Source organism: Phalacrocorax carbo, chromosome 5 (assembly GCF_963921805.1).
Source record: "Phalacrocorax carbo chromosome 5, bPhaCar2.1, whole genome shotgun sequence".
NCBI classification, from domain to species: Eukaryota; Metazoa; Chordata; class Aves; order Suliformes; family Phalacrocoracidae; genus Phalacrocorax; species Phalacrocorax carbo.
Window position 1 is genome coordinate 27,898,092 of NC_087517.1, and position 129,046 is coordinate 28,027,137.

General features: G+C 43.1%; 2 protein-coding genes and 1 long non-coding RNA gene across 9 annotated transcripts in view; 2 read left to right on the forward strand and 1 right to left on the reverse strand.

The window, feature by feature from the left end:
* NEUROD1 (neuronal differentiation 1) overlaps positions 1–3,759 on the reverse strand; it is a 4,081-nt gene extending 322 nt beyond the window's left edge. The window contains exons 1-2 of the mRNA XM_064451747.1: positions 3,443–3,759; positions 1–2,274 (exon numbers count right to left, since the gene is read on the reverse strand). The exon at positions 1–2,274 is cut by the window's left edge and continues 322 nt beyond it. Coding sequence (XP_064307817.1) covers positions 1,176–2,261 — 1,086 coding nt within the window. The 5' untranslated portion in view covers positions 2,262–2,274; positions 3,443–3,759 and the 3' untranslated portion in view covers positions 1–1,175. The remainder of the gene's footprint in view (positions 2,275–3,442) is intronic.
* Positions 3,760–36,699: 32,940 nt separating this feature from the next.
* On the forward strand, positions 36,700–67,053 carry LOC135313684 (uncharacterized). Its single transcript, XR_010373223.1, has 3 exons — positions 36,700–36,779; positions 62,500–62,567; positions 62,902–67,053. It is a non-coding gene; the product is annotated as an uncharacterized LOC135313684 (long non-coding RNA).
* A 12,677-nt stretch (positions 67,054–79,730) lies between these two features.
* On the forward strand, positions 79,731–121,508 carry ITPRID2 (ITPR interacting domain containing 2). Of its 7 annotated transcripts, none has more exons than XM_064451749.1 (19): positions 79,731–80,116; positions 80,466–80,741; positions 80,906–80,954; positions 86,560–86,609; positions 87,456–87,512; positions 90,229–90,265; positions 91,532–91,630; positions 92,132–92,340; positions 93,235–93,929; positions 97,383–97,455; positions 104,039–104,130; positions 106,243–107,448; positions 109,763–109,843; positions 110,236–110,363; positions 111,407–111,557; positions 112,694–112,759; positions 113,444–113,857; positions 119,726–119,841; positions 120,251–121,508. In XM_064451749.1, exons 2-18 carry the CDS (start codon positions 80,525–80,527, stop codon positions 119,834–119,836), a joined length of 3,735 nt encoding a protein of 1,244 aa, XP_064307819.1. In that variant the 5' UTR covers positions 79,731–80,116; positions 80,466–80,524; the 3' UTR covers positions 119,837–119,841; positions 120,251–121,508. The 7 variants fall into 7 exon arrangements, 5 of the variants coding, with proteins under 5 accessions (XP_064307819.1, XP_064307821.1, XP_064307820.1 ...); XM_064451751.1 differs by having other exon boundaries at positions 79,731–80,100; XM_064451750.1 differs by lacking the exon at positions 79,731–80,116 and adding an exon at positions 80,139–80,301.
* The last annotated feature ends 7,538 nt before the right edge of the window (positions 121,509–129,046 follow it).

A 129,046-nucleotide genomic window follows, 5' to 3' on the forward strand; every position in this document is an offset into this window, starting at 1 on the left:
CTAATTACGGATTAAATGGTTTGAATTTGTTTCAAGCTACCGTACTAATCGACTACAATAGGTATATAGCCCGACTTTAACAACCTGATTAGTTTTAGGTTCCGATTTATAAGACGAGCGTATGACAACCACGGATTAGTGTGAACATGTATAAAATCATGCATTTATATCGCCTGGAAACATTAACATCTTTAAGTTCTCTTCAAAAAAAAAAAAAAACAAACCAAAAAAACCCAAAAAACCAAACCCAAAACCACGGAATGCCAAGGGGTTCAAAGACTAAAAAGAAACAGTGCAAATTGTATGTGATAGTCAAGCAGCTTTCGATTTAAAAAGGGTGTTGGCATTTGCTTATAATCTTTATATACAAGTTTGTGCAAGTAATGTGTTGAATTGATATGTTTTAATAGAAAATAAGTCTCTCGTTCTTATATCTTCTCAAGACCTAGGGGATCTGGTTCTTTTTGAAGGGGGGGAAAGGAAAAAGAAAAAACAAAAGGGGGGGGGAAGAAAAAAAAAAGAAAAAAAAAAGAAGAGACTTTCATGGGAAAGAAATTGCCCGGATTGTGCATTTTTTTTTTCTTCAACTATTTGAAAGGAAAGAAGTGCTAAGGCAACATAACTTCTCTAAGCACTTTTCTGCTGGTTTAAATTAGTTAAATTATTTTGTATAAATTAGATATAATTCTACCTTTCCAATATGTATAAAAATTGATGAAGCTGCATGGTTTAAAATAGGAAATTCACGTTATAAAAAGTCATTAAAAATTCTGTACAAAATCACAACAAAATAATTCAGCATGGGAAAGGTAACAAGTAGTAAAACGTTGGTTGAAAAATAGAGATTTCATATATATTTTGTAATTGGCCCATTGCTAGTTTAAAAATTGCATAGATCCTAATTATTGCTTGTGATTTTGTTATCCCGATCAGGTAAATTGACGCGATCCCAGAGCCCCTACCCCAAATTTTACAGCGTCGCTCCGAGGAGCGGAAGCAAGACGGCGGGTGAGCGGGGGGCCGGCGGCGGGGGGGCCCCGGGGCGGCGGCGGCGGCACCCGCCGGGCTGCCCCCTGTAAACAAGGCGGTGGCCGCCGGCGGGCGGCTGGGCTCGGCTCGGCTGGGCTCGGCTCGGCTCTCCCCCGGGCCGGGGCGGGGCGGGGCGGGGCGGAGGCTCAGTCGTGGAAGATGGCGTTGAGCTGGGCGCTGAGCACCCGCTCGTGGTGGGGGTGGCCCTCGTAGGGCGCCAGGCCGTCGACCGGGATGTCGCAGCGGGAGGCGGCGGCCGGGAAGATGGCGGCGTGGGCGGGCGCGGCGGCCAGCGCGGCGGCGGCGGCGGCCGGGTAGTGCATGGTGAAGGCGTAGCTCTTGTCGAAGTCGGCGGCCGGCTCGTGCTTGAAGGAGAAGTTGCCGTTGACGCTGAGGGGCGGGCTGAGCGGGCCGTCGAAGGCGGGGCTGGCGCCCTCCGCCAGGCCGCTGTCGAAGAAGGGCTCCAGCGCGGCGCCGTACGCGTGCGGCGGCTTGAGGTGGAAGAGGTGGGAGCTGTCCATGGTGCCGTAGGGCGGGCTGGGGAGGCCGGGCGACTGGTAGGGGTACGGGTGGGGCGGGAACGCGGCGCCCGCCGCCGCCGCCACGTGGGGCGGCACCTCCTGGCTCTGCTCCGGGAGGAAAGTCCGCGGGTTGAGCTGCAGGCAGCCGGCCACCAGGTTGGTGGTGGGCTGCGACAGGCCCTTGCAGAGGGTCTGCACGAAGGAGACCAGGTCGGGGCTCTTGCCCGAGCGCAGGATCTCGGAGAGCGCCCAGATGTAGTTCTTGGCCAGGCGCAGGGTCTCGATCTTGGAGAGCTTCTGCGTCTTGGAGTAGCAGGGCACCACCTTCCGCAGGTTGTCCAGGGCCGCGTTCAGGCCGTGCATGCGGTTGCGCTCCCGGGCGTTGGCCTTCATGCGCCGCAGCTTGAACCGCTCCATGCGCGCCTTGGTCATCTTCTTCTTCTTGGGGCCCCGCCTCTTGGGCTTCTGGTCGTCGTCCTCCTCCTCCTCCTCTTCTTCCTCCTCCTCGTCCAAGTCGTCCTCCTCGTCCTCCTCCTCGCCGTTCCGCAGCGACTCCTCCTCGGCCTCGGCGTGCAGACCCTCCAGGTCCTCCTCCTTCTTGTCCACCTCGTGTTCCTCGTCCTGGGAGCTGAGGCACTCGTCCGTCCAGCTGGGGGGGCCCTGGGGCTGGGGCTCGCCCATCAGCCCGCTCTCGCTGTACGACTTGGTCATGATGAGCCTCTGCCTGGCGGAGGAGACGGAAGAGAGCCCCGTCAGCACCCGCACCGGCCCCGCGCGCAGAAGCCGCCCGCAACCCGTCCCCACGGTGCCCCCGTCCCCTCCCCCGGGAAGCTCCGGCTTCCCCACGGCGCCAGCGCAAACTTTTAACGGCCTCCGCGGTCCTGCCTTATAATTAAGTTGACATATGTTCAAATGCCATTATGCAACTCGCTGATATTAGCGGGGAATATAAGCAGATTATGTGTGCGGGAGGCGGCCGGGGCGGCACGACGCGGGCAGACCAAGCGGTTTTAAGAAAAAAAATAAAATTAAAAAAAAAAAAAACCACGCAAAAAAAAAGCCCCAAACCCACCACATTTGCCGAATCGGGGAGGGGGAAAGGCGGGACACACACACAGAGGACACCCACAGGGGCGGTTGGCCGCCCATGACGCCTGTCCCCGCCGCTCTCCGCGGCTCCCCCTCGCCGACGCCTTGCGCGGGGCTCCCGCACCGTCCCGACGGGCGCCGGGCACCTGCTCCCCCGGGCCGGCGCCGCTCAGCCTCTCCCGGCGAGGCTCCCCCGGTCCCGCCTCCGCCCCCCGGCACGGCCGCTGGGTGCCCGCGGCGGGGAGGCGAGCGGCGGGGCTGCGCGGCCCCGGTCCGCGGTAACAGGTGCGGGACCGGCCCCAGCTTTCCGTCTGCTTCATCCCCTCCGGCGCAGACGGGCATCGTCTCCCCGCTCCCCGCGGGGGCTACGACCGTCCGCCGGTCGCACCGGGCACACCGGGGAGGAACAAAGCCGCCCCCCCCGCAGGAGCGCAGCGGGCAGCCTGCGGTGCAGCCGCGGAGCCGGTTGTTCGGAGGTGCGTGGGTGGAAGCACATATGGATATGTAATATGTGTGCGTGTATAGGTGGACGCACATACACATTTACACATACATGTGTGCACACATGGATGCGCGTGTGTGTATGGATGGATGGATACAGGTGGGCGCGCGCACACAGCTGCCTGCACGCACCAGCAGGAGCGACCGCCGGTTCCCGCGACGGCAACCGACAGCACGAACCGAAGCTGCTCCGGCGGAGGCAGGTCCCTCCCGCCCCGACCCCGCAGGCTCCTCTCCCACGCCGGTACCCGCCGCCAGCAGCCCCCTTCCCGCGGGGTTGGGGGGCCCGGGGTTCCCGTTACCTCCGTTGCTCAGCCTCTCCTGCGCGGTGACGGTCTCATAACCCCGCCGCAGCTCTCCGCGCGAGGGCACCGCGTGGGGTGGGTTGGGGCGGGTTTTTTGGCTTTTTTTTTTTTTTTTTTTTCTTCCCGAGGTTGCGCAGCGCCGGGCTCCCCCGTTATATAGCGGGACCGAGGATGCGCGGCGGGGGGCCGGCACCGGGACCTGGGTACCGCGACGATCGCCACCGCCCCAACGCGCCTGCGCCCCGCCCCGCGCCCCGCCCCCGACCGGCGGCACGCGCCATATGGCCGCCCACGTCCTGCGCGGCGGCGGCGATGCCGCCTCCTTCCCCCTCACCCCCCCCCCCCCTTACCCTCACACGTCACGCGCCTTATTTGTATGCGGCCGCGCGCCCGCCCGTTGAGCCGCCACGCCCTTTGGTGGCGCCGCCATCTGTCACCGCGCGGCCCCCCCCTCCCCGGGCGGCGGCGGGGCGGGCGCGGTGCGGTGCGGAGCGGCACCGCTCTGCACCGCGCCCGCCCCGCCGCCGCCGCCGCCGCCGCCGCCGGGGGGGGGGGGGGGCGCCTGCCCCGACCCGCATTGTTCCCATTGTTCCGGTGCGCGGCCTCCGCCGGTCCTAACGGGCGCTGAGCGGCGGCTTTAAAGTCTTTACACGCCTCGGCGGAGTTTGCAAACACCGCCGAATTTTAGCGGTGCGCTTTAACGAGTGAGCTGCCCCCCCTCGCGCCGTTGCACGGGGGGCTTTGCTACCGGCAGGTGCTGTCCGGAGGTTTAATCAATAAAAAAAGGGGAAAAATAATTTATTTTCGCCTCACGCGGCTTTAAACGCGAAATGCGGATTCGAAAGATATTTTTCCAGGTCGGGTTATTTTAAAAACGTGTTTCTCTCCCGTTCGTGACCTACATAGCCCCGGGGGCGGCGGGAGGAGAAGCCGTGGGGAGGCCCGTTCGCCTTCTCGGTAATCAAATACGAAGGACAACCGGCTGCGTTTTGTTATTTCCAAGCTGGCCGGTTCCGCGCGTGAAGCGAGGGGCGGCTGCGCGGCCCTTGTCCCCGGCGCCCCGGGCGCCGGAGCCTGCCCCTGCCTGCGGGTGGCCAGCCCCTCTCCGCCCGCAGGGGTGCCCCGAAGCGGGGGCCGGGGGGATGCCCGTGCCCCGGGGGACAGGGCCTTGCGGCCTCCCGCCGGGCCGGCCGCCCCCTCGGGAGGGGGACGCCGCTAACCCCGGGGCGTTTGGGAAGCGGCGGGGTTTGAGCAGGTTGTGAGGGCGCGGGAGAGGGCAGGTGCCGGACCGGCCCCGTCTGGGCTGCTGGAAAGGGTCATCCGCCCTTGGATGGGGCTGACTGGGAACAGAGCCGGCGGGGGCGGCGGGGGGCACCAGGCAAAACCACCGGGAGGAGGGCACCGGCAGGATCCCGGGGAGCCGTGACAGCTTTGGGATGCTCGGGTGCCCGAGTGGGTCCGTACGGTCAGCTTCCCCGGGAACAAAACAAAGTCAACACACTGTCGACAGAGGGTCAGGTAGACAAACAGAGAGGCAGGCGGCCGGACAGAGGGGCTTAAGGCCCGCCGAGCAGGGCGTGGGGGGCTGGTTCCGCCCGGCGGCGCTGGGCGAGGGGACACGCGTGGCCGTGGAGGAAGCGTGCCGGCAGGTAGGAGGCACCTCTTGGCTCGGCCCGTCGGGGCGGAGGACGGGCGCGGCGCTCCGGGGGCAGCGAGGCTCTGCCGCGCCGGCTTCATCCTTCCCGCTCCGCTCGCTGCTCCGGCACCCCTTCTCCTCCCGGAGCGCCCCGGCAGCCGGCCCTGCCTCCCCGCTTGGGCCGGGCCGGGCCGGGCCGTCCCCTCCCTCCACGGCTCCGGTTTCCCACCTTCCCTGCTCTCCTCTTCCCCAGCCCCGCGATTTGATCGCTCCAAGCGACTCTTTTTTTTTTTTTTTCTCCCTGACCTACAGACTCCTCCTTCTCCATCTGGCTTCTAATTCGGCTTCTGCTTATTTTTCCTCCCGAATCCTTTTATTTTTTTAATTTTTCTTTTCTTTTTTATTGTCTTTTTAATTTTTCTTTTCTTTTTTCTTTTTCTTTTCTCTTTTCTTTTTTCTCTTTCTATTCCTTTCTCTTTTTATTTTCCTTTCTCTTTTTATTTTCCTTTTGCTTTTTCGTTTTCTTTTCATTTTCCTTTCTCTTCTCCTTTTCCTTTCTCTTCTCCTTTTCCTTTCTCTTTTTCTTTCCCTTTCTCTTTTTCTTTCCCTTTCTCTTTTCTCTTTTTCGCCTCTCCCGCCCTGCCTCGCTCCCGTCTCCTCCCCTCCCCCCCCACCCGCGGCGCGGCACGCGAACCGCACGCGTCCCAACAAAGCTCCGGCCGGGCCCGGCCGCCCCCCGCCCCGCCGGTTCCCGCCTCATCTGCTGCCTCCCGGCCCTGGCGGGGGGGGGCCGCGATGGGGCCGGATGGGACCCGGTGCGGCGGGCGGGCGGCGGCGAGGAGCACATCCCCTCCGCGGGTCGCCGTTGGGGCTGAGCCCTGGGCGGCGCGGGGGGGGGGGGAAGTTTTGGCGCGGGGGGAGCAGCGCTGTGGAAACACCTTACAGTTGTCCGGAGCGCGAAATCCGCTCCGGAGGAAATCTCTTGGGTTTGCGGCATTATCTTAATTAAGATAATTGATTCATATTGCACCTGCGAGAGTGCGGGAGAAGGATGCTTCCCCAAATAGCTTAAAGCTATTGAAGAGAGGCAGCCGCGCTCATAATTTAGCGAGTGATTTACTGCCTGGGCACCCGGGCTCTCGCCTCTCGCTGCCGCGTTTCCCGCTCCTTCCCTCTCCAGCGAGGCACCCGCACAAAGCCCGAGGGTTAGTCGAAATTAAAAAAAAAGAGAGAAAGAAAAGTGTCCCTACCCGCTCCCCCTGTCCCCCCGGCCCCGCTCAGCACGACCCCTCCGTCCCACCGCACCGCACCACAGCGCGGGGCCGGGGCCGGACCCACCGGGGTTCGCCCCCCCGGCCCCATCGCGGGGCTCCCCCGGGGGCAGAGGGCAGCCGCACCGCACGCCGCTCGGCGCACGGCGGGCAGCGATCAGCCGCTCCGGCTGCCTTGGCTCGGAGATCGCCGCGGGAGAGCAACGCTTTGAAACACCGCTCCGGTTCCCGTTTGGTGCTGGGGTGCGCCTGTGCCGCGCAGGCTACTCCCTAGGATACATGTACAGCTGCGCTCGAAATTAGTACGAATGATTAAGGTGCCTTTTCTGCTCTTTTTTCCCTTAAGACTCAGTGTATTAATTTTATTGAGCCTCTCCCCGTTAGATAAATGCTGTTGTTGTTTTAATTCTATAAATGTAGACTTCTATTTAGTTAATGGAAAATACATCACCACCAAGGTTTAATTATCAGCCTTTTTAAATGACTCTTTTAGTCAAGTGCACGTAATTATGAAATCACAATAGATTTAAAATATAATTCAAGTGGATTAAAAAAACCCAAAACAAATCAGAGAAGTACGTACCGTTAGAGCAAATGTCTAAATTGTATTGGTGGGCCAGTTACCGCCGGAGCTGGAGTTTAAATAACATCAGCGGTCTTTGCTATCGGTGTCAAACAACCTCTGTTATTAGGAAAAAGGATTCTTATCAGACAGGATTTAGATGCTGTTATAACTGCAAAATCTAATTATTTTTGATCCAGGCATCTACCCCCAGAGTCCCACCTTGTTTAAATAAAGTGTTTTCTTTCCTCTTGAACAAATGCATTTCCATTTGAATTAAATATTGATAATTTGACCTTTCAGTTCCTTTAACTAACCAAAAGGAAAAAAAAAATCCAAATGTAGATCCTAGTGCCTTGCCCTAGTGGGTCTTTCCGCTTGAATAGACACCGAGATTAAATGAGTCAAACTTCCTCTTTCATTGCACTCTCTTTGCACTAATTGCTTATGCAAAAATGCAGATTTGTATTAATTAGTAACTCCACTGATTAGTTCGGTGGTATTTTCACGTAATAAATCATGCTGCAGACACGATTTTTGGCACGTCCCCAGTAGTGGCTCAGGATGCAATAAGTTTTCCATATTAAATAAAATCTTAGCCTAAATCTACCTTTTCGTTGCAGGTACACTGTGTACCACCTGCTGTACACACCTGCTACGGGAAATTACCTTCTGTCCCTGGCAAGCCTCTTTCCTTTCCTTGATAATGTGCTCCTCTTCACAGTGTGTAGACTTTAAAATGGGAAGCATGAATCACAGAATCAAAGGAGGAGAGAAATCTGATATTATTTTTAACCCCTTCAAATGAATAATGCTCATTTTTAAGGGGATGAAACCTATGTAAGATACATCAGATGTAGATTTTTTTTTTCCTTTTCTTTCCTATGCCCAGCCAGGTGATCCCCTTTTACAGAACCATTCACTGCATGCCCAAATTATCATGCATCAAACCATCTTTTTTTTTTTTTTATGTTTCTTTCTCCTTCTTTGAGCTGCAGAGACTGAACACTTAAAAGCATGACACTTGTTAACTGGAGTTCCTGTCTGTGCTGGTTTTGGCTGGGATAGAGTTAACTTCGTGCTAAAACAGTGCTGATAACACAGGGATGTTTTAGTCACTGCTGAGCAGCGCTTACACAGAGTCAAGGCCTTTTCTGCTTCTCACCCCACCCCACCAGTGAGTGGCTGGGGGTGCACAAGGAGTTGGGAGGGGGCACAACTGGGACAGCTGACCCCAAATGACCCAAGGGATATTCCACACCATATGATGTAATGCTCAGCAATAAAAAGCTGGGGGAACAAGAAGGAAGGAAGGGATGTTGGGAGTGATGTAATTTGTCTTCCCAAGTAACCGTTACATGTGATGGAGCCCTGCTTTCCTGGAGACGGCTGAACACCTGCCTGCTGATGGGAAGGAGTGAATGAATTCCTGGTTTTGCTTTGCTTATGGGTGCAGCTTTTGCTTTACCTATTAAACTGCCTTTTTCTCAACGCACAAGCTTTCTTACTTTTACCCTTCCGATTCTCTCCTCCATCCCACTGTGAGGGAGCGAGTGAGCGGCTGTGTGGTGCTTAGTTGCCGGCTGGGGTTAAACCATAACAATATCTTAGTCAGACACAGAGGCCTTAGCAGCAACAAGACTCCATGGTATCCATAATGGTATCTATATAGTGCTGAAAACATCCCTGCTTCCTTGTACCATGAAACCACTATAAAAATCTCTCCAGACCACACACAGGCTGATGTGTCCAGTAGCTTAGATCTACACCTGAAAAACCTTTCCCAATTCTTTCAAAATCATCCCAGATAATACCTACCTTTCTGTTTCCCTCAAAAAGTGTTTCTATACTTCACACCTTTTCTTGAACAACTCAGCATACTATATTGTTACAATATCTACCATAACAAATACTGTCTACTAGTGCAGTACTTGGAAAAAAGAATGAGAGGCTCCAAAGGAATATAAAAGACGATGGCACTGGTGTGAGTTCCTCATAGGTGACACTTTCAGGGAGAGATCCTGAAAAACATTTGTCTCACTCCTGCCAAGACTCTCACTCACGTCAGCAGGACCACTGCGGCAAACAAACTCGCAGGATCTGGCCTTTGGCCCTCAGTCTAAGCAGTGCAATGGGGTGGAAGAGCAGCAAATACAGGTGCCAGCAGATTATCCAAAGCTTTGCTGAGATTAAAATCTTGTCTCAATATGAGTTATTGCATATTCTCTAAATAGAAATCTCCTTAGTGGTGGCTTTAAAAGGTCTGCTTTTGTTTTCCTCTGAGAGAAAGTAGTAGTTGAACCCCAGGCTACGCACATAATAGCTTACACATTCTGTCCCTGTGGCCATCTGAGCTGAACATTTTGGAAACATTTTGCAGTTCTTAGCAAAGATATTGGTTCTGTTAGTGTTCCTTTCTTGAAGAGAGAAAACAAAAGTCAAAAGACTTTTACAGGCTTATACAAAAACCGATCCTGATTAATTTCAGAACATGGTTACTTGTTTTAGCAATATCCCAAGAACAAAACAAGGAAGGTTAAATCAATGATCCACAGGGATGGAAACAGAGATTCAAATAATCATTAAATCTTATTACATAATGGAGCTTTATTTTTGCCTCTCAGGGTGAGTTCACACCTGGGTCTGTGCTTTAAGTGCTCCACAGTGAGCTGAGCATGATGGAGAATCGTTTTCCCAGCACAGTACAGCGTAACCTCTACAGCTGTAGAACAAAACTAGTCAACTGAAACTCTTGCTAAGCATTTCAAGTGTATATGGAGACATTCTTCATTTTATACAGCACCACATTTCAAGTAGTTGCCTTCCTCTGCCATTCCTGTCATCATTCTCAGTTTACCCCCATGTTTGCCACTGGTATTTCACAACAGGGTAGGAAATGCCCAAGAGCGCGTGTCATCACATGTGACTGCTTTTCAGAGATGCTCCTGGGATGTTAACCATCCCAGCTGTGAGTGTGCTTTCCCAAACACTCCACTGACACATGATGTGCTCTTTCTCTGAGTCTCAAGGTGGGGTCTCAACCTATTATTCACAAAAGACAGGAAAAGCATAAGATAACGCACTTCGTTTGCCTTCTTTTACTCCAGAGATGCACTGAAGAGGTGCCATCTTACTATCCAAGAAGCATTTTTGCTCCACTCTCAGTTGCTGCAGGGAGCATGGTTCAGTTGCCCTCCATTCGCTGGGGGCAATCTTAACATTCACTTAAATGAGTTATGGACATATTAGGACTGAGACCAAGCACAACATAGAAATAAATAGCCTGTAATGACATTCCAAGGACTCTCAAAGGCAAGTGTTCATTAGGATAAAAATGATGACCAAAATACAAAATATTTCATTGTAAGTTCTTGTGCAAAATTAACTTTCTGTACTCTTTCAGTAGGGAAGATGCAAGGGTCCAAGTACCTGAGGCTTGCAAGCCCTGTTCAGGTGCTCAGTGTAGAAGAGCTGACAGCCACTGATTTTAAGTAACTGTGGGAGGAGGATGGACAAGTGGAAAAAAAAAACAGTAGAGGAGGAATGATCTACATGCTGTACCCTGTCAGGTACCCTCTGGAGGAAGGCTGGCCTTAGTGGAGTTATGGCACAAGCAGTGACACAATAGCTAAGGATGTTCTAAGTGGAGTCATCTTGCAGGGAGAGGTCCTGAACACAGACCTGTAGCCCAAGGCTCTAGAAGAGATAATTTCTGAGGTGCTGGGGCTGAAGCATATGTTCCATGATGCACATATACTTCTCTCATGTGCCCAGGTAGACCTTTCCTATTCATCTGTGGTGACTCTTCCCCAGGAAAGCATTGCTCTTTGCTAGTCATCTTCTGATCCCAGAGGAAAGCACATCCTGAAAATCTGTAGATCTCTTATCTGGCTTAGTCCTTCTGTTAGATTTTTTCCTCACTGCTGAACCTTTGCTTGGTTTATGTGGATTCCCAAGAGAGGGGGAACATGCTGGTAAATCGCTATTTCCTCCACAACTGAGCTCCAGTTACATGCCACTAGGATAATATAAATATTTACTAATTTTGTCCCTCTTCACCCTTGTAAGAGGATAAGAGCACCTGGCCCTTTGTTAGTATTCTATTGTCAGTTTGCTAGAGCATCCACTTGTTTATGTTCACTTGTACAAGAACACACAAATAACCCTCCTTTCCACTGTTTTGCAGAGCACAGACACTGTTGAAAGTAGGCATTAAACCTACCATCCTGGCGGGAGTGGAGAATCTGATCACTCTTCAGGTGGCTTGTGGAGCTGTGTTTGACAAGATGAAGTATAAAGCAGTGGAGAACCAATCTATGATTTTTGCATTTCTGTACATTTATTCTGGTGCTTCATGCCGTTGTATTCGGCAGAATATTTTTGGCAATACAGAAAACCTCAAAACCAACAGCAGGGCAATAGGGAATGTGACCCAGCATCTTTTAAGTTTGACTGGAAATGCTGGTGGAAGCAGAAATATAAACATAATACTAAGATGTACTTTTTAATTATCTATTTCAAACTATCATCTCTAGTTCTCCTGTATCCATGTCATCTCTAGATAGACTGGTGTTCTGCAAAGCTATGAGTAAAAAGGAGGACTACATATTCCTTCCAAAATGAATTTAAAGCTTAAAGTTGTCCACGTTGATTTTGATTTAGAGGGAGAAATCTCATTAACAACAACAACAAAAATCCCTCCAGAATTCAAAAGCAACTGTCAGCTCTTTTTTTTTTTCAACTATAGGTTCAAGGTTCACGATAGCAAGAATCTCTACCTCTGAGAAATCTGTATTTCTATACTAAATTATGCTTGAAAAGGATAAAATATAATAAGAGACCCTTGGCAGTTTCAGTTGGTGTCAGGCATATAATGAAGTTCATAGGTAATTTATAGTCCATTTCTTCTACTATATATCTACAAGTAGTTGTAAGTTTCTTGGATTGCCTTGATTTCAAATTATCCGTTGACATTTTGGGGCAGTTCATTCAATAGCTGATGTCAGCAAGTGCATGTCAGAGCTGTGGACTGGAAGAAGCTGCAGCTGCTGTCCGTCGGCAGCACTGTTGTATTCCCACCCTTTGATTAAAAGTGTTGTTCTGAGAAAATGAGCCCGAATGTGACAATGTAGGTGCATACTTAACTGAGCACACGAGGGATCTCAGTAGAACTAGTGTGATTACTTACACATCTTCTAGCTTACAAGTCTGCAGAGCTAGAAGCAGTACATTATCTCACGAAGCTTTTGAAAAAGATAAACACTTCATTTTTGCTGCGTTTTCATGTGCAGTCAGATAAATGTGACAGCTTGCTGCTGCTCGAGGCAGGAGGGCTCATTCCCTCTGCCTCCTTTTCTGTTTCTCTCTTCCCTTTGCTCTTGTTGGTGTAATCTGCTCCATCTCCTGAACCAGATCTGGTGCCTGTGAGACTCAGTTTAAAAAATTCCTCATCACTGAACAGGTTACATTGGCTCACGGAAGATCTGACAAACTCCTTCATAAGTGCATGGTAAGGGGCAGGAATGCACAGCCAGGAGCAGAATAAAGACAGGGGAAGGGGGGAAAAGGGAGTGGGAAGAGACCCTCCCTCTTTCTGCTGCAATGAGGTACTGCACTGAGCCATCATGTCTGGTGAAACTGCACCATTTTCTCCTCCTCGCTAAAGCATCCAGGATGGACCTGCTTAAAACATGATCAGTAGGCTAGATGAACCTTTGACCTGGTCCAGTATGGGAGCACTGTGTTGCTATGTTTACTTTATTCTATCCTTCTTGTTAGCGGCAGAAGGGAATTCCTGCCTATCCTAATTTGGATCTCTGAACAACTGATCTCTGAGATGTCTTCAGCCAGGCTGAAGTCTCCCTGGATGGCTTAAGCCCATGTCATCCTACGCACTGCTCTGTCCATCTGCAATGTGTTTCCTTCTTACTCCAAGTTCACCTTTATGTGTTACTTGTGCTAGTTCAGTCTGAAGAACAGACAGCACAAGGCTGCTTAGATCTACATTTTTAGTTTGAAGAGATGGTAGCTTTCATTCACCTGGGCAGCAGCGTTGTTTTAGTCAGAAACCAAACTAGCAAGTTCCGTGGTGAAGCAAATATCCAGCCAGATACTGATGGCTTTTCACACCAAGTTGGAGCAGGTTCTGTAAAAGGACTGACTAAGAGATATTTGGGGAGAAACATGCAAGAGTCAGTATCCGACTCAGAGAAGGTGGCATTCAGGATCCACACATACTTCTTGCATCTCTGCAGCTAACTCTCTCTTCCAAGGTGCAGTCAACAGGATCAATATACAATCACTTTCCACCATCAGAGGCTTGTTTCTGACAACCTTAATGCTAAAATTTATTTGATTACAAAATTCAGTATTTTCTGTGAATCCTTTCTATAAACAGAAGAAACCCTTTTTTCTTTACATGCCTGGAATTGTTTAGTATACCTTTTGTAAAACACAGTGAACTTAAGCAAGGCTTCTTTTGTTGTTTTGTTTCTTGATAACTGCAAGAGAACACATCTTCATTTCTTTGCATTAAAATGCAAATTGGAGATAATATTCTTGACCATGATGGGACTAAAAAGAATCCTTCAATGAAATATAGGTATTAGAAGATGAAATGGAGTAAAAAAATAGATTTGATCAAATATTTTGCTTCATACAGGCAATAGAAAAGAAATGAAGCACCTGTACAGGAGTTAATTTAGGCATATTACTGCCGCGGTGGAGAGATGAATGGCCATGAGGGCAGTGCTGTGCAGATGAGTGGGAGGAGTGCGGAAGGCAATGAAACAAGGTAACTTAAAGCCATTTCTGGGCTCATTTACCTACTGCATTCCCAATCGACTTCCCAAATAAATTAGAGAAGGTGAAGAATGTCCCCAGTTTACATCAGCTGCCAGTTGCTTTGCACAGTTAAAATGTGCAGGGAGGTACCACTGTGCTCTACAGTCTGCAGGGGCCATCGAAGCTCACAGCAGTAGTGTCGGCGTCTCCTGAATGGTCTCCTGTGTTTGTGATCCAGGACTGTGCTAGCCATACACAGGAGCAGGATTCTGTCTATGGATGCTCAGTTCTGCCCTGGAATTGCAGTAATATCTGAGCACAAGTTTCTCTTTCACTTCGCCTCTGCCCTCAGTTCATCTCAGAACATATATCCTTGAAGATGGCACAGAGAGGTTGCTGCAAAGTCAGCAAATAAAGCTGTGATAAAGGCCCTCTTCTTTGCAAAAACTGCCTGTTTTCTCTGGCAGAGAAGATGGGATGTCCTTTTATTGTGTACTATGTAGAGCAAATATTTACTAGATGGTGAAAACAAGCAAGCTAACTCCCCTTAAAAATTTATTTTCACATTTACATTTGTTTGAATGAAAATCTTTCTCACATATTCCAGATGTGAAATAGCAAATGTGCTCCATTTATTTGTTTATAAGTAAATTTGTATATGTGTATGTACTGAAGGATAAAAACATGTGGTACAAATCATACAAATCATACGCAGAAAAAAAAATCTGCAATTACCTTGTGTCATTCTGTTTTATAATTTGCCAGATATAAATTTCTATGTTGACATTTCATCTTCTCATCCCTACATTAGCTTCAGTGCTAGTCTTCCTGATGATCATGCCTACCAGAAGATGGCACTGAAACAACCTGTCCAATAGACAGGCCCTAGAAAGAGGAAAACTCAGTTTCACAAACAGGCTTGTTGTGAATATAAAAGAACTCAAAAGGTGCCTCGCTGGGATAACACTTGCTTTTAGGAAAGACTTTTGGTTTTGTTTTTTTTTATTTTATTCTCAAGCCTGATGATGAAGAGGCTAAAAGTCAACCAACCATTGTACCTAGTAAATGCCGTTTTAGTTTGCCTATTACCTACAAGTACGTTGCCATTTTCTCAAGTAAGTCCTCTTATCAAGCTACAACACTGGTGAGCTTTCAAATACAAGAATTTATGAGCAAAAAGGGTTTTGCTGGGAATTATTATTTATAAGTGCTGTTTTCTGACTGGACAATCAAGTTGCTTTGAATAGAGCTGTACTTCTGACAAAAAAAGGCAATTCTGCAACTCCACATGGAAACACATTTTTAAAATTTTAGTAGAAAACACAAAGGTTTTTCTGGTGACATGAACATTTTAACCCGTTAAAGTAATATCCGGTAAATAGTAAAGATTTCTTTGGCTCCATGCTGAATTTCAGTAAAAACAGATTCCTGTCTTTAAATGCAAAGCAGTGATTTCAGATAGGTTCCTACTGTTGAATGGCAGCTGAAGGGGTTTAAATCCTTCAGAGTCTGTAGCAGTTAGAGACAAGAAGAAATTAACCATATATAATATTTTGGTGGAAAAGGGTAATTATTACAACAAATGTAGAGATTACAAGCTGGAAACTTGTTCGTATCTCTTTCTCTCCAATAGCTGTAGCTTCTCATGAAGACTGATGAAAATGTCTTCAACATGATCCAAATGGCACTTAAGCCTCAGGGTTCACTTCCTGTCTTTTGATGCATCTCTGATCAGGCTTTGTTTTGGGATCTGTGATGGTACAGGACCATTAGCCGTTACCAGTAAGCACTAACGTTAATTACATTAAGCACAATTCTCCAGTTGGTCCATCTGTTATTAATTTCTTACACGTTTCCTATTATTGTTTGGGGTTTTCTCTCTGCACCAGCGCTCTTCTAGTTTTCTTCTGGCTTATTTAAATGATGTTAGTTCATGTACGTCTTAGTGAAATACTTTTACACTTTTTTAAATTTAGCTTTCATTTTCAAGTGATTTTTTTTAAAGATTATTTTTGCATGTGATCTGAATGTTTAGTTATAGTGCTGCACCTGAATGTTTGTCTTAGTAAATGATTTCAACATCTTGTATTTCATGTAGCACGCCTCTTGAAAAATCAGTCTCGATATATTTTTTTATTAATTTGGGCTGTTTTCCTCACATTTGAATATCACATTTCGTTTCTTTGCCATAATCACATGAGAAGTGTATGGGTTTCTGTTTCCCTTGCTAAATTTCCCTTTCCTTTTCAGATCATTATCAACTGAAAATGGTTTTTTCAGTATTATTCGTCCGCTGCTTTACTTCTGGTTGAAGCTCAGCTCTGCTCCTGGCTGAAAGGGTAGTGGCACGGACAGGTTGTAGATCTATAGCTATCAGCCCATAGCACTTCGTGCACCGCAACTAATTACTCTATAGTAATAAGCCGACATAAAGCGGTTAGATTAGGATTTAGCTAATTGCAGTATGTTTTAGTTCGGGCCCCTGGCTGTCGGTTACGGCGGCCGGGGGTGCGGGGCGCTGCGCCCATAGCCGGGCGCGCAGCTCCATCTCCCGGGCAGCGCGGAAACCCGCCCGGCAGCCGGGCTGCGCCCCCAAGCCCCCGGCCCCCGGCAGAGACCCCGGGGAGAGCCCTCCGTTCAGAAATGCCGCCTGGGCACTTCAAAGACTGTTCCACCCTGCTTGAGGAGTGTCTCAGCCTTTCCCTGCCAGTGCAGCACACCGTGTCGTGGCTGAAGAATGATACAGAAAATTCGAATAGCCGGGTTTGGGATGGTTTTAAACCTGGAAAGCCGAGTGCAAAGTAAGTTTGGAAAGTAAGGTTTGAGGGCAGGGGTATATTTTCCTCCTGTGTTTAACAACTTTTTCAGAGATAAGCAGTGAACTGGCCCTGAGAACCACGTTGATTGTAAGATTGGAGGTTTCATAAATCTAAAGGAGGGGTTGAGATGTTATGGTTTAACCCCAACCGACAACTAAGCACCACACAGCCGCTCACTCACTCCCTCACAGTGGGATGGAGGAGAGAATTGGAAGGGTAAATGTGAGAAAGCTCATGGGCTGAGAAAAAGACAGTTTAATAGGTAAAGTAAAAGCTGCACCCACAAGCAAAGCAAAACCAGGAATTCATTCACTCCTTCCCATCAGCAGGCAGGTGTTCAGCCGTCTCCAGGAAAGCAGGTCTCCATCAGGCATAACACTGACTTGGGAAGACAAATACCATCACTCTGTACATCCTCAACTTCTTCCTCCAGCTTTTTATTGCTGAGGATGATGTCATATGGTCTATATCCCTCATATGGAGTATCCCTTTGGTCAGTTGGGGTCAGCTGTCCCAGTTGTGCCCCCTCCCAGCTCCTTGTGCACCCCCAGCCACTCGCTGGTGGGGTGGCGTGAGAAGTAGAAAAGGCCTTGACTCTGTGTAAGCGCTGCTCAGCAGTGACTAAAACATCCCTGTGTTATCAACACTGTTTCCAGCACAAATCCAAAACATAGCCCCATACTAGCTACTGTGAAGAGAATTAACTCTGTCCCAGCCAAAACTTAAGGTTAAGTTTAGGATCTGGGAAGGTAAGTGTTGCAGAAGCAGGTTTTCTGCAGGATTTTGCAAAGCCATGACATTCATCTATGAATGCCTGGTTGTTAAACTTGGAGGAGCCATAGGTGTTTAAGCTTTTGTAGGCTGACAGTTACAACTCAGTTTAGGGTTTGGAAAAGATAGTTTGGAGGCATCTTTCCAGTTATATGTGGTAAGTCTCCCTGGGAAGGTAGGTCTGAAGACATTTAACGGTCTTTTATTCAAACTACCTGGGCAACAGGGCAGTTCAGGTCAAGTTCACGAAAATCAGATCCCAGCAGCAGTTTCCTGTGGTGACTTCAGAGACCCTCCAAGGCAGTCACATAGGAAGGGATTTGAATGCCTTAATTCTTAATTTCCAGGCAAGTCTTGTGTTCCCTCTTATGGGATTACAGTTACAGGTAGGATTAGGGGGGCATGAAATACCGACAAGCACATTTCCCTCTCTGGGCTGTAGAATACTCTGGCGCAAGTTCAAGGCTGAATTTGAATGTCTTGTTCTTACTTTGCAGGAATTGTAGGTGGTCTTGAGCTTTCTTGAAGACTAAGTATAACGCAAGGAGTTAAGAAAGCAAGGTTTACAGGGCTATCTTTCCTGCTGTGTTTGGCAAAGTCCTGTGAGATCATTTGAGGACTGGTCTTCTGAATCTGAATTTTGGGGTACAAGTATTGCTGCTGTGCTTTTGTGAAGTCTATAGGAGAGTATGAGAGAAAAAGGACTGAAGGACCAGGTTTACATTGTGTTCTTGCAAGGTCATCTCAGGTTATTTCAGACTTTCAGCAGGTTATTTGATGAAGCCTGATGCAGTTACCTTGGGGTTGGTAGTTATGGATTTTAAGAGCTTATTTTTTTTTTGGGCAGCAGGTGGTGCTTGGTCTACATGATCATTTTTGTAGCTGTTAGTCATTAAATGGCTTGCTATGACATAGCATTCGGTAGTGGGTGCTACATGCTGCCCATTTTTCACTGAGGGCTTTCAGCAGGATGAGCGATGTGATTATAGGTGTTTGCCATGGGACTGTTTGTGCAAATCACCAGGATTAATCAGAGGAGGGAGCATGTATGTGATTGCATTTTAAGCAAATTGTGATCAAGATGATTATGATCAGAAATATGAGAAATAGAGAAGAGAGCTTTTCCCCCTGCTTCATGCAGTCATGAAGCCAGCTGACACATCCATGCCTGAACCTGCTCTGAAAAATAGGAAGGGGAATCCACATCCAGAAAACACACACACAGGTCAGCAGGTGCTGATGATTTCCAGGCTCGCGTGGACATCCATCGGTTGGAGGCCCCAAGGAAACTGCCAAGTAGAGTGGTCTCCAGCTCATCTCTCCTGGCCACAGCACTCTGAAATGGGGCTTTGTCCTCAGCACTCTCCTTGCCACAGCTGTGAGCTCTGCTTTCGTACATGAGCTAATGGTAATGTTTTGAGACTTGCACAAGTGACTTGGGAGCCTACATCCCATTTCCAAACATGATATAATTAATTAGGTCAAGGATGTGCTCCTGTAGCAGCCTGCTGCAAGGGTGAGGCAGCTGGAGTAGCCCCAAGCTGAGTACAGGCCGGGAAGCCATGGTAGCACAATGCTCCCCTTCTCCCAGCCCCGCCAGAGAATTGATGCTCAGCAGGGGCGTGAACAGCTACTGGCACTAGCATGAACAACAGAGTGCGGCTGCAGCCAGACAAGGCAAATTAGGATGTGAAAATCACAAAAAAATAGCTAGCACTTTACTGTCAAAGTATACCACAGAAATACACAGGTTATGAGGGTTTCATTGTTTTACTTGGAAGTGCCATGTTTCTCCATTCCTGCTGAAGATTTTGATCTCAGATCAACCAGCACAGCCAGTTCTGAGGAGCAGAAAGACACTTCTTTGGCTTGTCTTGTGTAGCATGTAAAGACATCTCTAGATAAATGCTAGGAGTAAGGGACAGAGAATCTCACATTGCTTGGAAATCAAAAAAGCCATCAATCATTGTTTTTGCTTACTATTCCGTGAAAAAAAAAAAGGTGGTGGTATCATAGATATGTAGTCCCTGACAGTTGTGGACAAGGCAAAAACATGTACCTTGCTCTGCTGGAGCTGCTGGCAATGCCCCATCTCCTCTGATCCAGAGCCCTGAGGAGATGTCCAGACAAGTCAGCATGTGGCTAGAAGATGTGACTCTTGAGACCCAGGTGCAGTGGAGTCCTCCAATATAAGAAGGGAGTTATGTCTACAAGGCTCTGACACACCTACAATAATATAACACACAAAAGAGAAAGATCTTCTCTGAAATAACATCCCTCAGTGGCTGCTGTGTGCTGTGCCGATCCCTGTTAGGTGAAGCAAATCCCCACCCGTGCTGAAAGCTGTGACTCTTGCAAATATCACAGCATATGACAGCTGCTGAGTAGTTGTATGTGTGCTTGTGCATATGTAATTAACAAATACAAACCCATTCAAAATGTTGAGAAGTTTTAAATCTAAATTCTTACTTAAAGTGTTCCCTCATTAATTGGAAGTATATTTTTTTTCTGAAAGTCTTAATATTACCTTGACACAACAGAATGTATCTTGACGCTTGGAACAAAGCTTACAGGTTCCAGGCATTGACACAGCTTTAAAAAAACTTTTCAAATCAAACTGTTTCCATTTATATGCCAACAAGGTGGTTTGGTTTTCTTTTTTTTTAATGTCTCTCAGTTCCTGTAGAAATTTGGCATTTTCCCAATATGTGGTATTTCCAGTGCTGACACTTGGTGGTGCTGCAGTTAACAGGTTCATATTTTTCTGTAGCCGTTTCTATGCTGTGGCTGATTAATTCCTCTCCTTCACTTGCAGATGCTGCTTGGGCCATCGAAGTCCCTGAGGAAAACATTATTCACATTCCTGAGGAACCATGATCCATCTTTCAGCAGGTCTCAAGTTAATAATAATAACTGGGATGGTAATAATGATAACTGGGATAATAACACCACCACCACCACCACAACGGCCTTTATGATGTACATTTCCTTACAAAATGTATAAGCACCATTCCAGTGAAACAGTGCAAATACAGGCATGGTCCAGTAATTATAAGCATCAACACAGCGGGGGAGCTCTGAAAGGGCTATTGAGATGTCATGGAGTCCATTCTCTTCATGCAGGAGCAAGGATAGCTGGAGGGCTGCCCAGCCTCTTCTTGAATACCAGTGTAGGCTTTATGGGAATACCTGAAATGCTTTTATGTGTTTTTTCATACACATCTCCCACATGGGATCTTTGCCTATGTAAAGTCTCACAGGCAAGGAATGGTCATATCTGCCAGCGGGTAGTGGAACAGAGATCCTTGCTTGCCCCAGCATTTCTGTGGGGCTCATCTTTAAGCTCACAGGTGCCGGAGGAACCACAGGAGACAAGGGGAGCTGCACCAAAGTCCTGCTCTGCTGCTTTGCTCTAAGAGTCTCCAGGTTTTCTTCCTGACACCCCAGAAACTTGGCACGCCCACTGGCTTTCCCCAACAAGAGCCCTTACAGATCATTAAAGCAGGCATTGCAGGTGATCAGCAACAAGGTTTTGCTGTTTTGAAGGAGGTGCATTCCTGTGTGGGAGGTGGGCAATGCTGTGATGAGAAGCTGTCTCTCTGTTCCCACTTTCACTGGCTCAGCCCTCCACCTTCACACAGCAACAGCCTCTGTTTCAGGCAGGAAATAACCTGTAGGGACAAATGATTTTAATTATTAGGACAAAGATTACTTGTTTAAGTGCAGATTCTTAGTGTTAATACAAAAAATAATCAAGTTATGTCATTGTAATTAAATTGAATCTGCTCTTTCCTCACCAGAGATTTCCCTTTAAATCTAATTTATTAGTTGGTTGGTTGATTAGTATTAAAGACCCAAAGACGTCGGGGTTCACACATGATAAGCGCAAGCTAAAGCATGACTGCTATTACAGGCTTCCTGGGAAGTGGTCAGGTCACAGGCTCCGAAAAACAATGCTCTAGCTGACAAAATGCAGCGAACACACTCACATTGAAGAAATAAGGTGAAGAAGCACAATGAATGTGCCACTGCCAAAACAACAGAGGCACTAAGCTGATGTGGAAAAGCTGCCTTCCTCGGCAGGAAAATATGTTCTTACTTGGTGGTACTGAGTAGTGAAAGCCTCAAAACATATGGTAGGATCAGTTTTGGGTTTGGACACATGTTTTAATGCTTTTTAGCATGCAAGCTTCATATTTCATTGGTCTTGGTAGATGAAAGTGAGCTGCTTGTCACATCCTGCTGCTTTGCAGAGGCTGATTTCATATGTGTGGACTTTGGAGTTGGGACAGATGGAGGGAATTATGTGCCGGCAGGGAAAAAAAGGATGCCCATCATCAGACTGTGAATGGGAGAAATTAGAACATATACCACTTAAACTCTTTAAAACATTTAAAAAAAAAAAAAAGGCTGGAAGCTCCCTTCATTATTTGAACAGAATATTGCTTTTTTTTCCAGAAGAAAAACATGTTTGTTTGTTTCTTTTTTCTTGGTTTATTTTTATTGTGGCTGTAATTCCCTCTTTCTGTTAATATTTGAAGACTGGATATGTTTTCTAATAGAAGAATTTCTGTTTAACCTTTGCCTGTGGAATAAAGTTTGTTTTCCTTTGCACCCTGTGGTCTGTCCTTTTTACCAAAGGATTATATTACATGTGATTTTCCCCTGGAAATTAGAGAGCAACCATGCCTCCTCTGGGAAATGAGAGAGTAAAACCTCATCTGTCTGACATATTGAAAAGGTTTTGCTGAACTCTTCTTCAGAATTGAGCTCCGGTTTATTTTAAATCAGCTTTAAAGTCTATGTCAGACATTGCTTGAACTCTCTTATTTCAGTCTACATTATACCTAGGAACCTGTAAGTCATTAATTTACAGATGCATATATACAGATGCACTTGCATGTCCTGTTGCCCCTGCTGAAACTCCCTTACCATGGCATAGGAAAACTCCAGGAGGATTTTGCCACTGTCGTCTAAGAACCTGTTTCCAGAACTAATTCCAGTCCTGTTGTCAGGAAGAGGTGTTTTTTTTTAAATGTAGTTTCTACATTTATTCATAGAGAGATGTATACCTGTTAAGTACAGGTGCATAAGCATTTATTTCTTCTTTTCATGAGTGTCCCATTTTGTCTTGCCAGAAGATTTGGTTATGACACTCCCTGTTTTTGGGGTGGTTTTCTTCTCCCAGGGTTGAATGCAAGCTGGGCCTTGCAAAGGGAGATGAAGCCACCAAACGTGAAGAAAAATGAGCAATAGTTCCTTGTACACCACGTATCCCATGTATACCCATCTTATCTCAAAACAAGCAACTCAGCAGACAATAAAAGCGGATGTTGCCAGGATCTTGCTAAGCCAGAGCCCTGAGATGGCCACAGTGCTTCTGTATCTTCCTGGTGCTGGTACTGCCTGGCAGGGCCTATGTCTTGGGCGGGGAATGCTCTGGAGAGAGCTTGCAGCTCTGCCTGGGTTTGGGTGCAGGCAGATTGTGTGTTTGTCTTGTTTTGTATACATTACTTCCATATCACTGAATTCTTAATTAAAAATGTTTGGGAAAAAGTAAAACCTGCATGGTTTTAGATTTGAGAAGGTGAAAACCATATTAAAAATAGAATTTTATTAGAAAAAAAGATTTTAGATAGCAAAAGCAAAGTAATTCATTCCCTTTTGAATGAGACCTTCATGACAAAAGGTATGTTTCATCATGAATGAAGAAAAACTTGCCTTAAGCTGCCACTTAGTAAGAGTATAAAATGCGCGCTCAGGTTTAAATAAAGATGAACAAGAGAGAGTCTGAGATGGATTTTAAACCGAACCTCACTGTAAGATTATATACACAAACAACTTTAGTATTATTATGGTGCAAGTCTTTCTGCAGGATAACAACCAAACTGGTGTTAATACCCAGCTAATTCACAAAGCAGAAGTCGACAGTGAAGAACTAAAACTTCTTCCAGGACAGATGATCTAATTTATAGGCTATATATAGGAGACAGGGGGAAGTGGATAATCCCATTCAGAGCCAAAATGAACACTCCCTGAGGAAGCTTTGCTGGCTGGCAGACGATAGATACAGCGGCATGATCCTCTTGGGAAGAGTAGCTACATCAAAGCACTCCTTCCCAGACCTCCTGCGCAATGGGGCACTGTGGCCCAAACCCAGCACCTACGTCCCTCTAGTGTGTTCTTCCCCTGCCAGAGCACAACCTTAAGGATTCTGCTTCATTTGAAGCTTTTCATGAAAGATGTAAAAAAATGCCGTACGAGACACTGTGTCTAGGTGGATATGTAAGAAGTACCTTGTCTTGCTGGAGCAGCTCTGGCAACTGCTGGCTGCAGTGGGAGCAGCTGCCAGATGTTCCCACACTGACCCTAGTTGTGATAGCAGTTCTAGCCTCTTACTTCTGCAAAAAGAATAGCTATGAGGTGTAAGGTCTTTTTTCCTTGCTCCCATTGCTGTTGTTTTTGGTTTTGTTTTTTTTTTTTTTTTTTAAAGATGTAAGGTTTTTTTAATGTAATTTTTGGCCTAGCCCCACGATTCATACAAATGGTGCTCAACAACTTAGGTGCATACCAGTGGCAGAATTGGCTTTCATAAATTACTGCACATAAATACATATATATGCCTTTTTAAAATGTCCTCATCCTCAAGACTTCACTCTTATTGCTTCATACAGAATACAATGCTCCTAACGAGGGCTGGAAATAAAGTGACTGACTGTAGCATGCATGGCTCAGCTTACAATGTTTGCCTCCTCCAGGCTGTGGCAAGGTACAGCCAAGGCAGATAGGTAAATCTCCACAGTGGCTCAGCCTTTTAACCGCAGCACCATTATTTTTCACACTTAAACTTTTCTTTAAGACCTTCTGCTGTTGCCTTGTCTGTGTACCTGTAACTTAAGATCTGACTTCCCAAGGCAAGCAATTTTAGTGCTTCAGGAACTGGCAGCCTATGAGACACAGTTTCCATCAAATAGTGGAAAAGCCTCAACCACAGGTAGATTTCTGGAGGGCACAGGACCTTTCCCCCATGAATTCAAATGCAAAAAGCCTATATGATAATCTGCCAAGACCATGACAGAGGGACCTGTTTGTTTAACGTTCCCAGGACAAGCTTGGCTGCCATTACAGGCCGTGTCTGGCCAGGCGCAGGCGGGTGCAAGGAGGTCTGGGTGCCTGCGGACAGGCAGGTGCCCCTCGTGCTAAGAGCTCTCCAGCCTTTCAAAAAGGGTGATGATCATTAAAACAGTCTGGGTGCTGCTGATGAGCAGTCAGGAGGTTTCAACAGAAAATTTTCCTTCTGGAAGTTGTTTTGTTTGATTATTTTTGGTTTAGTTCTCATTTGCAGGCTGCTAAAATGCACAGAGATTGTGTCCAGATGCTTTCTCTGTGCTTTGTGCTCTGGTTGAACCTTGTAAACAAGCTATAACCCTCAAAGTAAATTTTGGTTTGCTTATCCTGGGCCTCCTTTTTTTTTTCTTTTTTTCCCTCCAGCTGCTCAGGACTCGAGGCTGTTGCTTGTTGAGACAAAAATTTATACTTTTCCCCTGTTCCCATATTTATTTCACTTTTTAGGAGAAAAAACATGCAATTACTTTCTAGTTTAAATTTTGTTTGGTTGTTTTTTAAACTGTAGATTGCAGAAACAATTCTGAAAATGCCCAAACCTTTTAGGGTGTGCATATTTTTCTACAGTAAAGCACCACGATGCTGGGGCTGGTTCAGAACCTGCTGCTCCAATGTAAGAGTAACAGATTCCTCATCTTGTACTGGCTGCCCACTGCTCACTGCGGTGTCTTTGTGCAAATTCACACTCCAGGGAGATGAGAGTCTGGGAACAGCTTCCTGACCTGCAGGAGATGTATGCTTCCTCTGTTTTAAAACCATACACTGTGAGAATAGATGCTACCTTGATGTTTTTTCTCTTCTAAAAATTTATTTTATTATAGCTTAAAAATAAAAGGTTCAGCCTTGTAACTGTCCTGTGCTTGAAATATATATAGTATTTCTCCCAGGTGAAGGGAAACAGCAGTAAGCCACGGCTGAGGGAGCATCATGTGAGAAGAAAATACATTTCGGTCAAAACGTCCTTACATACTTTTGGCAGTGAATGACAACTGCCAGTGGGACATGCTCAGCAACAGCTGAGGCTGTGTTATGTCCTGTGAATGGCCACATGGTGTAGGGGCACCCAGGCTGTTTTGTGTAGGTGAGAAGTTCTGTCTCCAGTTGTGCACCTGCCAGGTGACCTGTTCACCAGGCCAACATCTGGGCCACTGTGGGGGGTCCACTGCGGGTGCTGGCCCATGCACCTCTCCTCACCGCAGCTCCCCCATTCCCCTCCCGGGGAGCATGGCTGGGAGGCGGTTTAGCTTTTTCCTCCAAAAGAAGACTGTGACTGTGCTCGTTGCCCAGGAGCTGGCCTGGTGAAGCTGCCAGATCCCTTGCGACAGCGGCATGCTGCCAGGCACCAGTGCATGGCAATACCTTCCCTGTGCTGAATGGGAGGAAGAGGTGGCGTGCAGGGAACACCCTGTGTTGCCGGCACGGAGGGGCCAAGGCAGTGTACCACCCACAGTGCCTTTGCACGCCCTGTTTCACACAGCTCAGTGATCGGGAGGCTGCTCTCAGAAATGCTCACCCAAGTGAATCAGCAGCCCTTGCTTTTGCTGCTCCCCCTTGCGTGGCAAAATCTGTAGTGGTGGGTGTTGGATGAATCACAGGTCCGGGACTGCTTTGTGGCATATATGCTACATGTCTGCTCTCAGCTCCTCCGGCTATTAACCCGTGATCTTACAGCCTGCCCTTTCCACTGCCTCATGCAGCTGTGGAAAACAGAAGCCTTTCCTCTTGAGAACTGTGGTTTTCTGTCATCCAAAAAGAAAAATACACATCTCATCACACGTCACTTGTGCCACTATTGCTGCTGCCCATCGAGGCCCTTCTAGAGACGCTCCGCTTGCCTGGTCCCTGCTTGATATTCTTAGCTGGAGAGACTTGCTGGAAACAGGCAGTCCCGTGAGCAGTTTCCTATGAACTTGCTTGGATGCATTTGTGTCTGCTGAGCTGCAAGTTCCATTTAAAGCAAATTTCCATGAACAGGGCATTCAGAGCACCACTCCTCAGAGTGGCCTCCCCAGTGTTGATGCACTCTGGTGCATCTTTCATTGGGAGCATTAATAGGCCTCTCCCCTTTCCCAGCTGTGTTCATGTGAAATGTGTGTGAAACTGATTTTTCTGCCCCCTCTTCTGAAAGGGCAGAAACTGGCCAGTGGCTTAACAGGAGGGAAGGAGGGAAACAAGGTGATGGGGAGCACAGACCCTGGTTTCCTTAGGAAGCCAGTCCAGAAACAGGATAAATATATATTTAGAGTGAGGCTTACAGTTTTATCTCCTTTCTGATAAAGCAGTGCCATGGAAAGTAGCTGGGTACAAGGAAAGAGGCTTTTCAGGACATTAAGTTTCCAGCAGTGCTCAAGCAGGGACAATGCATTTCTTAGCCGGGTAAAAGGGCTATTTCAAAAGGCCTTTCCTCCCCCCGCAAAGCCCCACAGCCCCTCCTATGTTTCTGAGATTGCATCTGGAAGAAAACAAAAGATGCAAACACCAGACCCAGTGTGTTAACTGAAAAAGATATTTTTTCAGTCAAGCAGATGGCGAATAGAAACCTACCATAGAAACCAGCTTACGCAACTCTTTTCACAACCCGTGTGCCTGGTAAATACAAACTGCCAGATAGAACAGCAAGATAGAGCTAGGCAAATCAGCTTGCGCTATTAAAACAGTGAAGTAAGGAGCATACAGCAATTTATAATGAACTTGTGAAGGATATGTAAAAATAAAAAGGCAGTGATGTAATCCAAGTGTTGCTTCAAAACCCTACAGTTAGGGTTTCTGTTCATTTGTATGGCCCACCAAACGCTACAAATCAACAACAGCGATATGAACCCTCAGTGGAAGCACGAGTCAGCCTTGTGCTGGGGCTGCTGGAAGCTGTGCAGGCTGCGGCTCAGCTGGAGGCACAGGAGGTCAGAGCAAGCCAGCCCCAGCCTGGCTCTGCTCTGCTCCTGGGTGGAGGGAAAAAGCTGTAGGAGAGAAGAAGAGGAGGCAAAGCTGTAAGGGAAGAAAAAGAAATAGATGCTGCAGAGAGCACTAGGCAAATTCTCGCCGTGCAGGCGTGGCTGCTCTTGGCTGGGTGCTGCAGCGCAGTGTGGGGGTCAATCCACAGAGGGGATTCTGGAGCACAGTGTGACACAGTGTCCCAGGTGGACATTGAATGGCACCAAAACCCAGAGCCACGGCACAGCCACGGTGGCTTGTCCTGACTCCTTCTTGTGGAATGGTCAGGAGATAAGTGAGGATAAGGGTAGCTGAATGAGAAGAGGCAGCTGAGAGATTGTCCATATTGTATGTTATAACACCTTAGAAGTTAATTATGTGGATTAAATATTTACCATGAAGACCTGAGTTGTAAGACAGGATTTAATGTTTGATGGCTGACAAGTTCAGCCATGATATTCGATGCAGCATATTATCTACCTTCTGTCTATTCAGACTTCACCTAAAGATTGTGGGTATTTCAGAGGATAAATGCTGTTCAGAACAGCCCATTTTAGCTCATCTGGATCAGCATTCTCAGTTATCATGGGTAGGAAAATATATACAAAGTTTGAATTTTCCTTAAGTGTTTAGAGGGTGTTTTCTATTGCTACAACAACAGGATCCAGTCTGGCCAAGACTGGCGTCTGAGCTTTACATACTGTGAACAAACATGCTGATTTTACTGCTCGTTTCCTAACTCTCACTTTTTTCCTCTAGATTTAAAAATTTTTATTTAAAACAGTCACTTGAGTCTGTCATATGGGTTGCATATACTGACAGCAGCTCTCCCGTGTCCACATCTTTCCTTATAGAATCAAATTTTTGATTGACTTTCATACAGAAGAAGCTCCCAGAGGAACTCGTTGAGCCATATGGGTCCTATCTTTTGACATAACAATTATTGCCTGATAATAACACAATAGCAATAGCAGCATGTTTGGGAATCAACAGTGAAATACTAATGAATGTTAATGCATTGTTTTAATTTACTACATTTGTTTTGTTGATGTACTTATTAACCTTCTGGTCTGTGGTTAATAAGGCATTCTATTTTTAAGGTATTATTATCTGGGGGAAGAAGAGAAAAAGAACACTGATGAAGTTATACGATTTGATCTTCATTTCATTCACAATTTGCTTGGTAATTGACAGCAGATTTTAACCACTAACCCATAGACTGGAGGGACACTGATGTTATTTTAATAACTCAGTGACAGAGGGAACCTTTTAAAAAGAGAATGCACAGCTTATTTTAGCTGTACAAAAGGACATTATGGCCAGGAAATGCCATGCATTGCACAAGGCAGCCTGAAGGGCTATACTGGTCACACAAGCTCCACGCTGTGCTGAGCATGCACCCAACAAAGCCAGTGGCTACGATGGCCTGATTGCAGGACGAAAGCCAATGACTGGTGGAGCACAAGGCTGTTTTGTAGTGCACAATCACTGCCCATGGGGGAAGGTTTCTTCCCCCCTGCTTTAAGTTTCTACCTCCCTATTCTTCAGCCCTTTCATTGTCATGCTTTCTGGCTCCTACAGCCATACCGACTTGTGGCCCACTGATGTCCACTTGGCTTCGTTCAAGCCATTTAACTGTGGCTTGCCATTGGATTTGGGGGTGCTGGGGAGAGGGCAGAGGCATTTCATTTGCAATAGAAATATCCTTAAATGTCCCTCTTCTCATCTTCCTTTCTAGAAAGCTTTTCCACTCTGGATGAGATTTATGGATGTATCTAAGGTATATATAAAAGAGTACAACTTTCACAGACAAATAGTGAAATTCATGTTTCTAAAACCTTCTGGTCTATTTGAAAGTTTCCCGCTTCGTGATTTTTATTGCCATTGTACAGAAAGCAGCATCCCTCATCTACATTAACATTGAAAATACCCCTTAAAACTAGAAAGATGGAGCTTGCAAGTGTAAGTTTCCAAGCTCAGACAGCATGTATCTGCTAGAACCCCTACTCCACCTTAATATACTTGATCAGCCCCACCTGTGACCCCATACACCCCTGCCTGGGCCCCTATTTAAGTGCAGCCAGGGGCTGTTACTTTCTTTGCTAGTGATGCTGTGGGGTGCTACTCTCCAGCTGTCATGGTTTTCTGCTTTTGCAGTGGTTAGACTTTCTCTAGGAGAAAAGTTGTATCTCTCTAATGCTTTGGAAATAAAATGTAAGGTAGAGAACAGTTTTACAATTTGGTTTCCTAAATTAATCCACTTTCTTTATGGATATGAATCTTGCACTTTAAGCCTTGAATAGCATACTTTTGCTGGGGTTTTTTGGAAGATCTAAAACATGCTTGAATTGTATTATAATTTGGGTGTCTAAACCCCTTGAATTAATTTGAAGACCTCTTTTCTAAACCTTCAGTGTAATTCCATCAACAAGATGCTTAATAATAGCTTTTGGTGGTTGGCTCTCAGATGCAAGTAGTCTTTGTTGCTCCCAGAAGAATACTGTTTTTACTTCCCATTAAGATTTCTTTTAAAAGTTTTCATCTTAAAGAAAAGAAAAATTCCTTGCATGTAGTGTGAGGGGCCTGGATTTTATATCACTGTTTATAAAAGTGTGTATGTATACAAAGCAGAACCTGCCATTTCCAGCAACTTCCTCTTGTACTAGAACAGCTGAAGGAAGGGGAAGAAAATAAACACAGGTAGGAGGGCATTTCAGTTAACTTCATCTCTAGGCAGTTTTAGCCATATTTTCAGGTGCAAGGTATTTTCTTGTCTGAATTGGAAAAAATATATTCCTGCTAAATCAGGTCACTCAGAAAGGGGGTGTTTCCCTTTTCCTGGGTTCTGCAGTTGGCTGCTTATCCATAGTGACCGTGACTGCACACCCCTATTCAAGAAGCTTTCTGGACAGGATCTGTGTCTCTACCTTAGGCTTGGGAACTCCCCCAAAGAGTCTGTGTTTGAGTAATAGCCCCAGGTTTTACATTAGGACTGCCAAGTCTGGGGACAAGAACTTGCATTCAATATTCATACATGGGCTAAATGTGTGCCTTGGAAATACTAGAGCTCACCAGTCTTTTAGTGACTGGATGCATACTAAGGCTGTTATTTCTGTTACTTCCTTCTGTTCACAAATGCCAGCAAGAGAATGAACAGGCTAAAACAGAACCACTTTATTCATTACACTGGACTCATGTTATCCCTTCTCACTCCTCTTGCCTCTGAGGCAGCTGTTTATTATATACCCTGCTGGTGCAATTAATGAGAAAAACAAGGTCTGCTTGTGCTGACTAATGCAGAAACCCTACAACTTTCCAACAGCCGCAGCTGGAAGGAAATATATCTGTGTTCTTTGTCTCTTGGAACAGTGATAGCTGCAGCCTGAAAGTGTTGGCATTTAGTCTGTGCTCAGGAAGTCCATCTAATCTACATAGGTTGTCTACAAAAAGCAGTTGTACTGTCAAGTTACCAACCTTGTTACAAATGCAACCACGCTCCAAAAATCTTCAGACCTAGCATGTCATAGAATGGAACTATAAAATATTTAAGAACCTATTTTGCCCTACAAAGTAATTCTTCTAAAAGGAAACATACAAATATTTGTTTTGAAGTTTTTCCTTTAAGCCTTGTTGGTATGTGTATTATACAACTACCACCTGACTTTTTTTCAGAGGTATGCACACAGTATGTTGCTTTTTCTTCAAGGCCTTTGATTTCTTGGAAGCTGTATTGATCTGTGGTAGAAAAACATGTACAATTCACTATGGTTTTCTTGTAATTCCTTATTCAGTTCTATCCAGATTCCAGTGCCTGTCTCCTACAAAGCAAGCTTGGTGCAGCGTGTCAAGGACAGGCTGATACAGCATTCTTTTATCACTGTTCAAAGTATCATCCAGGTTTTTGAAGATCTGACCTGAATCAAACAATTGCAGTGTTGGTATTGATTTGCTCTATGATATGCCGGGTTCAGTAGGGAAACATTTTAAGGATCACTTCAAAGAAACCAAAATGTAATCTTTGGAAATTATACTCCATAGGAAGGATGCTGAAGACATGGCAATTCTGGCTACTGTGAGCCCGAAATTAAAAAGAAATCTAATAGGTCATGGAGTTTGTGAATAAGAACCAAAAGGAGTTTGTGCAAATGCCTGTGAATTGAAACGCTGAAGCTAACATGTTAGAAACATGACAAATGAGTGGATAGTGTCTGTTCCTTCCTTCCTTCCTGAAGTAGGAAGGAAGGAAAGAACTTACTTTGTCCTTAGTCCTTTGTCTTTCAGATAAGACTAGATTATATATTTCACATCAAATTATTTCCCTTAACAGTGCTCAGAAAGCAGACAACTGTATCAGCAGACTTTAGATAACACTAGAAAGGTAGCCTCATGTCTATTTTTTGAGCTCTCAATTTTTCTTGTCATCAGAACTGAACTGCACAGGTTCCTTAACTGTGCTCTTTTGTGCACAGTCTGATTTGTTTTCTGTTTAAATGTTTGATAAAGATATCTTAGTCCAAATTCATCTTGGATAACTTTGAATACAATGAGGTTGATGTGTGGACTTCAGGTTCATCCCACTGCAAGGGAAGCCTTTCCCTTTGATCTTTACTAAGATCAAAGCTTAATCTTTTTTTTACATTGTCTTTGAAGTCTGGAAGAAAGTGAGTGGTCCTGGAGATCAAGACAGAGGTCTGCTCTCTAGCAGCTCCTCTGCGTGTTCGTGTTGCTCGGTAGTCTGACTCCCCATGCTCTTTCTCCCTGTGAGAAAGTGCTGTAGAAAAGGACTGATAACTTGCTTGGTCCTGCTGTGTAATAGTGCATAAGCCACTCGACTTCTTACTTTTCTCACTTGGAGGAAAAAAGTTTCCCTGATCTGAGTGTAGGTCTAAGTACAAGGCAACTGATGTTTGTGAAATATCACAAAAGGGTTTATAGCTCCACTAACTGAAATGGAATTGTGCAGATTTAAACTTCAAATAATATTGGTCTTATGATCTTGGGAGGTAACAAAGTGTTATAAAATTCAAACCAGTATAACCAGCATGATGTATTGTAGGCTGGAGTCATTAGAAGGAAAAAAGTCTAGTCAAAACAACTTCAGGAGTATTATTACCAAACAGACTGATAAGGCTCTCTTCCATCAGAAAGGAATGTGACAGCATGCAGAAGTATTGTGTCATTCACATCTAGAAAAAGAAAAATGTTTCAGTCTTGTGACAACTATTCTTCATTGCTATATATTAATAACAAATGTCATCCTTTTCACAGCTCTCTCTGGAGCAGCCAAATAAACGGAGTGTATTTATAGTCTCTTGAAGAATACAGGCACTGGTATTTAAAGTGCGGTTGGTGATTCATGGAAAACTGATAAACATTAATTTCAAAAACAATGGTACTGATCACTTGCATTGTGTTCCCTATAGCTGCCATTTCTTGTATCTTACCACTTAGTCATACATCCTGAAACACCCAGAAATCTTCCCCATGGTACGGATCTATTTGTGTCATGAATATCACTAGTCTTTTTAGATAACTTGTTTTCTTAATGTTGTACTTAATAGGCCTGTGGAACAATACTTCTGTCTCTAAAAGATGAGTTAGTGATTGTCTCAGATGCTAGTAGACCAGCACCATCATAAAATTTGCTACTATCATAAGCAACAGCCACTTTGGCAGTTTTAGAGCTGTAGGAATTCTTTAGACATGACAATAATTTTTAACCATAAGCTGGTCCTTCAGTATTACAGCTCAATATTTTTGCTTTTTACTGCCTGTGCCATGTCTGTCCTGAGTAAACACAAGATGCCAGAACAGGCAAACCAGAATCTTCTCCTAGGCATTTAGTGCTGTGAAAAATAGTGGTTATTTTCACTTTAACTCATTTCCTGAAACATTATATAACTTTCTTTGTTGAGCAAAGATAAGAGGCTAAACAGTGTTGGTACTAATCTCTCCTCTAAATTAAAACAATGAGGAGTTAGGCTCTACTGTAGAAAAGGGGCAAGTTAGAAACTAATTCTTCAATCATAATTTCATCCTCTGAGTTTCCAAAGAGTTGTCACTAATGTACCCCTCTGAATAAGTGATTATAGGTGGGGAAACAGGGATTTAGAAAAGGGTCTGGGGGGGATTTTGTTGCTGTTTCAAAAAAAATGAAAAGAATTGACAAGGCTTTGATCTGATTCATGTGGGGCTAGAACCCACCTTTGTGCGCACCCTGCCCAGGAACCTGGGACCCCGGCCAATGGATGAAAGTGTCCACATGCAGACTGAGGGAACGGGCTTTTGGGTTCCCTTTTGTAGAGTGTTCTCCTCATGGTACAAGGTCTTATTTCTGAATCTGGAAGAAGAGGTTTTGGACTCTGGATTTCCCCATCTGGTGAGTGCTTTCGCTGCTGAGTGAGGAGCTGCAATGGTCCTTCCCTGTCCCTTCTTCTGTGGTTAATGTATGAAGTCTGTTTTGTGCCTAACCCATTGGTTCCCAGTGCTCTTGGCCTCCAGACAAAATCCCTGTAAACAAAAGGTATACTATGGCCTAGGATGATTTTTTTTTACTGAACATTGTTAATGTTTTTCATGGGTCAGGCCCAATAAATTATTTTCCCAGAAAAATTTTAACCTCTTTCCTGTTCAAAATAGATTATATGTAGCTAGTATAATCATATCTAGACTAGATACACTGATACGTCATTGATCATGGAATATGGTTGTACCAACTAAGGATGTGGTTTCTCCCCACCAGATATACCAAACCAGAGTAGCTTTCATTAGCTAGGGATGGTTCCCTGAGAACCACACTCAGAGAAGGTGCTGGTGAAATTGTTAATAGGAAAGCATAGCAGTATTTATTGGCCTTGGAACTGAATTGGCCTCCACAATGCCAGTTGTTGGAGATAGTTGTGCATAAGTCCTATGTTGTGCTGTATTTGCATGAGAGGAGACTGGATGGTGGCTCTTTCTACAGTGCAAAGTTGGAGTGGGGAAGGAGCTTCTTTTTGTCTATAAAACTGGTAGCTTGCTTTCAGCGTGGTGTTATGATCCCTGTAAACAGGAGGTGAGGGATCATCTGTCTGCTGAGGCATGAGATGTTCACACCACTGGACTCAGTCAGGATTTAATGAGTAACTTTGCAAATGTTAATGAATGTAGAAATGTAGTCTTCCTCTGGGTACTGCTGTGGTCTGCATTTGACTGCTTGCTGTATCCAAAACCATACCTATAGAGGGTTAATGCAGTTCTAGCAGTGAGCTGTGCCTGTTAATTGCAACCCTTTGCCCTCCGGAGTCTGTGCTGCTTCCTGAACTTGGATCGGAAATGACAAGGAGGTAATTGTTTAAGTGAAAGCTAATTACATCATTATTGTATGTTCATTTGTCAATAATAGGTACTTGTCATAAATAGCATTGGAAAGGAATGCCTGGATCAATTCAATTCACCCTCAACATCTAACAACCTACTTTTCGTTTTTGCTGTGTGTGCATACAAAGCAGTAAGCTTATTCCTTCAGCTCCATCATCTCCCTGTATCAGTGATTAGAGGGAGAAAAACATAGAGGGGCAGCAAGACCTGCTCAAATATATGCAAGCTGGTTTGGAAGGAGGAGCAAGAATCTTGCTGCACTTCAATGTGAATTGTGAGCTATTTTTATCACAAAGGGCTTGCATAAAAATATATTTGTAAACATCTCTATTGTTTGTGAACAATAGAATGCAGCAAATAATGGAGGGGAAAATTATGAACGAATGGGTGTAGGTCTTATTTCTGCTCAAATTTTGTTTTCGCTTAACATTTGAAACTTGCATATCACAGCAGATGATTTTTTTTTGTTAGGACTTACCTTCCCACAGCAACTTAAGAATGTGTCAGATCCTTTTGCTGATAATTACTGTAGCTTTAATGACACCCATAGTTATGGGCTTTGGCCACAAAAGAGGATTTCTTATGTCTTGGTACAAAAGATACGAGAACTTTAAAGGTACCAGTTACACATCCGTAGTATGCAATGATTAAGTGCTGCTTATTGGCACTGGCAAAGCCTCCTGACACAGATGCTTTGGATCCTAGTTAGCATAGCAGTCCTGTGAAATTTCTGAAGCATATGAGGTAAACATCATCTTCAGACAATGATAGCCACAGTCTGAAAAATGACTTTGGGTATGTAAAAGTATAAACTAAGGTATGTTCTATACCACTTGTATATTTTCCTGTTGGGAAAAATATATATCTGACTCTTCTAATGTATCTCCTTTACCTGTCTATGGATCGCCTTCCCCCTGTGCTGAAGGGATTCCAGGGGCCAGGCTGAGAGGGCATAGATGTTCTGGGATAAGGTAACCTCCTTCTCCTACAACAGCAAGTTGGTTCTCTGCCTGTGGTGTAGGGAACCCTCCTCATCTTTTTCAAGTGCTATTTAAGCACTTCACAGTAGATATAAGCTGGGTAAAATGTACAGTACTCTGAGGGGTAGGTGTGAGGTAGGTTTCCCAAGGGGTAACTCTGAAAAACTGTCAGTTTTGGGGTATGCTCAGTAGTTGAGTGCAAGTACTCAGTAAAAGGTTTGGTCTCAAAAGCGTACAGCCACTGAGGTGGCCCTGGGACTCTGAGGACCAAAATCTTTTCTTAGGCAGAAGTGTAAGGACCTCAAATCCACATGAGGAGTCACCTTGATTTTTGTTGGTGGTGTTACTAGCTCATCTTTACATTCATTGTCATTATGGAAATTCACTTCTGGGACAGCCCCCAGTTTTGGCATTTTTCCCTTCCAATGTAAATTTTTCTTCTCTATTTCTGGTTCTTTTCCCTATTCTTGAATAACCTTTCATTTTTTCCCCCATCATCTTCCCCACTCCCTGCATCAAAAACTAATGTTAGAATCATCATTGTTAGGCTTTAACAGCCCAATTAGATTAACAGCATATCATTGTTTTCAGATTAAATCTGGATTTACATGATGATAATGTGTTGGACCATATACTAGTGACTGGTGGGTTATTTTCATAAATAGAAAAGCTAGTATCCTGCTGCATTTCTGTTTTTATCCTGTTTGTATAATGAAAGGTTAGGTTCCAAATAAGCCTTTGGAATTAGGTGAAAATACTGAAGAAGGACAGATACCTGATATCACTGCCCTACATTTACAGGTGCCTGTGTGAAATCAGATATGCTGTGTCTCAAGCAGACTTTTGCAACTTGCATAGAGCATTAGGAAAGCAGGATGTAGCAGGCCAAACTGGAAAGAGCTTGTTAGTTGTAGGAAGTAATGTTATTTCTTCTGGTCACTCTTTTGCTTTTTCACATCCTATTTCAGCCTATGAATAGCCTCCAGATGAATCTGAAAGTTGTTTGTACACAGAGCCCACACAGTTCCCATACTCTGTCTTCCTCAAACTGTAAAGGTCATACCTCCTGCTGGTGGACATTGCTGGTTCCAGCAAAGGTAGGCTATTGCTTTCCTTCACTCATGCCCTTGAATCTCTTCTGTTTCCAGTGGGAGTATTTCCCAGGAACATATAAAGTAGAGAAATTATTACTAGGAAGTGGCAGAATTGTGGTATTATTTGCCTGAAAAAAAAGCCCTAGTTGATGGCGCTCTAGTAGGAAAACCACTTTTGATTTTTGTCTTCAGATATGTTATACTGAAAACATTAATCAAGTCACATGCATAAATTTCAGAGAATTCACTGTAGTGAGTCTAATATACGCCTCCTGGCAAGGTGTTTAACACTTAAGTATTCCTTTAAATTCCAATTCACTGTAAGCTGGTGAAAGAAAATAATATTTTCACTGTAACCTGGCTATGGGCTTAGATTTGGAAATGTCCATTTCCAAATTGATGCCATAACCAAGTGGCTATGAGGACCTCAAGGGATTGTCTTATGTGCAGTTTGCTGCCCTGCAGCAGTTTCCTATGGGGAATTACTTGAAGTATTTTAGGCAAATAAATTGGAAAGGGACTGCAGAAGAACAGGATTTCTTCTTGCAATCATTTTTGGGAGTGATTGCAGCCCCAGACCTGTAATGGCAGATCCTGCTCTGTTTGTTTATCCTTGAGGAGTTCAGCTAGACCAGCCTGAGATACCTGCTAATGTTATGAGATTATACAAAGGTGGTGCAATGTTAATATTTCTCTCTCAGTACTGGCAGAAAGGAAAGCAGGTGCATTTTGAATGCACGTGGGAGATGTTCAGGCTAGGAAAATTGTCCTCCTGGGTAAGAAACAACTTAGCAAGCTAAAAGCTTGTCTGCCTGGGAAAAACAGTTGTACAGTGCATGTGTTTTAATGTTGCTTAAATAATTCCCATCAGAAGTTAATTTTAATTAATCCAAATATAAGTGGCCTGTCTTTGGTTTGGAAGTGAATTCAGGTAAAAAAGCAACCTACATCCTAAGTGAATTTGTCTGCAAAGGCAGCAAAGTGGTTTAGTGGAGCCATTTCTAATGACCTAACGGTGTGAACTGCAGTTGCTTCTATCCTCCATGAGAGGAATTTTGCATATAGGCTTTCTCTATTAAATCCAAAGAGAAGTAAAAGCATTGGAAGCTTTTAGTGTGCCATTAGTAGGTCTTGCCCTTATCCCTCCTATAGGCTTGATCTCACCTGATGTGAAAACCAGGGACTTTGTCTCCACTCTTTTGTAGAAGAGCTAGAGGTTTAAGACCCACTTTTTGTCCCCATGGTGAAACACGTCCTATTGTCAATTGAAAATAAAGACTAAAAGTATTTCAAATGTACTTTTTGTCTGATGTCCTCACATACACTTTGCCTGGAATAAGGAATGAGTGCTACCTTATTGAAAGACTATGCTAAGGATGCTTGTGACTTTTTTAATGGGATCAACATTAGTGCTAGTGGTTTTATTTTCTGAAGTACAGTTTAGTAATGGTGCCACGTATGTAGTGATATAAGGAAGGGATCAGACAAATAAATCACTTGATAATGACCCATGTAGCTGATTAGATGCATGTTCTTACCACATCAGTCACAAATCAGTGAGCTCTAAACATGAATAAAACAAGGAAGCTACATTTTTCTTGCTTTGTGATTCAAGTGGACTAAAATGTGTACCTGAATTTTTAGCATCTGATGCGTGGCAAATTGTTGGATTTGTTTGTGCAGAGCTTGAGCAAATGTTTTGTTTCTTGGTTTGGTTGGCCAGGCTTGGGAGAGGGGAAAGGACATCTCTGGTTAGCTGAAGTATTTCACTCTGTTTTTTGAAGTTCGTAACAATTTCTTTTAAAATTTGTCTACTTTTAAAAAAAACATTTAGAATTGAAAAAGTGCTCTGTAGTGCTATGTTCTTTGGTAATTTATTTTTAAAGAAACTATTTGAAAGATATGTAGGGAGAGAAGTACTGAAGCTTTTTTCCACTCAGTCAAGTAAAAAAATTATTGTTACTCTTCGCTAAGTCTCGATAGATCAGTTTTTCCCCTTCTCAACACTCATTCAAACTTAAAAATAATACTGTAACAACTGATATTTTAATTGCTCATGTGCTTTGGCATGTTTCAAGTTTCTGTGCTTTATCATACAAAATCCCTGTTAAAGAATATTAAAACCAATTTCCTTGAAATAATTTCTTTAACAATAGTTACACTCTGAAAGGAAGTGTAGCAACTAATTGTACTTTTTGCAGATAACTTTTTCTGTTTTCTTTATTCTGTCATACATATGCTTTAAGATGTTTTAGTGAATGTAGGGCTTAATCTAGAAATGGCCTAGTTTGCCATACTGCAGGAGGAAGAGATAGCAGAGAAGTCCTGGAGTGAGAAAATAATTAAAATGCTAATGAATCTGGACCAAGCAAAGGTGTTTACCAAACAGACATGAAGGGAAGGAGTATAGTTTGGAATTGCAATAGGAGATCAAAAGATGTCTGAAATATGATTGCAAAAGGAAATTAAAAAATATATATCAAAGCATAATTGATTTAATTAAAGCTTTTGTAAAACAGAAGTAGGCACAGAAGTGGATGATGCAGATGAATGTTTGAGATGAGCAGCTGATGTAATGTTCAAATATGTTAAAAATACGGGGGCTTTTCTTTGCCAAGAATGAGGGGATTTTTTTCTATATAAATACCAAGTGCTGATCTGTGGATACAGAGAAAGACTAGGCAAAGACACACAGGGATTCTTGAGAGGTGGATTTGCCAGAGTTTCCCTCATTACTGGCATGTCTCAACTGAGACAGGACAAACTCCTGTTTACCGAAAGACACCTCCGCCTGGATCTCCTGGTGCGAAGCTCCTTAATATCTGAGCACCTAAAGAAAGTGGCCTGGCTTTGCTAGAAAGGGTACCGGGGTAAACAGAGGAGGGGGAGGGTGGCTTGCTGATGTCAGGACTGGAGTTGATACTGTTTAATTTCAGTTGTCACCTGGCTATGGGAAGCAGACTGTGACCCAACAAATAACACCTTTCTTGGTCATCACTGAAACGGTGACAAATTGCTCTAGAGGTGGTTGTATCCAAAGTCATAAATAGTGGTACCTTCTGTGCATAAAATAGGGGCTGTGAATACATCTTGCTTGAATGTTCAGTGCTTAAGCAGGTATCATGTGTGGTTCATTCACTTCAGTGCAACTGTGCCCCAGCATGGGGAGGTTCTGCTTCTGCTGTGCAGACTCCAGTACAAGAAAATCTTTGGTCATTCTCTCACTGTTTTTGTCTTGGTGGCTATTTTCCGACCAAAAATTGTGTGTGTAAATTGTTTTACCCTCAAAGTAAGAAGAGGTGGTTCTGCCAAAATCAACAGTGGGTTTCAAGGCCTTCCAGGTTCTCTAGAACACAAAGGCTGACTCGGAGCTGTGACTCACCATCAGGAAGCAGCAAGCCAGGGACTTCCTTATCTGCTTTCATATCTGGGGTGTGGGAACCAAACGGCGGGGTGGGGCAGGGTGCATGTCGGTGGAAGAGTAGAGGAAAGGTTAAATATTATGGCAGCTTCCACTTTGGAAAAGGATTGGAAAACAGTCATCCTTTCTTATGTCCTTCCTTACTGGCAACTAAAATTGTTTTAATAGGGGAAGCATGTGAGCAATGTAGACCCATTGACAGTTGTACAGTAAATCAGTCCCTGTGTGAATTATTATTTATGTGCAAAGCAGTAGCTTAATTTTTAAAGTTTTACAGGTGATGAGGGTAACTCTAGGCATGCAGTCATTGCTAACTTTGTAATGACTCTGGGCTCTGTCAGTCTGCTGTGCCTGGTTCCACTTGCTGTCACTGCATCTTCCTCCCCACAGGCAGCCCTGCCAGCACAGGAGGTGACTTATGGGTGAGATTGTACAGGGCTTTTGAACCTGACTTCCAAAAGGCAACTCTTGTGCCTGGATAGCAAAATGAGAACTTTCACTAGGTCTTTTCAAAAGCAAAAGGTGCTCCAGGGCCTGGGATATTACCAGTGAATAATGAGGCACAACATCTCGCTTGGCAAAAGATGCTGAAGGATGCAGAGAACTTCCTGCTTTTAGGCCTATCAGCACTGTGTGCTCCCTTCAGTCCTTCCTTGCTTTGGGAGTAAATAGTTACTTTAAGCTTCAGAAGATGCTTAATGGTCTTTCCTTTCACATCTAATGCTAGGCAATATTACTCAATTGCATCATTGCTATCATTGTTATTGGCTTCCTGAGAAACTGTCTGGTGACTGGTCAGACCTCTGCCCAGCAGCAGATGTTCTTGCATTGCTCTTTAGTGGGCTGTACGTCTCCTCCCTCTTATATCTACAAATGAAGGGTTTTCCTGACCTTATTGCTTATGGCCCAGGATGAATGACCCTAACTCTCTCAGCGTGCCCTGGATTAGCTATGAGGACTCAAAGATTTCTTTTCAGCCTGGGTTGTGTTTTGCTTACTGGGAGCTTCCCATGCACCTGCCTCTTCTCAGATCCTTTTGCTAATTGGGTCATGCCTCAGACCTGTTGCTACTCCCTGCACAGGCTGGGCTTTCCCTTTCTTACTTTCTCTGTCTCATGTAGAAGCATGTGTATGGGGTGAGGGTGTTAATTTAAAAACAAACCAAAAAACCAAACAAACAAAAAAAAAACCAAAGCAACCTTTCTTCCTTTGGCTGGGACCCAAGGAGACAGATGTTCCTGAGAAATGGTTGCTGTAAGGCAATCCAAAGGAGTAACTGCCACTTGTGCAGACACACCCAAACTGGCTCAAAATGAATTTGCCTGAGTAGCAACTGAGCCCTGACCCTGTATATTTGGCTCAGTCTGCCATGCCTACTCTGCTGGGGTTGGGGTTAGCTCTCCTGAAATGGTCCCTGGTGTACTGCCTGGCCAGGCTGTGATGGAGATGGGCCCTTGGGCACCCTTTGGGGCAGCTGCTCCCTTGGCTCCCCCTGCCAAGAGGGCTGGCTGATCCTGCCTGTGAATGTGGAAAGGAAAAATAGGAGAGGAAATACTGGCATTTTATCCAGGGCTCAGATCAGCACCGTGGTGCTTCGTGCAGTTATATACACTGGGAGAAGCAGCAAAGGACGTGCTGCTGTTGTGTTAGTAGGGCTTGGTCATATTTGGGAGTGGTGCAAATGGCTTCATGTGTGAAAGCGAGTGGTGACTTGGCTTACAGCAAAGTAGACTTTAAAAGGTATGATCTGCGCTTTCCCTCAAAGATCAGGCTTGGTTTGACAACATGAAAATTTCTTTCTAATCTCCATTTAGTGCACATAACTATGTGAGAATCTTAAATTTAGTTGTATATACATGCCTGAAATCCCACCTCTATAGCAACCCTTGTAGAATATAAGTACATGTTCTAGTGTAAACTTAATTTGGTGAGCTCTAAAGCACTGCGGGCAAGGTATCCTGTCATGCCCTGTCCCAAGTGTCAGTGATCCCAACTATATTTGACTACATTATGCTTGGAGCAAAATAATGTACCAGTCCTCTGTCTTTTTACTTCTTTGGGATCAAAGCTCTACCAAGAAGATATAGTGGTCATAGCCCTGTTAGGAGCAGGAAATATGCATTTTAAGAAAACTAGTAACCTTCTACATTTTTTCACAGCTCTTCCAAGCATTTGTCTCCAAGTCCTATTTCTTCCTTTTCTTGATCCTCTGTTGAAGGCTTTAATCCTGTGTTTATATCTCTGTCTGTTGCCATAGAAATAACTGATGTTGCTAACTAAGCTTGAAACTTCCTTGAGGGATAAAGGAAAGGGCTATTACTTGTAATTGTTTCATGTGTGTGAAAATAACAAGTCTCCAGACAGATTTCTCTTCAAAGGTCATGAATTTTAACTTCTCTACCATAATATGAAAGAATTGATGTCCTTTCAGCAGCATTACTCTTGGCTTTCTCCACACAGCAGGTCTACCAGTACAATTCTGCATCCTGACTTCCCAACCTGCTTCAGCTCTGCCTCAAAGGGACAAAAGGATGGGTCAAGCTTTCCACTCATTAAAGCTTTGCTTTTGCTACTGATACTGCAAGCATTTGTCTGTTAGCAATCTGCCTAAAAATGTCAATATTCCCTTCAGGAGGAGCTATATTGTCAGTATAATGTCAATAACTCATTGCTGATCCAGGATTTGAATAAGGGGTCTGCCAGTGAACATGAAGGTGTGGCAGTCCTGTCTCTGGGGCCTTTGTGCCTGTTTGCTTTCGAGTCCTTGCTTCTGTATTCTGCTATGCCACTGTCTTGTCCATACCTTTTAAAGTCAAAATCTAAAGCTAATGGTATTAGCTTGCCTTTACGCTCTGAGATGTTACTGCAGACTACCTCATAATTTAGATAAAAAACAACTATAGGAGGGAAACGATAGTGGCACCTTCTATTTAAAGCCTCATAATGTCACACCTTGTTTGCCTTTCTGTCTGGATGAAGTAGTGAAATGGTATCCTTTTTTTTGCATGTAGTTTATTGAAAATGTTAGCTTTATTTAGGAGGGGGTGGTTAACTCTCTTCCATTGTAGGGAGAAATAAAGCAACGTATCATACCAACCAATGCAAATTTAAAAGGAAGTTTTAGGCCCTTGGGAAGTCTGCTTTACATCCAGTCAGTGTGTGCAGTGTGGAAACCATGGTCACCTTTGGGTAGAACAATCTCTAGATCAGCAGCTACTTCTTAATGAAACAGGGCAGTTGTAGCTGAGTTTGCAGTCTCTGCTCTACTAATTTTGGATAATCCCTGTCACTGGAAAATAAACCAAGCCCCATCCTGGTGAGCATGTGCAGCTGTGAGTAACCCTTTATTTCGCTGGTCTTTGAAGCACCATTTCATAAATCTTTTGTCTTCCCTCCTCCTCCCTGTTCTTTCCCGAGTTCTGCTTTGTATCCTCTCCTTCATCTGTTAAATGAAGCCCTACCAATATTTTTTACCATCTCCCTGTTCCCCCTTTATGCTATGTTACCTCAATTCTTTACCTTTTGTTTCTTAAAACACAGCAGGATCAATTGTGTAGGTCAAAAATGTCGACAGTTCAACTGCACAGCTCAAGATTTATTACAGAAAACATACTTGGAGATAAACTTTATAAGCTGTTTGAGGGGGTAAGTAAATATCCTCCATGTGGGTAGATTAGGGCATGGAAATTTTTTCAAGTTCATAAGTAATTCAAAGAAAAACCAAGCAATAAAAAAGATCCCACAGTAAGCTGAACTTCTCCCTATACTAGCCACAGGTTTAACTTTCATTTTCAAATTGTCTGCATTGTAGCAATGTGGTGTTCATGTTGTGGAAGGAATGAGGGAAACAAACAATGTGATCCTTTGAAAATTGTTAAATAAAAAAGCAGTGTTGCACTCCGGATGGCCGTGATAATCTGTTTAGATGTTCCACTTTTGTTTCTACCTTTATTGCATTGTGTAATTTCATCAGTCTTTAAAACCAGGTAGTGAATATATTTGAGTTAATGTGCCCACAGCCCTTTGCCCACGCTCATATGATGGGTGCTACTTTTGGGTCTGGGATGGAAAAACACCTGGAGGTACAGCAAGCCCACGGTTAGGGTGTTGCCCCAAATTTGCAACTATGCTCTTTTTTTTTTTTAAAAGTCCTGGAATTCTTATTTGTGAAAACACTTGCCTCTGCTAGTGGCATCAAATACTCAGCTAATGGCAACCTTGACAGTGGTTGAACAGTTTTAAAATTTTCACCACAGCAGAAAAGCCTGTTTTCCTCTTAGTCTTTGCCTTGCATTTGTGTCAGGGTTAGGAAGAAGGACAGAAATGTCAGGAAAGGAGGGACAGGAGGAAGGCCGAAGTGACAGCAGTGGTGAGAGATGTGTGGTGCTTCTGGTCCAGTTGTTTTGGGTTGTGCCCAGAGGCGTCTGTCCTTCTACAGAGCTGGACACTGTTTTGCTGTAGCATTTGTATCCACAACCATACTGACCTTGAAACGTCCAGATGTCTCCATATTTCATGTTGATCTCTCAAAAACAAATTGATGGTCTTGGAAAACACTTGTTTTAGCACATACAAGGGAGTAACAGTTGCTTGCTGTAACTTTAATTGCAGAGAAGTTTGCAATGTGCGTTTGTTTGGGGTGTTCTTAATTTTTACAGTACTGACCTCTTCAGAAGTAGCAGGATGTTGGGATCCGCACTGATTCCCAATTTGACTACCAGCCACAAATTTTCGGGGGGAAGTTTTTGTGAACTGTCAGAGAAATCGGCTTTGACTTGATAAAAAAATTAGCCTGAACAGCAGTGAGTGCAAATGATGAGAAGCAGAGCCAGCTTGTCTGCAGCTCTCCTTCCTGTTTTCCTCATTAATACTGATTTTTTTGGTAATGTCTGACTCCAAAGCAACTTGAAAACATCACAGTAGTGAACAAGTCCAGCAAGGCCAGGTTTGAACCTAGTCCTGTGTCTAGGGAGGGACAGATTTGTCCTTTCAAAACCTGAGGTAAGTGCAGAATGAGGCTATGACTCGGCTCGACTGTTCCTCATGATCTTGTGTAAAGAAAACAGATGTTGAATACAGATTTTCTTGGAAGCATAGTATAGCAGTAATTTAACAGGCTGGAATTTGGTTATAGCATGCTGACCTTTAGCAGTCCTCTCATAATTTCTTGTGACTTTCTGGTTAAAAACTTGCTTGGAAAAAAAAAATCAAACTCTCTCACCTCTTTGAACTGAATGCCTGTAAATGAATGCAAAAATAAGGTTTTCTGGATATTTTCATTTTTAGGTTCACTTTTCTAAGTAGCTACAGGAAAATCAGAAGCAAATATTCACTGGGATAATTAAAGTCAGTATTTAAATAGGTACGGGTATGCAGTTTGAAGCTATAGAGACAGGAGTTAACTTTCTGTGAGCAGTGGAGGGTGGCTTCTTCCTGTGACCCTGGATGTTACCAAGGTGCTGCTAGAACTCAATCTGTTACACTTGGAGCAGGGATTGAATCATGGGCCACAATGTGTTGCCCCACAGACATGTTACTGGCCCAAAATAGGATTTATTTTCTTCCAGAATTTGCTAGTAAACATTTTAACTATTTTTCATTTCCAGTATGGTTAAATATTTAATATAGGGTAAATATTTTAAAATGCCTTTCATGTGTATCACAATTACTGTGGAACACTTAAATCATCTAGGTTTTCACACTGAATCAATGCAGGACAAAATTGTGACCTGGCTGCCCAGATTTCAATTTTAAATTCTACTGGGAGCTTTAATTAATGTTCTTCTAAGTAGGAAGGTGAGCACTGAAAATGTATTTTTTTTAATCCTTCTTCCTTTAAAGTCAATGGAAAACCTTTGTTTAGTTTCAGTGGGTAAGATACACCATGCTGTTTTTTAAAATGCATGCTTTCAGTGGGCACCAGAGGAGCACTTGGCCCCTGTGACAGCTGGGCTCTCTTGTTACCAGGGGCACAATTTGTGATCCTGTGAATGGGTGCAGGTAGTTACAGACTCAGCAGTGCCAGCTGAGGACATGGTAAGGGCTGTAATTCATTATTTTGTAAATTGATTTGTGATGGGGCTATAAAAGGTACTCCATTTTTCAAGCCTGGGTCAGTTTATCACAGAAGTACCCTGAGGTGACAGGAGGCTGAAAAAGGTGATTTTTAACTTCCTGTGCTTTCAGCAATGACTTCCAACACCAACTTACAAAGCACAGAAGAAAAGAATCTGAGGAATGTACTCAATGGCTATTGAGCAAAACCCAACTACTTTCAATTGAAAGTAACCAAGTAACACCGAAACCCTCAGCTTTACTCTTCCCTGCCAGTACAGGCAGATGGAGAAGGGCTGTCAGAATAGGTGCTCTCCCCTCCTGGAGAGCTTCCCTTATCAGCATAAGTCTTAAGCAGTACTGTAAGAACATGGGTATCCATTCCACTTAAAAGGGGAAGTAATTTTCTTCCTTAAGTTTGAAATGTGTTCAAGCACTAACTACTGTTTTGCATTCATTTTGTGTTGCTGCTGAAATTTTCGGGCATGTAAGTGTAATTACTAATGGAGTTGTACAGAAATGCTAAGTTAGAAGCTGTGAAAACTGTTGCAAGAGGAGCATTGCATGTGTTGTTTCTGGGAGAGGAGCCTGAAAGAGCAGGGCTACTGTTGTGCTGGCACAACTAGCTCACACTGTGATGTGACCTTGAGATACCTTCTGCGAGCATAGCTAGCTCCTTAAGGCCAGCCTATCAGGCATCTGGTCATGCTAAAGGGCAGCACCAAAACATTTACTCTTGTTTGGGAAAATAAGCAGAAAGCCCTGCACTCTGCAGTGTTTCATCTTTGCCGTGATTTCAGCTGTGAAAATCTTCAGGGTGTGAGGGTTGGTAGCATATGAACACAAGAACTGCTGTTCTGAATGACAGCAAAGCTCCAGGGTCCTGACTATACCAGTACCAAAGGCTAGAGGAAAAGTGTGCACAGTGTCCACCTCTTCTTGCTCCGTCCCAGCATCGCTCAGGATCAAAGAGACTTCCCAGGCACCAGCCTGCCTCCTTGTGCCCTCCTTTGCTTCTGCTTGATGTGGTGTTTGCTCTGAGGGTCAGTCTGCCCATTTGTGGTTTAAAAAAAAACCAATTGAACAAAAACCCCAAATCCCTAACAACTTAGAGGAAGATATGATAAAATCCTCTCCCTTTGAGACCCCTACTGGGTACAGTGGTGTCTCTTCTGCCTCTCCACACTCAGCAGGTCAAGGGTGTGATTATGCCACTCTGCTTGGCACTTTTGTCCAGTTATTGTCCCCTAGACACTGAAAAGTTGGAGGTGGTCCAGTGCAGGGGTACCAAGGTCAGAAGTTGAAAGACTTGACATATGAAGAAAGGTCAAAGGAACTTGGTTTGCTCTGTCTGGGGAAGTGAAGACTCAGTAGGATCTAACCACAGTCTCCACGCACTTCAAAGTTAGTCATAGAGAAGATAGGGAGTCATAGAGAAGATAGGGGACATCCTTTTCATGGATGTCATGTGCATTCAGGTGCACAGTGACAGGACAAGAGGCAGTGGGCACAAGTTGCTTCACAGGAAAGTGGACACCAGAAAAATATTATTTACCATGAGAACAGCTAGATTTTGGGACAGGTTTCCCAGAGAAGTGGTGGACTCTCTCACAGGAAGTATTCAAGCCTTGGCTTCACAGGGCCCTGGATAACCTAACTGAAGGCCTTGTTTCCCTAGGCATTTATATGATCTGTGGTACTACTGAAATAAATTTAAAACTTACTTTTTTCAGATGGAAATAATTTTCAGTCTGACTTTTAGACAGACTTTTCTCCCAGCCCATAAACTGCAAAAAAACCCCCAAAACCCCAAACCAAAACACACACAAAAAACCCCAAACCTTTTTCAATTCAAAACAAATGGTTTCAGTCATTATTTCTCAGCTCATGCAACACAGCAGATGAAGTTTGTAGTAATTTGCCACAGGAGATAAGCAGCATCTCTTCTCCAACACCAGTTTACTTTGTGGTGTGTACATCACTCCTTGCTTTTATTTCTAATTTGGTTTTGGGGGTTATTCCTTAACTTCATGGTTTTGAAACAGAAGCCAAAGGTACCAAAACTTACCCCAGTCTTAGGCATACAGTGTGAGAAGAACAAATTACTACTCTCTTGGGAATGCTGGGGGTTGCCTGCAGTGAAGAATGGCCTATAATAACATGGGAATTTATATTTATTTAAGAACTTTTAAGCACTTATTTCTATATCTTAAGTTGTAGAAAAAAATAGAAGAACATATGAAAAGCAAACACTCCAGTAGCTCAAGTCAGATTGGCATGCTGCTGGAATACTTAGCAGAGAAGGGAATGCTGCACAGTGTGGGGAATGAATTAGCATTGGCAGCATGGGCAACCTTGTATGGACTTTGCCATGTGCAAGTGTGGTGAGCTAGAAAATGAGGGAAAATTCATCCAGTGTAAATAGGTGGGATCTCTGGTAGCATAAACTGGAGCTGAATGTGGTTCATTGAAAATATTTGTTCTAGTGGAACTGGGAACTTGTTAGGCTGATGTGAGAAGTTTTAACTGAGGTGTAGAATAACGGCATGCAAGATATACTAAATAAATTTGCTTAAATGGAGAACTTGTTAAAAAGGCATACATACTATACAGCTATCCTCTTACAGAGCTACTGCTTCTTTGGTTGAAGTCTGAGCTTAGCAAGACTTTCACTGCTCAGAGAGGAAATCTGGTTTCATATAGAAATTAGCCTGAGTTAAAAAGTTTACATTGTAATCAGCTCTTGGACTGAGTTGTTCCTATTAGACTAACTGTGAAACTGCTCGCTCTCAGCTGTAACATTAGGCAGAAGAATCTAAAGAAACATGGGGTAAATTTGTTTAGTTATCTTGGTGTGTTCCCTCTTTCATGTAGTGATCCAAGTCCCTCTGAATTATTTGCGTAGCATGCTTGTTGGTTTACAGCCAAGATCTGCTCTGGAGTAAACTAACCAGACCTCTGTGTGGGTAAAAAGCAGGTTTTTCTGCTCTGCTTCCAAGTGTGGACAGTAGGATAATGTGCATCAGAAACCAGGACCCACATAAAATGCTGTGAGCTGTGAGCCAGTCTGCACCAGCTCTTTCATGGATCATGGGGGCTTTCCAGCACAAATAGCAAAGACAGTGTAAAATCACTCCCCTCTCTGGGGATGTCCATTTGTGAAAGCATCAGATGGCACACAGTGGTTGTACCAGAAGTTCAAATTATGTTTTCTGACACAGTGACTGCAAGTGTTAGCTTTTCACTGCATCTGTAGCACTGACATGGCAGTGACTGGGAAGTTGTCTTCATAACTGGCTACATTGTTACCTTAAATAAACTTAACTGGAAGTCCCACTGTCACAAAACCGATGTGAAACTCTTCACCTGGATGTCTCCCACTAATGTCCTTTGCAGCTGTGTTTAAACTGTAATCACAAAGGAGGAAAACTACAGAGGTAAGCAGAAAGACCTCTCTTCCAAGCAGCTGCCTGTCAGCTGCACGGTACCAGATCCTGCGCGCTGCCGCGCTGCCGCACTGTGCTGGCCGCTGTGCTGTGGCCCGTCTGCTGCAGCTGGTCCTCAGTCGCTGCGAGTGAGCAGAGCTTTGTGACTTTTGGAGTGAAGCAAAGGTCTGAAGATACCATTGAGTATGGGGTATCGATTTCAAAGGTGGCAGCATTTTCTGGTGAGAGCCAAGAATCATGCCAGAGCCATGGACAGAGCCTAGACTGCATTTGTTCTTACTTCTCTCTAAAGTTGAGGAAATACCAGAGTAATATTACAGATTTTTTTGTTTGTACAAATTGGGAATGGTATAAAGGGTTGAGAAGATGAGTAACTGGTTTTCACAGAAATATTTGAGAAGGAAGTAAAAATATTTTTACTGGAAGGCCTGAGAGGTCCCTACTTGAAAAGCTCTCGCTACCCTTTGCCATGAACCTAGAATAAGAGTACCATATCAAAGGGATTGGGAGGAAGCAAAGTAATACTGATCAGAATGACTGTCAGCAGTCTCGTTATGCCAGTGGCCTGTCTTCAAATTTCTGTGTCCTTCAAGATAAAGGCTGTCATCACCTCCATTTTATTTACAGTGGCATGTCTTCACCTTGAAAAATCTCATCATGATCCACTACAGCCATGTAGAAGATTTGTAGATGCTTGTAGATACCTCCTCCCAAGCTCAGGGACAGCACAGGAAAAACAATTTTGAGCAGTTGTGAGATGAGGGAAGGGTGGAGCTGACAGTAAAAGAGAATGAGGAAAAGGTAGGTAAGTTGATGAATCTAGAAAGTAAACTGAAGCTGTGATAAGAGACATCCTGGAGAAGTATGGGTAGTGGATAGATTGGTCAGTACACTATAGGAAGAGAATCTTCTACATGGCTGTAGCGCTGAAAGGCTAGAGATGGCTAAACCTACAATATAGTTCATAAGTAGGTCAATAAGATGTAGCTCAGATGTAAAGGTTTGGAAGGTCATTCAAAAGAGATTAGTGTTGCATACCCAGTAGAGTCACAGCTTCTGCAATTTGTTCCTATAAAGGAGGGGATAGTATCAAACCTTTCCTAGTGAGGATTTGCCAGACTCAATTTGAACTGATATGGACTTCTATGGGATATCAAAGCAAGTGAGAGACTCTGGGCAGAAGGAGGAATGTCTGAATAAAGTAGCTGAAAGACCAGCACATAATTACCTGTGGATTGGATGAAAAGATGGGAATGAGGAAACAGGTCTTTAGAGGAAAGAATGTAGGCATAATGACCATCCTTAGCATGTGAAAGTAAAGGATGTTTTAGTGAGAGTAAATGCAGGAGAGAGACAGAGGCAAGGGAAAAGTTTTCTGCTACATATCAGAGCTGGCAGAGGTAATGGCTGATGGTGAAGAAGGATAAGGGTGGAATCTGAATTTCATTATTTCATGCTTTCACTAAGACAAATAAAAGCTTTGTTTAAAGAAATTGCAGGGGATGAAAGATGAAAGGTGGATTGGGAAAAGGTTCAGAGTGTAAATGGACAAAGAAACTCCTTTCAGGAGTAGGTAGCTGTTGGAGCTCATCTATTTAATGAGTTTAAAGGTAAAAGAAGGTGATAGTATGGAGACCAAAAGAGATCTATGAGAACATCTGCAAAAAATGGCATCACAGGAGAGCAGGATATGGATATGGATGAAGGATTTGTGCTGGTGAGAGGCTGGAGAGAGGGAAAAGACCATATAGCTGGAACCTTCAAGAAGCAGAGGGAGAAAAATCTGCATGAAAATGACAGCAGTAGTAAAGGAGGCAGCAAGGCACTAAAGCAAGTGCTGGGAGATGACTGACTTGCCTAGCGTCTGTTTAAACTCTACAGATTTACCTTTGAAACCTATCCCACCCTGGTAAAGCTCCAGTGCTCCATTCTCCTCTGGACAGTGAAGATTTGCAAGAAGAGTGAGCCACCTTTAACCCAGCTATCCTTTCAGGTAGGCCAGGTTAGATATAAGTGCGGTTGCACAGAGGAGGGAAAGTTCTTTTAACTAATGAAAGTTAGTGGATGGGATTCTGTCAAGGTAATAACCAGAAGATTTCTAAATTGTGTCCAACAAATAGATACAATTTGAAAAGACACTTGGCTTCCCACAATTTGTGGACACTCCCTAGGTGGCTGCATGAAGTGAGGTCCTGTACTACAGGGTTTCTGGATAGACAGAGATCCCTCCAGGTTGACCCTACTGGCACTATGGGAAGAACAACCTTTGAAAGGGGAACATGGCAGAATCTTAAAGGTGGTGCAGCACAGTTAATCAAGCATTGGCTGGGCAAATTCCATTACTGAGACAATAACAGAAGTGAAGGTTAAAAATATCTAATCTGACAGAGGAAGAGAATACATTAATAAAACCACCTTTATTAACGGATTTTAAAAAGGGAGGAATGCTTTTGGTTAGTCCTTTTGCCTGTCTTTCCTTAGTGTCTGCTCATGTTTCTTCTTGCTGCTTTGGTGTTTTAAGCATCAGAATTGCCATATCCTTGAAGCTTGAAAGCAAATGCGAAATCAGCAGTGCCAGCCCTAACCTTATTTCCTGTGGTATAATGCAGAGACAACCCAAGGGACCTCTAAGGTCAGTAAGAAAGACATTCCCTACCCTTCTATTTAGAGTTTTTTGTCTTCCATTACTTGCTTAGCCTCAATGTTGGCAGCTAGTACTGTATGTATTTTATGATCTTTATCTCTGGCCTCACCCTCTGTGAATGGTCAGCTCCATATCTCCTGTCCTCACCCTGTGCACTGAGGTCTGTAGTTAAAGGCACCTTAGCTGCTGTTAAATAAAAAAAATAAAGAAAGAAAATCTTGCTTAGGGTAAAGCATTGGTGTTTCTGCAGGAATGCTCAGACATAACAGCAGGAGAAACCGCTGAATGGCCTCCTTTCTCCTTCCCTATCCCACCTCTCTCTCCTGAGCTGAATGAATTCCTCCATTGCCTCCACTTGTGCTGGTGATCCAATGCCAGCAAAGCCTGGCTCAGGATGTTGTGTTTCTCTGGCCCCATGTCCGGCTACGCAGCGTGTATCAGTGACTGCACGCAGAAGGTGCGACACAGTTGCTATAGCCCCTGTCATGATGGAAGATATCCACTGGGAAGGGCACAAAGGGGAGAAGTTGTCTTTTCTGCTATGGCCAAAAAGTTTCAAGGAGCCATAGTGAGATGAATGCTGACAGTCATGGAGTTTTTAAATAAACAGGTCTCTTTAGCCATGTTTCTGCTCAAAAGAAAAATGTGACAGGAAGAGGTTTTGAATCTGTACAATAGCCACACTCGAACAGGGTACAAATGATGTGTTTAATCCTAGTATCAATCAATCAATTGATAGATGAGGTAGGAAGATGTTATTACTCTATGCTTTTGTACTTGACTTAAGATTTAGGCCAGACTCCTCCAAAGCTGATGGAAAAGTGACTCTTGGTTTAATTGAATAAGCTCTTTGTTTTCGTCACTGGTACTATTTTCTGCTCTGTTTAAGCAGAAGAGATCTTCAGCATGTATCATCTTCATGGATCCCACGTTTATGATAGTCTCTTGAATTCAAACTCTTCAGTTAGTTGTAGCTGTAAAAATCTCTAAACCTGGATGAGAGTGCCACTCCTAACTTTTCTATAGGAACTTTTAACAGTTGCAGATGCACATTATACTCTTTCATTCAGAAAACTATACTTTTACCAAGCATACTGCTACCTAATTGATCTCCTACAAGACATTCTCTGCGAGTCATCTGAAGCAACTTGTGCAGAACTTAATAACCAGATTTTAAATGTTGCACTGACTTCGTTGAATTATTATTTGTAGTTTGGATAATTATCTGAAATGTCACCTATCTGGAATGAATAAATAGCATTTGAAACTTGATAAAGTTTGTAAGGCCTCTTTTGAAATGGTAATTCTTTACTGTTACTTTAAATATATCTCTGGCAACCATCAAATATACAATTTACGAGGCCACTTCTTAAAGCTATGTTGATCTACTGGCTAGCTTCAGATTTTCATTAAAAATGTCTGATAACGCTAGAAAAACATACTGATCTGGCAAACTGTCAGCTTTTCTTTTGGGTTAATGCTCATAATATTTTTTTATTTATAAAGATTGGACAGTAACAGTTTGTTTCCCATCTAGTATCATAAAACAATCATGACACGAAATCTGGTACATTCTGCTAAGAAATATAGGCCAAATTAGTTCATCTTTTTGTCAACTCTTTGTCCAGGTCTGTATTTACTGCCTTTGGTTTCAGATTTATTTTTATGAATTCAGTTTTAACTCTGAATGCTGGAACAATGCTAGTGTACATCTATCATTCCAGTAATATTTTTTCAAAGATGAAGTATGACAAAGTCATCTGTTGTATTAGATATTTGTTTCTTTTTCAAGAAATGGCAATAATATATTTGCCTGAATTTGACTTATTGAACATTTCTAGGTTATGTTTCTGGACTGAACAAATAGTTCTGCACTGTGGATCCTCAGCTGAATGTTGTTTTCTTATAACAACTGATGTTTTAAGCAAGTACAGCCTCAATGTGATGATAACCAGAATAATATCTGTTTGGGTTACAGGATTTTCTTACATAATACTCTTTGCTGTTACTTCCAGAGTTCGGCAGCTGTTAAACAAATATTGTCCCAGAGTGTCTGCAGATTTCAGTGTTTAATTTCCCCTGTGCTATTTTTTGTCATTCAACAAAATATAAGCATGTAAGGCTGATCAATAGGAAAAGAAAGAAGCCTCATGAAATGGTGTCCTGGAAAAAGCTATGCATTTGTAATTGATGTTTTCTCTAGCTCTTCCTCCAAAAGAGGTAATGTAGGAAGTAATAGTTATTTTTAAGGTACAAATTACTTTTTTACTTGATGGCATACTAAAAATATCAGGAGGTTCATGGATAGGCCAGCTTGGTAATAGTGCATGTGCTGCTCTGTGAGGAGCCCAGAATAGACTCTTGGTGATGGTTTTTTTCCTAGTGGAAATTTGGAGTTCCTGTGCCCAAGGTATGGTTTTTATTTCTTAATACTATTTACTTAATATTGTTTCCTAGTTAAGTAATGACCTTTGTGTGAATCATATCTACTTTGTCTCAGGCTAATAGTGACTTTGAGCAGTAAGAGTTTAAAAAATGGAATTAGCGTATGACAATTGTATCAGGCAGAAAAGCTACAGAGTACAGACTAGCCATTAGGTAAACTTTTTGATGCGGGTGGTGGAGGAGCCAATGAGGCGAGATGTGCTGCTCGACCTTACTCTAACAAACAAGGAAGAGCTGGTTGAGGATGTGAGAGTTGGGGGTAGCCTTGGCTGCAGTGACCATGAGATGGTCGAGTTTAGGATACTGCGAGGTAGAGGCAGGGCAATGAGTCAGGTTACAACCTTGGACTTCAAGAGGGCCAACTTTGGCCTCTTCAAAGACCTGCTAGGAGGAATCCCATGGTCTAGGGCTCTGGAAGGCAGGGGGGGTCCAAGACAGCTGGACAGTATTCAAGGACCACTTCCCCCAAGCTCAAGATTGGTGCATCCCCAGGAGGAAGACGTCAAGCAGAGGAGCCAGGAGACCTGCAGGGATGACCAAAGAGCTTCTAGAGAAACTCAAATGGAAGAGGGAGGTTCACAGTATGTGGAAAAAGGGACTGGCCACTTGGGAGGAACATAGGAATGTTGTCAGGGTGTGCAGAGATGTGATGAGGAAGGCCAAGGCCCACTTGGAATTAAATCTGGCAATGCATGTCAAAGATAACAAGAAAGGCTTCTTTAAATACTTCAGCAGTAAAAGGAAGACTGGGGATACAGTGGGCCCACTCCTGAGCAAGGAAGGGGCCCTGGTAACGCAGGATGCAGAGAAGGTAAGTTACTGAATGCCTTCTTTGCCTCAGCTGTTACTGCTAAGGTTGGCCCTCAAGCATCCCAGCCCCCTGAAGAGAGAGAGAAAAAATCTGGAGAAAGGAAGACTTACCATCGGTTGAGAAGGATTGGGTCAGAGATCACCTAGGCAAACTGGATCCTTGCAAATCCATGGGCCCCGATGGGATGCACCCGCGAGTGCTGAGGGAGCTGGCGGATGTTCTTGCTGAGCCACTCTCCATCATCTTTGAAAGGTTGTGGAGGACAGGAGAGGTGCCCGAGGACTGGAAGAAAGCAAATGTCACTCCAGTCTTCAAATAGGGCATGAAGGAGGAACTGGGAAAACTATAGGCCAGTCAGCCTCACCTCCATCCCTGGAGGCTTTTGAAGCCTCTGAAGAAGTGAACTGAAGCAGTTCATCCTGGAGTTCATCTCCAGGCATGTAGAGGACAAGAAGGTTATCAGGAGTAGTCAACATGGTTTCGCCAAGGGGAGATCGTGCTTGACCAACCTGATAGCCTTCTATGATGGTGTGACTGACTGGGCTGACGAAGGGAGAGCAGTGGATGTTGTCTATCTTGACTTCAGTAAGGCATTTGACACTGTCTCCCATAGCATCCTCATATGCAAGCTAAGGAAATGTTGGCTGGATGAGTGGACAGGGAGGTGGACAGAGAACTGGCTCAACAACAGAACTCAGAGGGTCGTGATCAACAGAGCAGAGTCTGGATGGAGGCCTGTCACTAGTGGTGTTCCCCAGGGGTCTGTGCTGAGTCCCGTCCCGTTCAACATATTCATCAATGACCTGGATGATGGGACAGAGTGTGACCTCAGCAAGTTCACTGATGATACCAAGCTGGGAGGAGTGGCTGATACGCCAGAAGGCTGTGCTGCCATCCAGAGAGACCTGGACAGGCTGGAGAGCTGGGCTGAGGGGAACTTCATGAAACTCAACAAGAGCAAGTGCGAGGTCCTGCACCTGGGGAGGAACAACCCCAGGCACCAGTACAGGCTGGGGGCTGAACTACTGAAAAGCAGCTCTGTTGAGAAGGACCTGGGAGTGCTGGTGGACAGCAAGCTGACCCTGAGCCAGCACTGTGCCCTTGTGGCCAAGAAGGCCAACGGTATCCTGGGGTGCATTGAAAGAAGTGTGGCCAGCAGGTCGAGAGAGGTTATCCTCCCCCTCTACTCTGCCCTGGTGAGACCACATCTGGAGTACTGTGTCCAGTTTTGGGCCCCCCAGTTTAAGAAGGACAGAGAACTGCTCAAACAAGTCCTGCAGAGAACTATGAAGATGATCAGGGGACTGGAGCATCTCCCTTATGAGGGAAGGCTGAGAGACTTGGGTTTATTTAGCCTGGAGAAGAGAAGACTGAGGGAGGGGATTTCATAAACACCTATAAATATCTAAAGGGTGGGTGTCAGGACAATGGGACTAGGCTCTTTTCAATAGTGCCCAGTGACAGGACAAGGGGCAATGGGCACAAGTTGGAACACAGGAAGTTCCACCTAAACATGAGAAAAAACTTCTTTCCTGTGAGGGTGACAGAGCAGTGGCACAGGCTGCCCAGGGAGGTTGTGGAGTCTCCTTCCCTGGAGACATTCAAAACCTGCCTGGATGTGGTCCTGTGCCCCCTGCTCTGGGTATCCCTGCTTAAGCAGGGGGGTTGGACAAGATGATCTCGAGAGGTCCCTTCTAACTCCTACCATTCTGTGATTCTGTGAAACTGAGGAAAGTGAATCCCTCTCCTTGCTAGAAATCTCTGACAATTCCTTTTAGTTGGAGAAATGTGTTTACAAGCTCATTAGGGACACTTGCCGATGTTTGAACTTTGCTTGAAAGGCAAAACTGCCGCTGCCTTTGGGATTTAAACCTTAAAAATGCAAATGGAGAGAGCTGCCTGTGAACTGTAAGGCAGGTGTTTGACAGTGTTAGCCTCTTTCACAAGTGTGAGGCAAAAAAAAGCACAAGGAACATAAATGTAGAGTAATACTCCCTATCTGAAAGAAAAAAAAAAAAAAGCCACTGAAGATAACACACAATGTTCTGGCCAAAATGAGCTTTAAACACAAGATTGTCAAGTGGTGTTCCTAACCCTACTGCTGCACATGACTTACTGAACACATAAGCAAATAGATATATTTTAATAGAAATTCTAACATGACCTCTGCCTTGAATTAATTGGAAAAATTTGCAAAGTATTTTTTCTTTCTTTTTCATAACTCCACAGCGAGCGATGCTATAGAAGGGAGAGGAAATGAAACTACTGAATCAAGGATTTTAGAAAGGGTATAAACAAAATGTGCAGGCTGTTAATTAAACTGGTTTCCAAATCAACAATCTAAACTTTTGTCTGTATAATTTCATTATCGGCAATTTGAAAAGGCTCAAATATTTTTCCTCTAGTGTCTTAACAGCAGATGTGGACTAGGCTGTGTTAATTGAGAGAGATTTTTTTCAGTTGCCAAGAAACAAATACTTTTCTTAGAGAATGCAGTGTTGTGCTTAGAGCTTTAGTGTCCCCCTGTTCTCCTGCAGGGTTTAGGAAGTAGATGTTCTGGTAACTAAGTTACCCCCGACAGCAGTGGCATGAGCTCAGCTCCACTAATGGATGGAGAGTATCAGTAGGCAGTAGCTGGTGTTCAGACATGTTGAACATTAAGAGAGAAGCTTTTTTGTTCTGCCAATGACTTTACACCTTCAGGAAAGGGAATTAGATTTTCATTATGAAAAGAAGATATATTTAACTGAAGATTGCTGTTAAAAAAGAAGAGCTTAATAGGCTAATAATAAACCCATTCCAAGCTGGCTGCCAGCTACTGTGAACAATTATTTGCTCATGTTGTGTGAGTGCTGTGGTTGCGCTTTGTAAGTTTGCTCCCTGATGCCAGTGATCCTGCTTTATTGTTCCTGTCCTATTATTGACATCAGAAAGTGGGCCAGGAAATCCTGAATCTTTAACTCATAAGACTAATGAGCCAAGAATTATGATTAGCTTTGAGTTAAGAATGCTTAATGGAATGGGTGATGGATGTTTGATAACCTTTTCTGATGTGGTGTGCTTTTTAAGGTATTTACTTCTCTCCAGTTATAATTATTCCACCTTATAACTAAGGTTTTTGCATTTATTAAATTGCAGCTATCATTTTTGTCAATTGTTCATGCCTCCTTGTATTCCCAGATGCTTGTTTCCATCCCACCTTCCTATTTCCAGTGTGTCAGCTTGCTGCTTATGGTACTTTTCCCTCCGTAAGTCTATTCCATGTTCTCCCTACCATGGACCTGAGGGGCAAATGGGGGAAAATATCTTCTTGAGGTGCCTATTTTTCAGCTTAATGTGTACCCTCTACTTGTCCAACAGTCTTGATGTCAGCTGGTATCAAGGGATGAGACACCTGCTTGTGTGTGCTGAGCAAGCAACCTATTCCTCTCTCCTTTTCTGCAACACAGACCTGCCTCATCCCCGTGGAGGTGTCTGATGCCCTGCGTTTGGGGGCTGCCTTGCTCTCGCACTCAGGTACAGCTGTGTTATTGCTCTGGGAGTGCAGCTGACCCCCGTGGCAGCTGCTGCTGGTGCCCACTGGACTGCATGCCCGGAGAACAGGAGAGGCTTGCCTTGCCTGCTGGCTTGTGGCACACCTCCAGGCTCTGTTCCTACCTGGATTTCAGCATCAATGGCAAGAGAAGTTTCCACTGGAAGTGTTTAGTTTGAAAAGGTTTACAATCTGCTTTAGCAATCTGTTCTTGTTGGCCTACTGGAAAATGTGCCAACCTCCACCTCTCCGTGTCCCTTCATGCCTTTCAGAGAGGCTAGGCTTCCTGACTGAATGGTATTTGTGTTTCTTTGATGTGTGCAGAGTCATCGGTAGCAATTACCTTTAGAACAAGATGATTTCACTTTCAGCAAAATTTATCCTGAATAATCTGGAGAATCAGTACAACAGAATTTGCTTCAGAACCTCAGGCCAGATTCACAAAAGGATCAAGAGGGCTAACGTGAAAATTCAGGGAGAATGTAACCGTGTACATCTAAGAGCAGTCTCCAAGAGCTCTGCCTGACCACTTATGTATCCAGACATCCACGGGTATACATGCTTTTGCTTGACAAGCTGTATAGGCTCAGCCTGGTCAGAGCCACTGCCATTGTGGGTTAGCATCTCTGCACCTTGTCCCCTCATAAAGCCACCTGGGATTCCTTCTGCAGAACCTGCCTGTGGGGCTGATTTGTAAAGTGTGATGTGCACATGCGTAAGATGTGGTGATTAAAAGGTCAGCAGAAAGCACAGAACTTGCAGCCCCACTGTCATTGAAAATTATGGTGGGTTGCAGGAGGGAGCATTGTTATAGAATAACCTGGAGGCCCTTGCTGAGGGCTGAGAGACAAGCTTAGCACCATTTGCAGCTAAAAGGGAACTGGAGGTGACCTCAGGAAAGCTTAAACTCTGTAGCTCTTCAGCTGAGGGGGTCCCTTCACCCTTCTGTGTGAAAATCAGCCATGGTGTACCAACAAGATATGGATGGGGCCAGCAGAGCCTGGCACTGTGGTCTCACTGTAAGAGACATTTCCTCCAGGGGGCACATGAAGATCTTGGTTCTGGCTGCTTAGGCAGAAGCTGCTTGTACATTTTGCATCAATGCTGGGAAAACAGAGGTCCACCCCTGTGTTTGTACAAAGTAGACCCAGAGTCCATCTCTTGTGCCCTGTGTCGCTGTTGTATCAGGTGTAAGTTTGTTCTTTCCTGAGGAATCGTGTAGGCATTTCACTCCAAAGCAGATTTGGACTGAAGATTTGGACCCTAACTTGGTCTTTGGATGATGCTAAAATCTGGAGAAGCTTTTCAGGCATTCTTCCATATGGATGTTGTGAACAGTAACCACAGGCATTAAAGCCTTTCTCTGCACAGAGAATGTGCTTGCAAATTCCATTCCTGTAGCTGAGCATCACCTGTACCATCAAATGGAGCAGCCATCCTACAAGCCTCAGGACAGTCTAACTGAGGCTGTCATCATAATGCTCAAACTGTTAGATGAGTTAGGGCTGTAATACAGTAGGCCCTGGAGATGTGATTTGCAAGAGATGATGTAGTTACTTGCTATACAACAAAAGAACATTCTTGGCATATTGTAGAGATAAATATTGCAACTTGGCATTTTTCTGTGAACAGTGAATTTGTGCCTGCAAATGTCATTATACCTCTTTTTAATCAATACTTCATTGCCATTTGGAGCTGTCTATAGGCTGTATCTTTTTCAGTTAGAAGCTACCGGACAACTCAGCTGAAATTCCCTTCCCTTCTCTGCATCATGAGACCACAAATTCAGTCTTCAAAAAGCAAATATTTTTCATATTCTGGGTAAACTACTGGGTTAAATTATCATGTTTTCTGTCCCTCAGATAATCTGACAGAACAAGTGAAGAGAGAAATATGCCCTTTGTATTCATAGTAGTGCTTGCTAGGTTTCCATCTAACTGAAGTAATTTTTAAGCAGCCTGTTGTGTGTCTGGCTTCAAAGTATCCATTCTTGAGAATCAGAAATATTTGACTTGAATCTACAGTAGCTAAATATAAAAAGTGTAATATTCTCTGCTCCTTCACAATGCTGGGAAGAACTCCAAAGACTTGGGTTGAAGAAGAGAGATGTAATGTCCATACATGGGGGTAAAAATAGCATGAGACACTGATTGGAAAGAATACATTCAGCCTACAGCCATTAAAGGGAAACAGTAAGTTGAAGTGAATGCCTTTTGATGCTTTGCTTACGAGACTTAGAAGTGCTTGTTTTTACTCTGTCACTCACTATTTTGAATCTGAGGTTATTCTCCCAGGCAAGGGAGCAGTACTTAATGCGACCCTGTCCATCTTTCTCTCAGCATCTGCTCACACTTGCTGTGAGTACCCAAAAATGTAGCTTGCTTAGCAAAGAACTGTTTATCAGATCAAAGCATCTGAAGACCTATCTTGTTTCTCGCAGCTACATAATATAAAGTTGCACTTTGTTACAAGAAAAAACTTGTATCAGTCTTACCATTCCTGCATGTGTCCCTTCTGTCCCTGTCACTTTCTCTCTCTGGCTGGCGCTTGGTTCTAACAATTTGTTTCTGGCTCCCATGCATCATGTATACTGTATACGGTTTTCTCATCCTGCAGCTAGAGCAAAGCCTTTCAGGGGATGAGCTTTTGCATTTTGATCTTTTGAGAAAACACTTTTATTGCTGTCATCTCCCTGGCATTTCCCCCTTTACCGTGCTTAAGATAAGTAAAATTGCATTTTCTTCAAGTTTTAACACATCCATAAGCTGTGAGAGTACCAGGCTACAAAACTTTGAAAGATATCCTGCTGTTCACTTGTTTGGTGGCATGTTTTTTGTTTGGGTTTTTTTTTAAGGCTATCATGTTTCAGTTACCACTTTTTCATGTAGTCACCCCTCCTCCAAGGTGTGTAACATGCAGCTGTAATACGTTTGTGGCAAGTTTTCTCTGCAATCAGCACACACAGCAAGCTGATTTTGGTGGTGGTTCTGCAGTGGGATACAGCTGCAGAGCACACCCGGCAAGGTAATATGAAGGAAACTTTTGACCCATTTCATAACAATGCCTGGAATTACAGGATCCTGATCCTTTTCAAAGTTTAAACAAATGACCATGAGCTTCTTAAGAAGGAATTTTTGGGTTTTGTTATTTTTAGTTAGTTATGTCTGAAAAGGAACAGCATGCTGTAATCTCGAGTCTAAATTAACAAGCTGTAAAAGAAGTTGCACAACTGTGTGCAAATAGACAGCTGTTAAAGCCACCCAGCCAACAGAGAGCCAAATATGACAGCAATAAAATAGCAGCAACTATGTTCATACTTAACCAAACTTCAAATGACAAGGGATTTTTTCCCCTCATTCTCCCATCCTAGGTTGAACTGATTCAGATGCTTTCTTAGAGGGGGTGGAGAGGCCTGAGAACAGCCTGGTTTTTGAAGAGGTAAGAACTCTCTGGAAAAAAAAAAAAAGCCAGGCTAGTGCTATTCTGTTCAAGATTTGCTTGCAATTGTGTCTCTGCGTGCATGTGTGTGTGAACCTTTGAAGACTGTTGCTGTTTTGCATCTTAGCTTTTCCTCAGATGGTGATTATTCAGAAACAAGTGTGGGACACTGAGCCTGTCAATGAATCTACTGTATTCCACCATTCTAAAGCTAACACTGGCCTCACACAAGATGTGCTTGCTGTACAACATGCATTTCTTAAGTCATTGGATGAATATTCTGTGATATCAGTTTTAGCTGCCCTTTTCTGAAATGGCCGTAATTGCTTTGCAGAGAAAAAATGAAGAATATTGTCCTTTCGTGAAGAAAAAAGAGGTTGAAGAAACAATAATCTCTTGCATTTGTTAGTACTAAAATCAACTGAAAGGCACAGAATCACACTGCTCCCTATGGCTCTTTGCACATTCACTAGCTCAGAACGCAGTAGCTGCAGTTTGGATCTGCTGGCATCCACCATGTACTTCTATTAACCAAAACTTCACATGTGACTATATATCTGCACTTTCTGGGCCTGTGATACCTCCTGGCTTGTTTTACTGAAGTAATACGGAAGAAGAATTGAAACTAGGTTATCTGAAGCCAGACTGCAGCCTGAAGAATCATTTCACTTGTGCTCTTCCTACTTTTCTCGTGTAACTTACTTCTCCCTCAAAATCAGAGGACACTGATCTTCCAGCTTTCATAAGCATTTCTGGAAACCCTGCCTTTGCCCATGCACACCACTTTTTGCAGAAACAGGAAATCAGTTTCTAGTATTTTAATCCTGGTGCTCTCATATAAATATGTGCTGTTATTTATAGCATCTCTGGGGAAGGAAAAGTGTCTGTAACCATTAAAAATTGTGTCTCCACAACAAAATATTGATCTGAAAAATAGTGATGGAAAATTAACACTTGCTCATAGAGGCTGTAAAGTTGTGCCACTGGTGTTCGTGTGGCTTCCATTGGTGCTGATTTTTATTTCTTTCATGAGTGCAAAATATAAAGAAGATATCTGTGCTATCTTTTAATGGCTATTACTACAGTCATCTTTTTAGGGATAGCTGAGTTGGATAATTAGAGGGCTGAATAGCACAGTTCTTCATGCCTTGCATCCTTCACACACTGGTCTAAAGCACAGCCACAATCACAGCAGGACTTTGTTGAGAAGAAATTAAAGTAGGAGGGTAACATAGCTGGAATTTCTCTTTCAAGTCTCCCACTAGTTTAAATCTTATTCCATCCAAATACTTTCTTCAAGTAATCACAGTATGTTTCACCCAAATTTTACTTGACACATTCACTGTACATTAATGGCTCTTGCAGAGCTGATATATTTGTAGCTTTAGGGGAAGGGAAAGGGAGGCCACTTTGATACCAGTTTATGTAACAAAAATTTGTTTCTTGGAAGGCTCAAGGCCATTAAGAGTAAAAATTATATTGGAATATATTCCATATGGCAGTTTCTCAGGTACTGTGATAACTAACCCAAGTTAATAATTAAAATCCATTTCTATGACTCTTTCCTTCTAGATGCAAAAAAGGGTTGGAGCTTTCCTTTTACTACCATGCCATCTTTTTTCGAGTATATGATACTGTTGTCATTACCAGAGCATACTTAACTTTTTATTGTGTAATATTTCATCTGGGTAAACAATCAAAGGGAAGAGGGTTGTTTTGTTCTTTAAGATATTTTTGTATAAGATGAGCCCATGGTGATATTAGTGATTTATGGAGCACAAATAGCCCTGGCAGCTTTAAGACTCCTTTTCCAGTGTAATACTGGAAAGTGTCTTCTGTTCCCTTCCTCCTAGCTGCATGTTTTGATGTGCTATGATCTTGGTTTGGGCAGCCACAGAGCATGCTGTCCTTGTGCTCAGTAGCATCAGCAGCTGCTGCACTCAGCGGGAGCTATTTTGGGATCTGTCCACGTCGGGGAGACCTTCAGAGGTCGAAGGTATGAGAGTAGCACAATAGAAGGATTAAGCTCAAAACTCTAGTTTGATGCTTTTAAGGTCTTGGGGACATTTTACCACTTCTTCAGTTATAAAACATGAGGTTTTTATCTGCCTGCCTGGCAGGATGCTGTGATCTCATGATCACTGGGTGGTGCATCCTCTGTATTAAGAAAACCATAAAGGAACCATGACCATTGCAAATACAGGAATTAGGTGTAAATACTCAGAAATCTGAACTTTAAAAATTTATATACTTCAGGTTTGCTGTTTGGGGTTTCCCCCACCCACTCCCAAAAAAACCCCGAAACCAACAAACCCCAACCTGTTCTGCTGGGAAATGAAGTCCATGCATAAAATAGAGAATATTCCAGTGTCCTTCCTCAGTATAGGGGGATAGGAGTTCAGTGTCCTATCACCAAACCAAAGGAAAAGGTTTGGGCTAAGTTACATAAAATATGAAAGAAAATGAATGCAACTCACTTGGCAGGGGGCAGCTCTTCAGCCTTTCCTCATATGGTCAGATACAGCTGTGGAGGTCTGCTCAAGACAGAGCTGCAATTTAGTGACTCCTGAACCTGTGCTCCTGTGACCACTAGCTGATGTTCACTGAGACCCTGCAATCTCAACTGTTTGCCTTTGGCCTCCAAATGCCAAACTAAATTTTTTTTTTTAATACTAATTTTTAAAGAGCTGCTGCAGGAGCAGTTGGAGATTCAGGAACATCTCTGCAGATGCTTTCACACACTATTGGAGTGGTGTCCAACCTGCCTTCTGGCTTGTGAGCTGATTGACTTGTACTGTGCCAAAGATTTTTGTTCTGCACTTTTTCTACTGCATGACTGTCAGATAGCTTTAGGGTTCATGGTGAGAGCATTCAGACCTAATGCAGCTGCGCCTGCTGCTCCAACAGCTACTTCATACCCAGGCAGGTCACAGCACAGGACAAAAAGCAGCTGCCAGTCTGTGAGTCAGAAAGCATCTTTGGCCTGGGAAGAAAACCGTTGTGCCAATAGATTATGTACCTTAGTTCTCCAAAGTTACTGAGAAGATGCTGATCAGTTCATTTCTACTGAGTATTGTAAAACTCTGTGACAGGAACTACCTCATAATACCTTAAAACGGGCAACACTTTTGAATTAGTAACTTCTATGTATTTTCACTTTTTGACTAACATGAGAATAAGGAGCTAAGCAAAACATCTTTGCGTATGAGTGTGCATCTGACTTCACAGCTTCTGCTTCTGTTACTGAAGCTTTACCGGTGACACAATCATGAAAACAGCTAATTAGGGAAAACTGAAAGGTAACATTTTTCTCAAACAGTACTCTTTGATGACAGTATTTTGGCTTGTGATAAAAGGAGACAAATTGTTGAATTATGAACATCCTCCTCCTCTTCTGGCACAATTTTTCAGGTATTAAAATACAATTGCTTTCTCCCTTCAAAGTCTTGAGTATTTCTGGTCAGAAACCTAGGTTTGCTGATGCCTGGGACCAGTGCTACTGTTTGGTGATGATGGGGGGGATGGCCAGTGCCAGCATCCCTGTCCCAGCCACAGTTCCATGGGTACAAATCAAGATGGGGGGCACCGGTTTATGAGATTTATGTAGAGCCTGGGAGATTTGCTAGATTACCCATATCTAGTGTCTCTTTGAGGAGATGAATGCTACACCATTCTTAAAGGGACTGAGGTTGCTGAATTTGCTCCTTCTTCTTGGATAAATGATGTACTGGAAACTACACTTTGAATCTGTACAACTGACATATTGGGCAGTCCTCATCAAATAGCTTAAAATTCAGCAGAAGCAAGCATGCATGCAGTTCTCTGGGGAACAAATGTATCTGCAGGAGTTTGGCCAACTGCATTTATTTAGCAGATCTGGAAGAAAGGAATTACATTTTATTTTTAATTGCCTTAATTCTCATATTTCTTAGAGCAAAGCAGTGGCAGAAATCAAGTCACCAGGTACATTTTACATCTGCTACAACCACACCTAATGAAGCTTACTCAGGTATGGCAACTTGCCACTTCTAGTCAGTAACAGCACTGCTGCTCCCGTAGCAGTTCACCATTTTCATCATGTTTGGGCTTCTAATAAAGTTTTGTTATCTGTGTCAGGAGACAGTAAAAGTATATCTATACACTAAAGATACCACACCTTCACCAGGGTTCCTATGTTGTGGTGGGTTTTTTATTTTTTTGCTTGTTTGTTTGTTTTGTTTGTTTTGTTTGTTCTTGTTTTGTTTTGTTTTTGTAAACTCCAGGTCATGGGCTAATCTGAATGATTTCAGTGGTCTTCCTCTGAAGCTGCCTTACCTTATCATGCTGTGAGGAGTGAGCCCAGAGCTCTCAGGTATCTTTTTGCCCCTGCTTGTTGTAAGAGCAAAGCTCACCTGTGCCCAAGGACAAGCACTCCTTGCCAAAATCCTTTGGGAGCACCAACATACATAATGTCCCTTGGAAACTAGTAGGGATAGTCCCTGCAGCCCCCAGAGCACTGCAGAATGCTCTATCCAGAGCTAACTGTTTGGAAGTGCTGAAATACTTAAAATCCCATACATATAGCAAACTCATGAAGTCAAGGAAGAGTAGGCGAGTCAAGAATCTAGCTGTGTTTAATATATTCTTGCAAAAATTATTTTATAGTATCTTATTTTTGTGATATTTATCAGAAGGGCATGCTGTCATTCACCTCCCTTCTCTAATCCATTTCCTATGTGTTAGCAAAGGGTAAAAAATACTTGGATACTGCACTACAGCCATGGGGCCTTTATATGAAGACAAATTCCTGAGGCTGGGATATTGTGACTGGTCTGAAAAAAACATTGTGCATTCTTCTTTCTTCATCTAAAGAGAAGCAGCTTGGAAAGCTTGTAAAGAATGGGGGTGGAAGAAATGTTTGCTGTTTTTCAAAAGTGGGTGAGAGGTTGGGTTACCATTGAAAATAGATTGTTCAGATGGTCCTTAATGGTACAGATGAAGCACGTCTGTATGAGTTTTTAACTACTCCATTTCAATTGTATCAATCATAGTTTTTGAAACCTCATACAATCTACTTAAGGGTGAATAGAAGCTCAGCTGGAAGCCCACACTGTCAAAAGCTCAGTATTTAATTTTCCAGCAAGCAGTAAGCTCCATAGACGGATGCGTTCACAGCGTAGCTGCTAGCAAAGCATTGGTTTTCAAGAGCCAATATATTAGGGTACACATTAATGCACAAAAGACTTGTAAGTGGCTGCAGTTTGGACATTGAGAAAAACATCTGTGTTTAGGGCAATTTATTTCCTTTTCTAATTGACTTCTGAAGTAGAGAATGCTTTATCAGCAATTTGCTACTGAAAGCGCTAGGACCTTTTGTGAAGCAAATCAGCTCTCACCTGGCAGGAGAGGATGAGGAGGGTTGGTTTGGGCTCTGGCCCTGCGGCTGTGACTGGCACAGATCCTCTGTGCTAGACTGACTTTGCTGCCTTTGAAGTCAGACAGAAAACAGGAGGTGATCCAAAGTGATATTTTGGAACCACTCCCCTTTATCAGAGCGCACGGATTCCTTAAACACCGTCAGCATGTTGGAAATAAACGTGAACTCCTCCACTCTGCTTTTATTAATTACTAATGTGCTTTTTGAAAACCAGCAAAAGGGTGTTACCAGCTTATGGTTTTGCCAAGGCAGTAAGGTGGAGTTGCATGTGGGAATGAAGCCTTGTTTAATCAGGTTGTATAATTACTATGATACAATTTTAGCTGAAGCATGTTGGGTCAAGCAGTTCCTGTTTAATATACTTACTGTTAGTTTTAAGTTACAGATTTAAGAATTTACCGAATACCTAATCAACAACCACTTTTTACTATTGTGCATTGTTCATCTATAAATATGCATATAGTAACTGTATGTTGTATTTTTATTTGTTTTTACTTAACCAGTTTTAGATGTCAAATCTCCCCTGGAGTCTACTGAGTTTTTGTATAGGTTTTAAAGATGAGAGGAAATCAGTCTTCAGCTTGAACTCATAATAAAGGCATGTGAGCACAGCAGTAGCAGATCTTTTTCTTCTCTTGTATCATGGGTGTGGTTTAGTTTTACAGTGTTTTCTTGACTGGCCCATTAGATCTAGAAGAGAGGAATATCCTCCATGGTGAGGTGTAGCTTAGGAGATAGGGTTGTTTTGATACAGAAGCACCTAAGGAATATTTGTGGGTGAGCCCTCTGGGGTAGGGAGGACTGGGTGGCAGCCTGGGAACTTCACAGCAGTGATATCCTGCTATTGGGACGCACCACACCTACCTGGGAATTCATACAGAAACCATAGAGAGTTTGTAGCAATGAAATGTTGCTATTTATAGGCAATGGGAACGTCTGTTTTGTGTTTGCAACTGCAGGTATGCAAATAAACTGCAAAACTGTATATTCCTTTATCCTCTTCATTCAGTTCTTAAACTACCAGGTTTCTTCTCCCAAAGCATACCTGTTTCTTTTAATTTATTGATTTAACATCTCTAACCAAGACATCTGCCACTTACTCTAAAAGAGTTTGGAGAGTTGCTTTCTAGTTTTGTTATACTTTTCACAACTTTTTAAACAACTCCAAAGTGTTTCGGGGGGGGGATCCAATTCTTTTCTTCCGAGAAAGGAACAGCTTATAATTTGGAATAACAAGAAATTCATGTTTGTAACAAATGAATTTTAGCCTACAAACTGCCTTGAACTTTTTTAGCTGAAAGCTGTTTTGGAAGCTTAATATGGGATTAATATCTGAAGTATGTCTGAACTATCAAGAAGTTAATCGATGGAGTGTGAGCTATATACCCACTTAAAAGGCACAGACATGGAAATCAGTGCATTCTCCACTACAGGTTCTTAATGACTTCCTTTCAGAGGCTGTGCACACTATCTTAATTATACAGGAGCCTACGTAAAGGTAACATTGGATTGGATCCAATGAAAGTAAAAGCAAACAATATGACAACGAAAAGGGCACTTGCGTCACTTCACTTTAGCGTTTATAATACAAACAATAACTGGCAAATAAGCTTCTAGCCTATGGTGTGCTCAGTAGTGCCAGCATAATTATTCCTCCACATGTAATCATTAAAACAAAGAATGCCATAACTGAAAATACTGGAATGGTCTTTCTTCCTTCATGATTTGTCTGCACAAAAGCAAGGCCACCTTTCAGCAAGGAGGCGTGTTTCCTGTGGTGCTCTGCTGGCTTCATTGGGGTTAACCACCGCTACGTTTCACAGATAAGACTTTCTGTGTGATCTTCTCCTGTGTGCATGAGTGCATACATCCATGCACAGTAAGCCTGGCATTCTGATCAAATCCACCCTGTGAAACTAAAGCTTCTGTATCCAAGAAATCCTAATCTATTGTTCTGGAGAACTCAATTTTAACATGTGATGTTGGCTGTTAACATACTCTCTAATGACTGAAGGGAAAAACATCCAGATCTTTATACACTATTCTCTAAAAGGATACCGATGTGGCTTCAAATGTCAGGCCACTCTAACATTTTTCTGCATCTTTGATTGTGTTAGATATATTTCAGAGACAGGCAACACTGTTTGAATGTTTCTCAATATTGCTGCCAAAAAAAGTTATCACAACGTTACTTAGTACTATGTTAGAATCAGACCATCTGGATGGTGTCAGGGGGCTTCAGAGGATGGTAGGTAGAAGAAGCGGGTTCTCCTTCACCCCGTGTCAGCTTTTCTTACCTTTTTCTGACCACTTTGGGGGCAGTTCCTATCCCTTGGAAACTTCAGCCCTTCATGGAAGCTGCAGTGCAGGGGGCAGGCTCTAGAGCCTCCTCCTTCCACTTCTAGGGAAGAAGACCTTGCCTCAACCCCCAGCACAGCCTCTCGCACTCCCTTCAGGGGACACACAAACCTATACTTGTTGCATGTGTGGCACTTTGCTGTTTTGAGGAGTGAAGAGTATCTATCAACAACCTGGATGTAGGAGTTGAATGCACCATTAACAAGTTTGCTGCTAATACCAGACTGGGAGTTGCTGTTGAATCTCCTGGGGGACGTCAGGCCTTGCAGAGGGATCTAGACTGGAGTATTGGGCAATGATTCATAGGATGAAATTTAACAAGTTGAAATGCTGGATTCTGCACCTAGGATGGAGTAAGGCCAGGCACAAGTATAAACTGGGAGAGGAGTGGCTGGAGAGCAGCTCTGAGCAAGGGATCTGGGGGTGCTGGTTGACAGCAGGCTCAATATGAGTCAGCAGTGTGCCCTGGTAGCCAAGAGGGCAAACCCCATCCTGGGGTGCATCCAACACAGCGTAACCAGCTGCTCAGAAGAGGTGATTATCCAGCTGTGTTCAGCATTGGTGCAGCCTCACCTTGAATATTGTGTGCAGTTCTGGGCCCACAATTTAAGAAGGATGTGAAGATCCTTAAATGCACCCAGAGGAGGGCAACAAAGCTGGTAAAAGGGCTGGAAGGTATGTCCTGTGAGGAGTGGCTGAGGACTTTGGGCTCATCTATTTTGGAGAAAAGGAGGTTGAGGGGCAGTGTCATTGCTCTCTACAGGTTCCTGAAGAAGGGAAGTGGAGGGGGAGGTGCTAAGATCTTTCCCTGGTGTCCAATGATAGGATACATGGGAATCGTTCAAAGCTGCATCAGGGGACGTTTATACTGGACACTAGGAAGTATTTCATTACCAAGAGGGTGGTCAAACACTAAACAGGCTTCCTAGAGAGGTGTTTGATGCACCAAGTCTGTCAGTGTTTAAAAGGCATTTGCATAATGCCCTTAACAATCTGCTTTAGCTTTTGGTTAGCCCTGAAGTGGTCAGGCAGTTGGACTAGATGATCATTGTAGGTCCCTTCAACTGAAACAGTCTATTCTATGGAAGGGTAGAAACATATTTAAACATTAATAATACCTTTTTAAACATAATTCAGGTTTTCTAATCCTAGTAAAGCCTAACTGATATATAAGAAGTGTTTGAAAGCTGAATCCTTACTGTTGTCAGGAAGCTATGATTCAAGACACACTGACCCATCCATTCCCATGGTGGGGCTAGAAGCCTCTTGAAAAGAGGGATGTGCACAAATACACCGTCACAGTCCAATGCATCCTGCTCTAACAGCAACAATAGGAGCCTTGGTAAAAGTATGTCACATTCTTATCCTTTAGGTGTTGCGTTCTGTAGTATCTCCCCTAATCAAATTAATTCCTAACTTATTTACACAAAAGGCAGAGTCCTTATCTTTAGCAGGGCAGCTTTTTCCTCACCCTTCCATATCTACTGCCCTCAATTTTCTACCTGTGATAATCAAACTGTTCCCATACTAAGTGCTTGGGTACTTGGAGAGAGGCACAGGTACTAGGGTAGGTATAAGAGTTTTGGCTAACTGCTGGGAAGTGGAAACAGGAACTGCAGAAAGAGTGAACTCGGGGTTTAACCAGCCTCATAGGGAAGATGCAGACATTGACTCTTCCTGGTGTACAGCAAAGGAGGAAAGTTTTCCTCTGCTGACAGCTAAAGAGATGAGTTTCTTTTTTTGGATACTGCACTTGGACTTCCTGTTAATATTTTAATCTATTAAATGGCTGGCAAAAAATGGCTGGCAGAGTTCAGGGCTTGGAACCACATGAGTTTGTATTAATTAATGTTCCCAAAAGTAGTATCTTCAGCATCTAAAGGGGGCTGAGCAGATAAAGCCCTCTCATAATTTAGCACCAGAAGTCTTGAACTTCCATGTAATGGAATAATTTCTCTGGGCAGCTCAGGTTCTGTTCCCATTTACTTTTGGCATCACATTTACCACTACCAGTCATTGCTATGCTCTTTAAGGAGCTAGGTTTAAAGTTAATGAGACTTCTGTGCACAAAGGGTTTGCCAGCCTGGACTATAGACAGCAGTGAGGTACCTGATTAGTACAAAATGTGACACTTTTGTGACTTGGCCTTCTGCCCGGTGGGAGCCACTTCTGTTGACCACTTCAAATGAATTCACATAAGTCACCGAAGAATTGCAGGCCAGGAACGGCTGTTTGTTGCTACTGAATCAGACCAGCTTCTGACCAGTCAGCTAGAGAAATATCCTGTAGTCCAAATACTGGAGTATCCATTTATAAACAGTTAAAAGTATATATGACAAGATGGAGTTGTTAGACTGGAAAATCATCTTTAGCATGATACCATCTGACCATTAAATGTCTACAGGAAAGGGTTGAAATAGCATAGTGACTCATCAAGGAGTTACTAAACAGTGTAAATAAATCTTTCTTTAGGCTTTATTGATCAGTGTGGAAAAGCTTCTGAAGTAAAATATGCCTTTTTGTCTTTAAGCAGTTTAATGCAGGAAGTCTGGCCTTTACGAAATGCTTTGACTACCTCTAAGTTCAGAAGTAGTTACTTTGTGTATAGTGGAAGAAAACCCCATGATTTTCTTCCTTTTATTCCAGCTTCATTTTAATGGGATTATAAACAGACTTTTTAAGCATAGATGAAATTTTCTTCTGTTTCCTGCTGCAATATTCTTTAATTGACAGCCTGTTGTTGGCCAAGTGTTAGCTCAAAAGACTTGTAACACCTGGATCCCCTCCCTCCATGCAGGACTTCCCTCCCTCTCTATCACCCACCTCCTGTGCTCCCACTGCCAAGGATGGGGTTGATACAGATGCCATTCTGAGCTGCAATTTTTGAACTGATGTCTCAGCACTGAATGAATGAGATTTATAGCAAATAATGTGAATACATCAAGACTGTCTAGCCCATCTTATCTGTGGTTTCACTTGGAAACTCTTATTGTTTTCCATTTAGAATTTTCTCCTGATGTTTTTTGTCCTACCACTGGTCACAGCTATAGGATAACTTGGTCAACACCTCAAAGTCAATAGCATTGTCACTCTGGAATTTTTTGTACTTCCAAGGAAAGGAAATGCGTTAATTTTAGAGCTGAGTCAAGCCCACAAATGAGTCAGCACATTGGGTAAACATCTGACAGCACATTTTTGTAACTAGCTGGTCACTCTCACTGAACTGGAAGGGACATGTCCTCTGGGCTTGCTCATACACAGCCTTTGTGTGGACTTTGTGATGAGGAATGATCCTCAAGCTCATATTTTGTGTTGTTTTTTTAAAAAATCTCAATTTTCTAAGAAAACAGATTATATAGATTATTTTCCTCTCTTCCTCTTGTCATAATTTCTGAACTCACTGGCCAATTTCAACCCAACTCTAGAGAGGGAAGAAGACTCAATGATGTTAAGTTTTCAGTATGTTTAATGAAACAGATAGTTGGACAGCTGAGTGGCAAAGGCTGCGCCATGAAATTGCTCATTATCGGACAATAGGCAACATACAGAAGAGAGACACAATGCTCCAATGATGGAAGACTTAGTGGAAGTAAAAATGTCCAGCCATAAAACCTGAACCCATAGGAAACTTGACTGCCTTCATCCTTAAGCTGATAAAACTTTATTTCTCTGATTCGTTGCAAAAAATCCATCCAGTGAGTTTTCTAAATGGATTTGGAAGGAAATGTGTAGTATGTTGGTCAGACCTGGATGTGCTGGGTTTTCTTGTTCTGTCTTTCTGCAGATCACTGTTTGACAGTGAACAGTGTAACAGCTACTCCATACCTCAATGTATGTTAAAAAGCTTAATTATTCTAAATATGCACAGTTTTATCAGCAACCCCAGTGAGAGCAGAAACAGGACTCAAAATATTAGCAGAGTGCTTTTGAATGTGAAGAATAAGATAAAGAAAGATCTAAGTGCAGGTAAATCTCTATTTTTCATCAGTAGTTCCTTTATCAGCCGTTTGGAATGCACAACATTTAAAACTATGAGAAGGAACAGTATTTTATAACAGAAATTACTGTCTTAAAGATCTTCAACTGTAAAAGTAGAGCACAGGCTACTGTACTGTAGGATACAGGTGCATAAATGGACACAGTCCCAGCACCACAGTCTTGTAAAAGTGTTCAGAACAGGAATGAACACAGCTGCTAAAATTAAAGAAAGACAGCATTGAATGAGAAAATTCACACAATCAGCTTTAAAATTAAAATGACGCACAATCTTAATTTCCGGCACCTGTGGATTTATTTCCTTAGCCTGCTCTCTTGGCAAAGATATTAATGTCTTCAAAAATTACAACTACCCACTGACATAATTCACTGATACGAAGTGCATTTACATCTTGGAAGATTTAAAGCCACTTTTACTCTCTCCTCTTCTCCATGGTGTTTGTTTCCATACATTTATGTATACTTGGCCTCAGTTCCCTCTATCTGATTTGGTGGTGCAGCTGTAATCCACTTCAGTACAGATATCCGGCTCTTCCTTTAGAAATTTCCCCTTGCTATGCTATAGCTCTTGTAAATGCCCTGACGGAAGTGAGTTTTTCCCTTCTTCCTCCTGCTGCAAGAGATCCCAGAAATACGTCACTTTATAAAACAGGCAACATTTGGTTTGAAAAGAGCCTAAAGACATGTAGTTTTGCATTAACTTTAATGTATTTATTTTTCCCCTTATAGAAATGTCATGCATACCACTCGTGTATAAACAAAATGACTGGCAAAGCCATAAAGGCTGTCCTAATATTTTAATTTATTAGAGTAAAACTGCCGGGTTATTTTCCATCCTTTCTACTCCATATATTTGAGAGATAACATCTGTCTGGTAACAGAGATGGTTCCGAATCAAATATATTATTTACTTCTTTACGGAGAAGGACACTTGAATGGCACTCCAGATTTGATTACCTTTGACTTGCAACATTTCAGTTCAAATATGTAATTTAAAAAATGAAAATTTAGAAAAACTATGAAATGCATAATATTATTGTTTCAAGGCATCATTTTTATTATTTATTATCCTATTGCATATGTATTTCATAGGCTACAAGGAGACACTCTGTTCTGCCTTAGCAATATAGTATTCCAGCTACTCAGTTTGGTTCCTGCAAGCCATGATGATGTGAAACAAGTGAGGTTTCCTTTAAGTATGTTAAGAAAATCTTCAGAGGTCTAAAATGGCAGATATTCTTGGTATGGTCAGTGTCAACATTGAGAGAGACAAGGCTCTCAAATGGCCTAAAATATATATAGATAATCACAGAACCACAGAATGATAGGGGTTGGAATGGCCTACAAAACATGCCCCCCCCAACAAAAAAAAAAGAAAAAAGAGGCTTTTCCACTGACAGAGAGAAGCAGCCTACAGATGCTCTGTGGGAGAAAGAGGTGCTGGTCGGTCTCCTGCTATCACCAGAACAGAAGGACCAGAGAGGTGACGTACACTTGGAGAAGCTGGGAACTTGCCAATGCAACCTGAAGAAGAACCAGCAGCACCTTCCCAACCACCGTCACCTTGAAGTAGCTCTGCAAAGACTGACCTCCAGCCTTTTGCTTTCATTTGCAGATGCAGGATGTGTTACGGAGAAGTCAGGAAACCAAACTGCCCATCCCTGCAGTGGGCAATCCGAACTAAAATATCTCAAAAGACAGTGGCAGGCCCCTTCCTTTCAACATGGGATAGATACTACCCATGTCTGGCCAAGTTGCCTTTTTCATTTATAGTGCAACAGAGGCCTCAGTAAACTTTTATTTTTTTAATAATCTTGGCTCAGAAAGAAATTGCTTAATTTAACAAAGTGCGTTTACTAAAATGAAGCTGTGGAAACTTTAAAGATGTACATGACACTGGGTTGTGTGTTTCCTCACGCATTCTCCTGCTCTTAAACACAGACCCTGCCAAAGCAAATAACTGCACGGTATTTATCATAGCTTTGTTACTATGTAGGACTATTTTTTGTTAAATGTTTGCTAAGGTGACCTATTTGTTAGCTCCTCCTCTCTTCTGTCTGGAAAAAGCCAACAACATGGAAATCCAATTGTGGTCATGAAATGTCGACGACTTGGAGCTGCCTGTCCCAGGATCAGACTTATGTTAGGGCAGAAGCGTACAGCTTCTCCCTGTGCCAAGAACCGGTTCTGACTGCCATGTGAAAGTCCAACAGAAGGCTTTTGTCTTATTGCACCACTTCTCTAAATGCTACAGACTTTAAAATGACTCCCATTTCTTCTGTCAAAAGAAGGCACTAGACACATAGAGGGTTTTGCTTGGATTTTTAAAATTATTATTTTGTTTTGGGGTGTAAAGCTATTCCTATTTACCCTGTCTAGAAGCTTCTGTCTGTGTTATGCACTCACGTGGCCAACAGTGTCCTCTCTGTGGCAAGATCTGTGCAATGGAGCTTTGGGGACCTGTTGATAGCATGTTGTCCTGCTGCAGACGGTTGTCCTGTCAGGATGGGCTTAGCTGGAACACAGAGGAAACAGCTTCCAAATCTGGCCAGCCCAGACTTCACCAGCACCTCTTGATCCCATTTGCTCCCATCCTGCTCTGGCGCTGTATGTCTGTAGTTCTGGGGAAGCAGCAGAGGAATAAGCGCAGGCTCTGATGACGCTACCAAGGGCCTGGCTACGGAGCCTGTAAATATTTCTTTGTTTTCCAGAGGCTTATCCCTGTTCCTCCACACTATATGGAGGAATATAGATAAATTGTGAAATCCTTCCTGAAGAGTGAAGGATCTCTTGACACACAGATCTAGCATGGAAACAATCTGCTCAAAAGCCTGGGAAAACCTAGCCCTAGTATAGCAGGAAAATGCTACTCATGATGCACTCAGACATGGGAACGAGTCCCCAAGGGAATTGATGAAAACACCTCATTTATGTCTTTTTGTATTATGTAAGAACGTATTTTTTAGACAATCCTGTGTCTGAAAGAATCTTCTGCAGGCAAAAATTGAATTAAGTTCTCTTCAAAGGTTTTTGCTCTTTTAGGAACAAAAGACAGTGACTTAGTGGTGTTCCTTGGGCTAAATTGTATCTCTGTGTGTGTATTTATACGCACATTTACATATTCAAGGCCAAGACCCAGATGACTAATGTGAGAGTTCTTTTATTATTATTCTTAAAATGCGTGTGTGCTTTTTACTGTGATGCCTGGTAGTACTGTTAATGGTGCTGTGGTTATAAATCTTCCTTTAGGAATCTATAATGTAGCGTAAATCACAATCTCTCCATTATCTAATTACTGCCTATGCATTTTTTATTTGAATAGTTTCAAAAATATTTTGGGAAAAGAGAATTTGGTCTGATTTAAGTAACAAGATGACTTGACAGGGTTTATTTCTTTGAAGTATGACTAACAAATTGTATTCTGAAAAAAGAGAAGCTTTTACTACAGAAGAACCCCACTTTTTGGTTACGAGTATTAAAAGAAATAACAAGCCAGATATTTTCCTTAGAAAAAAGTTCTACTTAATATAGGATCTGAGTGTGCAATCTGTATTCATATGGAGTCAAAGGGAACTTTGCTGGGATGGTACAAAGGTGCAGCTGAGAGTCCAGTGCTGTGCGTGGCAGGATTTCATTGCAAAAAGCTACTGGCTGCTGTTTACATTTCAAACATTCTCTGAATAAGTGTTGTCACAACAGACAAGCAATTATAGACAATAATGTCAGTAATTTGTGGATTATGAACTCCTTAAGGATGTATTGGCACGGCAGACAGTAGCTGCTTTTAGCTTGCAACTGTTCACCACTAGCTGTGCCAGCGAAACTGTTACTTCCCAGAGCTATTGTGCTCCCTCCAAGGCAGCAAAACAATGGCAGGGGCTAAACTTCTCCCGGTCCTCCCTCCCGCCCCAAGGCCTCTCCAACAGCTCTCACCCAGACAGCTTAACCTCGAAGCGTCCTTTTTAATAGATACATTATTTATGCATACACACAAAATAGAAATATTGGCCATTTAAGATTCTAGTACTGTAAATACACCCACGAGGAACTTCAGCCCAAGGCCCCAGCATGCTGTGGCAGGGGGTGTGGGACACATGCTGACCCTCTGACTCACTCCTCGGGACACCCGTGGCTCAGGACACGTTCCGTATTAGGTTATGTAAAAACATGTGGCATGTGAAACATGCCATGCTGAGAAAACATTGAACATTTTGATGATCAACACAAAAGATTCAAGTGAAGTTTTGCTGTTGTTTTCAAAAACGCCAACATTTAAAAAGACAATCCTGAAACACGTTTGTTCGTATAGCAACGAACAGTTTTGGGGACAAATTAGGTACAAATACACTTTCTTTGTGCTACTGTTCTCCTGTTTTAATCTCAATACAACACGTTCAGAAAATTAGAGTGTATTTAGGAAAATGGCTCCTGTGATGAGGAGAAATTAATCTTAGCAAGGCTCTGTATATGAAAAGTAGCAGATGGGTTGGAGGGGTTAGGAAAAGGAAAAAAAGTGTTGCTTCATTAAGTCAAATTTTTTCTGTAGGGGAAAAATGTCACAGAAAGTCCTTGATAGGTTTGGACTATAAAGCTGGAAAATGAAAGGATATTTACTGAGCACCATTGACCTGGTACTTCCATAGGCAGAGTTGCCTTTAAGCAAAAGGTATCTTGGGTACCTGCCTGTCAATGCCAACTAAACCGCCAGAGGACTCTGGTCTTTTATGCTGTTTCTGCTTAGTAATTCAGCATCTTTTCCTGAAGATGCTGTAAACGACCTTTTAAAAAAGCTTATTTCTCCCAGGTTCCAAGGCTGGAGGTGAGTTTGCCAAGCGCGCAGCGTTTGGTAGAGGCAGCAGCCTGACCCCGGGCAGGGAAGCAGTGGGGTCCAGCTCCCCAGGGCAGGCAGGGACTGGTGTGTTATGCCCACAGGGGCTGGCCCAGCCACTGCCAGGTCAGGTGCAGCCAGGGAAGGGTGCCTGGCGCAGGGCTCTTGCTGCAGAGACCTTGGCCGGCATCTCAGCGAGCCAGCAGGAGAGAGTGGCTGAGAAACAGCTCTCTGCCCGACAGTGAAAGTGACCTTTTGTGTGACCTCCATTGCAGACACAGGGACTCATCTTCTCCTGGGTTTTCAGTTGATTCTGGTTGCCCGATTACACAATGAAGCAGATGATAAAGGCTTCAAGTGCATCTAAGAAGTTAACAGGCCTTGTTCGGTGCTGCCTGTGTCTGAGCAGAGGCTTATCTGATTTCACACCCCTGAAAACTAGACAGAAAGTTGTGTGTGCCCAGCCAAGCTACTTGTCTCTTGTGCCTTGCCTCTTCCCAGCATTCCAGTTCCCCGTAGAAAAAGTGTCACAAAAACTCCTCTGCCTGCTGTTTTGGTTTGTCACCTCCTTCGCATGCCCACGGCCGGCCGGGCCCAGGCCGAGGAGCGCCGCTGCGCCCAGCCAGGCCCAGCCTTCACCTCAGCGCGGGTGGCGCAGGGTGCCCTCCCCGGGGACCGCAGCCCGGCCCGCTGCCCCCGCACCGGCCATCCCGGAACCCCTCACCCCTTCCCTAGGCGGCTCGGCCGGGCCGGGCGGTGCGGGCGGCCTGGCAGGAGGCGAGCTGCCGCCGGCCCCGCTGCCATCACGTGGCCGCCGAGTTTTCTCCCCGCAGCGGTATGAGGAAGTCAGAGCCGCCGCCGCCGCCGTCCGCAGCCCGGGCGGGCGCAGCCGCCGCCGCCGCCTCCTCCTCCTCCTCCTCCCCGCGGCGCGATATGTGAGTGACTGAGCGAGTGAGTATCCGCCGGCAGCGGGGCCGGGCCGGGCCGGGCCGACCCCGGCCCAGCCCCTCTGCTGCGTCCCGGGCAGCAGCGGGACCCCAGCGGGCCTCCGGCGGTGGGGCTGGGCTGGGCTGGGCTGGGCTGGGCTGGCACCTGCGGGGCCGGGAGCGGCCGTCCGGGGAAGCTGGGGGTCGGCGGTGAGTGGGTCTGGGGGCGGGCCGGGGGGTGATGGCGTGGGGGGGTAGTGGTGAGCGCGGGGCGGGGCGGTGGCCCCGCGCCCCCCGGCGGCCCGTCCGCAGTCGCGGCCCCGGGACGGACAGAGGGACGGCACGGCTCCCCTCCCCTTCCCTTCCCCCGGCAGGCTGGATCTCTCCGGCACTCGCCTCCCGGCGTGAAGCCCTCGCCGGTGCCGCCGCCCCGATGGAGGAGCCCCCGGCGGCGGAGGAGTGGCAAGGGGCGACCCAGAAGAGGAAGGCCTGGGCCAAGAGCCGGGACTCCTGGCAGGCGTCGGAAGCGGAGGATTTCTCGGCGGCGGCGGTGCTGGCCCGCGGCGAGGAGGAGGAGGAGGAAGAAGAGGAGGAAGAGGAGGAGGAGGAGGATCTTGCCGGTGGAGAGCTGCCGCTGGCCCGAGAAGCAGGTCGGTGCCTGGCTGGGGGGCGGCAGGGCCGGGGCCGCAGCCCGCGGCCGCCAGGACCCCCCTGGGACCCCCGGGATCCGGCAGCGGGGGCGGCCGCGGCGGGTCGCCCCGGACGGGCGGGCTGTTACTGACTGTCGGCTTTTCTTTCCCGCTCTGCCCGTAAGGCCACAGCGTTCCCAACGAGAAGATCGCGATATGGCTGAAGGACTGCAGGTGGGTGCTGCCGCCGGGCCTCCCCCAGCCCCAGCCCCTGCCGCCCGGCTCCGGCTGCCGCCCGCCCGGCGGGTCGCCGCGGATGCGGGGCCGGAGCCCGCGGCCCCACGGCCCCCCACGCCGGGTGGCAGCCGGGCAGCTCCCACGTAGCGGAGGGGAGGAAGCCTCGGCGGCGTGCTCTGCCGTGGGGTAGCAGCGTGGGCATCTCCGCGCTCTGGAGCGGTGTCTGTCATCGGCGCTGCCGCGAGCCTTCCTGGGGTATGAGCACCCTTCGGCCCTACGTGGGTTATACCTTCAGCCGGGGCTCCAAGGGGAGCAATATCGTACGTACACACGGCTAGAGAAGAGCACCTTTAATCTCCTTGGTGTCTAATGTAATGAGGCTGAAGCCTTTCAGCCGCTGGGGAGGAACTCAGTTTAGGGTAAGGAAGGCAGCGTTGTTTTGGAAGCTGCTCCATTTCTTACAAAGGGGCTCCAGTTTAAAGCCTCCTGTTGCTTTGCCTGGATTTTGCTGCCGATTTAAAGAAACTGAGCTTACATGGCAATGGCCTCTGTGCTTAGGGGTCTTAAAGAGTGATGGCACAGTTTAGACTAACTCAATTTATGCAAGTCTATCATCATGTCTGTCATATGGACTGACATCCTTGACTTGCAACGTGGCGTATATATATTCCACGTTTCTGTTACTATTACAAAATACTTCCATGGTGCTTGGAACGGGCTGACAACATGACTTTTTCTTCATCCTCAGTCACATAAAAGTGTAAATACTACATCCTAGTAGCTGCTTTTGCCTGGTCTTTTTCTCCATTCAATCCTAGCAGCCCTTGGAGCCAGAGTTGATGGGAAGAAGCTAACAATTAGCTTTCCAGTAGTTAATAACGATATTTCAAGACCTCCCCTATTTGATAGTTCTGGTTTCCTTCTCCTTTTGAAAGCAGCTATGTTAAGATGAAAACTTAACTCTGAGATTAGCTGTGCCTTTGTGATCCAGTAAGTGGCTGAGGCTGAGCTTACACCTATAACTGAAGCATGGGTTGTTTTTTAGCTACAGGGTCCTCAGTGTAGTTTTCTTTGAATATCTACAGGCTGTGCCTTGGAGGGGGTGTTGACAGCTAGAGGCTTGAAATCATACTGTATCCCTAAAATACAGTGTTCAGACCTTACAGGCTATTCTTTCAGAATGCCAGAATGGGAGAAGAGTTTTATGACTTTACCTGAAATCTGGTGTCCTAGCTGGTCTAGCAAAGTATATCCTTAAAAACAAGTGTTATGATTTCAGTGCTTTATTGGAAGTATTTTTTTGACTGGGGAGGGCAAAAAATGGAGGAGTGGAGGGGGAAGAGGCCCCTGAGGGAGAAATTCTTTCTAATGCTGCAGTGCCACTTCTCTCCATATCTCTCTGTATAGGATTTCTGTCTAGAACCTTCCCTGGCCGTGTGATCCTGAATGTTTCCATACAGAATTTAAAAAATAACAAAGACTACAAACTGACAACATGAGCATCTAATAGATGGTCACACATCTTGAGTAATAATGCAAAACTTGCAGTTTTATTCCTGTGCTCCAGTAACTTTCTGTTGTTAAAACTAGCACCAAATACTTCTGTGGAATGTGTTTGCGTCTCTGGCAGTTGATTCCCAAAATATGGGAATCTTATTTTACAGTCTATTTCCATATTTTGGCCATAAGGAAATAAAGCACCAGTTTACCCTTTTGCTAATATGGAGATGCAAATTTACTTAATGGATGTTTGTGAAACCCGTTGTGGCCCTTCCAAAGAACTCTTTTAAAGTATAGCTATTTACTTTTGTAAATCTTTTCAGAATAATCTTATGTTCTCCTCAGAAAGATAGAATTTGCTGGTTTTTTTTTTTTTACGATATCTTAAACCAAGCTATTCAGACTGGAGTAAGCCCCTCACTCTGTAAGGTGCAGAGTGCATGCATATATGGTTCATATCCAGGAGGTGTGATCGCAGCTGCCTGGAGTAGTGCGCAGTCCGTTGTGTTCTAAAACTGCAGGATGGTTTCATTTTTTTGTATCTAATATACATGCGAGCAGTGGCTAGTATGTGCAGTAAAAAGATTAGTCAACTTATACTGTTATAAAGTGACTATATGTGTAGAAACCCTGAACTGATTGCCTCCTGATAAGAATGTACCTAGGAAGAGAGAGCAGCGTAACAGACAACAGAATAGCCCTGCAGATGCTACGGTGTGTTGTTTAGAAAATAATATTTAAAAACAATAGCTGTTTTGAAATTTACAATTGTTGTTGTCCCTGAAAATTCTTACTTGTTTAATAACACTGTTTTTGCTGTGGAGCTTTGATTGCTACTAAGTGTGGGCAACACACACAGACTGGGCTTCTGTTTCTGGTCCATTGCACAACCTCATTCTTACAAGTTAGCTGTGTTGCAAAAATATAACCATTACTACAAGTGAACATTCAGTTACTAAAATAAAGTATTTTCTCTGTTACATATTTTCTAGAAGCAGTCCTTCCTATTTTGTCTGAGTTTCTGTAAGCTTTTGTGAAATGTACATCAGAAGAAAATTTTTAAACCTCATTTTCTGCTTTGAGTTGGCAGCAGCACAAAAAAACTTAGTATTAACCTACTGCATAAATAGATCTGCTTATAAAATTTATTCATTTGTTTCCAAAAGCATTGACACTGTTATAATACAGGCAAAAAGAATTACTAGCTGTCCCTTGATATTCATGTTAGCGGTTTGGGGCTCTTATTAGTTGGCATCTCTGTTTCACATCTGCTTTAGAGGAGAGAGGAGGGTTTCTAATAGCCCATGCTATTTAACTTGGTAGACACATGGGGTTATTTTTGTTTGTTTGTTAGTTTGTTTTTAAAAAAAACCAACCAACAGCAAAATCCAAAAAACCCCAGCAAGTAGGTATCACACTGTGATAAAAATTATGGAGGCTTAAGAAATGTCAGATGTTACCCAAAGTTTCTGGTTAGTTCATGTTTTGGGAACTGCATGCCTTTGAGAAAGACATCCTTTGCTCTCTCCCTGGTACTTTGAAAAAGCATTTTGAAGTAATAAGAAAGCTTACAAAGGTTTTTGTGTTTAACTCTTATAAAGCTAGGACAGGAAATGCAAGTGTTTGTATTACACTGATAGAAAAGAGGAAATTTTTGTCAACTCTGTGGTGACATGTATTATTTTGACTGATTATATTCTGCCAGTGATCCAGGGGATGCGGGAGGTATTTAGGAGCCACCCCTGTAGATGTGCAGGAAATGAGTTCTTGAAATGCCTCAGAAAGAAGAGATTTTTTGCTTCAATTTTAAAATAAACATGGCTCCTGCCCAATTAAGGCTTTAAAAACTGAGGTTTAAACAATTTTACAGAACAGTGCAAAAGTCTTGTCCCATTCCTGAAGACCACCCTACCACAACTGATAGCTGAGCAAACCAACCTCTGCAATGAGAGGAAACCTTGAAGCTGCATATGGTCCCCCTTACCTGCTCGGTACCCATGTCCCATGGCAATGTGGGTGTCAAGAGTTCATTCAGTTCTTTGGTAGGCCGATATTGAGATAACTTATTGCCATATATGTTAAAATGCAGTAATAAATGAGTGAATGCAAATGGAAAACCATAGCATCCCTTGATCCGGGCACATGCCTGCTTACTTGCATTTTGCTCTGGCTGCCCTCCAGTTGCTGTCGGCCTCCCTGCACTGCTCCTCCTCAACCCCTGTGTGAAGGCTGCTGGGATATGCTGGGGACCTGCTGTGATGCACCTCTGACAGTGAGACCTTGTCCTGTGTGCCCAGCAAGTGGAAAGGTCCCTCAGCCCTAACCTTCCCAAGTGCGCAGAGCTGCTCTGAGCTGGCCAAGCTGGTTCATGGGCCTTGCTGGCGAAAAACAGCCTGGCACGGAAAGGCGGAGCTGTCTGTGTTGTAGTCCAAGAGGATTTTTGTGTGGATATTTGTCCCTTGTTTAAACTTGTGTTGTGTCTAGTTCTTAAATGCATTTTTTTTCAAAGGCAGGGGGTATAAAGCAGCTGTGCCTGTGTGCAGCAGTGCAAGCAGGGCAGCAGATGGGTGGTTGACAGGGCCGCTTTGGTAGCGGCTAACATGCTGTAGAGGTGATGGACTTTACTTCTGAAAGAAAATGCAAGCTTCGGTGGTTGCTTTTACCATTTTCTGCCAGCCAGTGCATGCAGCACTGACCTTGGCTGTCAAAGTCACTGCCAGCGAGTTTCTGCTTTGAAAAGGTAGAGATGTGAAAGTAGCTACTGGGGAAGGAGAGGGAGAAGGATGGGAGCGCACTCATCAAAGCCAGAGAGTAAACAACCAGCATAGTTATTACCTCAGAACATAAGGCTTGTTGTAGCGTGACAGGTTTAGACAATATGCCCTAAGTTTTTTCAAACCCTGGCAGGATGGACACACAGAAACCTGGGACATCTGAGCCTCAGCAGAGTCTATCCTGTCACCCAAAACACACTCGTGCACCTGGATGCTCTGGCTGTTTGCCTTGGCATCTCACGACGGCGGGGCTTTGCTTTGCAAAAGACACGTCAGAGTGAGCTTGCTCCCTATCAGCAGGCCACACGTGGAAAGAGTGAACTCTTTTCAGAGGGGGAAAAACAAATAAGGTTGTGAAGTGTAAGGCCTGTTAGAAAGCAGATGCAAACTTTCCTTGCTTAATTTGGCCATGGCACCAAAACAAATAATGTATCAGAGCACCGTTTACTTTCAGGTCTTTGGGCAGGTTTATGTGTTTGTCTAATTAAAAATCCAAATGAAACATACATAATATAGGCACATAAAGAATCTGCTTTCCCTTCTTTATGAGTATTGCTGAATTTGTTTTGCACTTTGAGCATTAATGATGCGCTATTTAATAGTGACAAGGCCTTTGGTTAAACATGTTGCAGAGTCAAGATGTGGAAACATCCAGCTAGTGTCGACAACTATAGCATGAACCCAGAGAGGGACTGGACCTGTGATTTGTGCAGTTTCTGCTGTCTCTTTTGGGCACCATGTGGTTCAGCAAATCCCCTGTCCTTCAGGGAGTGGCAACAGGGATCATCCAAATAAAAGCCAATGTGAAGAGTCTATAAAGTATCAGAATCACAGAACGTGCCATCAGAACTGGCAAGTGACAGCTGACATAGTTGTCAAGATTTTTTTATCTTGTTCCTGGTGACCAGACACAGCTTTTCACCCTGCTCTCCAAGAAGTTTTAAATGTGTAGAAAAATGGCAGTAGTTTTTGTCATATAAATAAGATTTAATTAGTCCATTCAAAAACCCACCATCATTTTTTCTGGGTGTTATGCTGAGAAGCCCGTGGTTTTCCTCGAGAGAGGGCTGCTGACCCGAAGCTTTGCCACTGACTGGTGTCTGGGCATTGCAGTTGTTATTAACCTGTTTTGTTGTTTTCCCCTACAAGGCATATTTGTTCAGAGGGCTGGGGATTGTTTAGGAAGTTATTGCCAGTCCTCAGATGTTTGTGCTTTCTGGGGGCGGAGGGAGGGACGACTGCTGCTATCACAAGCTTCTTACACACTATAAGGAAGGACATGAAGCAGCAAGTTTCTAAAGTAGTATTAATCTCTTCTGTGGTTTCAGAACGCCTCTGGGAGCCTCCCTGGATGAGCAAAGCCATCCTCTGTTGAAGGGTAAGGAAAGGCTTTACCTACTGGAATCTCTTTTGCTGGGAACTGTGCTTTTGTGGACATTCATCTGAGACCTCGGCTCTTTAGTAGCGGCACAACCCGCAGCCTAGTTGGCATTGCTGAGTTATTCTTACTGTGAAGCAGTTGTGCCTGAGAAACTGGAGAAGGGGGAAAAGATCCTGAATAAGGCTTTCTGGAGAGTTTAGCAAGCCCTAAAAAAAACCCAAAATGTGCAGAACAGGGAGGTTGTAATTGCCTCTCCAAGCTGGCAAGCATTAGGCAGTCTCTGCCTCTAACAACTCTGGTTGCCACACCTGAAAATTTTACTATCTGAGCAGGTCCGAATACTAAAGTTCAAAGTACAGCGAGAATGCGCAGGTAGTGACAGGGTGCAGAGGAATTACTCACTGTGCCTGGAGTCTTCGCTTCAACTCAATCTGGTACAGGGAGAGAGGGCAATGCCTAAGCTGGACTCAGACTCTGGATCCCCCTGGTAAGATGTCTGGAGGATAGATAATGTAGCAGCAGAAAGCACAGATGTGTTGGGTGGTACCTCCAGGTTCCCACTTGCAATTAATTTGCTTACAGGTTGACTTGGGGATGTTTCTGAGCACAAAACTAAAGCAGGGTTGTAGCCATTCTCTTTCAAAATAATTTTTCTGTGTTCTCAAATGTAACTTCTCACTTCTTAGTGCATTTTTAGTGTATGAATAATGCAGGGATTGTAAATACAGTCTGGTTATATCCTGTTGTATCAACTGAATTGTCTTGCTAATATCTTTAGTTAAGCTGTTGGGAAGAAAACACCACAGTATTCTAGTTGTTGAACTGCTAACTGTACATTTTCAGGCATGCTGGTGAGAAATGGAGGAAGTTTTGAAGATGACTTATCCCTGGGAGCTGAAGGTGGGTGTGGCAGGCTTATGACTCTTTTTTTCTAGCAAAACAAAAAAAAGTTGTGTTTAATCATCTGATTTTTATTTTGAAAGACAGCATTTCCCTTCTGGTCAAGGCAGTTGATAAAGCTAGCTAGGAAACTAGTATGAAGCACACAGAAAAATTAAAGATTTGATTTTTGAGTTTATTAGGCTATCGCTGGTGTTCAATATTCTGGTCTAACCTGAAGGTCACAGGCAGCCCTGAATTTGCTTCTGACTTCTCATATCAATGCCCACAGTGGCAGCACAGCCTGGAGCACTCACTAAGGCTGTGAGAAAGTTGTTTCTCCTACTTGCTGTTCTTGTCCATGGGTTACTCTTGGCAGCCATGCATGCCCCACTTCCACTGAATCCCTTGGGAGTGGCATGTGCGGGCTTTTGAAAGGAGGAATAAAATTCTGTCAGCCAAGAGGCAAACCCATTACAGGCTAAGTGCTTTTAAAAATGAAAAGCACCAAAGCTGAGTAAGTATTTTGCATCAGCCATGATGTTTACACTTTGCTGTCGCTAGCTGCTTGCCTTTTCTTTCTCTTCCCTTTTTTAAGGGGAAGGAGATGTGGCTGTTCATGGTGGACTGCTTTGTTAGAAAAAGGCTTAGCCCCTCTGTTGAACATAAGTTAGAGGTGTCCATAAACAAACAAACGAACGAAAACACTGTGGATCCTGTTCTAACAGCAGCATCCTGAAATAAACTAGCAAAAACCAGTCTCATAAACTGGGTCCTGGGGTTATTTGCAGGATAGGGGATATAGGACAATATCTGTTTTCGGTGTTAAAAAAAAAAAAAGGCAAAACCACTCCCACCTTTAGCTTTTAATGTTTTTTGAACTACAGTTTTTGCAAAGTGTCAGAACTGTTATAGTAGAGAGCCCTTTTTTCCACAGCAATCTTGCCAGTGGTGTCAAAGTAGTGGGGCAGGCCCTGGAGAAAGGAAATATCTTTAATTTTTAAAGATTCAAGATTTCTAAGGAAAACAGCTGACCTGATAATGACCTTGATCTGATAATGATGGAGAAGCAGTAAATGAGTCCCTTATTGCAATAGATTAAATAGGATTAAATTTTCTTTTGGACAGTATTTTCTGCTTGTTAGATTGCCTGCAGTACAAAGATTTCATAGAAAGAGTTTATTTGTATTATTGGCCATATGCTCAGAGCTCAGATTATCATTACAAGAGTCAGTACATTTTAAAAATCATGCCACTTTTTTCCTCTTATCATTCCCAATGATTTCTGTTTTTTATAAGCCTTTAGCATGATTTAGGCAGAAGGTCGTTTCCCTCCTTTTCAGATGACAGAGGTCCCAATACTAGAATCGCTGGTTGATTTTCTTGGGTAGAGACGCGGGTGTTTCTGCAGGGCTTTGTTTCCTAGCCCAGAACAGCGCTGCGTGCCCTGCCAGACAGACTGCCCCTTTGAGGCTGGTATGAATGGCCTGCCCTTGTGCATCCATGGCTGCCTGAATCTAGATACATGCCAGAGCCCTGTGTGAATGGTACGGAGGGCATCAGGCAGGGTCCTGTAATCCTAGCCCTGCTACCGAGCTGTTAAAACCCAGGGTTTAGCTGTTCGCATTAGTCACCAGGTAATCCTTATAGATAGGCTTACCTTCGTAATATAGGCAAGAATATTAAAAAAGGACACGTGGCATCTGTGTTTTATATACATTTTAAGTTTCTCTGTGATGCCTCTGAAAAGAAGAGAGAGGTTGTGAGGTTTCCATGTTTGCTCTCTGTTGCTGACTGTACCCTGCCGGCGCAGCAAGTCGAGATGCAGGGTTTTCTTGGAAGTGTGTTTGACATTACTTCGCTCTTTTCGTAGCTGATTTCGAGGGCTGCTATAGCATATGCATGCTCCTTGTCTGTCTCCTGGGGCAAGTTTGTTAATGTTGAGCTGCCTCTTTGGGGAACCCATAATTTAAGGCTGGCGCTGAACTCTCTGGCTTGACAGGTTGTTGATTTTCTGAAAGAATAATGCTGTCTGGGATGTTCCAGTGTGGAGCTGGGCTGATCTGGCTGCAGAAAGTGCTGACTTCCCTGTCAGAGGCTGGTTACCAGGTGCTTGGTACCTGGCAGTGGCCTCCCTCCAGAGCCCTCTCACCTCCGAGTGCGGCCACTGGTCCCATCGGCGCCCCAGGCTTCATGTCGCTGTTGTCCCTGGATTGCACAGCTCAGGCAGCTGGGGCCCTGCCCCGCTTCGAGAGCAGACTGTGCTGCTGTAGTGACTAACAAATACAGTCTCAGCACCTGGCCATGGGGCCAGCTGCCTTTATGTTCTTTACTTTCTCTACGGGACCAATTCTTGCGTGCCCGCTTCTCCTCCTCCCCTTCCTGCCTGGGAACAGCCCTGCAGCTGGTAATCACGTCTTCAGTTGCAAAGCAATAAATGGTTTATATAACAATTACTAGCTTACCACACATAAAATTTCAAGTTAATATGATTAATGACAGTATGTAAATGTGTGTCCATGTAAGATTTTATTTTAAACAGAGCCCGAATAAACCAGATCATCTTTATATCAGCTGTATACTAGAAACACTTGACAATCACATTTATATGAGAGGAGAAAAACTTGGCTTATGTGAGAGTATTGGTAAACATGCTTGCTGCCTGCTTCTTCAAACCAATTGTGGGAATTGTAATTCTGAAGAGGTCTGTGCGTAACTTCTTCGTGTTTCTCTACAGCTAATCAACTACGGAGTGATACCCAAATGGAAACATGGTAAACATCTTTTTTGTTGTTGTTTACTTCAGAGAAATATTTATACTGGAGGGCAGGAGGGAGAGGGAGCAGTGGAAGTTATGGAGGCTGCCTCAGAGCTAAAGATCTTCTGGTCATACCAGCTTACGTGACAGGGAAAGTGAAGATCCAGATAGCACAGAAACAGTCATTATGAAATGCAGAAAAAAAAGGGCAGGTTTTTATTCTTCCAGCAGACCTGACATAGATTTTGGGGTAGCAGGAGGAAAACAGATAAATTCCAAATCTTCTAAGTAACTTAGTATGATATACCTTCTTTGCCTTGCTGATCCCTTGCCATTTCAGAAATTTCAAGGGAAACTGAATTTTACCTTTCAGAGCAGATATCTTTTGGGAGTGAGGAAAAAAGACTTAGATAGATTTTGCTTTATAGGGAGAGCTCCTAAATACAATGTGCTGTGACTAAAATCCCTGCTGAGCCTTCAGTAAATACCAGCACAGCCTGTGTGGGCAGCATCCTTGCTACTCCTCCTGAGCCGGGCCCCATAAATGCTTTTTTAAGTGAATCTTCTGTCATCTTTAGTTTCTTGGTGGTTGTTCTGGTGCGTGTGTGTGTGTTAGGATTTGAACAGCAAAATTCGCCCTGGGAAGGTTTGTCCACCAGAGAGATTGTCAGTAACGGTACGTCTGAAGCCAGGGTACCACCGAATGCTGAGGCAGCTTCTCCAGATGCAGGGAGAAAATAGTTTGGGATTGGGAAAGAAACTGGCCAGCAGTCTTGGTTGGAGCTCGTCTTGCTCAGTTTCCTCCAGCCTGGAGCCTCTTCAGTTCCCCAGCTGCTGCCAGGGCGTCTCACAGCCTTGTGTGGGTGGCAGCCGAGGGGGAGCTGGTTGCCTGAGGCAAGGAGAGGTGGTCGTGCTGGTGGAGGCAGCGGTTGGGGAAGGGCAGGAAAAGGCAGTACAGGACAGCTCACCAAGGCCGGGCTTCCTTGCTGGAGGCGGGTGGGATCGGGGAGGGTGGGGCAGCAAGGGGAGATCAGGGATTTGTTTATTCAGCTTGCATTTGCCTTCTAATTCTTACCGTCTACGTACATTTTTACCGAGGCGTCCCAGGGTTCGCTTTGTTATTGTATTTCAATAAATGACATGGCTAATATAAACCAGATAACACTGAAGGGGGAAAGAGAAATTCAGCAGCGCTGGAGGCTTAGTTCTCCTCCGAGACGGAGAATCGAGTCCCCGAACAAAAGGGGTTTATTGCAGGGGTCTTCTCCGTTTGTGTTGACAGCAATGGTGTGCTGGCAAAGGAGAAGAGGCTGCAGTTCCACCAGAAGGGGAGAAGTATGAACTCCACCGGGTCTGGAAAAAGCAGTGCGACTGTTTCAAGGTAAAAGAGTACTATGCTTTGAAGGTTATGGCACAGTTCAGTGGAATTTGGCTGCATTTTACTGGCAAAACTTACTACTTCTGTTCCTCAGTTAAATGGACTTGGCTTGATTTGTGTGCATTGTTGCATTTAGTAACCAAGAAGGGAATTTTCATTTTGTTGCTTGAAAAACTGCTATTTGTTTTTAGTTGTGGTTTGCAGTAAATACTAACAAATGGGCCCAAACGTTAGAAACATCTGAAATTTCAATGACATTTTAAAATCAGACCCCTGCAGAATAAGGGCTGACTTTATAAATTACAGGATTGGATCTGGGCCAATGTCTCTGGTGATGTGAACTGAAACTTCAGATGCAGAGATCTCCACAATTATTTCCTAAAGTAGGCTGAGCTGTAGGAGTCGAAAGTTCAATAGACCAAGCTGGCTACTGGGCTGAATTAGTGGTTGGACTGGGTCTTAAAAAGAGACAAGTAGATAGTAAAAATCTTTTAATTTGTCTAGTGTTTCTGAATTACTGGAGCTTTATGAGGAAGACCCTGAAGAAGTGCTCTATAACCTCGGGTTTGGAAGAGATGAACCAGATATTGCTTCAAAAATTCCAGCAAGATTTTTTAATTCATCATCATTTGCCAGAGGGATAGATATCAAAGTGTTTTTGAATGCCCAAATACAGCGCATGGAAGTGGAAAATCCAAATTTTGCTTTAACAAGTAAGTATGTTTTTGAAGTAAAGTTTATTTTTGAGTTTTTCAACTATGTAAACAACCTCAAAAGAAGGTGTATATCTAGTTCTGGAAAAAAATGTTTACAGTCTAACATCCAAATTCCATCCAGAATCCATAACAAAACTCTTGCTTGGTGTTAAATATGGCAAGAGGTGACCATCAGTGTTGTACACCTTGGGGTGAGGGCAAAGGATTTATAGTGGGAGAGGGAAATGAAAGATATATTGCCATCTAATTGGTATCTTTCCTGCGTCTTGCTCCTAAGCTTGTCTTCTGCTGTAGCTTTAGAGCACTGAAATAAATAGCAATATCCATCTTTTTCTTGTGTTCTTCAGTATCCGGGTGCGATTTTTGAAATCTGTCAGCAGCAACCTACTTCTGTAGTTGTTGAAATCTGGGCCAGTATTTTTATTGACTTGGACAGGAGCTTTGTTAGGTCAGTAATGAGTGTTGCTGAAGTGAGGGCATGGCTGAAATGTCCTCTTGTAGTTGCAGATGGTGAGAGCACTGTGAAGTAACCCTTTTCTTCCTAGCACTTTGTAAATGAACTTCCACTTGTGTACCTGTGTCCCTTTTTTACTTTGTGAAAGCTTTCCTTGCTGTTCTCCTTGTGCATTTAACAAACACTCTTGCCAAGGTTTTTTCCATTTTTTCGTGCTGTGTGGTATCACTCATGTTAAGGATTTGGGACCCCTGATATAAGTAGGAGATTTGGGGGTGGGGGTGGGCAGAGGTTATGATGAAAATTCCCTTCTCAGATATGAAGAAAGAGCTGTCTCTGAGAATTCAAACTGTCATGTAGAGGTGGATCAAGAGGTCTGGGATGTGATGACAGCAAACATCCTCATAAACTCTGCCTTATGTTTTGTTCTCATGCAGGTCGTTTTCGTCAGATTGAAGTGCTTACTACTGTGGCCAATGCTTTTTCTTCTTTGTATTCTCAAGTCTCTGGGACTCCTTTGCAGAAAATTGGTAGTATAAATTCAGTGTCTTCCAGCAAAGAGGCATCCAGCCCTCCCCCTTTAAATCGCAGCAATACAGCCAGTCGGTTAATGAAGACCTTGTCCAAGCTCAATCTATGTGGCACTCAGCAAGCCGATGGTAGCAGCTGCTCAACTCCATCACCTGTTGAAAAAGGGAAGAGTCCAGCTGAACTAGGGAGCGAGGAAAATGATGTTAAAAATGAATCTAAATTACCAAAATACTCTAAAAAGAAAGACTCTCCCTCTTCTTTGGCTACTGTAAAAGAGGAGATAGCCAGTAGTCAGACAAATACTGCGGACATGTGTAAACCTGCAAACCTTCCTGCTGGGACTGATGATAAGCAAGAGGGTACTGTGCCTCCAGCAGATGTGCCAAGCAGCCGGTTAGCAAGTGCCCAGGGTAGACTGTGTGAAGAATCTGGTCTTTTGGACTTGCCAAGCCTCAGCAGCAGTTCCAATACATCAAACAGCAGCGCCTCGACGCAAAGGCTGCCCGCAGCATCACCAGGTAGAGACCCCTGCGCTCCCCTTGCAAACCCGTCCATAATGAATCTAATGCTGCAGCAGAAGGACTCCTTTGAGATGGAAGAGGTAGGTGGAGATAGATGACTTTGGTTTTGCATACAGTTTACATAACTTGCTGGCTGCCAGCAGAGGAATGTTCTCTCCTGTGCAGCTGACAGTGTTTTCTCCAGGAATACTTTAAATTCTCTGAGTGATAGGACAGTTGTTGCTCTCTCTTAGTAGGCTGCTCTAATTGACCCTTTTAATGAAATAACTGGCTGCTGCTGCTGCTGTTGTTGTTCCTCAGAGTCAGCAGGAAAGTTCTGATTCTTTTTTTCATCGAGCTCAGGTAACTGCAGTCACTGGCAAAACTACTAGGAACTTTTCCTGTGGAAATAGATCTAGGTTTGCCTTTTTATTTATAAAAACCTTTGCTTTTAAATTTTTACTTTGCGTAAATTGCTAACTGTAAATCTTTATTTTTGTTGCCTAAAAGTAAATTCAGTTTATGATATTGATTGAAGATAATTTTGTGGATGGAGCAAGAGTGTTTGGCATGAAAGGGAAAGGGGCTGTCAAGTAGGGTGAGGTGCTTGTCTTGTGCAACTTTTGGTTTTGATGGCTATCTGCTATATGTTGATTTGTTTGTTCTCTGATAATCAGCACACTGAAAGTTGCTGTTTGTGCCTTTGGCAGTGGCTTACACACTCTGTGCTAGCTGCCTTTTAATATCTTCATAAATGCATGTATCCATTTTTGATTGATAATTGTCATAAAGGGATTTTAATTCCCAGGCTCCTGTAAGTAATGAGTTTATTAGGCTAGTAAATGCACAGCCTACAAATTCAAGAATGCAATTTTTCGTGTAGATTCAAACTTTGAATTTTAAGATCTGCCTTAACTTAAATCAGCAGATGTTTTTGTGGACACATTTCGAAGTGGCCGGTGTTAACAGTTCAGCAGTTAACTTTTTTTATTGATGTGAAATAGATATGTAAAATGAAGGACTGTGATTTAATGAGTGAAGAAAACAAGTCACTAGAAAACCCCTTGAGTTTTACAGCAAATGAGGAAATGATGATTTAGTATATACTAGTGTAGTGTATTGGCACTACAGGCTTTTGAGGCTCCTCTAGATCAACTGAGGTTGTAGCTGAAGACGCACTTTTAAGTAGAAAGAGGTAATCCAGCCTCTCATAGTTCCTGCCACTTGTTTGTGCCTGTGTGTCATCACCCACGTGTTGTGTGGCCATCTTCTGACCCAGAACAAAGGATGGGTCCAGTTGAGAGAGGAAAAAGAAATCCAGTGTATTTGGATTTTTTTTTTTGTTTTCTGGCTTAGTTTTCAGCCAGATAATTTTCTTGATCCAGTTTGTTGTGTAGCTGTACAGATGTTTGCGTTGGCACAATGGGATGGGTCTCAGTGGCAATGCATTTTGCTATGTTCCTGATAGCTGGACTGGTTTCACATATCCCAGAGGATAAATCCATTTTCTGATACTCTTGGGCAAAGTTGAAACAACTAATTAAAAAAAAAAAAAAAGAGGAATGGAATTTCCCTTCAGAGTAAGTTGGACTGTAAAGGGTTATGACATGAAGAAGACTTGCTGAATTCTGCACAAGCCAAATGCAATGTCTTTGCAAAGTTTTGGTTGACACACTTTGCAATGATGCCAGTGCATAAACACAGCTGTTTTGGCAAGACGACATGTGATGTGGGATGGGATTGTGGTGAATTTTTGTTTACGCAATATAATATATACATATCAACTGCCTTCAGATTCCTGGGAGGGGGGGATTTGCTTTTGTTGAAGAAACTTTAGAACAATACCTGGCAGTGTGATTTTATTTTTGTGCGTCTCTAAGCAGGGTATAATGAACAATAAACTGTATTAGAAACAGTGACAATAACTCCTCCCCTGTTTTCCCAGCTTGGCTTGGAGTGCATTCATACACACAAGAAAGATGACAGATATATCAAGGAAGCTCTTTCCATGCTTACGAATGCCTTGGAGGCTTGAGTGCCCTTCGGAAGTCTGTGCCTGTGAAGATAGCTAGTGCGGGAGTGAGTCAGGGCAGGATTTCCCCCCAGCACCCACTCCTGCAGTGGCCAGTTACAGTCCAGAAGGTTGTTTACCAGCATCAATATTGGCTGAGGGGACGGGGGAGGAGAGGGGAGTGCTTCTGCATGCTCGTTGAGCTGCGCCCTGCTGTGGACACGGCCAGAATGCTGTCTTCCAGACGGGGGCAGGAGATGGAGGGTATTTAGATGAGAAGAGGCTTGGCTGTTGGGACGCTGCAAATTTAGCCATTGGAAACTGGGAGGTTTGAGAGAATCAAGACACCTTTCCAGGAAGACCAGTTTGACCAAAGGGCCTGTAAGATTACGCTTGTAGTTAATAAAATGCACCCTTGTGGCTGCTATGCACATGATATTGATGCAAATATAGATTTTTCTTTAGCTAAATACTAATTTAGGCTTAAAACTGTCAGTACCCTGGTTTTGCATTTTTAAGTTGATCAAAAATGGAGATGAAAATTTCATTGCTTGGTAATTTTGAAATTAGGCAAGCAACCCATCAGAGGGAAGAGTTGGAGGGGTAGTTGGATTGGGGTTTTTGTGCGTGTAGGCTTGCATGTGAACCATTAGGATTTTTTCTGCAGCACAGAAAAGAGAAAACATATTCTAGCTTTTGAACTAGACAAAGGCCACCCTGTTGAGATTTTAGGCATACTCTTTTCATTGTTTGAATGGTTGTCTGAGAACTGCTTTCTTAATAAGGCTATGTTTCACAAAGTGATTAAGTAATAGGATTAATTTGCATGTAGTTTTAAGTTTCCTAGTTGAAATCTGCATGGCTCTGAATATATTATCTTCCTTTTTTGTACTGGAAGACACGAGTATTTCTATGAGTAGTGGCATGGTGAAGTCTGGAGTAGGTTCTGGCAGGGTCTGGGTCCTTCTGAAGGATTGGTGGCTTGTGGGAAATGCTTGGTAGGGCAGGAGACGACAACCCTTATGTGCTGACCTCTTGATATATTTTTCTAAATGTATTTTGCTTCTTTTTTATATTCAAATGAGGGGGCAAGAGTGCTGAACAGAAAAGACAGTTGTAGTGTAGATGTGGTCAAAGGTATTTTCACACAATTATTTCAGTTTTTTTGTCAAAGGGGAGCTGAGAACTCACAGCAGTGTCACAGGATGCGATTTCATGGTCCTTTTGCACGATGAATGTGACCGGAGGGGAGCCCTGTGCTGTGAGTGAGAGGTGCTGTCCTCACAAGAGTGAGAGGATCACTCTTGTCGTCCAGGGGCATTGCTGAGTACCTGATGAAATAATACTTTGATGATGATGAATAATACTTTGGTTCAAGGAGATACTATTTACTCCCTCAATCATTATAGGCTGTTGGACTGGAGGAAAAAAAAACAAACCACCACCACACCACACATGTGCAGTGTATATAGCTTGGGCATTGTTAAGCACGGGAACATATTCCAGTTGTCCTGACAAAATATTCATCTCCTCTTCCTGATAGATCCAGAGTACAGAGGGGGATCTACCACACATTCCAGCTTCTCACCAGTTGGCAGTGACCAAGTCAAGAAAAGGTGAGTAGACTTCAATTCCTGGGAGACAGCAGTCTGCTGAGTGTCCTTCCCTCTCTGAAATGCTCATTCAGATATTTAAAACTTCTAAAGTTTCTTTTCTCTTTAGAAATAAAAAAGATCTGTGTTTCTTTTCTAGCTAAATCACAGAACATTACTGCAAAATGGCAACCAAATTACAGGCAAGGCAACAGCCCTATAACCTCACTGGCTGTTTTCACTTTTGTACAAATGATGATAGCTTAGGGGAACTGAAATGTTAATTCAGATTGTATAGGATTTTTTTTCCCTGGCGGATCCTGTAATTTAAGATACCCATTTAAACTAAAATTATATTGTTTTAAACCTAAATTGCATGATACATCCAGCTTTTTCCTATGTGCTACTTCTCTGTCTGCAAGCTGGCTGCACGAAGACTAGTGCCTCTGCACCCATGTGGAAACTGTAGTCCTTTACATGGCAAACTGTGCATTGGCTCTTGTGCCTCACTTAGTTTGCACTTTCATCCTAAATCCTTATTTATGTATTTTATGGCTCAGGAGAGGGATGAAGCTGATCCTTAAGTTCATTTTGTGATTGTTAATTTGCATAACATTGGCAAATGAAGTCCATTCTCTAGCTGTTACATGTAATTAAAGAAGAAATAGAGCTTGTTGCATTTAGTGAGATGCTTAGCTGCGATGCAATTTCTTGGTGAAACATGACTAGCATCTCTAGGTACCAAAAAGGCAGAAAAACCTGTCTTAAGAAACAGAGATCATCTTATTTGCCTTTTCACAAATGAAGAGACAGTCTTTGTGAACTGTCAGCTGAATTGCATTAACATGGTTGAGAACACTCTGGACTAAGCATTGAAGGTTAGTGCCTGGTTATTAGTGATAGCTTGTGCTACTAGTTCAGCAGTGTTTTGCACAATACAGCATAGCAGTCGCTAGTCTTCCTCTGTTACAAACATTGGCCACCAAGCAGGATCACCAGAAACTGTATCTCTAACTGTTCCCAGCATTTCTCCCTTGACTGTATTTGAAAGCTCATAATTACATGCTTTACGTGGTTACATGTAGAGATGCACTCTTTCCAGGTCAGGTCTCTTGTTTGCCTAGTCTCAGCAGTTTCAGAAAGAGGTTTTCAGAGAAAGGCAACTTAAGGAACTAGGAGTTGCAGTCAGAGAGGAGAAGAATACATTTTTTTCATCTTCTGAAATGCTACTTTTGTGGTTTCTGTTCCCAGTAGCTATCTTATGTTCTTATGTTCTTCTTTCTCCATGCAAGGAAAAAAAAGTCAGGTGGTCCTGTGTGTGCCTGCTGAAAGGTACCAGCAGCTCTAGCAATGGGCCTTCAGATGACAGATGCTGGCTCATGTTTCCCAGCTAGTATATCCCACCTATTTCTGAATACACTTGGCATAGATCAGCGATGACACTTTGTTACCATGCAAGTATTACCTGGAGTTTTCTATGACTTCCCTAAAAAGGATGTCACTGCTGACGGTAACTCTGCACGTTTGCTAAAAGTTAGTCTGAGACCAACATTTTATTTCACCTGGAGGATGTGGAAGGCTTATGACTTTGTTCTATATGGGTTTCAGTAAAATTGCCAAGAGGGAGACCATTTGGTGTAGAACTTATGTAAAACTTCAAAAAACAGCCATTGTTTTTGCAAGTTGCCCAACAGGAGACAGCGTAGATGTCTGTTTTCTCAGAGAGCAGGTGCTCACCAAGTTTGAAGGCATCCAAAGTTAATGGTCATTTATTAAAAATGCTGCCCATTGTGTCTGAATGTGACATGCCACATTCACTAGCAATCTCCTGAGGTGGAATCAGCATGAAATTCAAGCACCAGTCTTCTGTTGCAATGTAATTCCAGTTGGTGATCTTCATACAGACCCACCTCTTTCAGTGGTATTGGCTCTACTGTACATGAGCACCCATAAACAAAAAATTTGTTCCAGATGACTGCTTCCCCTGAAGGAATACATTTGTACTTACTTTTTTCATGTAGGCGTACTTCTGTGTCAATTAGCAGGGTTAGTGCTCTTTGGTACAGACTGTTATAAACCTTGCAGTGTCATTTTATATCTACACAGGGGGCTGTGGATGCTTTCTCTGGAATTTACAACAATTTGTAAGGCATTTTAAGAGGGCCTATAATAAGATGTGAAGTACCTGAATTTAAAAAAAAAAAAAAGAGATTCTATTTCCTGCTGAAATAGTCTGGAGACTTAAGATAATGCTTGAACAACACTGAGTCTACTGCTGCTTAGACTCCCCGTTAAAGTAGGTTTCTTATTTCAGACTAGCTTTGTTTAGAAGTGGTAAGCTTAGATTTTCAAAGTGGCGTGCAAATGATTGCTTTGCTATAGTACTGTCTTTGTTAAACACTTTATAGGAGATACAATGAATTCTGTATCATATCGACTAGCTTGATGTACTTTTTAGGTTACGTCTTCCAAATGGTACTGAACTGAACTAGTTTATCCATTATGCTCCCAAACCGCATTCTGTTCTTTGTTGCTGCAAACCTCAAATGCAGATTTTTTCTGTGCATGGGGTTTTTTTAGGAACACAGTAGAGAAGAATGAAAAGCTTCAGTTGCTTTACACTGTAAACATACAGTGCTGCTAAATGTCCTCTATAAAAAAAAACCTTACTGTGAAGTTATCTGGAAGGAAGGTTGTTAGCTGGAAAACAAAATTCTTCCTGACGTATTTATACAGAAGCACCTTCCATTCCAAAAATGCCCAACAAACAAGACAAATATAGGAACAATGTGTAGAGAACAAAGTATTCTCGGGGCATTGTAATTTGTGAGTGTCTGGTTGCTGACATCAGTGGCTCTGTGGAATTTTGAATAGCCACAAACCTGTTTCTTTTAAGGCATCTGACATTGATAGTCAAAACCAGTGATTAATTTTGAAAATTTAGTTCTTGAAAGTGGAGAAAGCACATCATCAGCACTTCCTGTACTTAATGTATTATTGTATTTATAGCTCTCTGTGGGTGCAGCTCCACAGGAGACTGGAGATGGGGGAGTGAGAAGAAAACATTTGGAACAGATTTAGTGTTTGTGGGAGTCTGTGCTTCTCTGTCCAGAAGCTAGGAAATCCCCAGGGACTCTGAAGAGTTTCTGCAGCAGGGCTCCCTACTGGGCTGATTTTGGCAGTGCTGGAGTGCAGGGTGTGATCAATATGGGAAAAAGGGGCAGCAGGTATTTTACCCCATAATGGAAAACTTTATAGCTAAGTTGGCAATGTCAATTTATGAATAAACTTGTGAAATACAAAGTGCATTAGAGCTTTTCCAATTATGCAGGTACAAGAAACAGATTTTACTAAAGCTTCACAGGCAGTTTCCACATATTTTTCCTCCTCTTCTGTGTGAGCAGTCGAGTGATGGAGAAAGTGAAGACAAGTACTTGATGGGACTGTTTGGACTGGTGAGACTGACAGTCCATTGGTAGCTGAATATTATTTTACAACAGATGAATGATTTCATTATTCAATAGTGATTCTCTGATAAATCTGTACTCTCATGTTTTATAAACCACAGACTTGTTTCTTCATCATCTGTTCTTGTTTAGAATTTTGTCAGCTATCTGATATATTTCTGAATACTTACATTTCTCTGGCATGTATTCAGTGCCTAAAAATATTTGATTTTTTTTTTTTTAATACAGCTTAAAACAATAATCCAAGGGGCATTTTCATTTGTGCTCTGTTTAACTGGGACATGAGTTTGATAGTTCCTTCTGGTTTTGTTCATCTTGGCTGGTTTCTTTTCCCACACTTTCCTTATTATGCTGCCTCTGGCCGTCTCCTGCTAGTTCAGAAGATTTCCTCTACAGTGTTGATAGTAGCTTTGGGCTGCAGGGTCAGCACTGTGCAGTGACCTTTTTATGGAAAGTACAGTTGCCTTAGTGGGGGTACACAGGGCAAGGGGTGATCCCAGGATAGTCCCTACAACCCAGCCTTTGGTGCTGAGTTTTCTGCATTCAAGGTGAAGAGAGGGGAACCATATCTCATCACATCCTCCTTCTCTTAAGACTCTCCATTGCAAGGAGGCATTTTAATCAAGACCTGAATTTAGCTCTTCAGCTTTTTAAAAAAATGTTTTCATGCTTTCCTCTTGTCTGCTTGAATCTGAGAGCCATCCAGATGCCACAGAGCAGGTTGTACATCTGGATCAGTAGTTGACAAGGAGGGTGGATACCATTATGTACCAGTATATCCCAATGTACTAGTTGGTATTTCTAGTCTTTACAGAGCCAAACCTTGTCATTTCACTACTGAAGTAGTAGGGATTCCTGCTTCTTAAAAGTTTTTACTGTATTTCCATGATAGTGGCCTAGTGGAGAGCTCTGAGAACTTGGCAAGACACAAGGGTAAGGCGTGCTAGAAGACAACTACTCATACTTACAAAAAATGCCTTCTCTGATTTGCTTTAAAATGTTCCAGAAAATGGTAGCAGCTCTGCAACAGAGAGAGCAGGAGATGGCTGTATTAAGGGGGTGTCTCCTTAGGTGGAAACAAGGCAGTTTGAGTCTGTTCATACTGTGCTAGTCTCTTGCCAAAGATGATGAGGCAGGCATGAGTGCCTCTGCTCTAGACTGACCAGTTGACTGGCAGGGTCTGTCATGTAAGGCTATCAAAGCATGTGCGTAAATAACAAATGCTATAGAAAATTATCTAAACCACTGATTTTTACTTTAGTACTGTGTCTCTGAGGAGGCCAAGAATTGATGTGAGGAGACATGTATATGCATATATATGTTTGGGGTTTTTTTTAAAGCTGAAAAGGAAATATTGGCTGAGAAGGAACTAGAAGGGCAGGTCAATATTTTTTCTTGAGCAGTAATAAACTTCATGCACATGAATCCAGATACCAGCACATGCACTGGTGAATTGCTTTATCTGAGCTACTTGGAATCTCTCCCCTGTGGCTAAGGCTTTTACCCATAGTGCTTTTCCCTTTCATATTAAAATCGACCAAATAGGAAAAGAAACAGAGAGGAGACCAATGTAGGTGACTATTCACCTTGGAGGAGGTAGCAGCTTCCCACTAGCCTCAGCTGTAGTGGCAACCTGTTTGTGGCACACTCTTTCAGTCATATTAATTGAAATGGGCAGTTAATAAGAGCTAGTCCAGTTCTCATGGAAATAATTTCCATTGTCTTTACTGGTAGCTGGGCGGGGATCTCTGTCTTGAGGTAGAAAAGTTGTTTATCATCGCAGGATATTGTGGCTACCATGATAACAGAACAGCAGCACAAATTGAAAGGCACTCCCTAAAAGCTGTGTGAAACTGCTGATACAGAAGTTTAATGGGCAGTTTGCCTATCCTGGTGTTCACAAGCTTCTGGGCCTGTGCAGGCTTTTATTTCTGTGTTAGTGAAATGTTCATCAAAATTAATACTGAAAAAAATTAGTTCTGATTATCCAGCAGTTTCAAAACAGTTTGCATAATGCATTCCAATGCATTGAGCTGTGAACTGGGATTAATTATATGATGACAGTTAAGTAGTTGAAGGAATGTGGAGTAAAACTCTGCGTTGAGTCTCTGGGAAGACAGCAGCAACCTTTCACCCCAGGGTGAGGAGGAGGAGGCAGGGATCTGGGGGCCAGAGGCCGCTGTGGTCTCATCCCATCTCCAAGCTTTTACCCTTCTGCAGAGAACTAGAGGTGAGATACAGTTGTTGCCCAGGCTGCCATTTGGCTAAGCAAAATGTTTCTGGCGCTGTAACAGAAACCCCATACCTGGTGAGTGCCTCCTGTGTCTGGTAGGGAACGATATACGTGCAATACTGGACTGCAGCGCTTGCTGAGATCTCCTTGAAAAGCAGCTTTGGTGACTATAGTGTTTGCACCAGAGGAAACCACTCCTGGATAGCACTGAGGATTTTAGGGTCTCTTTAGGCTATTTTAACACTTACCTAATCTAAGTAGAAAGGAAGAAGCAGGAGGATCTTATCTTTAGTGTATAAAATGAGTGCTGGGAATGTTCTTTGGCAGATTGCCTGTTGATGTGTCAGAGATGCTTTATATTTGTCCGCTAAACCAGTGGAGGACCGTCTCTAGCAGTTTTCTGAGTCCTGCGCATCACCCTCTGTGCTCATGTGATGCTGTTCTACTGCGTTTATGGGTTGGTGTAGGCTGGCAAGAGACGAGTGATCTGCTTTATCTCCATGATCAGGAGGGGTGGCGAATCTGTACGTGTCAATACAAAAGCAACTGTTATACTGCCTGCATGTGAATTAACTAGTGATTCAGTTTTGTGGAAGGAAAACTCCAGCAGTGGCAAAGTCTTCAAGAGTGGGTTTTTTTTCCACAGTACAAGAAAGAAAAATGTAAGAGATGATTCCTCTTCCACTGTTGCTTGAGGTTTTACAAGTAGGGCTTTGCCTGAGAAGAGGTTTTGCTTGAAACAAACAAGCTGTTTCTCTGTATTGTTCAAAGTGGAATTTGAAAAGGAATTGTGTTATCCACTTAATATTACTCTGATATAAAAGGAAAGCATGTATTGAATGTGATTGGGCATGAAAGGTTGTGATTTGTAAAGTAATTACAGTTGGGTTTCGCTTGTTTTAAACAGATCAGCTGTTACGGACTGCGAGTCAACATTCTGACAGCAGTGGCTTTGCTGAGGACTCCTCCACAGATTGTTCTCCATTTAATCAGCTTCAGGTAAGGTTCCCATGCTGTGGTTGAAATAGTACAGATTATTGTGGGACAGTAGGGAGCCGGGGGAGGGGTGTTGATATTTGACTGCTATTGTGACCATCAGTCTAGATCCTATAAAACTTCTCATTTCCAGAGCTGGATCTGCTGAATCCCTTACAGAACTGTGTTAAAAATTTAAAGCCTTTCTGGTAGGATAATCTGGGCATACTTGGGCCTGGAATAAGCTCTAAATTCAGTATGTCTTCTTTGCCATATCTGGTGTATCTTTTCTTACCAACTGAGGCTCCAGAATCACGGTCCCGTTTCTCTCCTGACTGCAGTGGGTAGAGATTAAGGTAATGAAATAATATAGTTTTTCTGCTGACCATTTCATTTCTTGTATCATTTTTGCCTTCCCACTCATTTTCTTTTGCATATTTTTCTATTTTTTTTCAGTTAGCAGCTGACAGAAAGTGAAAATAATTTCATACTAACTTTACTGTGAAGGTATACTAATGTCTAGTTGATCTTGAGCTACCATGCTCTTTCTTGTTCCAGTTGCTTTGATCTCAGTCCCAGAACTTGCCATGATAATGGCCAGAGACAGCATGTCTTAGGAGGCTTTTGTTCCAGCATGGTGCTTAGGTGTTTGCTTGCTACACACATTTGCTCAGCGTTGTACCTGATATTTAGGAGAGGTGTTCTCTTGCCTCTCCTAAAATATTCACACAGTAATAGCCATGATTTGGTTGGCCTGTCACACAGCCAGAGGAAAGTCTCAAGTTAGATCCTGGCCTCAAGGCCATCAGTTAGCTGTCTGAGACCTGAACCACACTCCAGAGGAATACAAAGTTGGGAGTCTGGGTATCACCAGTAATATCATTTCTGTGGTTTGCAGATGCTGAACTTTTTTTTTTGAGCTACAGTATGTTTTTTTCCTTGCAGCACACCAAACATTTTTAAAGCTGTTTGGCACTTACTAGGTAGATATTCTCACCCTCCCCATCCATCAGCGTTTCTTTTCTGTGTTGGTACTAGTATTCTGTGCTTTCCAGTTTAGTAGTTTTTCAACTGAGTGTCAAAATGAAAACCAAGACAGTCCTAGTCTTTGTGTGTCCTTTAAACATCAGCTTACACTTTCCAAGAGCAAGAGAGCGAATAAAGGAAATCATAAGCCTAAGTCTCTGTAAGGAGCATAATAGTCCGAGATACTGGTTCTGCTCTCTACCAAACGGGGACTATATCGAAGTTGACGGGCATGTTAGAAGGACTTTAAGTTTAGAGTTGCTCACTCCTGATCTTTATATTGGTTGCAACCTGATTAAGAGTCCATTAAAAGCATGTTGCAACTAAGCGCCCCTTCACTGGAAGACTGGTGGAGTTTATTTTTGTTGGCTGTAAAGGGATGAGATTTTTCTGCTTTCTATTATGCTGTTGTGAAAAGATGTATTGAGACTGCACGAGATTTGTGCCATGGAGTCGCTGGCTCTCTTCTGTCACCTTCACTGCTTTATTCAAACCAAGTGCTGAGCTGAATTCAGAAAATACAAGTGAATGATGAGACTAGGGGAAATGAGAACTTGGCAGCAAGTAAAAAGAACCTGTGAAAAGATGAAGGGGATACAGAGGGGTGTATATTGTTTCTTAAAAGTACGGTAAGTTAGTGCCATCTACTGTTAAATAATTGACTCTAGCAGCCATAGCGTTCCTGTGAAACTCAGGAGAAAACTCAAAAACTGGAACCGTATTGCTGTTCATCCCTGACACCCTGATATCCCTTTGTTATCGCTACCTAAAGTACTAGCATTTTACTCTTTTTACTCTTTTACTCTGCTGCCACTTCTATTCTGGCAGTAAAGAGTTCATCGTGAAATCAAAGAAATAGTTTGCCTTTATATTTTAAAATTATCTCCTTTTGGTGCCATAATTCAATGTGCTTCCGATCTCTGCCATACTATGGTTTCTTTGTTCTCCTTCACTGTTTTTCTTGCACACTAACTGCATTTTGTATTATTTGTTCTGCTCCCTGCCACAATGCCCAATGAATATGGACTTGCACTCTTAGCCTGACCCCTGAGAAGGCAGTATTTGAGTCTCCAGTATGTTCACGCCTTTGCTGGCTCGTATCTTTCCTAGGTTCAGGAGTCTTTGCAGGGCATGGGAAGCAGTGCTGACAGCTGTGACAGTGAGACAACCGTGACGTCGCATAGTGAGGAACAGAAGACACCAATAGCCAAGGAACTGCCCTGTTTCAATAAGTTTGAGGAGGAGGAAGAGGATGATGATGATGAAGAGGATATTGCCTTGCAAGTAGAGAGACAAAAGGTAGGGGCACCTTCTAAGAACAGAAGGAGCGAAGACAGAAAATCTATTGACTATGAAACTGAACATAATCAAGGAGGAGAAAGCAAGTCATCTCATATATCAGAGACAGTCCAAGGAGAGGTCAGCTCTAAAGAGGAGGACATTTGCAGTGAGCAAAAAGAATTGGACCTGCTAGAGGAAGGCAGTGTGTTTGAGTTTCCTCAGTACCACACGCACCATATCCTCAAGTCTCTGGAGTCTCTGGAAGGTGGCGGCTCCTCCCTATCATCTGTGGACAGGGTTCACGTTGCCTTGCAAAGAGCCGAGATGAGGATTGTCAGCACATCCGATTCCAGGACCGGACGCACTCTGCTTAAGTCAAAAGATCTTCTGAGAAAGCAGAGACTCTGGTTTGCTGAATCAGGCTATCCTCTAAGGCGGTCTCAGTCTCTTCCAACTGCCTTGCTGAATCCAGTGAAAGTGGTGTCCTCTGTGAATGTCCAGCTAACTCCAGGAAAAGAAACTCTGTGCAGTCCTCCTTCTTTCACCTACAAGTACACACATGTGGAGGAAGATGAGACATCAATGTCTGAGAATGACAAAAGTGAGGGTGAGGCAGCCACCAGCCAGCCGGTGTGCAAATCCACACTGTTCATTGCACCTTCATCCTCCAAAAAAGAAGTGCCCCATGCTGGGTCCAGCAGACTGCCCGAGGAGCCCAGTCCCACAAGGGTACAGAGCTGCCCGCTGCACAGGCCGGCACACATGTCCCAGTCGACATGCTCCCTCCACTCCCTCCCTGCCGAGTGGCAGGACAGACCGCTCTGCGAGCACGTGAGAACGCTGAGCACCCACAGTGTCCCAAGCATCTCCGGCTCTTCCTTCGGCAGCTTGCTTTCCCCCTTCAGCTGTCCCTTCTCTCCAAGGCATGCTGGATTTCCTCATCGACCTCATGCCATCAACCCTCCCTCCACTGTTGAGATGCAGCTGCGCAGGGTCCTACACGACATCAGAAGCTCTCTGCAGAACCTCTCACAGGTAAGAGGAAGCCAAATTTGGACCTTGGGCAAAAAGGCTTCTTATTTTATCTGTACAAAACCAAAATGTTAATCTGAGTATTCCTTTGCATAGTGCAGCAGAGCAGGAAAAAAAGACATTTTGTGCAAGTTTGATTTGCTAGTGTTAACACGTGAACTTCTGTTTAAAGTGGCAAATGATCATCTGTCCAGTGCTCCACTATTTTTGCGTTTAATTTTTTCGTGTTGCAGTTGACCCAGGTTGATTAAAAAAAAATAATTTTTTTTTTCACTTGTATGGGTATTCTGAGGTGGGAGGGAGGAACAGTGTACTCTTTACCAGCTATTATTTAAGGTGATAGTCATTAGCTTTAGATTTGAAAATACATCCTGACAGTCCTTAAACCTCTCTCTTGTCTTTGACATACTTCCCATCCGACTGATAGAAATTAATTTTTTCATCGCAAGTACTGTGGCTTCACTGATGCTGTCAGTGATGATGTCTATTCTGTATACGTTTCTGTGCTGATTCATGACAACCTTTTGCATGTTAAGCTCTGGAGTCAACATGATCCTGAAGTCATCTGTCTGTTATTAAGACCCAGCTTTGTGACAGTGCGTGAAATATCGTCCATCTCATCACTCAGAGGAGAAATGCTTTAAAATGCAAGCACGTTGTTTTTTTTTTACCAGTTTCTACCACACCTGTTCTCCACTGTTCAGTTGTAGAGCTTCAACAATTTCTGTGGGTTGTTGAACAAACATGTGCCTGCCTGCACCATATTCCAGGTGGTAGGCTGTAGAGGGCTTTTTTAGACCCCTGTTGTTTTGGTTTATTTTGCTACTTGTCAAATGTTAGAGGCTAGTCCATCCTGACTTTGGTTACATCCGCTGGCCTTGCTTCTTGGAGCAAGCTTGGGTACTAGGACACATCTCTGCTGTGGAAAGCTGTGATCAACTGTGTTTTAAGTCAGCCCCTGCTCAAGGTAGTGGACAGTGTTCCTGGGAGTAAGCGTTTGCAGAATTTAACCTTCTTTGTAAAATTTCCTCTTGGGAACCAGTTACAGCCTTGATGTGGGTAAGGTTGCAGTGTGCTACAGCACTTCTATCACTTACACCATGCTAAATAAACCTGCTGAAGAATTCTCTGTAATTATATTCAGGACTCATGCTCAAGCTGGTTCAACTGAAAAATGAAAATTAGTGTCAGAGAGGATAACAACGTCTCCTAGCCTACTTGTTCTGCTTCCAGTGCAGTTTGCCTAGACTAGTTGCATTTTGGGGGCTTGGTCCTGCTCATTACAGACATTGGTATGAAAGTGTTTTGCTTACAATACACAGTTCCCTGGTGCTGCTTTTTCCTACAGCCAGTACCAAGTTTGGCATGCAGCATATTCAGCTGCTAAAGAAAAAGTTGAGATGTTTCAAATACATGATTCTGATTTTAGGAAGGAATAAAGAGTAGATAAATTCCTGATAGACCAGGGAACAGAGAAAACTGGGAGAGGAAAAAAGAAACATGCTTTTGATGTGATCATGTTTGAGCAAAACTCCTCTGGATGAATGGACGTGCTTCAAATTTTCCATGGCATGTCAATAGTCCTTTGAATTCTTTCGAAATTGCATTGGACAAGCTCTCTTTTTCACATGCAAAAAGGTGAATGTTTTTGCTGTTTCCACAGTTCTTTGTTGTGCCTTGTCTCTACATGTAACAGCCCCCGAATTTTATCTGTTTGCTCCATGTGTTGATGTAACATGCAAATAGAAATTCTTCAAAACTCTTGTTTTCATGACAGATCATTAGGACGCAGGGGTCTTTGGATGTAGGCAATGTAGAAAGATAAAAAAAACAAACAAACAAAACAAAACACCCCCCCCGATACTAAGAACTAAGCAAAACCCCACAACAAATGTGACTGTAATCATGATTTGAAAATGGCACGCTTTAATTTGCTCAGTTCTGTTTTCCGAGCTGTTCTTTTTATCATTAGCTAAGACAAATGGGACTACTGAGTTTTCAGCCATAACAATCCTGCCACAGAAAAACTTAGCTGTTATTCCTACTTACTGTGTCAGACAGGATTAATTTGGTTTTTCACCTGCAGCACATTTGCATTACAGAGCTTTGGTGCACATGCTTCTGTTAAGAGCTGGCACTGCCATTTTGTAAGGTTTCCTTTTCCTGATACAATATTTACATAGGTAGCTGAAATCGCAATGCCAGCAAGCTTGTGTTTTAGCAGTGGCTGCTGTCAGAGTATCTGTGCATTTAAGAAAATGAGTTCATGAAGGGGATTGCTGACATTCCCATTTCAAATTACTTGTTTCTTCCCTAGTACCCAGTGATGAGGGGTCAGGACCTTTCAGCGGCCACCGGTTACACTACTCAGAGATCATCCATTCTACCTCTCTACGAAGTAAGTGACCCTGTTCACACAGTGGTACTAAGGCAAAATAAAACACAAAGAAGCGTCCTAAATGTGCCACAGATTGTGCCAACTTTGGGCAGTTCCCTATCTTTGCTCTCAAGGAATAACAGATTACTCCATCCTGCAAATAATGTTAAAAAGGAATTAATCTAAATACATGGAAATCCTTTCATGTGCTTGGTTGTATGATACATCTAAAAATGTTGTATTCTTGAATTATTGTGAGTTCACAACATGCATCCTCTGTAGTATACTGAAGTTGTTGAGGTTCTGCTTGATTCAAAAGGCACATCTGGGCAAACATGATTGTAGTATCCAGACTTATTTTAATTCAGTTTTTCCATGTAACGCATTATTATCTCTCCCTCTCCCCCCTCCAGAATACTTTCCAGGAACTACAAGTTGTAAGGCGAAATCTAAACTTATTCAGAACCCAGATGATGGATTTGGAATTGACTATGTTACGTCAACAGACAACAGTTTATCAGCACATGACGGAAGAGGAAAGGTAAAATGATCTTTTTAAAAAAAGGTGGAAAGTACTCTGGCACTGCAGGAAATTTGTCGCTGCCCCTGAAATCAGAGCAACAAATCTATTAGTTTCAATTTGAACAGGGTTGGAGTGAAGTTTTTCCCAAAAACTTGTTTACTCTCTTCTTCACATTTCATCATCTTAGAGTTTTTCCCTCTTGGTTTCTTCTAATCCCTATTTCTCATGAATTGATTTTTTTTTTTTCTTCAACCTTTCTCCAAAGTGATTTTACAGCTATGAAACGTAAGGACTTTTATCATACATGAACATACAACATTGGGTGGGAAAAAACCTTGAAGATTTTCAGCTTAGATTCCCCACCACCACCTTTGTAGTTGTAAATAAAGAATGAACTTTGTAGCATTCAGATGCTTTTCCAACTTACAATGGCCATTCAGCACAGATGGCATTCATATTCTGACTCTGTGTGTTTGTGCTCACCATGAGTTGCAGCAGCAGCTGATCTGCAACAAATTTAAAAATTGCTTATGTAGTTACTTTAGCTGTATCAGCTCTTGACTAATCACTTTAAAAGTAGACGTGTTTGAAATCAGTTGGCCTTCTTAGACAATGGCATCCTGGCCAAAATGTAGCTGCAACTGCTTGGGCATCTAGAACCACGCAGGAAAAGTAATATGCGATTACTGTGTTGCTCTGTGATCTTTGTTGTTACTGGTTTTAAATTGGACTTGATTAGATATATGTATAAATGCTGATTTCGTCTGCTTGCATACATTTAAGTATTTAAAGCTAAAATTTTTGGCAAATGATCTGTGATACACTATGTTGTTTAGTTTTCTCCACGAGGTCATATATATTTTCTATAAATGCAGAAAGACTTTTGTTCCATCTAGGTGTTCAGCTAATTTTTCCATGGAAGAGGAATTTTCTGTGTTCTACTTTGAACTCCTTTGTATGAAGTCCTTTACTCAGGGGACTGTCCTGCTCTGTTCCCCCTTTCTGGTGTGCAGCTGAGTGCAGTAAATGCTCTTGTTCTTTTTGTGATGGACTTGGTATAGATATGAAGCTGATCAGCTACAGAGCTTGAGAAAGTCTGTCCGCATGGAGCTGCAGGAGTTAGAGATGCAGTTAGAAGAACGTCTACTGGCTTTGGAAGACCAGCTGAGAAGTCTGCACATGTCTTCACCTTACAGACCTCAGACACACATAGTAAGTATTACTTTTGCAACAGCATTATATGTTTTCTCAGTGTAATGTTAATAACTCATAACTGTTAATACTCTTACAGTGGGATGAGATCTGGGGAATCTAATGATGCTGTGTGCATGTATTGTCAGGGGTCATATTTTATTATTTTCAGTCAGCGTTTTGTCCTGGGTGAAAGGTGTTTGAATAGAGGGACTTTCCTGGTGTTAATACATATCAATACATATTGTCTGGGGTTTTAGGTCTGAGATTTCAGTCCTCTTCTACCAGTGCTTTCTTCTTTTTCCTTGTCATGACCCTGAATTCCTACAGTTTTGGTAGGTAGTGCCAATGTCTAAAATCCTTGGGGGGGGATGGTGATGGTCTTTCTGTAGTTTCCTTACACTGATTTTCTTACTTGTGAAATGAGGGCAGAGAGATGAGAAATGCACAGAAATTGGGTGTCCTTCCCCTCTAGCCCTGCCAATCCATGGAACAAAGAACTAGGAGAATCCAGTTGTCATCTTCAGTTTTTCCTCCATTGGCTTTTGTAGCTCCTTCAGATGAGCATGTGGCTCCCCACCAAACAGTGGGAGAAGCTCTGCACACACAGACACCCCCCAGAAGCACAACAGGGGATAAAAGAGACATGTGCATATGTTCCTTGGTGGCATGGTGATACACTTTCTCTTCTTTTTCACTCAGCAGAAGGCTGTTCCTCTTTTTTTTACTGCAATTCTGTCATCAGCCAAACAAAAGAAGCACAGACAAAAAGTGTCATATGTTCTTCCTGGGTTTCATTCCTCTTTCTTAGCCAATCCTCTTCTGTAGAAGCAGCACAGGCACAAGCCACATCTTCCTCTTCAGTATTTTGTCATGGGAAAAAAATTGAAACCCAAGAACAGGAAAATATGGTATTACTGTGATCCCAAGCCAAACTTGCATTCTTTGAACCATATAAATATATTTTTGTTTGTAAATCCTTTTATAGAAGAGGGCCAACTTTAAAAATGACTGAAATAAACTTTCTCCAACCAGCTTTGCTTCCTGTTTCCAAGTTTCTGCTTTTATAGAAAGTTGTCTGAGACAGCATGTTTATATATTAGCTTCTGACAGTTCTAAAAACCTCCTCAATTCATTAATTTGACTTAATTTTTCAGGGTATGTATGGAAGCAGAAGTGCTGATAATCTATCATGCCCTTCTCCATTGAATGTCATTGAACCAGTAAGTAATTATTGTGTGCTGTGTGTTTTACTAGGAAAAAGAACCAGGAAGGGATTTCTTAAAAAAGGTTGCAGGAGATTCATTTTACACATGATCTTGGGCATACTTCACTCACTTGAGTAGTTCTGTTGAGAACAGCTGCATTTTCCCTTAAGCAAAGTTAACCATAGGTGTAAGAAGCTGTGAAGTCTTGTTTATTTTTAACAAGAATATGTAGAAGTGACATAATGTTTGTATTTAGTTGATATAATGAATACATGGTGAGTTTTCTAGGGAAAATTATTTCTTATTTTTCTGTGTATTTTATGCTACTGAAAAAAAAAGTAGTTCCAAGACTGCAGAAAGGAAAGGACAAACTTGAATTGTTTTAGCAAAAAAACCCAAAATCAAGCCTTTACATGTGTCTCTGTCAGTGGCTCTGGCAGAACGCATCCGTATTGCAAAAGTCAGTGGCTTGGGGAACTGCCACAATTCATATTTATGTTGGCTTTCAAAAAAGCCCGTTCCTTCTTATGATCCTTTTTGTTGCAGTCATAAAGGCAAAGCATATATTTATTTTATAGCTGTATTTGTTACATGGAGGGAATGAGTAAGTGATTGAATAAATAACAGGAAAGCATAGTTGTGTCTGTATGTGACTTTTTTATATGCTTATTTGGGACTGTTTCTTTTCCAAATCCCTAGGTCTCTGAACTTATTCGAGAGCAGTCATTTCTGAAGTCTGAACTGGGTTTAGGACTGGGAGATCTTGGACTGGAAACTCTCCCAGCAGAGGGTACAGAGTCCGTATTCTCCCATGGAAACTCAGATTCCTCTTCAGTGTGCTCCGGTCATGCAGGTAGAAAAGCTGGTGTTGGATCTTCTGAACTAACAGGAAAGTCTAAGAGTCAAAGCAAGAAGTTATACCGAGCCTCTGTTGCCTTAACACCAACTCCCCCGGTGAGAGCAGGTGCTGGACAGCAGGTAGACAGCTCTGAGGAGGTCGCAGACTCCAAGCCAGAGGTGGAACACAAACTTGAAAAAGTCCCTCTCATGCCTTCAGTTGATGAAATCCACAAAAGTGTGGAGCAGGAGGAGCTGCAGCAAGTCATACGGGAGGTGAGGAGGGAGGGGCTGAGGTCTAGGACATTTGAACAGTATTTACTGAAACTTAAAGACAGGCTGTCTGTAACTCTTGGCCACTGGGGTTTTCTTTTCCCTCTCAAGCCAAGAAACCATACTGCTAATGTATTTTTGAATGCTCAGAGCTTGTCACTAGGTTTTCAAGCCACAGTTGTATTCTTGTGCTAAGCAGTAGACCTTTTTTCAGTGATAGTGGTTAGCACGTAAATTAATAGCTAGTTGCTACTCTAAGCCTGGGTGAGAAAGAATTTGCCATCTCTACTTCTTGGTTAAACAGTAGTATTTCAGGTTCCCTAGTGAAAATTTCTCTGTCATGTTTGCTTGCTAAAATGCCAGTTTGGAGTTAATTTGACTGATGAAATACTGTTTCTGAAACAACTGTGTAGTAAAAGTTAAAAATACTTTCCTAGCCTCTCTACCCTGAACCACTAAGGACTGTAAAAGTATGAGTGAAGCAAGCTAAAGTCAGATGAGAAGTTATTTCAGACTTTAAGACTGATGTTTGACCAATGCTGTTAGACTAGTTTTATTGGCAGTCAATGACAGTGAAGGGTGCTGTTTATTTTTCCTGTGGGCCAGGTTAAAAAACAGGACTAAACCTGCATGTTTTGTCAGTGGTGTGAGAGAAAGCCATATGGCAAGTCGTATAAATGGGAAAAGGAAGCAAAAGAAACTTCTTGTTTTCAAGAGCAGAGAAAGTAGGGTGAGCTTTTTGCTGTGAATGCAGAAATGGCGATTGAAAACCTGTGGGATTTTATTGCCTCTCCTTCACTGGAGAGGGCCGCTTAGCCTTTAGCTGAGGGTCATTGGACCCTTAGCCTTTAGCTTGTCCCTTGAAGCTTTTGTATGGTTCTGCCATAAACCACTCAAAAGGCCAGGAGAGGTGTCAGGCTCAGGAACGTACAACAGACCAGGCTGTAACACTGCAGTACCATCCAGGTCTGCTTGCTTTGTGGCTGTGAATAACTAGAACCAGCTCATCTCATGATTAAACGGGAGCTGTCATCCCAGAGGAATCTTTTGCCACACCTTTACCACTCTTCTCTCACTGCAGAAAGAGGCAGAGTGTACTGGACCATAAGGTATCCTTTACTCATCGTCTGACCACAAGACTTTGTGCCTGTCTCTGCAAAGTGGAGATGTTTTCTTGGCTGACTCACTGTGGGCATTGTTACGCATAGGCACTTTACACTTGCACAGTGAGATTTGTGAAGCAGTAGAGCATTACTGAGGAGTATTATAGGAGATGATGGCTGGAAGCATATGAAGATATTTTCTTTGTTTACCTTTGGGTAACTCCAAAAATAACCAGAGCTGAGAGTGCAAAGAATAACGCATAGCCATAAGCATTAACTGTCAGTGAACTGCTGGTTTTAAAAGAGGATGAAGTTTGGCAGTGAGGTGAAATGGAGACCAGCTTTCAATAAGTAGCCTCATGATGCTGAATAGTGCTTTACCTCATCAGTTGCCCCATTAGAGTCAGTGGGATGAGTTGGAAAGTGGCATTATCCTGTGGAAGGAAGGGTACTGCAGTCAGCTCATGGTGAGGTGCTACTAGACCAATGACCTCGTCATTACTGTGCTCAGGATTAGGAGGTGAAGACTTTCTGGCTATCACTGATCTTTACAGTGGAGCTTGTGATGCTACAACTTTACACCTTTACTTCGAAAGCAAAGGAATGAATGAAGCAGTGGGGCAAGCATTCAGTTTTTAAATCTTTCCCACCCTGCCATCTTCTCTAAAGTAGCTAGAGTAAAGTTGGAAGGAGTCTTGGGAAAGGCCTTGTTTTGGAGATGTCATAAAATACTCCCAGACACCCCAAAATCTCACTCCTTCTGGTCGATTTTTTTCCCTTTCATGCCATTTTAAAGGGGTTTTATTACCTAATGCTCAGAGAAGACTAACTCATGAGATATTTATCATGCCTTGCACTTTGCTGCTGATTCTGAAGTGAAGCCAGGATATGGCATTTGTATCCAGCCCTTCTGTAAAAACCTTCATGTCTGGAGTGGTGTCATGGCAGGGGCTGGGGTGGTGGGGTGGGGTGATGTGCTAAAGGAGAAACTGAGAGAGGAAGGAGAAAACTGTCTCTGCTGTTTTTACAGTACATTTGAATTACAATAAGGGGAGCTGGAGTCAAAGTACAGCGCTATTTCAGTCAATATTTTCTCTGAGATTAGTCTGTGTGAAAGTTCCTCTTTAACTTCATTAACTGATAGCAAATAAAGATGTGTACCCTTTGCACAGAGATTATTCTTTGGGTTTGTGGCACTGAAGACATCATTGTAATGCTGAAAGAATCTGCACTGAACTGAGAGGCTACTATTCAAAGATGAGTAGTCAGCAAATAACTGAGCTTGACTCACTCTGTAAATGTTTGAGGACACAGAGAGATTGTCCCTCAGTTTAACTTCCTTGGCAGCCTGTTTCAGATTGGCTCTGATTCTCAGCATGAGAACTTTCGCAGGTCAGAATGAAGATGCATTAAGTTGAAGCACCTGGTAGTTTTTGCAGAGCCAGAATACGCTATAAAATACCGGTCAGGAAAATATTTCATAAGAGCTAAAACAGAGCATAAATTCCAATGTGTCTTCCATAAGTAGCCCTGTTGTTAGCAAAGGAATTCCAGTTTCGTTGTCAAAAGAAAGATAACTGGTAGGATGCATTCTTGATGTATGCACTCATGAATGTTAAAGCCTTGCTTATTCCTCCCATTTGCTGTAGCTGCACGACCTTGTGTTGGGGAAAGAAAAATCATGCAGTGTTTCAGAATATGCCTGGGTGGGTTGTAATGCATGTGAGCTTTGACCTGTAACTATTTGCTGGCATTAAAAAAAACCCATGGTGTTAACTTTTAGTGTTAATGGACTAACTCCCACGGAAAAGCATTCAACAATGTGAAATGTTAAAATGCCAAACAGTGGCCCTCTTGTTTTGATGAAAATACAGCCTGACCTCCACTGGAGTATCACATGAAGCACTTACTGCTTGACTCATAGGTCACACTGTCACTAGGAGTGCCACCAGGCCCCTCATTCTGCTCTCCTGCCATCTGAAAGATGTGATAGTTTAAAAAAGCTTTCTGCTGAAGAGCAATGCAGGTTTTGTTTTCGCTAACAGTTCTCCATTGTAAATTACATTTAATGAAGTTATACTTTAAAGAAATATATGATTTTCCAGATCAGGAGTTTGAGGACTGTGTAAGCCTCATGCCCATTTTCCATCTGTAGGTGAAGAACACCCATCTCCTGAATTGCCACTGTGGCACATTTCACTCTCAATCAGTTCATTATTTAGCAGCAACATAATATTACAATAACGGTAATTCTTTCATAGGGAGAAAGATCACTGGTTTATGGTAGTAAAACTATGAATGTGGTACTGTTATTAATGCAATACTGTATATTACTGTTGTATCAATGTAGCATATGTACCATAAATGAGTGGGTTCTCTTTCAAATGATCAATTTCTCATTCAGCTGCTAAAAATACCAGTGGAGCATTCATTGACTGCATCTGTCTTTTGTACAGAGGCTTGGCAGCAGGCTGTGTCCTCTGCAGAGTAAATGGAAGGTGCCCCTTGCCCAAAATAGTTTGTAATGAAAAAGGGAAACATTAATGACTGTCCTGACACACGCATGGGACTGAGTCACTGTGGGAATTGATGCTGTGCTCGCTGTGCAGGAATGACCTTGATGAGTCTGGAAAGGAGGGAGGAAGCAGTGGCAGTGAAAACAAGTAGTGGAGGGTGGCCTTGTCATCTGGGTAGGAAGGTGAGAGGCAGAGGGCCCAAGTGATCCACCAGGGTCAAGCTAGAAGTTTTTGGAAGAGCTGAGAATAGAACAGGAGCCGCTTCCCTTCCAGTCTCTGCCTCACCACAAGACTGTCATACTAAACCATTTACTTGCTAATGTCGGAAGCTTTTATCAGTTTTATTTGGGAAGTGAGGTTTTATTTTTGTCTATCTGGTGAGAGAAGGGCAAGAATGACTGTTTTGTAGTGTACTGGCAGACCCACGCTGTGGGATACTGAAGAAGGAAAGTGGAGAGAGCAGCGCAGGGGTCTCTTACAACAGTGGCCTGCCAGACAGCCAGGGTGCTGTTTCCCCGTGCCCACGTTTCTCAATCCCAAAGCCCTTACTGCATTGACCAAGTGATCCACCTTGGCACGGGTCCTAAAGCTTTGTATGTCTGTGTGTGCATCGGCATAAACATCCTTAGGACTTGTAGCCGTCAGTGAGCCAGGTCCTGTTACACACTGGCTTTTCTTTTGTCAGTTAATCAGGAGACAACCCAGCTGGAAACCTGTTTCCCAATAATATGATAGTCTCCAAATTTCTGCTTGATGCAAAGTAGTCATGAAACAAGGAACTTTGCCACTAATGGTTTAGGGATTGGATTGCTTGCCAGTGAGAAAGAGGGATAAATAACCTGTTGCTAATGCTGCTGCCACCCTTCTGACGTTGTTGCTTAATCCTTTTGACGCACCAGGAAAAGGGGAGACTTAAAAGAATAATTGCAGGATGATCATTGAGATGATGAGAGGGCTACACAAACATGGCAAGGCTGCTGGGATGGCGGGTTTGAGTAAACGTTATTCCCGTGGTATTGGTGGGGCATCAGAACATGAAGGGATTTGTTAGTGGCAAAACTGGGATTAGAAATTTAGTCTTTCTTTCTGGCATCGAGTCTCACATTAATTACCGCTACTCAAGTGCTTGAAAGCTACTTTGAAATGACACTATGAACAGTATTTTCTTTAGTCTGAGATCAGTTATTCATGTCAGGAAATTATTTGCCCTTTGCATAAGAAAAGGAACACTGTATTGCTTAACTGGGCTAATGAGTTCTTCTGTGAGTGACACTGGCGGCTGGGCTCTGGCTCTTACCCCCCTGCACTCTCTTACTGTCATCATCCTCCTCATCCTTAGAACCGCACCTGACTTGTTAGTGCTTCTCCAAGTGAAGACCATCCGAAAAATGAGTTGGTGCCAAAGATTTCTCATACTTGCGAGCAGCCTGTATTATTTTTCTTTCTCATGCCCTGCTTCTTTTCGCCATAATATGCTGTTGTAGAACTGGGTTTTGCCTCCTTTTCTCCTTTACTGTAGCTGTCAATGCTCTGTTCTTTATTTGTTCTAGCCTTAGCCACACTCAGGTGCCAGCTAGTTGTAACTCCTGGGTTTGTTTTATGTAAAACATAATGAGTAAATGCTTTGTCACAGTCCTGTGACAAATAGTTTTTGCTGGCATAGATCATATCCCAGGGGCCAACTGATGATGTGAGCAACAGTTGAAGTTCTCTCTGTCTTTGCTGTTGAAAGTGTGTAATTAGGATTCATCTCTTTTTGATTTTTAAGAAAACAGCAGCTCATGTTCATAGACTTGGACCGTTCCTGCTGCGTAATCCATTTGTGAGGCAGATTGGTCCTGCCTTCCTTTTCAAGAGATAACAACTAATGTCAAAAAGCGGTGTATTTGGGGTGCTTTTGATGTGTATATCCTGAAATGCCATTTTCAGAACTTTAGCATAGTTGAAATGTATTTTTTCTTAACATAAACCCAGTAATTCTAAGTGTAAAACACAGATATGTTTACCATCTGGAAAAATAAAACTACTTTGGTTTGCATTTATACAATTTGTGAGAACTTTAAAATTACTTACTGTTATTTTTCCAAGAGAAACCCTCTTATATTTTTCCATTTTCATTTTTTTGGAAGTTGACTTTTTGGTATTGTACATTTTTATATATCAATAATGTCAAACATATCTGCAATATCATTTAGTTTAATCTGTTGGTTATATAACTTACTGACCTTAAAACTTCGGCTAATCCCTTTCAGATCAAGGAATCTATTGTTGGTGAAATCAGACGAGAAATAGTAAGTGGATTGTTAGCAGCTGTATCACCCCAAAGCAGATCTGCAACTGCAAAACAAGATACACAGCCATGAAACAGGTACTACAGGTAAACTTTGGCAAGCTGCCACAACCATATCTTATTTTTGCTGTCGTATGAAATATCATTGTCAACATAAACTTTGCTTTGCTTGCATTTTCCCCTTGAAACTTAAGTGATCAAAATGGAAGTTAATCAAATGCAGAGGATATTGATAATCCTGGGTAGCTTTGGAAAATCAGCTGTTTTATAGTTTGGCCCATTCTGTTGTCAGCTTTTTTGCAGTGGTCCTTGATTTTTGTTTTTGGTGTGCTCCATGATGGCTTTGCATGTGAATGCATCGTTGGGGAGGATTTCTGTATTTTGCCTGCCTTAGATATTAATATTATCAAAATACATACTTAAGCATAACAAGCAGACTTCTGAAAATCTAATTGAGATATTTGCCTTGCTTTTTGTTTTCTGTAAGGTTGGATGTAGTCCGAAATGCTGTGGGATTCTGCTTCGAGTGGCGCACACTGGTGAAAGTGTCAAGTTATTTTTGCTTCAGGAGATGTTAAAGCTGCTGAGAAAGGCTACTGTATTCGACTCTTGGTTCTATGATGTGTACCTTTCCTTGAGTTCATCTATAAAGACTTAGACACTTTATCTAGTTCATTACTTTCCTTAAAGCATCAGTGAAACTGTGGCTCTCTGAAAGGTTTTGTATTTATTTCTATGTCCCTGTTGTAAATTTTATGTAGCTAATTTCTTTGTTTAACGATGCATCACAAAACTTGAAGATTTCCAGACATAACCAATTTATAAACAACACACATACATTCAGCCTAGCTTTTTTTTAAAAAAAAAAAAAAAAAACCAAACAAAAAAAACCAAACCCCCCTCAAACACTGACCTCTATGAGGTATTTATTGTGCAATAACTGATACACTTTAAGAGCTTGAAACAACCAATAATGGTTTCCACTGCTGTTACTTAGTGCCACTTCAAAAGAAGGAAAGAATCCTGATGTAAAAATTGATGTTAATTCTTGGGGCGGTTACTATTAGCAGAGTGGTAGAATGACATGAGGTTACTTAAAACTACTTAAAGTTCTGACACTGAAAGCCTTATCTTTGTGTAGAAGACAACTTTTAACTATTTTAATTTGCTTCCTTACTGTTTGCCCATCCCTTTATAGAGAAGTGCCTTATTTTAAGCACTGGTTTTTGTCTTTGTGTTGACTGCCCTCAGTCGTACCAAGAGAAGTTCTCTTCTGCTTCATATTAACCAAAATGCAATAAAAGTACTGATCTTGTGAAAGCAATTAGCATGTGCAACTTGGAATGGGTGAATGACCTTGCTTGTATTATGGGGAAAATGGAAAAAAAAATCTCTTTTCCTTCCCCATCCCTCACTGAGTATATTTTCAGTTAGCCTGATGAACATGCGTTTGTTCCAATGGAGAAAATTGGAAGTCATGGGAGGTTTTATGTGGTCAAATAGACATTTAGTGGATATGTAATATCCCATTTTGCTGTGCTTGGAATCTCTTTACTCCTTTGCCATTTCCATCTACTAAAACTCCTTACACTATGGCAAGGTCTTTAATCAAAAATAGTTTTGAATATAACAATATTATATGAAAAAGTTTATAAGATTTTAAATTGTGTTAGGAAGACACACAAGGGCTGATTTCTTTAAAAAAGGTGTATATTAAACCAATAAAATATTTATTTTGCCTATAATCTGTGTCAGTGTTTTTCATTGTGCATGGCTTACTCTTAAGCAAAGTAAGTAACGTAGATTTGATCAAGTAGTACACAGAATGGAGAACAGCAGGAAAGCTTGGAGCTTGGGTTCCCAAAAGCTTTCAGATATTCAGGGGACCCTATCTGCTTAGGAAATGTGAAATATGAATTTGAGAGAAGTGTTGGCACTTATAACCAAACGCTTAAAGTTGCTGGCTCCTGTTGCAGCTCCAAGAATTTGGTTGGTCTTGACCTCTTCTCAGAGTTTGTCCCTGTGAGTAGAGCCAGAGCTTTCTTGAAAACCTCATCCTACATGTTTAAAAGTTGAATTATAAACTCCAACAGCACTTACGCATGGCAATCCATATGAGGTGGTGAGCTGCAGTAGACTTCTGTTTTCCTTTGCAGCTTGCAGGAGTAGGCAGTTCCATTCAAGAATGCCACTGGAGAGTAACCAGCCAGACCCAAGTGACTGCAGCCTTCCCTCACAAACACGCAAACCCAAAACGTACTCAAATAATTGCAGCAGCAGATGTTCCCCTTGTCCCCCAGCCAGATTAATTAGCACACTTGACCATTAACATAGGTCCTGTGCCCGTGTACTACTCAAAGTGGTGTTCCAAGAAAGGTGGCAACTGTGGCTCTCACGAGTGATGGAGGAAAATCATTCCAGAGCCAGTGGCCATCAAGCGGCAGCTGCCAGCAGCATCCTTTGTGGGTGTGGCAGCCTGGCTCCTTGCCACTCCAGTGAGGCAGTCACTTGTAGGTAGTAACATCCCAGAGTGTCTGGGGTGCTGCAGCTCGTAGCTTATAAGAATCTTTGACCTGAGCAATGCAGAGTCCAATGTTTAGTATATCCTAAGAAATTAAAAACAGTGCCAATTTTTCATCCAGCTGATGGAATGCAGATTTGTGGGGTTCTGGCAGAATTTAAAATAAAGACATTTCAAAATGAAATTTCTACAAACTGTACTGAAACGAATATAAAAACACCTATTTTTGTGATTATCCTGAAAACAGATTTTTGCTGTTCTTACAGATGCTTCCAGCTAATATTTTCTGAGTGACATTTCTCTAGATACAGGAAAGCCTATAAACTCCCATTAAAAAAAAAATTAAATTGTAGTACACTGCTGTCGGATAAGTTAAGTTGAACTGGTCTCAACCTCTATTGACAATTCTGCCTTAGGAACACACATCATTATTATTGGACACATGCCTAACCTGGGTGGCTTGCCCTTTAGTAATGTCAATTCAGCTGTAATGATTTTCTGAGCATGGACGATTTTTCTTTTGTTTAATGATTGAAATTGCTACTTTCCTTACAAATTAATGTTGTCTTTTTTTCTGCCGGACTGTAATTTGATACAAATTCTATGCAGATTATAACAGCTTTATCAGTGGCTGATAAATATTGGTCAATCAAATTTGCTGTGAATAAAGCCAGCAGTAATGCCAGAGATATTCTGGATCCTTTTCTAAACTTGACTGTGATAGTCACCTTTGTGGCTGCCAGTTGGCTGTAGGAATGTAAAGCCAAGGGCTGTATTTTGGAAACCCTAAGAGCTAGCTGTTTTCTGTGGATACAGGACAGCTACAACCCTACTGGTGGCAAAGCAGATTTGTCTTTAGTCTGCTGCAGAGCAATACATGCCTATGGTAGAGGTTCGGGGGCCTAGTATTTGGAGAGGGTTTTTTTTAATTATATTATTTTTAATGTGAGTAAAATCATGTTTCTAGCACCCATTGTTGCAAGGGAAAGCTACAGATATGGAGACAGCAGCATTCAGCAAGTAGAGGCAATAGCTGGCAAGGCGGGAGTAGCTCCCTGCATCACTTGGGCTAGTGCTGCTGCTGCTCGCCCACAGCACCTTGTGTGTGAGCTCTGAAAGGGAAAGGGCCAAGGATGGCCACAAACCCAGCTACATGGCCAGGGGTGAGTACGCAGGAGGAGAGGCTCCTGCTGCTGGTAGTTTCTGCAATGCTGTTTGGAGAGAGGACTCAAAGTGGCCCTACCCCTACTGAAAGAACCAACAGGCTCTTGAAGCTCTTTTAGACCCTTTTGCTGACCATGACTTTCATAGAGGGAAGGCTGCCCTGCATCTTCTGCTTTCTCAAACTGAGTGGTATGCAAGCTCTTGGCAGCCAGCTTTTAGAAGTCAAGTGATGCCCAAGATGCTTCAAGCTGTGCATTTCGTAAGGGCTGGTTTGCTCTGATCATACAATAGAATCATAGAATCATTAAGGTTGGAAAAGGCCCTTAAGATCATGGAGTCCAACCGCTAACCTATCACTGCCAAGTCCACCGCTAAACCATATCTTCAAGCACCATATCTACCCTTCTTTTAAATGCCTCCAGGGATGGAGACTCCACCACCTTCTTGGGCAGCCTGTTCCAAAGCCTGACAACCCTTTCAGTGAAGACGTTTTTCCTAATATCCAACCTAAACTTCCCCTGGCACAGCTTGAGGCCATTTCCTCTCATCCTATCGCTTGTTACTAGGGAGAAGAGTCCAACCCCCGCCTTGCTACAACCTGTCTCTTTTAAGGTGAAAATTTAAAGCCTTGCTGGTGCAGTCTAACTGGCTCATCAGTATTATTCTACTGAGTCCTGAGGAGCAGTGTTTGTACTGCCTTTGGATTTTGCGTATTTCTGAGCAAATGGCTTATACTTGAAATACAGCATAGGTCAGAACGTTTTAATTCAGTTATACCACAGATGAATCTGTTTCAATGAAACTGGCCACAGGAAGATACTGATTAGGGAGAGGGAAGAAATTGGAGTAATTCAAGCCATGGCTTGCAGTGTAAAACAAAATCATGCCTAAACTACTGGAAAAAATTCTCTTTTGGAGGGTTTTTTTCAACAGGCAACAAACCCAAAACTCTGAAACTTGGATGATGTCATAAAATAGAATAACTACTGGTTAGGTGGCTTCAGCCCAATGCAACACTTTCTTCTGAGTTAACATGACAATGTCAAAATAATACATTACTTGATTTTCAGGGAAAACAAGAAACATATTAACTTGGCATAATGCAAATTTACTTTGATATTTCATATGTAGCTTTAGATGTGATGGTAAACCTTCATATTCATGCCATAGAATAAAAACGCATAATATGTTTATAATAAAAGTTCTAACAATAAAAGACAAGACAATTTTTTTTTAAAAAAAGACACAAAATTACTCAATAAATCCAAATAGCTTGTACATCAGGCAATTCTGCATAGATGCTTGCTGAGTGATGGTATTGTATACAGAAACGTCTTTTATTTTTTGACAGGTTAAAAGGGGAAAGCCTGGACAACAGTTAAGTAATTAAATGGTAGCAATGAGAAGGCAGCTGGATGAAAAGCAAGAGTTGCCTCAGTGAGTGAGTGACTGTTCTGCTTGCCGTGAAATCTTTCGTACGGATACCTGTTTTCACAGGTATTTCTAAATTTGTGAGTCTTTGTATAATAATGTAGAGTTTCTAATTTTTTTTATTTTCTAAAGTAGTCCTGTTTTCTATCAGTTATTTTCTACAACATGTTAGGGAGTTTTAGAGTCTGTTTTTTAAGAAAAATCTACAAAAATATTTCTGTTTAGTATGTTCAGCTTTTGGTTTAGAATTTTTTTTTCCACAAGTATCATGAAGAGAGGGGAAGTGATTTTGAAGGGCAATGTCCTGTACTATTTTGAAAGGAAACTTTCAGGATCATTTTGAATATATTGTTGTTTATTCTTGGAAGGCTTGCATGTTATTTTAGCACGTATGAGCAATGGCCAGTGTAGAGCCCCAAGAGGAAAACCTGTCCCTGAACGAGTATGGTGTGCACAGCAAAGACTGTGTCCAGAATTCATGCTTTCTGCTTCCTTTCTGCCCATGACCTGCACCAAGAGCTGCAAAACTGATGCCTCTGTATGGATGAAGGCAGTGAAAAAACTGTCACTTTGTCAGAAAAGTAAGGGGCACACTGAAGTCCCCTTTGGGTGTAGCAGAAAGCTGGTGAGCAGCTGGTGGAAACAATGTGTTCTGCAGCATTTCTTTCCCTGATGACACTGGGGCTGCCCAGCACTGCACTGAGGAGATGCTGATGTGAGGAGAGGTCTCAGCTGGAGAGCTCGAGGAAAGCATGGATCGACACATCTTTTTGCAAAGGTTCTTGCATATCAGTGGCTACAGTGGGGATTAAAGTTATGCCCTAAGAGACATGGTGGAGGGAGTGCCACTTCCAAGCTGAGTCTTTGCTCTGTGAAAGCAGCCTTATGGATCAGAGAACTGTAACTGAATTCTTCCCTGCATTTGCACTGGTGAAATTAGGAGCCAAAGCCTTAAGCAGGTTGGCTTCACAAGCAGATCCAGCTCTCCCTCCTCTCCTCGCCAGACTGATGCTGCAGTAGTCCCTGACCACAGCAGAGAAGCTGAGGCAGATCACAGCCACAACAGAAATGGTGTAAAGAGAGTACAGGACAGAGACCCTTGATTTCACTTCCCAGCAGCCTCTGTCTGTGGCTGGGGAAAAAAAAAAAAAAGATATATAAACCTTCCCTTACACAACAGGGAAAATATCTGAAGCAGGAACTGTGCCATGAGTACTCTGATAGCTCATCACTACAGTAGAATATATCAAAAGGCAGTGCTTCATACCAGAACCTAGTGAATGACATAGGAAGGAAAGATCGTATATAGTTATTGTTACTTTTTCCTCCATGATAGTTTTAGCTGAATCATGAAGGAATTTGAAATATTGTGGGGAGTACACTAAAAACAGAAGATGAGCTAAAAGGATTTGGCAGTACTTAAATGCATTTCAGCTCTTCCCCAGACTATGATGCAGTCTATAGAAAATGCAAGCACACTTTGCCCAGAGACATCTAGTGCTAGTGCTGCAAATTAGGTGTAAGAGTGAGCCGATGTAGTAATCTTGAAACGCTATACCCGAATGGTCTCTGAAATATGCCTCTTATACTATTTTAAAAATACTTCTATTGTTATAATGCGTGTGAAGATTGCTGGGCACCGGCTCCAAATAAGCAGAGAGAGGAGAGCTGCAGAGGCAAATATCTCCACATTGCACGGCCGGTGTGCCTCTCTCTGAGGTGTAGCAGCCCCATTAAGGATCTGCCCTTGTCTTGTCTTGTCCTGCCGCTGTTGTCTGGCTCCTTTCTGAACCTGCCAAGGAGTGCTTTTGTTGGTTTGTTTCTTCATATGACTGTTGAGCTTTTTTCTCAGGTACTATTACTAGCAACAGCTTTGAGACATGAGTCCTTTAGACAGCAATGTCCAGCAATTCAGAGCTGAAACACACTTCTATAATCCTTTGAGCATTTAATGTTTTAATATTTTTTCACCTTCTGAATGTGTTTGTTCAATTGACTTTATCATTAATATAAGAAATGTTAAGCCTTTGTAATGAGAATTATAGCTTCTGTAATACAGTAACATACACTGTATTTGTAGCATAATTTAATACATAAGGTTTCATAGAAAGCTCTAATAGATATTTTATGGCAGTTTCTTCATACAGAAGCCTGATATTTTAAAAATATACTATTTGTTAATATATAATAGCAAAGCAGCTGGAAAACATTTTTCTCATGTTATCTGGGACTGAGAAAACAAAAATTATTTTCTTCCAGGTCTGAAAATTTATCAGAGAAAAGCCACAGCTTCAAATCCCTGTGTACGTCCTGCCCCCAGGTGTACCCCTATGTATATCCTCTATGTCTGAAGGTCTCACTGAAGTTAATGTCATGTCTATTCATGAAGGGCTTGTGAAATGGGATAATTAGACTGTCCTGAAAACAACTCTCTAATTGTCCTTAGTGAAAGTGGTGTGTGCCTCCTTTAATGTAGTGTCTTAAACTCTTAGTGGTACCAACAGAACTGCTGCTGTTGTGCTCTGGCTCTAATTGTTTGTGGAAGTCTATAAAGCAAATTATGATTTGTCCTTGTAGGAATAGTGAAGGCTTAAAAATGATCATATGAAACATCATTCTGTGCATCTCTTTCATCTGTTGTGGTAAATGAAACTGAACATTTTACCTTAGCACTGAAAATATTCAGGACTCAGCCTGAGAGGGCCCAGGGTAACCTGCTCTTGGGCCAAGCTTCAAGCAGCTATGTGGGACCAGGTATCTCCAGAAGCCTCCTCCAAGCGAGACTTTTCTGCAGTTCTATGATTCTTAGTTAATACCATCTAAACTATCACAATAAATCTAACAGAGAAATTGCCAGCTACTAGCTGTCAGCTGGAAACCACTCTAGTACACAGTAGTTTTGATCTGGATGAGGAGGGAAATTACAGCCCTCACTGAGAGTTATTTTTGATCATTGAGTCAACTGGGTCTTTAACTTCTAATATATCTTCACCTACTGAGCTTTATCAGGTTCTTCATAAACCAACTAGCTAGTGTGCTTGCATCTGTTCAGAAATACCTTGATATTCGGATAATGTGCTAACAGTTTTCATTTATAGAAATCAAAGCCAATCAAATATGCCATCCCTGACTTGCTAGTTTATTCTGCTGTGTACAGCCTGTGCATTGTTCTTAGCCATGATCCCCACACCTTCCCCGCCTCCTCCACTGGCACAGGTGGGAAAATACTCAGTGACTCTGGATAAACCTGTGATGAACTGTGAAAATCCTTAGTGCTTTCAGTGGCCTGAACAAGAAACACATTTTCAGATTCCTCTGAGTTTTGGTGGTGTCCAGCCTCAACTATGAATTCAGCTGCTTCTCTGTTTCCTTACTGCAGTCTGTCAGAGGCAGACTCCTCTTCATTAATTTTGTCTGTTTGCTCTTCATTCTTACTGGTTGTGTTTCCCTTCCCCATTAGGAGAGTTCACAGGCCCTCCAAAAACCTGACAAAAATGCACCTTCTCTCTGCAGGTAGCCTCATCCCGAGTAAAGCTGATTCTGTGATGGACTGGGCCAGTCTGGGTTTTCCTGCTGTACCTCATTTTCTTTCTTCCCAGTTGTCCGTAGTGTGTAACAGGAGATTGGCCCAATGCTCTTTGACTTAGAGCTAAGCTTTCAGCATAGCCCTTTGTCATGGCTCTACAGCATTTTCTGTCTGGGGATCCAGTTTTGGCATCAAGCACACCTTTGTTGCAGGGGCTCTGCTGTGCTGCTGGTCAGTGGTCAGGTGCTCTGAGCAAAGATGTAGGTTAAGTCAGTGATTGCTGTGTATCATGTCACACAATTCTTTTGAATTAAGGTGAAATGAAAAGTGAAAATCAATTATAGTCACCAAAGGGTACTATTAGTATGATTGACCAACTTCTTTTCCTGGTCTTGGAAGAAGGTACAGATCCCAAAGTAGGATTCGTCCCTCTGAATTTTAGCCATCTAAAAGTGAGGTAACTAGTCGGACTCATCTTTACTTTTTCTAGGGTTAATGGAGAGTAAATGTCATCTCCAGTAAACACTTTATTCCACTTAATTGGGACAGGGTGAAATGCCCTTTGACATGTCTAGCATGAGGGAGCCCAGGTAGCTGGCTTAAATGTGGGTGTTCTCAGTATCTGAAATCATGTGAGAATG

Excerpts from the sequence above, each read along its gene's own strand:
- ITPRID2 (XM_064451749.1), top strand. The coding sequence starts at position 80,525 with ATGGAGGAGCCCCCGGCGGCGGAGGAGTGGCAAGGGGCGACCCAGAAG. Across the intron at positions 80,955-86,559 it reads ATATGGCTGAAGGACTGCAG|AACGCCTCTGGGAGCCTCCC; the intron begins GTGGGTGCTGCC and ends CTGTGGTTTCAG. Across the intron at positions 112,760-113,443 it reads CATTGAATGTCATTGAACCA|GTCTCTGAACTTATTCGAGA; the intron begins GTAAGTAATTAT and ends CCAAATCCCTAG.